Raw genomic sequence first — 141,975 nt, forward strand, 5'->3', positions numbered from 1 at the left:
CCTCAACAGCTATTTTAATCTCTGTATTTTTGTTCCTTGTCCAAGATAACAATGGTTGAGACAGAATTCAAACCCAGGTCTATCTGACTTCAAAGCCTGTACTGTGCTGCCTTACTAGCACAGTTAACACCCGCATAATAAAAAACACTGATATAAAATCTATTCTAGGTTTAATCTACATAGCCTTTCCCAGTCTAATTAATGCTATACACTCACATAATAACCCAATTATGTTTTATGAGGAAGAAAAACAGCTTGAGACCCAAAATTTTCTGAATTTTATCCTTCAGTTTCACTCCCAGTAGATTAAACATGCCACAGCTGACAGCATCAATGCACTTAAAGGAGTCCAAACATAATTCAGGCATTCTTGTCTGTACATTACCTTATGTCTACCCCAAAACTTTGTAATACATCTAAAAATATGATGAAACAAAGTATTCAAGACATTCTATCTTTTCAAATGATGCTTTATAAACATATCAGGCATAAGGGTACTTACTCTTCCGATCTCCCTGTGCAAACTGTATTTCAATCTGGCGACCACAAATCCATTTTCGGTCCAAATTATGTAAAGCATCTTCAGCATCACGAACATCTTCAAATGTGCTAAATGTTAAGGGGCTTGGGAAATTTTGGGAACTTTGATAATGAGTGAAAGTTCACTTGGTAAATCTTGAACAATTCACAATATTATTAATCTTTCATTATTACTCTAGAAAATCTATCAGACCCCTCACTAGCTGGCTGAATCAGCTATAAATACTTCACAATATTAAAGCACTTGTAAATTTCCAAGGCATATGTTTGAAAACACATGTGAATAGTCAAACTATTATTGAAATAAATTATAGCTGAAATAACCAAATAATCCTATCAAAAAACTTTCCTGTTTTAAGAATTAACTTTACAAAATAAGACAAAAAGAAAAACAAGTGTCAGTTCTGTTGTATGTTAAAACAAAAATCTCTTAAAAAAATAAATCCAAAACTTTTTTCCTATTTTTATTTCAAATGAAAAAAAAAGAAAATGCCAATAGTTCTTGTGTAAGCAAGCAGAATGAATATACCTCACCTACGAGAGGAAAGCATTAACCTTAAATTTTGCTGTTTTTCTCAGACATTTCTAACATTATTGTTTATACCAGACAGGGAAGAATGGTAACTAGCCACTTGCAATAATGTAAACAAAACAGAATCAAGCAATACTCAAGTTATCACTGTACCAAACGTGTATTACAGCCATGCACAGACAAGCATGCTCTCAAGAAATAACTAACAATTTCTATAAAGATTCCTGGACTGAAAAGCCCTAACATCAATGATACTAACACAGCATCCAACCAAGAAGTGAGTTTGGGACTACCTTTAAACTTGAGAATTTCGATATTATCTAGCAACATAAAGCAGGAACTCTTGGTCCCTGATTTGTTTTTTAATATATTTTTATTGATTTCAGAGAGGGAGAGAAACATCAGTGAGAATCTTTCATAGGCTGCCTCTTGCACAGCCCACACTGGGGATGGATCCGCAACACGGGCGTATGTCTGACCGGGAATCCAACCATGACCTCCTGGTTCATACGCAGATGCTCAACCACTGAGCCATGCCAACTGGGCTCTTGGTCCCTGGTTTTTATCTCAGAGGCTAAGTTGCCTTGTTCTCTCCTCAATGTCAGCAATAACAACACAAACTCTTGGCTTTTCACTTATTTCTGTCTAAATTTAGTGTCTTTCCTAAAACCACCATTCTAATGGAAGTCAAGCACATATTCAGAACAGTACTTGATGTAAAAGCTTTGGAAAGGGAGCTAGTTAAGTTTGAGTGTAGATTTTCATTCTATCCTAAGGCACAATTTGAACTTGCCTATTTTTCTATTTCTTAAATTTGAGAGATTTTGAGAGCAGAATGAAAATTACTCCAAGTGACATACTCCCTCCCTCTCCCCCTTCAAGACTGACACTGATCTTCTTTTTTCCCAGAGACTAAAAGGTTGGCCTCACTAGATTTCCTCTTTTTTGTGCTAAAGTAAATTAAGGACCATGGTGGGTTCCCAGCTCCCTTTTCCTGAGGGCGTTATTATATGTGAGTTAATGTAGAGGGAGAGGTTATCCCAAGTCCAAAATCATAGGACCTTCAATATGACAAGACAAAGACTGACTGGGAATTTAATACTATAACAGATCAGCCTTCAAGGTTAATGCAGTTGGGTTCTAAAATAATTAAAAGACATAAGTTCACTTAATGGGTATACTAATTTATTTGTTACTTCAAGAAACAGAATGTAATAACCTTTTAAGGGACTTAGATCAAGAGGTATAAAAATTATTAACGAGACCAAATCATCAGTTTTGGCTATCCTCAAAACCAGAATCCTGGGTTGGATGAACAATGGCAAGGTTCTACTTTACCTTTAAAAGAAGGCAAGTGGGCACAGAAGGGGCAGCCAAATGTCATTCTGATGCCACTTATGGAGAAATCTCTACTCAGTCTTCTTAAAAAGACTATTTTAAGACCATAGAAAAGACCATCCTACATAATAAAAGGCTAATATGCAAATCAACCGAATAGTGGAACAATCAGTCGCCATGACATGCACTGACCACCAGAGGGCGGATGCTCAACGTAGGAGCTTCCCCCTGGTGGTCAGTGCTGGGCTCACGGCTGGCAAGCGTAGTGGCAGTGGCAGGAGCTTCTCCTGCCTTCGTGGGGAGTGGGCCTAAGCTGGCAGTTGGACATCCCCCGAGGGCTCTGGGACTGCAAAAGGGTGCAGGCCAGGCTGAGGAACGCCCCCCCCCCAAGTGCACGAATTTTGTGCACCGGGCCTCTAGTATGTGTATAAAAAAAAGTAAATTTTCCTTTAGATGACAACTCTTTCTGTCTTAAGTATCACATACTCTTGAGTCAAACTACTGCTGATCCTGGGTCACAGGCCACTCTAAAACCCGGTCAACATTGTAAGCCAGAATGCATTGCTACTTTAAGAAAAAAAAAAAAAAAAAAATCAAGCCAGATATCTCTTACCCTCTTTGTAATACAGCTTTGCAACAAACTGCCACAACTGTCCTTGATCACTGGCCCTGTGGGAGTATCAACTTTCCACATTTGCTCATTAAGTCTCACTAGGACTCCAGTTTCTTCCTTTTTTAAAAAAAATTTTTCCTTTCATTTATTTTTTGATTTCAGAGAGAAAGGGAGAGATAGAAACATCAAGGAGGATCATTGATCAGCTGCCTCCTGCACGCCCTCCCATTGCAGATCAAACCTGCAACCCAGGCATGTGACCTTAACCAGAATCAAAACCAGGACCCTTCAGTCCGCAGGCCTATGCTCTATCCACTGAGCAAAACTAGCTAGGGCTCCGCTAAGTTTCAAGAGACATAGTGAACTTTAATAAGGAAGAAATTTCCCTAGCCTGAAGCACACAGCCCAAACCTTTGTTGTCTCTGAGAGATGATCTCAGTGAAGTAATGTCGCCGTGAAACTCTGGGCCAGGGAATGATTTCCAAAGGCCTTTTCCAATCTATTCGGAGCCAACCGATCATAAGTGCTAAAGTAGTGCATGGTCAGCAGGCATCACAGACCCAAGTTCCAGAAGTTAGGAAGATGTGTGTGCCCCGCAGCAGCCACTTTAAAATCTATCTATAAACAGGTAGTTTCTCTAGTAGATCTGACCCTGCAACACAACCAGAACTGTTTCTAAGTAGTTCCCAGTACATGCATCTCTCCTTTTAAGCATAAGCATGGCTCTGTGGAGTCAGATTGACCAGAGAACCTCATGCTACTACTCTAAAGGGCACTGCCTACTATCCTATGGCATCTGACCACCTGGTCCAAAACAGAAATATGCTAAATTGTAAGCTTAAAACATTATATCCTAGTACACTTTAACTTGCAAAGCTACGAAAGTGCATTATATAAGACCACAATCACAACATCCAAGGCCCACATAAATCAAGTTACAGGTTTTGTCCCTAAACCAAACCGGAATAATTTTGAAAATTAACTGCTTACAAAACATGAAGGGAAAAAAAAAAGGAAAAATAGTTATTCTGTAGGATACATCAGGTATGATTCCTTTAATCTTGGCCATCATTCAACTTCATCTTGACCTTTAACTCTTTAAGTGCTTGTCAGAAGGACTTGTCATGAGATGCTTGGCCAAATATGACAGATGGCTTTATCTTTAACTTTGAAAAACAACCTTTTCCCCCTTTTGTAGATAAAGCGAGGCTTTGTCTCCCATTAGGCTTGTCCTTCTTCCAGCTTTTCTTTACTTTTTCTTTTCCCAAACTCTCCCTTCTCTTCAAGCCTGATCCTTAAGAGGTCTTTGGCTTGTCTACTTGCCTTAAGTGTTGAACTCTACTCTAAAGGTTCTTTCATGCTTTCTCTTTGGGGTCGCCATAACTGTACAGCTTTACATTCTCTGAGGTAACAACAGAGGACAGCAAATTAGGGGACAATATTAAAGAGTTTACCTCATTGTTATACAATTTGTTTCGATCAAGTGATTCAAATTAACAAACAAGAATACCAAACTTTTCATTGCTAAGCACAAGAACATATTAACTTTTAATTTGACTTACATTAAAGGTGGTAGAAAGAGTGTATTCAAATTCAAATCACATGTTATAATCATTGATTTGAGTTTCAGCAGCATAAATGGGAATTTAAATGTCTTACTATTTTGTATTAACTTAAACAGAGCAATGTGAGTTAGAATTAATTTTTAAAAATGGGAAGACATAGACATTTAAAAGAGTAAACCACTTTTTAGATGTTACCTCTTACATAAACTTGAATTTCAAACTCCAACACCCCTCACTAATCAGCCATCTGAAGAAAGGATATTGAACATAAGCAAATCCTCTTGGACGGCGAGTGTAGAAATCAAGTGGAACATACACATCAACTATAGGACCATAACGACCAAATTCGCGTCGTAAATCTTCAGACCTAAAACATCATAAAAAAACCCCAAATTTTTATGTTCACTTCCTTAAAAAGGCTTTCTAAGAAATAGGTATCTCTCTTTATTTTATTTTTAAAATTTCTTTATTAAGGTATTACATATGTGTCCTTATTCCAGGTATCTCTTTTTTAATATCTCAGTTAATGAAAGGACTGTCTGTGTCCCTGGGTGACCTGAAACAGACAAGCTTTCTAAATCTCAATATTAAGAGCCAATTTTAAGAATACACAAAAAGCATACATAGAGGCAATGTATCTTTCTGATAAAGGAAGGCTAAAATCCAAGATTTCGGAAGATTAAAAAATGGAGTTTATGATAAAATCCATTACTGTTTTACATGACCAGGAAAACAGACATTTAAGGGTACTTGATCACAATTTATCTCTACTGTTTATCCACATCCTTCATTTTTCACAAAAGGTATAGAAGCATTAGGTTGTATGTAGTTATTGCTAATGTGTGGGTTTTTTTTAAGTTTCAAGTTAACTCTATACTCTGAATAATGCCAAACACATATATTCACCCTAAAATTTTAGCGACTTGTTAAATTGTTTGAAAGTAATGTCACAAATATATATAACTCCTTAAAAATGTCAAATGACAAAGGGGAAGTTTTTCCAGAACGCTAGAATAATCACTATTGTTTACTTCCCCTACTTAAAACCTGGACAGAAAAATGTAGATTATACAAGGATAGCAAAAATATTTGATTTCGGGGGTGGGGAGAGTAGCGTGATTATTTGTGAAATACAAACTCTCACTTTGTGATAAGATCTCTTTCAAAAAATTCTAACAGCAATTCCAAGCAATTAAGGGAATTGTGAGAACAAAGGCAGGTTCTGGATTAATCCAATTTAGTAATCAACGTCCTCCCGGTAGAGGCTTCTTAAACCCCCGTTCTCCAAGGGTGACCAGTATTTCCGGGAAATGGGGAGAACTAGTTCGTACCGTTTAACTGAAAAAAAAATGTGATGTTCCAAAACTTAACAATATTCCTTTTCTTTAAAGGTCTCCATTTTAAATATAACAAATATAAAAACAAAAAGGGGGTATCAAACGCTTTGCCGCACTCCCCTCCCCCGACCCGTTATTTCGCCGCAAATTTTTTTAATTAAAAAGAAAAAACGATCCCTGGCCGAGGGGGGCGTGCACCTCAAAGAATGTGAACTTCAATTCAATGGGGAGCGGATGTTGGCCGCGGCAGGGGGTGGAAGCCGGCGAGGAAGCCAGGAGAAAGGGGCCCCGAACTGCCGAGGGGGAGGGGGACTGAAACCACGCCACGCGGCCCGCGAGGACCAGGGGCGCCGCCCTCGCTCCCACGCGGCGGTAGAGTCGGCAGCGCGGCCTGGTTCCGGCCTGAAACCCGCCATCTTCGACCCTCCCCTCCCCCGGCCCCGCGCGCCGCCGCCGCCAGGGTCCTCTCCGAGCGCCTGCGGCCTCCTCGTGTAGACCTGGAGTACTTTCCCTGTACTTACCGGGTATCGTCGGCCACATTCCTTACGAACAGAGACGTGTTGGGGGGACGCAGGTAGCGGGACATGACTGCGTGAGTCTCGGCAGAAGCACTAACGGGCTCAACAAACCGTCCACAGCTCCAGCACTGAATCCTCACACACACTGCCAGAGGGCTCCGCTACGGCAACTGCCTCTTATCGCGAGACTTCACTCCCGCCTCCACTTCCCCACCCCCTACCTGGGCGCCGCGCCGGCACTGGCAACTGTTCTTTCCCGCGAGATCTCTCGGCGTGCGCCTGCGCATGCGGATGGCTGGGATACGTGCGGTAGCCAGGGTCTCATTCATTGGCCGTTCGCACTGCCTCCTCCCTTCCCCCCAGCGCGCGTTTTCTTTCTTTAATGCCTTATTTTCCCGCCCTTACATTCCTTTCTCCCCTGCCCCCTCCGCCAAGTCAGAAAGCAGATATATATATATTTTTTACTCCTATGCGAAACTTTACAGCTATTACTAACTGGACGGAGTTTTATACATTATAATTCCGAGAGGCCACCATATCATACGATTTCCTGTGTGGTCCAAGTTATGCCCTGGCTTTTATTAGATCACTGACCAGCAAGAGAAGAATTTACAGCTTCTCCTATTGAGTTGTAAAAGGGGAATATGTGTGTCCTTGGAAAGAGATGGGCCTGTCTCTCCCTTGCTTTCTGCACGTATTGGGCGCGTTCCCTGAGAGCCTTTGTCCAGGCTGCCCCTCGCCCAGACCCTGCACGGCCAGTTCCTCCATTATACACGCTGTTTCCTTCTGATTTTACGCATTCTCAACCTTTGGGTTGCAACTCAAACTTCACATCTTAGTCTCGGTTGTCAACTACAGTGTATTGTATTTCAGTGGTTCTCCAACTTTTTGGTTTCAGAATCCCTTTACAAAGGATTTACATACCTCTGACAAATTATGGAAGACTCCAAAGAGCTTTGTGTATGTGGGTTATAGTTATTAATATTTACTGAATTAGAATTTAACATTATGAACATTTTGACACAACACACAAGCAGACATTGCACTACCTTTCAACACATATCATATAGCCTCTGGAAAACTCCACTCTACATTTGTTAGAGAAAATGGCAAATAGTGTAGTATAGTTTTGACCTTGGAGACTACCTTGAAAGGGTCCTGGGGCCCCTCCCAGACCACAGTTAAGGAACCATTCTCTGCTCTGTCAGACTCCATTTTTGGAGCTGAAGGGATCATCTTTCAGAATGCCTCTGGCATGCAGTGCACTGCCAAGCAGCTAGCAGGGACACAAGTCCTCTTTAATTAAATGAGCTTTTATTTTATAAACGCAGTATTTTTGTAAACGCAATATTTAGGACTTCTAAAGCAGTCAAGTGGTTTGACATGGGTGATGATAGTCTACTGTATTCTAAGGAGCTATTGTTTTTCTACATTTATGTTTTCCAAGAAGGTTTGGACAAAATTTATTAAAACATTTACTGATTACCTACTATGTCTCAGACATTGTGCTAGATGCTGGAAGTTCAGTGATAAAAAACATAGAGCTTGTTTTCATAGAAAATAAGTATGTAAACAACTAAATTAATTGCAGATTTGTAATATGAGACAGTAATATGATAGGCTTGGGTTTTTTAAAGATTTTTTTCCTAAAAACAGATTTGCACAGCGCTAACTTCAAGAAGGAATATACCTGCCAAGGGCTCCTGATGGTTAACTGAGCTCAGATTTATGGAGTCTAGCAGCCTTGCTGACAGGGTCTCTCACAAAAACGCTGCATTTTAGGGAAAAGGCACAGATTATGCTGCCAAATCTTGTTTACTGCTTTCCTCCCTCTGAGCCGATCCTTATAAAGGAGTTCTTGGAATCTCTTTTGACCAATTGGGAGAGACCTGCCCCATACAACCAGAGCTATACAAATATATCCGCATTTGCATCTTTATTGATCAATCTATAACCACCAATCAGGGTGCTCAAAGATGACCAGTTATGACAGTGCTATTTGGATCAATAAAACTGCACATTTGGTTTTCTCATTTGCATAAAAATGAACCAGGGAGGGTACTTTGTAAAAGTTGGCCTCCCCTTTGTCTCAGGGGGGAGCGCACTTTCAGTTTCCAAACTGCCCATCTGATTAGAGTTTCTTGCTCTACACTGTCTCAGTTTCCGTGGGCAAACAATCAATTAGAAGCATGCTCTTTAAATTTGTTTACTAAGATATGCCTGGCATTCCCTATATTTTATAGATGAGGAAACAGGTTTACAGAGTGGTCTAAACAAATTAGGAGTTTCACTTGCTTATTTATTTTTTATATAATGATAAATCAGGAATAGGGAGTACAGGACTGCTATGGCAGCCTCAGGATATCCAGGCTTCCCTTCTTTCTTTCTTTTTTTTAAAATATATTTTATTGATTTTTTACAGAGAGGAAGAGAGAGAGAGGGATAGAGAGTTAGAAACATCGATGAGAGAGAAACATCCATCAGCTGCCTCCTGCACACCTCCTACTGGGGATGTGCCCGCAACCAAGGTACGTGCCCTTGACCGGAATCAAACCTGGGACCCTTCAGTCCGCAGGCCGACGCCCTATCCACTGAGCCAAACCAGTTTCGGCCCCTTCTTTCTTTCTTCCCCATTATTCCCAGCCCTGACATCTATACTCAAATTGCCTCATGGTCATAAAGTGGCTGCTGGAGCTGTGGGCGTTATGTCTACAGCTGAGGAAAAAAAGGGGTAGCACAAAGTTTGAAAAGCATGTGCTAGGACTTCTGGTCAAGATGGCAGCATTGGTCCATTGGCTCTCCTGGTCTCCAGCTTGCCAACTGCAGATTTTAGGACTTCTCACCTCCATAATCATGTAGTCAATTCCTTAAAGTAAATTCATTTATATAATTGATCAATCAATCACATACACACACATCCTATTGGTTCCGTTTCGCTGGAAAACCCTAACACATATGGCTGTACTACAATCTGTTTACCCATTCACCTCTTGCTGGATATTTGGATTGTTTCAGGTTTGGGGCCATTATAAATGAAATTTCCATGAACATCAGTGCACCAATCTTTTCGTGGATATATGTTTTCAGTTCTTATAAGTAAATAGAAGTGGAATTGCTAGGTCATATGGTAGGTCCTCCCGAAAACAGATGCCAGGAGGGAGTGAGAGATGCAAGATATTTCTTTGCGTTAATGCCCACAAAATATGAAAAGGAAAGGGAGCAGGAGAAGGGAGGGTCCTCAGGCTAGATCTGACCCTGTAAACATAGAGAAGGAAGCAAGGAAGATTGGTTAGGAAGAACCTTATATTTTAGTACAGCTCTGAGAAAGTTTCACTAGCTCAACGGGGAGCTCTGGCATAAAGATCACCCATTGAGGAGTCCTGTGTTGGGCAAGAATGGCCAGGCCCTAGCACAGTCTTTGGTTGGACCTGCCTGGGAAGAGCATGGCCTCAACTCAGATGCTGCAGTGGATCCTGAAGGCGCTGCAGCTGAGACTGTAAGCTAACTACACACCTAGTGGTAGCGTCACTCTTGAAGGGAGATCTAAGGGACACACTTCCATGGTGGCCAAAGTCCATACCTTGCTCTGTGTAGATCCCCTTATTCTTATACTATTGGGAGCAGCTCTGTTATGGGTCCTGTGGATCTCTCTAAGGGGAAAACTCAGAAGAGGGAGATTATTGGGATGAACTACAGCCCCTGTAGCTGCAGTTGGTCTCGGGCCACAACTGGTACTCATCCTCTCCCTCTTCTCCTATCTTCACTTTCTACAGTCACTTCTTAAATCTTTTTTTTTAAATATATTTTTTATTGATATTTTACAGAGAGGAAGGGAGAGGGATAGAGAGCCAGAAACATCAATGAGAGAGAAACATCGACCAGCTGCCTCCCGCACACCCCGCACTGGGGATGTGCCCGCAACCAAGGTACATGCCCCTGACTGGAATCAAACCCGGGACCCTCCAGTCCGCAGGCTGACGCTCTATCCACTGAGCCAAACCGGTTTCGGCCACTTCTTAAATCTTGATAGCTTACCAGTGGTGGTCTGAGCCCCTGGTCACCATGCCCTTCTCAGGCCAGGGTTGCCTGAGAAGGGCACTTGTCCATTCATGTACAATCATCAAAGAATATCAAGAGGAGCTTAACTAGGTCACCTGGGTTCCACATATATTCCTTCCTAACCCCATAGTATAACAATTACCCCACCTTTTCCTGTTGGTAGGGTCAACAGCGACCAGTTATGAGGAATCATATCAGGTGCTCAGCATTAACATTTGTACCGTGGCAGTAGCTAAATCAGCGTTGATAAGTGGGAATCTGTACCAGGAGTCAGAAAACTATAGCACCTTGGGCCAAACTGGGCTTACAGCCTGTTTTTATACAGTCCACATACTAAGAACAGGTTTTATATTATTAAATGGTTGAAAAAAATAAAAAAGATTAATATTTATTAACTTATTACCTAGCTCCCTTTGGTGAATGTCAGTTTCTTAAAAGTAGAGACTTTGTTTTATTCATGCCAGCAAAGTCTTGCCCCACCAAAGTGTGTACTTACAATTTGAATCTATGGAACCCTTGTGCATTGCATGGGAATATAAAATGGTGCACTTGCTGTGGAAAACAGCTTGGGGCTCCCTCAATGAATTAAGCATTGAATTACCATATGATCTAGCAATTCTACTCCTGGGTATAAACTCAAAAGAATTGGAATAGGCATTCAAACAAAACCTTGGACATGAATGTGTGCTGAACCAGCTCAGCCAGGTTCGGTGAGCCTGAAAGGGGGCGGTGAAGGATTGAGAAAAGACAGATAAGAGAAGAAACCTGGGTCTGGGTGGGACACTGTCCTCTCTGATGGAGAGCTAGCGACAGTGCCACAGCCTGTAAGCCGAGTCTTTATTTTATAGCCAGACTAGTGGCCCGGTGCATGAAATTCATGCACATTAAAAGGGGATTAATTAGAGGAAATAATTTAATATTGCTATTTGCCCTTTCTCTATAATAGAAGTGTCAGAGATGAAAGAAAAAAAGTAAAATGTATATGAAAATCTTCCTCCTGTCAGAGTCTGGGGCACACCAGGGGACCCAGAGTCAAGTCCCCGCCCACCCACATGCGCCTCAAAATCGTGTGAGACCCAGACCCGGCCACCACCCCCCCCCCCAATTGGGATAGATCCAGACCTGGCTAGTCCCACCCTTTTCAAGCCCCGCTGGGCAGGGAACATAGCTTCAGGTCCCCTGGCCCGGTGCCAGGATGGGGGGCGTGGCCTGAGGTCCCCCAACCCAGACCGGGGTGGGGGGGCGTGCCTTGAGGTCCCACATCAAGCCCCGCCAGGCGGGGGGTGGGGGAGCGCAGCCTCAGGTCCCCCAGCCTGGCACCAGGAGCGGGGAACAGCCTCAGGTCCCCTGTCAAGCCCCATCGGCAGGGGGCTGCAGCCTCAGGTCTCCCCTGGGCGGGGGGCATGACCTGAGTTCCCCCTACCCAGCACTGGGGGTGCACCTTGAGGTCCCCTGTCAAGCCCCGCCAGGCAGGGGGGTGCAGCCTCAGGTCCCCTGGCTCAGTGCTGGGGCGGGGGGTGCAGCCTGAGGTCCCTGGCCTGGTGCTGGGGTGGGGGGTGTGGCCTGAAGTCCCCTGTCAAGCCCCACCTGGTGGGGGGCGTGGCCTGAGGTCCCCCAGCCTGGCACTGGGGCCGGGGGAGCAGCCTGAGGTCCCCTAGCCTAGCACCAGGACGGGAAGCACACCTTGAGGTCCCCTGTCAAGCCCCACTGGGTGGGGGGCATGGCCTGAGGTCCCCTGTCAAGCCCTGCCAGGTGGGGGGTGCAGCCTGAGGTCCCCTAGCCCAGCACCAGTATGGGAAACGCACCTTGAGGTCCCCTGTCAAGCCCTGCCAGGTGTGGAAGGTGGCTGAGGTCCCCTGTCAAGCCCCACGGGGGCAGGGGAGGGCATAGCCTCAGGTCCCTGCTGATTGCTTGTTAAGGCTCCTTATGGGAACTTGGCCTCAGCTGTGGGTGCAGCCATCTTTGTGACAGAGTGATGGTTAATTAGCATATTCCCTCTTTATTAGATAGGATTCCACGAGGCAAAGTAAGGGCGTGGTCAAGATGTTAACAATGTTTGAATCTACTCAATTATATGCACCTGAACTCTATCAAACCCACACTCAGACACGTGGGGCCATGTGTTCTGACCATAGGTTCAAGCTTACAGCTATAGCCTCTGGCTATAATTGTGCTGGGAGGCCTTTGCCCTCCAAGCTGGGACTTGCACGTGGCAATGAGAGGACTGTGCCCTCTCATTAGTCCGAGGCTTGAACCTGTCCAAACACTGTAGCCACTCTCCACATGAATGTTCATAGTGACACTATTCACAATAGTCAAAGGTGGAAACAACCTGAATGTTCATCAGCTGAGGAATAGATAAATAAAATATGATATCGTCATACAATGAAATATTGTTCAGCCATAAAAAGGAACTAAGTACTGATACATCCTACAACATAGATGAACCTTGAAACCATTATGCTAAGTGAAACAAACCAGACACAAAAAACCACATGTTATATGATCCAATTTATATGAAACTAGAGGCCCAATGCACGAAGATTCGTGCAAGAATGGGCCTTCCTTCCCCTGTCTGCTTGCACCGCCTTTGCTCTGGCCTGGAGATGCCTTTCCACCTTCCCATGCTGCCCGGAGGCCTGGAGTGGCTGGGACGACGCGGAACGCCTGTGTCCCTCACCACCCCGGCAGCTAGGCGCCTGCGTATGCAAATTAACCTGCCATCTTTGTTGGGTTAATTTGCATACTCACTCCTGATTGACTCGTGGGCATCTCGAAGGTACAGTCAATTTGCATCTATCTCTTTTATTAGTATAGATTCCCAGAATAGGTAAATCTACAGAGACAGAAAGCAGTTAGTGGTTGCCAGGGTCTAGGGAGGGGAAAATGGGGCAAGACTGCTCCACAGGTGTGAGGTTTACTTGTGGAGTGATAAAAATGTGCTGGAACTAGATAGTGGTGATGGTTGCACAACATTGTGAATGCATTTAATGTCACTAATGGTAAATTGTATGCTATGTACATTTTACCACAATAAAAAAAATACATTAAATGATTCTATTACTGATCTTGGACATTTGCAGTATTTCCCAATTTTTGTTATTAAAACTAACCCTAAGATAAACATCATTGTACACCCAACGTTTTGTACATTTTGGTTAGGACAAATTCCTAAGTGTTGAATCACTGAGTCAAAGAATATGAAGAAATTTAAGGACTTGATATACATGAGCAAATGCCCTTTGGAAAGGTTGTACCAATTTCACTCTCCTTATTCACTCAATAAACATGCAATAAGTATGTGTGAAGTTTATATTCTGGCCCAGGTATTATGTTAGGACTGGGAATAAACTGAACAACAAGCCACAGTTCTTGAGGGGAGGAGGGGAGGTTTGAAATCTAACAGGGTGATACAGTCATGTAAATAGCCAGTAACAAGAAGCTATAAAAATAGATGGAAGTTTAGGGTGACACTGAAGCACAAAGAAGGAGGACTGAATTCCATCTCAGTGAGGAAGGCCATTGATAGCTAGAAGACCTAGGACTTTTCTCAGCCTGAGCCAGTCACCCTCACCAATTCTGGATATGATCTTAAAGAAAAAGTTGCAATTTTTATAGATTAAAACTTATACTTCTTAAAACTGTTTATTTTATTCTAGTGAAGATGAAGTTTTTCTCATGTTTATTGATCATGTCTATTTCTTCTTCTGGCCACTTTCCTATTGGGATGGAAATGTTTTTCTCAGGATTTTGAAGAGTTCTTTATATAGTAAGGATACTTCATTCCAGTTATTTTCATGGTAAATATATTCTGCTAGCTTGTAGTTTGCTTTCAAATCTTGTGTCGGATGGTTTTTATAGCTTTATTGAGGCATAATTTACATACCATAGAATATGCCCATTGTAAGTGTACAATTCAATGATTTTTAGTATATTTTAATAAAATTTAGTAAAAGTGTACAATTCAATAATATATACATACACCAGTTCTCTCTCTATATAAAGCATATAAATATATAGTAATGTTATAGAACTGGACAAGATGTTTTAAAATATAAATCTTTCATTGTATGTAACCATAGTTTTATTATTATTTTTAAACTCAAGCTATTGTAGAGATTAAAAATACCAGTAAACAAGTTTTTAAATATTCTTTTTAGAACCATATTCCATAATCAATTGCTGTTTATTTTCATATCTGGAACATGAGAGGAAGTACGCAGCTGTGGGGGAAATCACATTAGATTTTCCACGTGGAGAGAACTTGGGCATGAAACGCAAAGAGGTAGAGATTTAATTATTTCGTTTGGCTGCTGCTATATTTGCAACTATGTGACTTAACATACAACCTGCTGCCATGTGGAGGATCAGGTGACCTGGAGCCCTTGGTGAGAAGTTGAAGCTGTTACCCAATCCTGATTTAGTGCAAGATAACCTCTGCTTTAGGACTGCCCTATCTTTTAACTCTTCTTTCTCTCCTCGCTCTATATGTAGAGTGTCCTACTTTAGAGCATCTTTTTTTCTGTCTTTTACATTCTACTCCTTGTAGAATCCTCTTTGCTTAGCAATAACTGTTGGAAAGAAATGACTTCTGGATTACTTGTACTTTATTTATTTATTTAAAAGATTTTAAAATCCTCACCCGAGGATATTTTTTCCATTGGTTTTCATTTTTTTTTTAAAATATATTTTATTGATTTTTTTTTTATAGAGAGGAAGGGAGAGGGATAGAGAGTTAGAAACATCGATGAGAGAGAAACATCGATCAGCTGCCTCCTGCACACCTCCCACTGGGGATGTGCCCGCAACCAAGGTACATGCCCTTGACCGGAATCGAACCCGGGACCCTTCAGTCCGCAGGCCGACGCTCTATCCACTGAGCCAAACCGATCAGGGCGGTTTTCATTTTTTTTTAATCATTATTAATTTTTAAATATATTTTTATTTATTTCAGAGAGGAAGGGAGAGGGAGAGAGAGATAGAAACATCAATGATGAGAGATAATCATTGATTGGCTGCCTCCTGCATGCTCCACCCTGGGGATGGAGCCAGCAACCCGGGCATGTGCCCTTGACCGGAATCGAACCTGGGACCCTTCAGTCAGCAGGCAGATGCTCTATCCACTGAGCGAAACTGGCTAGGGCTCCATGGATTTTTAGAGAGAGTGAGAGAGAGAGGGAAAGACAGAGAGAAACATCAATGTGAAAGAAACATATCGATTGGTTACCTACTGCAGGAGGCCTGACAGGGCCCAGGCTGGGGAGGAGCCTGCAACCTAGGTATGTGCCCTTGACTGGAATCAAAGCCAGGACTCTTTGGTCCACAGGCCGACACTCTATCCACTGAGCCAAATGGTTAGGGCTGGATTACTTGTACTTTAAAAAAAAAATTATTATTTGGCAAGCCTAGAGGCCAGGCCAGGCACTCGCACACGAGGAGGCCCCATGTCCACCAAACTTCAGAGGACCCTTCAACAGAAGGTTCAGAGAGACGGACACCATCAGTCCTCCTGGGAACCAGGCACTCCAATCATGGAGGCCTGAAGGGACACAGGACTAACAGATGCCCTGGGGGTGGCCGCTCAACTAGACCAGCTCTGGTTTTCTCAAGGGGAGAGGCTGCTGGCTGTGCGCCCTGGAGCTCTTTCCAACCAGCACATGGTGGTGTGTCACACACAGCACACCCTTTGTGTTCATTATTGTTAATTACAATGGAGACCTCCTATAATTAACTGTGTGACAGTGTAACTCAATGGAGTGTACGGGGACCAGAGACCAGGCCTTCCCATGGAGGCTGGCACACGCACTGTATGTAATTCATCCCTGTCGTCACTTACAGAAAAAATAAAAAATTTATTTATCAGAGAGAGAGAGACATAAATTTTTTGTTCCACGTATTTAAGCATCCATTGGTTGACTCTTATATGTGCCCTGATTGGGGATCGAACCTGAAACCTTGGCATTTGGGGACCATGCTCTAACTAACTGAGCTACCCAGCTAGGGTTCATTTGCACTTGCAGTGGAACTTCAGTCTTGGTCCTTGCCTCAGTGATCACAACATAATCACCTTGGGTCATGCTCCTTACAGCCATTTCATTCCCCTCCTGGGCGTGTTTCCCCTGTCCCTGTGCTGTCACACCCCAAGGTGGAAAGGCTTTACCTTTGTCCTCCTGGGCTTTCACTCTGTGAAGTAGATGTTATTACCCTTATTTTCAGTTGGGGAAGCTGAGGCTAAGAAAGGATAGGGTTTTCCCCATGATCCACATATTAAAACTGCATAAACATTTGTTGCTCTTTTTTCCTTTACATGCTGTGAATTACCCACTTTATGCGTCTCAGTGAGAGGCAGAGCCTGCCTCATAGCATAGATTTTATAGAGCCCGACACTTGTTTTCACAGCTTCTCTTGCAGCTAAGGTGTGGCCTGTGTTGTAGGCTTTACTAATCACACACCTGGTTTCCAGACTTAGACATGGATGATACTTTAACCAAGTAAACTACCTGGCCAGGGCTCAACTGTCATCTTTTTTTTTTAAAAAAAAAAAAACATTTTATTGATTTTAGAGAGGAAGGGAGAGGGAGAGAGAGATAGAAACATCAATGATGAGAGAGAATCATTGATCGGCTGCCTCCTGCACGCCCCCCACTGGGGATCGAGCCCACAACCCAGGCATGTGCCCTTGGCCGGAATCAAACCTGGGACCCTTCAGTCCGCAGGCCGACGCTCTATCCACTGAGCCAAACCAACCAGGGCTCAACTGTCATCTTTTGATAGGCCATGTAGCTTTGAGTAATAACAATCTTAGTGAGAACCTTGGAAGTCTGAAATCAAAGAACCTTTCCCCAAATTTTGGGATGACCTAAGTGCCCTGATATCCAAGAACAATTCTGGGAAGGATGCAGGCCACTACACATAAGTAAGATTGTATTTTATCTCTCTAAATAGGTAAGAGCTCAGAGGCAGATATAATTTGGTGCAGGAAAACAAATAAAAGATTATATCTTGCATTCAAGTGTTATTGAACGGAAAATATTAACTATACTTAAAAAATAATCCACACATTTTAATTTTATTTAGATCTTCACTTCTCCCACTCTCATAATCATACTCATTATTCACGTTGAGAGGGAAGACCTGGTCTGGATCTGAAACTTTTGCTCATTATGTTGTCTTCTAGTTCTGTTGTGTGATGTTAAGACAGAGTCTTTAAAAGAAAAGACAGCCCTGGCCAATGTGCCAGTGTGGCTCAGTTGGTTGAGCACTGAAAGGTTGCTGGTTTGATTCCTGGACAGGGCACTGTGCAGGTGTGTGCAGGAGGCAACCGATCAATGTCTCTCTCTCTCTCTCTCTCTCTCTCTCTCTCTCTCTCTCGATCTCTTTCTCTCCCCTGTCTTTTTTTCTCTCTCGCTAAAAATCAATAAAAACATATTAAAAAAGCAAAACAAAATAGAAGAGTAGCCAGCATCATTCTTCCACTTCATCTGCTGCTTGACCACAACTCTGGTGTCAATCCTTTTTAGGAATGTAATGCATGATTCATTGAAAAAAAAAAAAAGTGTCTCATAGACCATATGGAATAAGCTCTCAGATCTGGGGTCTTGAGGGGGAGTACAGGAATGGCCTTTGGAAGGCACAAAGAAGCAGGGAACACAGGGAACTCTTCTTGGTGGCCATAAGAATCGTGCAAAAGTTTAGTTGAGGCCAAAAAGCCTAATAAACTCTTTGCTGGTTCTTAAATATCCTAAAAAGGCCCCAAGACATCACCCCTCTTTGACAGATGACAGCACTAAGGCCCATAGGGAGGTAGGCACATCTCTAGTGAGTGACAACATCAGGATGGAAATCTGTGAGTGTTGTCTTTCTTTCCAGCATGCTTATGCTACACTATGTCTGCTTCCAGTTACTTGAATGTTCTAACTATTTGCATTTGTTCAATGATGTCACAAGAGTGTCAAGCCAGAGAGAGATTACGGAACATATAGAAAGTGTTCTAATAGACAGTGGACTGGAAAGAGAATGAGCTTTGCAGTCAGAGGTACGTTTGAATCCTCATCTCAACCACTTTCTAGCTATGGCTATGAATCCTGTGTTCCTTAATTTCCCTGAGCCTCAACTTTCTCACCTAAAGATAAGGATAATGATTTATAACTCATGGAATTTCATAAGGATTCAATGTAGCAATGTATGTAAAGTGTCTTGCACATGGTAGGTGATCAATACATAGATTGTATTAATGTTATCAAACTCATTTCATGTCCACCAGAGTTAATCAATAAAAGAGTACTGTGCTCAGTATAAAATATTAATATAGTTTCATCTCTTTTGGTAGACACCCACGACTAGGAAACAATGGGTATTAAGAAAATAAAATGTAAAAAAACCCCACAAACCTTAAATATCTACAAAATTGAAGAGAATAATCAAGGATGCTATGTATGGGTGTCCAAGTTGTGCACCACCCAACATGAGGGTCTCGTTTACACAGACTACAATGTGAATGGAGCCCTCTGGGTTTGCTCTGTGTACAACCCAAACAGTCATATGTGGTGGCCCTGAAGATAACATATGATTAATAGCCTTCAATGCATAATCAGATGTTTTGTAATAAGGAGGACAGAAAACAGTTAAAGATGTCTTCAGATTTTAGGATTGGAAGGGCCCCTGGAGATTATGTAGTTTAAACCTTCTCATTTTTCAGATGAGGAACCTGAGATCCAAAGAGGGAAAGGGACATACTTTATCCAGCGCAGAACTGGGACAAGCACCATGTTGCTAGGTTCTTTGCTAATTGCCTTTGTGCTCATGAACAATTATCTTTGTTGGTAGGAGTTAGCATGCTGAACCATATCTTAACACCTCCATAGGAAGGAAGATTTATAGCTGCTTTGCTTCTTGGTCAGAAATAGACTCAGAATGGCTAAGCAAAATTTTGTTTAGTTCTGGGTCTTTGCGCTTCAGTATCCTGCAAGTTTTCTCAGGGCAAGCAATTCCTGTTGAGCAACATGCCTTTGAATGCATTTTGTTTGCTTCTGTCTTTGACTTGATATTAGCTGGCTAGCTGTGTGGTTTCCTAATACCATCAGACAGGTTGCTAAGCAGTAATCTGAGAACAGTGTCTCTGGAGGCCAACTGAACTCCTTTAAAGTTTGCTAGGGAGAATTGACAAACTTCAAATTGTAATTCAGAAGCAAATAGGCAGAGACATAGTGGGGCCTATGGGAGGCTACAGGAAGCTGATATTGGGCATTAAGTGCCTTGGGTTTCAAATTAATAGCCAGCTATGCATTGCCAATTCATTTTCCCTGTCTTCCATAGTCAGGTATCAGCCAGTAAGTGGATATGTGGGAGGCTATATGCCACTAGGTGCTGTGGGGGGAGCCAGGAAGGGTAGCTGGTCTCTGTCAGTGGCATAGACTAGAGGAGTTCAGATAGTGGAAGGAGTCCTGAGGTGTGGTGCCTTTGGGAGAGGGCTGTGTGGAGGAATTGAAACTGAGCCATGCCTTGAAAATTGGGTAGGCTTGGAGTAGAGGAGGCAGAAAAGAAAAAGAAATAGGGAATGCATTTTGGGTGGGGGAATGATAAGCTCAAAGGCTTAGAGGGAAAATGTACAAGTTATGTTTGGGAAATAAAATATGGAGCAATCTAAGGAGAGTAGTGAGAAGTTATGAAAGGAAGTTAGGTCTAGCTTGGAGGTGCTTATACTCCAAGCAATGGGGTTTTGACTTTACTCTGAAGATAATGAAGAACTATGAAATGTTTATAAATAAGAACAATATAAGATGAAGGCAGTATGGCTAACTAACTTCAATTTAGTCTCTGAAGTATAAAATATTTAGATGGACTTGTGATTGGGCTAAAAGAGGGTTTAACATCACCCAGAGATGAATATATAGATGGATTTTATATTTCACTTTTTTTGGGGGGAGGAGGGGGGGAGGGGAGTGAGTCCTAGTGGGAAGGATTACTGCATGTTCTTAGGGAGGAAAGCATGAAGTTGTTATAATGGTTGTATGAAAGTTAAACATAGTTAGAAGAATGAGAATGGATGCTGAGTAACCAAAGAGGTAGACTGTCCTAGTCATGTGCCTATTGATATCAGCCCTTATCTGCCCTTAAGTGCTAGGCTAAGGCTCAAATTATATTTTCCAGGCTCTCGTACTAGCTGGTTTCTGCGCAGGTTTTGTCAAGGAAAGACGGTAGAAGATGGAAAGAGTAAACTCCCTTCCTGCCTCTGGATTCTGAGGGCCTCTTCTGCAGCAGTGGCAGAAGCAAGCAGCGATGACAGCATTGGTGGTGGTGACAGCATTGGCTCTAGTGACAATGACAACAATGGATATGGATAGTGACTTCAGGGACAGAAGCAATGACAAGCAAATTGCAGGCTCCTGGGTTCCTGATCCAAGGGCCAACAAGAGCCTTAGGGACTCCGTGCCTCTGAGCTTTGGGTAACGTTTTTGCTCCTTTAGCCCAGGGTGGGATGGTTTCCTGAAGTTCATCATCTCTGGTAGTCTCCCTTCCCCTCCCCTCCCCTCCTTTGCTCCTCCTGTTGAGCAACATCCTGTGACAGGGAAAGGACTCAGGACCTGTGCCTCTAATACTCTGGTAGCCAGTTCCTTTATTAATTTGTTCTATTTGAAATAACTAGACTGGGGAGGGCCTGCTCCTTCAGGATTTCAGTCGCAACCTCTCGGCCAAGTCCTCCGCACCCTTCTGTGGGAACACCTTCATCGTGTTCGCCATCCCCATCTGGTTACACTGGCGAATACGGCATCTGGATCTTATCCAGTCTGCTGTTCTGTAGAGCGTGATGACCCTTGTAAGCACTTATTGGGTAGCCTTTGCCTACAAAAGTGTGAAATCTGTTCTCAAGCACAGAGTAGTACAGAAGAGGGAAGATGCCGTTTCCAAAGAAGTGACTCGAGAACTTTCTGAAGCTCATAATAGAAAGATGTCTCGGAAGGAAAAAGATGGAAGAATCTTGTGGAAGAAGAAGGAAGTTGCTGATTATGAAGCTACAACATTTTCCATCTTCTATAACAACACCCTGTTCCTGGTCTTGGTCATTGTTGCATCCTTCTTCATATTGAAGAACTACAACCCCACAGTGAACTATATTCTGTCCATAAGTGCTTCATCAGGTCTCATCGCTCTCCTGTCCACTGGCTCCAAACAGACCATGTCAGCTTCACCGTTGTATCTAGGGGTGGTCTGTGGTGTATGGAAAAGACGCCGGGTGGTCGGGATGGGAGACACATAAGATGTTTTTATAGTCTGGAGTTTGAGGGTTTGAAAGACCCAACAAAATGTAATTCAATATTTGTTTATTGGCTCTTTTTTGACAGACTGTTGAAATTACATGAATTGAAAGAGAAACTCAGAGTACCGGTGCATTTATTAAAAGGCAAATGTGTCTGGCAATGTGCTATAATCACAAGAGGAGAAAATAACTTGTTTCCTTGATCTGCCAGAGGTCACAGTAACCTGGACCGAACTGTTAGCATTTGTTATAGTAGCAAGAAGTAAATAGCTGGTTTGTGTGTCCCAAGCACAATATTACAGCTTTTTTTGGAATCATAAATATCAGAATTAATCCTCTTTCCTCCCCTTCCCCCTGTGGGGTGGGGGGTGGGATTGAACTGCATGTTTATAAGTCTCTGAATTTGTGATTTGAAAGAACTCAAATTTAAAAACATTGTTTCTCAAAAAAGAAAAGAAAGAAGAAGAAATACCTAGACTGGTTTTCTTTTCCTTGGTTAGATCCTGATTAATATAATACCTAAGCCTGACCATCTTGGCTCAGTGGTTGAGTATTGACCTATGAATCAGGAGGTCAGGGCACATGCCCTGGTTGTGGGCTGGATCCCCAGTGTGGGGTGTGCAGGAGGCAGCTAATCAATGGTTCTTTATCATCATTGATGTTTCTATCTCTCTCCCTCTCCCTTCCTCCCTGAAATCAATACAAAATATATTTTAAAAAACATAGTACCTAGTATACTTTCCTCACTTGGCTTCTAGAAACGACAACACTGAACATTCCTCCCACCCAACTGGACATTCCTTCTCAGTCTCCCTTGCTGGTGGGTTCCCCCTCTTCAACGTGACTCTTAAAATTGGGATGCCCCAGTGTAAGGGGCAGAAATAGAATATTGGGGACTAGCTATTAGTTATAAGAAATATTAATCAAGCTCTGTTAACAATGATTGTTTTGTTCTGATTAAAGAAAGCACACTCTAACTTGGCTGGGAATTGTATGTCCCTGCCCCCAGGACCTGGGAGTCAACCTTGGAATGTGGTCCATTCTCATCTGAGAACTGCCTATTATCATGGAAAGATTAACAACCTTGTTGCCCAAACAATGGAGTCCTGTCCTAGCTCACATTGCCTGTAATCTCTAACCATTAAACCCATTCTTATTCCTTTTGCCTACTTCCCCATGTAATCTTTGCCCTACCCCATATAAGCAGCTAGTTTATAGGGGGTTGCAGAGCAGGTTTTTGTGGGTGACCTGCTCCTCTCCCATACTGCTAGTATCTATCCTCCTATCTAATAAAAGAGTAATATGCAAATTGACCATCACTCCAACACAAGATGGCCACCACCATGTGGTCAAAGATGGCTGCCCCCATGTGGACACAAGATGGCCACCACAAGATGGCCGGCAGGGGAGGGAAGTTGTGAGGGACCCAGGCTTGCAGGAAAGGGCAGTTGGGGGGGACCAGGACTGCATGGGAGGACAGTTGGGGGGGGGGACCAAGCCTGCAGGGGAGAGAAGTTGGGGGGGACCAGGCTTGCAGGGGAGGGCAGTTGGGAGGATCAGGCCTGCAGGGGAGGGCAGTTGGGAGTGACCAGGCCTGCAGGGGAGGGCAGTTGGGGCGGACCAGGCCAGCAGGGGAGGGGAGTTGGGGGCATCCAGGCCGGCAGGGGAGGGCAGTTGGAGGAGACCAGGCCTGCAGGGGAGGCAGTTGGGGGAGACCAGGCCAGCAGGGGAGGGCAGTTGGAGGGGACCAGGCCTGTAAGGGAGGGCAGTTGGTGATGACCAGGCCAGTAGGGTAGGGCAGTTAGGGGCAACCAGGCTGGCAAGGGAGGGCAGTTATGGGTGACCGGGCCAGCAGGGGACGGCAGTTGGGGGCAACCAGGACTGCAGGGAAGGACAGTTAGGGGCAATCAGGCCGACAGGGGAGCAGTTAGGCGTCAATCAGGATGGCAGGGGAGTGATTAGGGGGTGATTAGGCAGGCAGGAAGAAGCGGTTAGGGGCAATCAGGCAGGCAGGCAGGCGAGCAGTTGGGAGCCAGCAGTCCTGGATTGTGAGAGGGATGTCTGACTGCTTGTTTAGGCCCGATCCCTCGAGGGGTCCCAGATTGGAGAGTGTGCAGGCTGGGCTGAGGGACACCCCCCCCCATGCATGAATTTTGTGCACCGGGCCTCTAGTATATATATAAAAGGCTAATATGCAAAGTGTCCCCTCGGGAGTTCGACCGGGAGTTTGAGTTCGCTCCCTCGCTATGATGTGCGCTACCACCAAGGGGTGGCACAGAACGAAGGAAGGCCCTGGCCAGCAGCCAGAAGGCCCTGATCAGCCCTGATCCCTGGCCAGGCCTAGGGACCCTACCCATGCATGAAATTCGTGCACCGGGCCCCTAGTTATTGGAATAAATGCTCATATAGGATTCAACCCTGTCTATGCCTAATTGGCTCCAGTTGTGTCAGGCAGCTGGGACCAATTGGTTGTCTGGTTTCACCAGGGCATGAGAACTGTTAATGACTTGCTTGCAAACAGTTAACTTTCCAGTAATGTAAAGATTGAATCTTATCTGTAATACAGCTCTATCATCCAGGAACACAGGAATTAATTTCACTTTACAGGAGGCAAATTTGAAGATTTCTTGCCCTAGGAACCATTCAATTGACAGCCTCTTGCTTTCACATGGTTCTACCTCTGAAGCTGAGACTTAATCTCAGATTGATATAGCTAAAGAGGAGTCCAAGAGATTTGTTCACTGCTGGAATATTTCCCCATAAAAACCCCACAATCCAGGTTCTCATCACCTTCTTTACAGGTTCAGAAATTACTTTTTTGTCAAGCCCACCCTGAAATTAAACAAATTCAACAACATAGTGTCCCAATAAAGTGCTTATATTTTTCAGATATGAATAATATAAAATGTAAACCACCATTTTAAACAATGAATTACTGATGATGGACATGTGTAGTTTTAAGATAACTAAAGTATTTCAACAATATTGAGGGTTCCAACCCATGAACATGGGATATCTCTTCATTTAATTAGGTGAGAGCATCCTGTTAGCTCTTTGACCTCAACTCCAGGGACATTCACCTCTGCTCCACCTAAGGTACCCACTGCCATGGCCACTCCCTGGACATTGCATCACCTAGGACTCCCTCATTTCTTAAATCTTGAATTCAGACATCCCACAGTGACCACACCTTCCCACCCTTCCACCTTTTCACCCAGTTTCTCCCACTACAACCGTTCTTTAAATTTATTAGAGCTGCCAGCCCCGTGGCCCCTCTGCGGTCCCCTTTTCTTTTCACTTTCTCTATTCCAATTCCTTTCCTACCCGGTAGAGACTGAATGTCTTCAACACCTTTTTGCCAAACACCTCTCTTTTGCTCTATTGTCCCTATGCAGTGGCATTTAGTCAAACCATTTCCTGTTCTACATTGGGACAGAGTCATGCCAATCAAAACTAGAGGAAATGGCCGAAACCGGTTTGGCTCAGTGGATAGAGCGTCGGCCTGCGGACTGAAGGGTCCCGGGTTCGATTCCGGTCAAGGGCATGTACCTTGGTTGCCGGCACTTCTCCAGTGGGAGGTGTGCAGGAGGCAGCTGATCGATGTTTCTCTCTCATCAATGTTTCTAGCTCTCTATCCCTCTCCTTTCCTCTCTGTAAAATATCAATAAAATATATTAAAAAAAAAAAAAAAAACTAGAGGAAATGGAAGAAAAAATTTAGAAGGTTGCTATGTACCTCGATTTCTTGCCCCTTTTAGCAAAGTCCTCCAAAAGAAGGTTAGGTCTTGTGAAAGGGTTTTCCATAAGAATTATCTAAGGCCCTGACCGGTTTGGCTCAGTGGATAGAGCGTCGGCCTGTGGACTGAAAGGTCCCAGGTTCGATTCCGGTCAAGGGCATGTGCCTTGGTTGAGGGCACATCCCCAGTGGGGGGTGTGCAGGAGGCAGCTGATCGATGTTTCTAACTCTCTCTAGGGTCTCTGATTGGGCCGGGGAACTAAATTGATAAGAGAGATTAACAGGAGAAAAGCATACAGATGTTTGCACGAACATGCGAGCCCCATACAAAAATGAAGACCTATACAGAAGATAGGCCAGAGTGTGTGTATACTGGATTGAACAATGACAGGCAATTGTGGAAAAGTAACTAAAATACATGGGAGACTAACAGAAGATGAGTTATTTTAACAAGATCTCTTTGTATAAGTTTCTCTTTGCCTTGACTCCCTGTCCCCCTCTGCCCCCACCATCTCTGGTGATAAGAAATGGGAGGGTGTCTTTCACATGGGAATTTTATCTCTTGCTTTCAGGAGGAAAAGGGGAGGAAGGTCAGAATGTCCTTTTTTTTTTTTTTTTTTTTTTTTTGTAAACCATATTTTTATTGATTTCAGAGAGGAAGGGATAGGGAGAGAGAGAGAAACATCAATAATGAGAGAGAATCATTGATTGGCTGCCTCCTGCACACACCCTATTGGGAATCAAGCCTGCAACCCAGGCATGTGCCCTTGACTGGAATTGAACCCGGGACCTTTCAGTCCACAGACTGACGTTCTATCCACTGAGCCAAATCGACAAGGGCCAGAATGTCCTTCTGTTAGAAATAAGGCGAGCCCCCCAAGTCAGGGGTTCTGGTAGAATACAAAACATACTTGGGAGCCAGGCAGCAAGGCAAACATCTTTACTTCTACGTAGAAGGGTGCACACACATGGTCTGGAAGCGCATGCACACCGACAGGTGGGCTGCTTGGCTTTATAATCCCTGACGCACGTGACCTGTCCCTTGCTCTTGATTGGAGCTCAGGCACACAGTCTTTCTCGATTGGCTAATTCAGTGGTCGGCAAACCGCGGCTCGCAAGCCACATGCGGCTCCTTGGCCCCTTGAGTGTGGCTCTTCCACAAAATACCACAGCCTGGGCGAGTCTATTTTGAAGAAGTGGCGTTAGAAGAAGTTTAAGTTTAAAAAATTTGGCTCTCAAAAGAAATTTCAGTCGTTGTACTGTTGATATTTGGCTCTGTTGACTAATGAGTTTGCCGACCACTGGGCTAATTGCAAGTGAGGGGTTGGCTTTTGCTGTTTCAAGATGGCAGCCCCCAGGGGAGCTGCAAGCCATGCGGCCAACATGGCGGCTGCCAAGTCACACAGTCCAAAATGGTGGCTATCTAACTGTTCTTTGACAGAAAAGATGATTTGTTTATTCTCACACTTCTTATACCTACTGTTCTTCAAGTGTCTTTAACTCAAAATAATCCTTATGCCTGTGGACGAAAGGGGCCACATGCTGACCTGACAAGCTCAGGGGAGGCCTGCATGGTAGTCTTGCAAACTCTACCTAAAGTCACCACAAAGGATGGTCTGAAATTAAACGTTAACTAAAAGCAGGGATGGTGGGTAGATAAGGCCGGTATCTTCCCAGACAAGGTCAACCTTTACCTTAACTGAGCCTATCTGTCTTTTTGCATATATAATAACATACCCTTGAAATGTCTGGGTAACCTGTAACTTGCCTTTTTCTGGACCCCTTGGGGCACAAGCTAATGTGCCTGGGCACCAGGACAGATACCACAAACTCCTTCATTGTGTTAATTGTTCCTGCACCCCCCTAAGTAACAGTATGTGTCTATCATTTTACATTTTATCCAATCCCAGGGGTTTCCCTGCTTTGCTTTCTCCAGCCTCTCTAGTCTATCACCAATGGATTTCATGTAACCCACCTACATCCCTTTCCTTTGATTGCAATGTATAAATACAGATCTAACCCACCATTCTCCAGAGCATTATCTCGATTCATTGAGGTTCTGCTTCCCAGCATATGTCAACAGTTTGGCTCAAACTCACAAAAATTCTTTACAGGTTTCAATGTTCTTTTATGTTAACATGCCAAAGTGGCATATTTTGGGGTGGCACATTGTCACTGTTCGGCTGTATCTGGACAAGGTCTTTAGGTGAGGGTTACTCATGGTACTAAAGGCAGCCAAGATCTTAAAGAACTGGGTTGTCAAAAAAATCCCCAGGGTTGTTCAGTGCAGTCCAAAGGCAGTTGATACACATCCAAAATAGAACTCATCACCTTTGTGGATGAAAAGGGGCAACATACTATTATCCCTAACAAGCTGAGAGACCTAAAGTAACCACATAGGCTGTTCTGAAATTAAAACTTTTTAACTAAAAGCAGTTTATGGCGGGTAGGCATGTCTAGGCTGGCTAGAATCTTCCCTGACAAAGGTCAGCTTTCACCTTCATTGAGCTTATTGTCTTTTTACATTTACGTAACATACCTTTGGAATTTCAGGGTAACTTCCTTTTTTCCAGACCCTTCAGGGCACAACCAATGCACCAGGGTGGAGACCAAATCCTCTCATTGTTATTATTATCACGTTAATTGTTGACTGCTAACTATGTACCCACCTCTGTAAAAGAAGCCTGTGTCTTTCATTTTCCTTTTTATCCAATCCCAGGGGTTTCCCTGCTTTGCTTTCTCCCACCTCCCTAATCTACCACCGGTGGATTTCATGTAACCCACTTACATCTTCTCTTTTGATTGTACTGTATAAAATAAGATGCCAAACTGCCATTCTCTGGAGCATTTTCTAAGTCCGTTGAAATGTTGCTTCCCTGCAATTGTCATCAGTTTGGCTCAAATAAACTCACAAAAATTCTCTACAGGTTTGAATGTTTCTTATGTTGACATGAGTTAAGATACAATCATGCCAGTGTAGGGTGGTGGTGAGGTGTCCTTAATCCACTATGTGAGAAGAAACAAGTCATCTTTTCCGTCAAAGAACAGTTTAGACAGCTGCCATTTTGGACTGCCTGACTTGGCAGCTGCCATGTTGGCCACATGGCTTGCAGCTCTCCTGGGGGCCGCCATCTTGGAACAACAAAGGCCAACCCCTCCCTTTGAATTAGCCAATCGCAAAAGACTGTGTGCCTGAGCTCCAATCAAGAGCAAGGGACAGGTCATGTACATGAGTGATTATAAAGCTGAGCAGACCGCCTACTCGGTGTGCACGTGCTTTCAGACCATGTGTGTGCACCCTTCTATGTCGAAGTAAAGATATTTGCCTTGCTAACTGGCTCCGCAATACGTTTTGTGTTCTACCAGGACCCCTGAATTTGGGGGATCACCTTATTTCTAACAACTACAACTGTGATGTGAAGAGAGACACACAGGGAGAACACCATGTGATGATAAGGCAGAAATTGGAATAACGGCAGCTGCAAGCCAAGGAACACCAAGCATTGGTGGGCACTACCAGAGAAGCTAGGGAGAAGGACGGAAGATTCTACCCGGAGTCTCAGAGGCAGCATGGCCCCACTTGAGTTTGGACTTCTAGCCTTCAGAACTGTGAGGGAATACACCTGTTATTTAAGCCACCAGGTGTGCAGGACTTTGTTATGGCAGCTCCAGGACTTTGTTAATACAGGTCCATGCCTTAATCCACTCATGCTCTACCCCAGGCCACCAGACTTGGTTTGCTGCAATAGCCTCTGAACTGCTTTCCCAACTTTCAGTGTTGCTTCTTTGATATTTGTTCTCCTTATAACGTCCTGAATGAGTGTTCTAAAGCTCAAATTACTCCCCTGTTTACAATCCCCAGTTCTCTAAAGATATATTCTGAGCTTCCTTACCTGACACACAATGACCTTCCTATGGGCCCATCCAGCATCAACTTGTGCCATGCTTTTCAGCTACTCTCCATGTCTGCAGTTCCTCAATGTTCCTAACATCTTTGAACGCTGGGCTTTAATCCCCATTAGATGTCTCTATTCCCAAGAAGCCATCCTCAGCTCTCCCAGCATTGATGGTGCTCTCTTAAGTTCACACAAATGGATCTTATCCCATCAGAACATAGATCCCATTTCTTTACGATGCATGCCAGCTTGTCTGTCTGCCTGCCTCGTCTGTAAGCTCCCCAGGCAGGGGCCATGTCTTCTTCAGCATGATAGCATCAGTGACCAGCAGTGACCGCTCCATTTCAGGTGCTCATTCCATTGGATCGAAGTGGACAGAGGACTGACTGCTTTTATTCTCATGCCCCTTGTGTTTCAGGTTTTTGATTTGCGAAGATTTTAACCGCCAAACACAATTTATGTAGGTTAATTTATTTGGGCTTATCATGGGGGTTATGCATGGTTTTCTTTTTATTTTATTACTAGAGGCCCAGTGCATGAAATTTATGCATGGGTGCAGTCCCTAGGCCTGGCCGGCAATCGAAGTGAGAGTGTCTGGTGTGGAAGGGCAGGTCCCAGCTGACCTCTGGGCCCTGGGCAGTACCTGGGCCCCTGCTCACACCCGCCTTGGCCTGGTGCCGCCTGCTCACCTGCTCCACCATCCCGCTGTGGTCCCACTCTCATCAGAGCCCATCGGGGCTGGCAGCGCCTCCACTGCTGCCCGCTGCCAGTGCCGCATCACCGACTCCTGCCATGTTCCGTGTCATCCCCTGGTGCTCAGTGCATGTCATAGCAAGGGGTCGAACTCCCAGTTGAGAGGACAATTTGCATATTAGGCTTTTATTACATTGGACTAGAGGCCGGGTGCACAAAATTTGTGCATTCAGGTAGGGGTCCCTCAGCCCGGCCTGCACCCTCTCGCAGTCCAGGAGCCCTTGGGGGATGTCGAATGGGGAGTGGGCCTAAGCCATCAGTCGGACATCCTTAGTGCTGCTGTGGAGGCAGAAGCAGCTCCCACCACCGCCGCTGTGCTCGCCAGCCATGAGCCCGGCTTCTGGCTGAGCAGAGCTGATCACCAGGAGGCAGCTCCTGTGCTGAGCATCTGCCCCCTGGTGGTCAGTGCATGTCATAGCAACCAGTTGTTCCACCATTTGGCCAATTTGCATATTAGCCTTTTATTATATAGGATTATTTTGGTTTTCTTTTTATTTTACTATTGAAAACTGCTTGAAGAATTTCTAAGCTGCTTTCTTTTTGGGAAATAACTCAGGATTTAGTGATCCTGGTTTTTGAAACTAATCAATCTCCCCACATTTAATTGCTAAGGAAATTGAGGCCCAGAGAAGTGAAATGACTTGTCTAAGGCTTACAGTGAATTAGTAATAACACCAGGCTGAAACTCCAGTTTTCTGACTTCTATCCAGGGTTCTTTCTGCTCTTTCGCTATGTACAGGTAAGCTAGTTGTATGTTGGGCAATGTTAACAACAGGCTCTCTGGAGGTGTCGGGGGTGGGTGTCTTGATTTGTAGCATTTATTAGTTTCTGTGGTATAAACACTTTTACCTTGGTGAATTTCAAGGTATCTATAGGAAGTCACTGAACCAAGTCATAAAGAGCTTGTTCAAGACTCCAAACTACTGTATTAAAGGTTCATAGTGCTGGAGAGTCCAGCCAGTCAGAAAGTGGTTGTTGTCAGAACATGCTAAATTCCGGCTATAAAATGATGCAAAAGGCTCTAAATAACAATAACATCCCAAAGGAATGACCTGTTGAAAATATGACCAGATGACCATGTGATTAGAAAGTGCTATTCATTGTCATGTGTTAGAAATAAAAGCCAGTGATAAATTCTGCAAAGGTGTTGATGAACCAGAAATACAAGTCCCGGAAGCAGGCCCACCTCCTCTCTGTTGCTTTTCTGATTTATCACAGGCAGGAATCATTTCTCCTTCCTTAGAAGTTCCCATATATTCATACCCAGCTGCTTTTTTTAATTTTTAGAATTGCCCACAGAATATATCCAAACTTCCTAGCTTGGCAGAGAGGTCTTCTACCAAGTGAGTTTCCAAAGAAGATGGGTCGAGACAGCAAGAACACAAGCTTTAGGGTTGGATCAGCTCAGGGTTCAACTCCTGCCCTGCTACTTAAGGCTGTGAGGTCTCAGGTTGGTGTCCTGACATCTTGGCCTCAATTTCTTTGTTCTTAGATTCCTGCCTTTAAAGATTAACACAAGGATGAAACAACATAAGACATGTCAGGTGCCTAACATGCCACCTGGCACACGTTAAATATACAAGAAATGCCCATTCTCCCCTTTTACAGGTTAAACATTTCCTGCCTCTTCAAATTGCCTTTTCATTTTTGAAGACCTTGTGTGCCAATGAATGAATGAGTTCATCTACTCAGTCTCCTAACAAATATTTAGACAGGAAAATGCCTCTGTGGACTGAATCTCTGATTCCATTGTCTGTAATATCCAGTGGTTTTGCAGAAGTAGGAAGTGGGTAAGTTCTTGGACGCAGGGGTCAGGGAGGTAGTGTAAGATCCCATGGAAGTTGTTCTTAATGGGGACCAAAGTGCTATAGGGAGGTAATGGGGGCCTGTTGATGATTAAGCCTCACCAAATGGAAGCTATAACAGTGAGTGATACCAGTGCCCCCACTAAGGGCTGGACACTTAATCTACAGCCTTAAACTCATTCCTTTAATCCTCACATTAACCTTATGGGAGTAACATCATCCCCCTTTTGCTGATGAGAAAACAGATGTTCAGAGGAGTCCATGCTCTATAATGTTCCCTGTACACATACTATGTGCTAGGCACTGTTCTAGGCATTGGAGATAGAGCATGGACAAAACAGATAAAAATCCTTGCCCTCAGGGGGTGGCAGAGAGGGGGGGGCAGGTAAGAGATCAACCAAAGGACTTGTATGCATGCATATAAGCATGACCAATGGATACAGAGACTGGGGCTGGTGGGGGCATGTGCTGGGGGGTGGGAGTGGCCAGGGAGGGGTTGATGGGGGAAAAAGGCGACTTATGTAATACTTTAAACAATAAAGAATTAAAAATAAATCCCTGCCCTCATGGAGCTGACATATGAGGAAAGAGTGCAGAAACACAATGGAGTCACTATGGGGAGACCGACAGAGAATCAGAGTAGACTAAAACATAAGGAAAATGATTTAATTTAATTTAACTAGCCTGGAAACCTAAACTTGTGAATATTCTAGTTGTGTGTCAATGCCTGGAGATATATAAATTCTGTAGGTAATCTTTTGAAAAAACGTGGGAAAGAATGTTCATGTATAGACCATTGGGCATCTGGAAGATTTTCACCTCAGACCAAATCAGAAGCTAAGATTGCAGGACTGATTCTTCTAAAAAAAGTGCTTTTTTACTATAAAAACTCTTTTCTTCAGAACACTCTGGGTATCACCTAATAGTGTTTCCTGAGTTGCAAGTCACTCACTTAAGACCCTTGAATAAAACGTTGTCATTTAATTCTAGCAAAGCCTCTGATTCGTTAACGTTTGGTTGACACATTAACAAGGCAATAAACAAGATAAATAAATAACATATATTGTATGTGAGGTGGTGCTAAGTGCTATGGAGAAACAAAGCAGAGCAAGAGTTTGAGGTGGGGGTAGGCTGCAATTTGATTTCGGGTAACCAGGGAAGGCCTCATGGAGAAGGTGACCTCTGTGCAAAGATGTGGAGATGGCGGGCGGGACGGGGGGGGGGGGGGGTGTGGGGGGGCAGTGGGCCACGTGGTTAAATAGTTCAGAAACTTGCCTGAGGCTACCAGGAAGTGTCCACTGTCTGTCCGGCGCTCTCATTTCATCAGGCCTCTTTTTCAAGAGGCAATGCTGTTGTCCTCTAAGCAGAGAGTGTGTGTGTGTGTGTGTGTGTGTGTGTGTGTGTGTGTGTGTGAGAGAGAGAGAGAGAGAGAGAGAGAGAGAGAGAGAGAGAGAGAGAGGTCTCCCTGGGCTAATCCTGCTAGGACCCGAGCTTCCTTACTGATACCTTCAGGGGCTGAGGCCTTCCATTGTTGATTTTCATGAAAACTTGGCAACCTCCTAGTTTCCCCTCCCTGAACTCTGCGCCACATTCCAATGGCTTTATTTGTGTGCTTTGGAGCCCGGCCAGGCCTGGGCCTGGGACAGATTGCCATGGTGATCTCCTACTCTTTCCAGATGGAAATCTCTCAAGGATGTTGCCCTTGAGCCTGAAATAGTTCAGGCCTGCTCTCAGCAGGCAGCAGGATAAACTCTGGCTTGGTGAACTGAGCTAGGAAACCTACTCCCCTTCTCTGCTTTTGAACTTGTGCAAAGCGAACCCTGGGGAGAGACTTCTGGGCAACGTCCTAGATTTGGGGTTGGAGTTGGCCCTTCCTGGGATACCTACGGGGACAGCCCTTCTTTTAGTTACAATCCGGTTGTTATCTTTAGGGCCTGTCTCTGAGAGACTAGCTGAAACAGAACAGTTTTAAAAAGCTCAACTTCACTGAGGTGTAATTTGCATACAAGGAAATGCACCCATTTAAAGTGTACAGTTTGAAAAACAAACAAAACAAAAATAGACTCATAGATACAGAGAACAAACTATAGTTGCCAGATGGAAGGGGGATGAGAGGCTGGGTGGAAAGGTGAAGAGCTTAATAAGTACAAATTGGTAGTGACAAAATAGTCATGGAGATGTAAAGTACAGCATAGGGAATAGTCTATCTTATATAATAAAGAGGTAATATGCAAATTAACCCTCATGCCCTCAGAAGATGGCTGCCTACAACCAGGCCAGCAGGGGGATTAGTGAGGGACGATAAAACAACTGAACAGCAGGCTGCGTGGGGCGACCAGGCCAGCTGGGGGGTTAGTGAGGAACAATTAAACAACTGAACAGCAGGCTGCGTGGGGCGACCAGGCTGGTGGGGGGGGGCAGTTGGGGGTGACCAGGCTGGCAGTGGGGGGCAGTTAGGGGCAACTAGGCCGGAGGGGTGGGGCAGTTGGGGGCAACCAGCCAGCAGGGATGGGGAAGTTGGGGGTGACCTGGCCAGCAGTGGGGGCAGTTAGGGGCAACCAGGCTGGCACACAGAGGCAGTGAGGGGCGATCAGGCTGGCAGGTGAGCGATTAGGAGCCAGCGGTCCAGGATTGTGAGAGGGATGTCCGACTGCCGGTTTAGGCCCGATCCCTGGGATTGGGCCTAAACCGGCAGTCGGACATCCCCCTAGGGGTCCCAGTTGGAGAGGGTGCAGGCTGGGCTGAGGGGGACCTCCCCTCCTCCCCCCGCACCCCCCCTCCCTGTGCAGGAATTTCATGCACCAGGCCTCTAGTAATATTATAACTATGTATGGTGCCAGGTAGGTACTAGACTTATTGGGCGATCACTTAGTAAATTATATAAACCTCTAAAAAAAAAAGAAAAAATCATATAAATCTCTAATCATTACTCTGTATACCTGAACTAATACAAAATAATAATGAATGTCAATTGTTACTGAAAAAAAATTAAAGTAAAAAAAAGAATCACTTCAGTTAGCACTAGATATTTATATATACACACACACACACAGTTAGTTCTCATTATTCACAGTGGTTATAAGAAAAAATAAAGCATACCGTTTGATGAGTTTTGACAATGTATACACTTGGGAAATGACCACTACAATCAAGGTATAAAACTTTTCCATCGATTCCCAACGTTTCTTCCTGCTGTTTAGCAGTTATCCCCTCCCCACCCCCGATCCGGTTTGCCTTTTCTGGAAGTCCATATAAATGGAATCCCCGGGCACGTGCACTTCTGTGGTGGGCTGCTTTTGCTCAGCCGGGGTTCAGCTGTGTGGTTGCTTGTATCAGTGGTTCATTCCTTTTCATAGCTGGCTCCACGGTATGCAGTGACCACAGTTTGTCCATTCTCTTGTTGACAGACATTGGGGTTGCTTTCAGTTTCCGATGATTACCAATCCACTTGCTAGGTGCATTTGTGTATACATCTTTGTGTGAACATATCCTTTCATTTCTCTTGGGTAATAGCAGCAGTGGAATGGCCTGGTCATATGGTAACTGCATGTTTAACTTTATAAGGAACTGCTGCGTAGTATGTTCTGACGCAATTGGTTTGGACTCACAGGGACTGGAACTGCCTCAGGAGTCGGGTACAGAGGGGATTTCTAGAAGGGAGAGCAGGGTCCTTGATCACTGAATAACTTGCCTGACTAGAACAGGGTGGGTAAGAGTCAGGTAGGAGTCATGTTTGAAGGCAATGGCGTGACTGCGTGAAGGAGGATTGTGGGGACTTTTGAAAGGTGTGTGTGTGTGTGGGGGGGCGGGGGGGTTGTGTGTGAAACAGGGCTCAGGGTCGCAGACTGAAAAATCTCAGCACAGTCTGGTTTTAATTGATCAACAGTTCCCTTTAGGGCAACTTGAATTTTGGTCTTTTTTTTTTTTTTTTTTAAACTTCTGTCTATCCATCCAGAAGAAAGGAAGGCAAAGAGAGGAACACATTTGCCTCTCTGTGCTGGGCACTTGCCATATTTATCTCATTTAATCCTCACAATGACATAGTGAGGTCTGCGTTCTTCCTCAGTTTTTAATTTAAGGATCAGTTATAAACTGCTGGAAGCCAATTCCAGCATGTCAGCAGGGCTGAATCATCTGGAAATGGCTGAGGGCCATTTCCCCAAACCTGAAAAGGATGCATAAATGATTGCTTGCTGCCAGACAGCTGAAGGCATTTTAATCTACATGTTATTGCCTCCTACTGGCCAAACACCTGAACAGCTGTAAGCAGTTTCCCAAATCTGACAATGGATTCTGTATACTAAACCCTGGCCTTTGCTTTAGGACAATTTGTGTTAATAAAAAGCAAGGGGTCCAGAGAGACAGGAGAACTTGGTTTCTTTAGCTAAGTTTTCTCTGGCTCCCCAAAATGTCTTCCAAAATTATGTTTCGTCTCTGGACTCTTGATTAATTTACACACAGCACCTTCTCCAGATTCCTGAAACCCTTCTAGATGCTAGATTAAGACCCCGGCATTAATAAACAATCACCTAAGGAGGGTGTGAGGTGCGTCACTGCTGTTCAGAAGAAAGGGATAGCTCCACCTGGGGGGTAAGGCTCCAAGGGGCATCAGCAACTGATTGAGAGAGAGAGAGAGAGAGAGGGGGAGAGAGAGAGAGAGGAACACTTGTGGCAGCTGGTAGAGATTTAAGGAAGGAGCTGAAGGGAGCAGAATATGCTTATGCTGCTTTGGTATACTGATTGATTGTGTTGAGCTATAGCAGTGGTCAGCAAACCGCGGCTCATGAGCCACATGCGGCTCTTTGGCCCCTTGAGTGTGGCTCTTCCACACAATACCACGTGCGGGCGCGCACGTACAGTGCGATTGAAACTTCGTGGCCCATGCGCAGAAGTCGGTTTTTGGCCTGGGTGAGTCTATTTTGAAGAAGTGGTGTTAGAACACTCAAGGGGCCAAAGAGCCGCATGTGGCTCGCGAGCCGCGGTTTGCCGACCACTGAGCTATAGGCATTTGGAAAACAGTAAACACACAGAGAGGCTTTCTCTAAACTCCCGTATCTGTCTAAAGATAAGTCCTCCAAAAGGAACTCTATTGGCCTAAATTCCTTCCCTGGGAGTTTCACCAACCAAGGAAGGTGATTCATCACCGGAGAGGAGACTAGGACAGTGGGGGACCCACACGTCCCACAATGACATGTTGATGACTGGATTAAGGTTACTTGTTACTTGACCAGCAGCCAGTGCCAGGCACCTTGACCCTCCCTGTCTCCTGCGATGCAGAAAAGAAATCTCCCAGGTGAACTAAACTCAGAGCTGAAAAGTCTGTATAATCAAATCTTACTATCTATTTTCTAATTTATTACTTTGTTTAAATTCCTCATTAATGAATACCCAAACCTTGTGTAGGTTCCTTTCTAATGGACACCAACTTTCTTTGTCTTGTCTATTTCTCACAAACTATTTTTTTTGGGGGTCTAAAAGTTATAAAAATATTTGGTTTGATCATTTCTTTGAGCCTCATTTTATGATCTAAGCATCATATGCATCATATTGTGATTCTCCTGTACACACATATTAAATTGTGTCAATTAATCTAGTCTTGAGTCAATTTTATTAATCTCCTATTAATCTAGTCTTGAGTCAATTTTATTATTTTACCACTAATCCAGCAATAAGAACTAAAGAAGGGTAGAGAGGGGGAGTTCTCCCCATCCCTGACAACAGCACACCCATACAAACTTTGTCACAAGCTATCATACCTCCCATGTATTCTTCTAAGAGCCCATTCGTCTTTCCTAAAAATCACGTACTTTCTCCTAAGAGACCGACTTCCCTTTTCCCTATTAAGATAGCATTTAATCCTGAATTCTAGAGCCACCTCTTTGGGGTATTAATTTTTCTTGGGTATCCTCCATGTATACCTGAGATATACACCTTAATAAACTTCTGTTTGGTTTTTGTTTTTAATCTCTTATTACAGGCATCTCAGCCATGAACTCAGAAGTGTGAAAAGGCATAATAATTATTTTTCCTGTCCTACAGAGCCAAGCTGTTTTGGAAGTTTTGCTATGTAATGCGCACTGTAATTCTCTCCTTAAAACTTTCAGGAAAAACACTCATTATATTCATCTTTGCTTTTGAAGTTGGATGTCTATGTGTGTGTACATGCGCTTGCCCGTGTTAATGTAATTATGTGTGAGATTGACTTAAGTCTTGGGTAGGTACAAGGAGATTCAGTTACATTTGAGTTACATGTAATGGAGAAACAGAGAATAATTGATTTGAGAAAGATATAATTTGCCCAAGATCACACAGTGTTCTGACTCCAGTGTTCTGTCCCATTTCACTACATGATCCTGCTGAGGCCTTGGGTGCCAATATCAGATACATTCCTCTGTTTTGTAATTCCAAATTTTTTCAGTGATTCCATCTGCAGAGGGATGTATGATCTAGTGGAGGAAACCAGAATATGTCACCCTAAAACATGCCTCTTCAACATAAGAATTATTAAGAAACTAGAGGCCCGGTGCACGAATTTGTGCATGTGTGGGGTCCAGCCGGCCTACCCTGATCGGGGCCGATTGGGCTGGGCAGCCTGTGGGGAGGGGCCTTGAGCAGTTGGCTGGCAGGCCCCAACCCCTGGTTGAACTCCTGGTGAGGGGGCAATTTGCATATTAGCCTTGTATTATATAGGAGGATAGAAAATGCAGGAAAAGCTCTCTATACCTTTTCCCTTCCTGCCTAAAGGCAGGATATAAATTTTCATTTATTGGAGATGACTTTAGACTCTTCTCAGCCCAGAGATTGCAACAGAGGAATCTGCAAACAACCTTACTCGATTAATTTTCCCCCATATATTTATCTTCACACAGTTTTCCATCCTTGGAAGCCAAAAGCCAGTGGTGGAATAATTTGAACTTTTATTTGTCCTGCTATTTCTCTACAAATGTGTTGTTCTTTGTTGAAGATGCTACATAAGCCTGAGTTCTAAGCCATCTCTTTGAGTTACTCATCCCTGAGCTTCTCCTATGCACACATGAGATATACACGTTAATAAAGTTCTATTCCTTTGTCTCTTGTTAATCTGTCTCATGTGCCAGAGCCCCAGCTGAGTACTTAAAATAGATATAGGAAAAATTTTTCTTTCCCTCTACCCGACATCTGAAATCCACAATTTGTTTTTTGTTTTGTTTTTTAAAAATATATTTTATTGATTTTTTACAGAGAGGAAGGGAAAGGGATAGAGAGTTAGAAAACATCAATGAGAGAGAAACATCGATCAGCTGCCTCCTGCACACCTCCCACTGGGGATGTGCCCGCAACCAAGGTACGTGCCCTTGACCGGAATCGAACCTGGGACCTTTCAGTCCGCAGGCTGACGCTCTATCCACTGAGCCAAACCAGTTTCAGCTGAAATCCACAATTTGGTATTTAAATCGCACAAGCACAAAATGATATTTGCCTGCTCTTGCTTTATTGCACATTCTTCTGAATTTATTGAGACATATATTTTATGCTCTAAATCTTTCATGACTTAGATTTTAAAATTCAACACCCTCCCCCTTCTCTCTCACTTTTCTTTTTTCAAATATGGTCTCATCATAAATTTCAAACTCAAAAGGACTCTTTGTTCTGCCGTATCTTCCGTGGCTTCCTGGGAGAGTGCACTTCACATGACATAGCTGCTTCTTGAGGGAGAGGATTCAGGAGCAAAATCCACATTGGTAACATTGTAAAATAATATTCTGCACATGGTTACAGCTGTTTGTTTATTTATTTTTGTTTTGTTTGTTTTTGTTCATCTTCACCCGAGGATACTTTTCCCATTGATTTTTTTTTTTTTAGAGAGAGTGGAAGGGAGAGGGAGCGACAAAGAGAGAAACATCGATATGTGAGAGACATATTGATTGTTGTCTCCTGCATGCACCCTGAAGGAACCCCCGGGATCAAGCCTGCAACCCAGGTATGTGACCTTGACCAGACACAAACCCGAGACCCTTCAGTCCTAGGGCCGATGCACTAACCACTGACCCAAACCAGCTCGGGCTTTAGCTGTTTATTTACATAGGCCTGGGAGCCCACGGTGGAATAATGTGAACTGTGCTCTCATTTGGGGATAGAATGTACCTGAGCATATTTGGTGAGGGGAGTAGGGTGGGATGGGTATGGGGAGGTTGGATCCTCGCAAGCTCAAATGTAGGTGGATTGTGTTCCAGGGAGGAGCAACAGTGGGGAAGAAGGAATCTGGCCACTGCAAGCTCAGATACAGGGACTTTGGTGGGATGTGAGGCTGTAACTGGAACACCATGATGGTGGCTCATGGTTACCCTGGGGAAGGAACATGCTCTGGGCACAAAAGCTGAGAGTTGTGGCATCCGGAGCCCAAGCAACAGAGAAAGTTGAGTCCTTCCCCTGTGTCAATGTAAGAAACATTCAGACAATGAGGGGATTTGTGGTCTCCACCCTGGTACACTGGTTGTGCCCTGAAGGGTCCGGAAAAAAGGGAAGTTACCCTGACTTTCCAAAGGTATGTTATTGTAGATGCAAAAAGACAATAGGCTCAATGAAGGTGAAAGTTGACCTTTGTCAGGGAAAATTCTAGCCTAGGACAGGACTGCCCACCATAAACTGCTTTTGGTTAAACAGTTTTAATCCTTTGTGGTTACTTTAGGTCTCTGAGTTTGTAAGGCCACTATGCAGGCCTCCCCTGAGTTTGTCAGGGTTACTATGTGGACTCTTTTCATCCAGACCTGCCAATAACAGACAGGGGAGCATCAGAGTCAGATATATAAGTGGCAAGTCATGGTGGTGCCATTGGCTGCTCGTGGGCAGGCATAGAGGTTGGTGGCAGGTAGGCAAGTAGTGGAGGGAAGCTCAGTAGCTCAAGGGTGGGGATCTGGGTGATGGGTAGTGAGAATTGCAAGAACTCGGGGCACATGAGGACTCCATGGAAACCCCTGCACTAAGAGACTTGACCCACCCTGCCATGGCTTCTAGCAGCCTAAGGCGGTGGCCCTGGGGACACCCAGCCCCCTTTTGAGTTCTAATCTTCTAAAGCTCTGGGTTGTCAAAACAATTTACTCTTTGTTTTAGCCAACACTTGACATAGGCTCTAACTTCCTTCCCTTAGAGCGTTTACTAGAAAAGGCTTACTGCCCCTTCCTCTGGCTCTGATATTTACATACATCTGCAACTCAGGATGGTCTTTCCCAAGGACCCGAGAGCCGTCCGGAAGGACAGGGCCAAGGTCTCCCAGTTTCTTCCTCCACCTGCTCTCTCATTCTCCCTTTAAAATTGCCCTTTGCAAATTGGAATGGAACTCAGCAATTTCCTAACCATCAGTAGTTACTGAGTAAAGTCTATTTTTGCTGTTTTAACTCATGTCCAGCTTTGTTTATCTTTGAGAGTTGCTAAGGAGTTGGCCGAGGGGAGCTACTCAAAGCCGCAGCCTGGACTTGGGGCAATCACAGGGAGCTGTGTGTCCAAATATGTGATGATGACTGCACTGGGGGAGGGGGAGGTTGCCAATGGGACCAGTGCCTCGGGCAAGAGTGGTTTGAGCAGCACTTGAAGGTACATAGTGTGGACGAAAGGGGTCACATGCTAACCAGACAAGCTCAGGGAAGGCCTGCAGGCGGTCTTGCACACTCTGAGACCTAAAGTAACCACAAAGGATGGTCTGAAATTAAACTTTAACTAAAAGTAGTTATGCTGGGTAGCCACCTCCGAGGCCGGTATCTTCCCTGACAAGGGCAATCTTTACCTTAACTGAGCCTATTGTCTTTTTGCATCTTCTAAGATAACATACCTATGAAATGTCAGAGTAACTTATAACTTCTCCCCCACCCCACCCTTGGGGTGCAAGCAAATGCACCTGGGCACCAGGACAGAGACCATAAATTCATTCATTGTTATTGTTATCATGTTAAGTGTTGACTGTTAACTATCCTGCACCCACCTAAGTAAAAGAAGTGTCTATCATTTTACTTTTTATCCAATCCCAGAGGTCCCCCTGCTTTGCTTTCTCCCGCCTCCCTAATTAATCACCAACGGATTTCATGTAACCCACTTATGTCTTCTTCTTTGATTGTAATGTATAAAAATAGGTAAAAACAGAAACAAAAACAAACAACAAAAAAACAAAACAAAAAGGCTATTCTCCGGAGCATTATCCCCATCCGTTGAGATTCTGCTTCCTGGTAATTGTCGACAGTTTGGAGCAAATAAACTCACAAATATTCTTTACAAAGTTTGAATGTTTTTTGTTTTTTTTTATGTTAACAATAGAGACCACTACAGGGTCACACAGGGGCTTTGGTCCAAAAGGGGCAACAAAAGGTATAGTCCGGGCAGAGAACAGGGGAGACTCCCCTATTGTTACTGTTGTCATTAGCTAGTTATCAATATTAACAATAGGAAGAAGGCAAGGGGAGGCCAGACATTATAAGCATGGTCATCTGGGCAGCTTCGCCAGGAAGCTGCAAGTTTCACACTCCCCAGGGATCCACCCGTCTACTCCCTGCAAATCACTGGGGAAAGGGATCAAGCAAAGGGGAAGGTGGGCGCATGTGCAGGGAAGCCCCGGTGATGCAGAGAAGGTGCTTTCCTGTCAGTCCAGCCTGGGGAACAAAGATCCTTGAAGAACAGCTGGACCTCAGATGACAGCATCCAGCTTTAATGTTGTATGTTCCTGCCACATCATAAGCTCAGTAGCGATTGTGTTGAATGGATGCAGAGCCGATGAATCATTTGGATGTGTAATAAAAACAACACAAAACACTGCAACCATTACTTAATAATGATTTCTCGTAGGGCATCTACTTTACTATTCATTTTAATTAGTGCCATTGAGAAATAACAGGCTGTGTAAACTGCCTGCAAGAGAGGAGCTTCGTGCTCACTTGTTTGTATCTAATGTCCTTGACGAATTGCTGGATATAGAGCTAAAATGACTCCAGGTGAAAAGTCAGCTGAGGGTTGGTTTCCCATGGAGGCTTTAAAATGTTCTATGATTTTAAAAATTTCAAACATATACAACAGTAGAGAGAAGGTAGTCTGAACCCCCATACACGCATCACTCAGCTTCAAGAATCATCAATATTTTGCTAACTTATTCGTTTCTCTCTTTCCTATTCCCGCCCCCCGGCCCCCCCCCCCCTCCCCGCTACCCACAAACAGGAGTGTTAAAGCAAATGCAAAGATGCAAAGACTCATTTCACCAGGAACACTTCTATAAACGGAATGAAAGGACTTCTGTGTGGCCCTGTGTTTCTCTTCCTTTAGATCTGCTAGCACAGGAAGCGATGATATGAAGCTCAGCCCAGGGGCGCAGGGACTTCTGGGAGGCCCAGAAGAGGAGAGGCGCATTCCTTGCAGGCTGCGCTATTTGTTTTGCTCTCAACCCAGGGCACTTCCTGGCTGCAACTCCTCTGGCCTCGGGTTTACACTTTTCTCAAATACTGGAAGTAAAAAACCTGGCTCCCTCTAGCTAGAGACATGTGGGGAATGCCGCTTCTGAAACTATTTTTGGCATGACCATGTCACCCAAGTTGTTTGAAATGATTTGGAAATTTTAAGGTATGGAAAGCATCTGACTAGAGCTCGGCTGAGGCTAAGTGGGTAGAGGTTATGACACAGGCCCGACATTTTCCATCAGGGTTCCTGCTTCTTATATTTCCCCCATTTACTGCTCTCAATGCCTTAGGCCAAGGATTGCAGGTATTTGAAAGGGGCTGGAATCTGAAAAGTGGCAGAAGGGTGTCAGGGAGGAGTGGCCAGTGGTGTGATAAAGGAGGAAGCCACTGGCCGTCAGTCCTTCCTTCAGCCTCCACACCCTACCTGGCTCCCTGGAGTACAGCATGCCCGGAGATCCATGGAGGGCTCCTGCAGAATGCTGGGCTGTGTGTTTGCTATGGGCTCCACCAGATAAGGGAGACAAAGTTCCTGACTTTCTGAGTCCCATGCAGGGTACTAGGGGTCAGGCTAGCCCAGTGGTCGGCAAACTCATCAGTCAACAGAGCCAAATATCAACAGTACAATGATTGAAATTTCTTTTGAGAGCCAAATTTTTTAAACTTAAATTTCTTCTAATGCCACTTCTTCAAAATAGACTCGCCCAGGCCATGGTATTTTGTGGAAGAGCCACACTCAAGGGGCCAAAGAGCCGCATGTGGCTCGCGAGCCGCAGTTTGCTGACCACGGGGCTAGCCCAACTGAGATGTTTCCCAGGATGAGCCAGTAAAAGAATGATGCAAGGAGCAATCGGGAGTTATAGCTAGGGAGGAAGCAGAGGGGTCCAGCAAGCCGGATTCTGGGAGTAGTGTAGGCCATGGGCAGGAGTGGAGGCCATTGGCAACAGGTTGGGAAGAGGAGAATAATGTGAAGAGTGGCAGTTCAAGCTGTAGAGTGTGAATGAGGAAAAGCTGAGTCTGGCTTCATTGGGTGATAATGGCGTGCCATCGCCACCTATCCTGGGCTCAGGAGATAGAGTAGATGAGATGGAAGAGACCCCATGGCGAGGTGGTTGATTGATAACTCTGAACCTGTGTTGGTTCACAGCACTTCTGACATCAAATGTGTGGGTTTTCCCACACCAACATCCAGTTCTCCAAATCCCCAAAGTTAGTTGGGTGCCCTACAATCTAATTTAATTCTGACACTAACCACCCAGAGTTAGTGTCCGATTCCCCAGGTTTAAGGGCTCAGCCTCCACAAGATTGCTCTCACTTCAGACACCAAGTCCCAGGTTGCCACCTGTACTTCTGACCAACCAACTAGAAATTGAGGGTCCCCATGACTTCCTCTTCAAACGCGATAATTTACCAAACAGCTCACAAAACTCAGGGAAACATTTTACTTCCATTGACTGGCTTATTATAAAGAATCCCGATGAACGGCCAAGTGAAGAGGTGCATAGGGCAAGAAGATGTGTGTCGTTGCCATACCCGCTCTGGGTGTACCACCTTCCCAGCACTTTGATGTGTCCACAAACCTGGAATCCCATCATTTAGGGGTTTTAAGAGGTTTCATTACTTTTTTTTTTTTTTAAATATATTTCTATTGATTTTTTACAGAGAGGAAGGAAGAGGGATAGAGAGTTAGAAACATCGATGAGAGAGAAACATCGATCAGCTGCCTCCTACACATACTGGGGATGTGCCTGCAACCAAGGTACATGCCCTTGGCCGGAATCGAACCTGAGACCCTTCAGTCTGTAGGCCAATGCTCTATCCACTGAGCCAAACCAGTCAGGGCCAGGTTTCATTACTTTGGCATGATAGTTCAAACCATTGACCATTGGTGATTAAGTCGATCTCCTGCCCTCCTCCCCTCCCTGGAAGTTAGAGGGTGGGACAGAAAGTTCCAACCATATAATCATGCCTTGGACTCTCTGGAGACCAGCACCCATCCTAAAGCTATCTAAGAGCTCCAGTAAGAAGTCATCTCATTAGCATGAAAAGGACACTCTTAGCATCCCGGAGACTCCAAAGGTTAGGAGCTGTGTGTCAGGAACCAAGGACAAAGACCAAAGACCAAATATTTATTTATTTTATTATATCACAATACCCTTTAGCAAGGTTCGTCCCCCTTTCTCCCATCTGAGTGGATTGAGGTTTCATTGGGATTAAGTGGGACCAACTGAGAGAGAACAATGAAAGTTCTCAGGGACTTCCCTCCCCATTACCCCACTCTTGGGATCCGCCCTGTCCACAGTCTTCCTGGGTGGGACGCTAATGGAGAAACCAGCTGAGCCTGGGCTCTGTGAGATGAAAGCAGGGAAAAAGATCAGAGCACACAAGGGTGAGGGGATCCCAGTCTTCAGGAAGGCTGCTCGAGGATGCTGCTCTGAGGACTCTATCCAGGGAGACTGGACAAAGACAAACTGTCCATATACAGCACAGCACGGATCAGCTCTAGTTCCCAAACTGGTTTGTTCACAGTTCACAGCCCCAGGACACACTGCTTCTGAGCTTCTTCTTAGCAAGCAATCCCGTTCCCCACCAACAGGGAGCGCTCACACCATGTTCCATCAGGGCCAACAGGAGGGATAAATGTTACTCAGAGAACTCATGAAATTGCTGTGGACCACGATCTCCACTCAGCCCCGCTCCTCCGATGGAGGAAATTTTATCCTTCTGGACAATGGAGACTTCCATTTACACATCTGCTCACTGATTTGCTCATTGATTACCTTGGCAATTCTCACGTGTTTATTAAGAACTATAATTGCTTCACCTCTGGGCTCCATATACCCTTCTGCTTGGCTCAGGGGCAGCGTGGCAGAGCAGAATGTCCTCTGAACCAGGTCCAGGGACCCTTGTTCTTGTCCTTGTCCTGACCCTGCCACTTACCATTTAGGTTCTCAACTGCCATATCTGTAAAAATGGGGCCCGTGCTGCTGTCCCATTGAACTGATGAACTCTGCGGTATGAAGCTTCTTAAGTGTTGTGCCTCTGTGATTTATTGCATCATCAAGATCTCTGCCTACCTCCCTGTGTTAGGCGAAGATCATGTGAAGGAGAAGGGAGGGTGCTTTGTGTGCAGATGAAATACATATGGACCCATATCCGGACTGCTGCTAGAGATAGGGTGCACGGATACTGTGCTCATTTCTTTGAAATTGGTGACATTTTTCATTGACATGTGTAAGAAGCAAAGTCTCTCCTCTGAGGTGCCAAGTATGAGAGTGGGAGGGAGGGTGAGGATGAGCCTTTTTCTTCATCAGATCATCATGAGATGAGAAAAGCAGAGAAGGATTGTGGTTTGGGAAGTATTATCAGTGTCAGCTGAAAGGGCCTTCAAAAACAATCTTTCAGTCTTCCTTTTTTTCCTTTTAAATTCTCATCTGAGGATATTTTTGCCATTGATTTGGGGAGAGAGAGCAAGAGAAACATTGATGTCATACACATGGATTGGTTGCCTCCTGCCCCCGCCCCCAATCAGGGTGGGGGATCGAATCTGTGACAGAGGTACATGCCCTTGACTGGGAATTGAACTTGAGTCTGCGGGCTGATGCTCTAACCACTTAGCAAAACTGGCCAGGGCAGCCTTCTTCTTCTTCTTCTTCTTCTTCTTTTTTTTTTTTTTATAGGTGGGAAATCAAGGCCCAGAGAAAGGAAAAGAATTGCCCAAAATGTGTTTGCCTCCAAGACCTGCACAATCCCCCGTACTCATTCCTGGCCAGGGCACATTCAGGTCCTCCTGCCATCCCCACCCCTGAACACTGGCCTGACTGAACCACAAGCCCAGAACTTGGGCTGGGGCATATGTTACCTACCATGCCCGATTCAGGTGCAGGTGGTGGATGTAGGAATGATTCACTTTATCCTTAAGTTCAGAAGTCATTTCAGAAAACAGAGGTGAGTTATCTTCTGGTGTTGGAGTTATAGGTGATTTTTATTTTCTTTATAATTTTCATGGTTTTCTAAATTTTTACAACAAACATCTATAACTTTATAAACCCCACCCAATCCAAATCTTATTTAAAAAAAAAAAAAAAAAAGAAGAAGCCTTAGCCAGATTGGCTCAGTGGATAGAGCGTCGGTCCATGGGCTGAAGAGTCAAGGGTTCGACTGCGGCCCAGAGTACGTACCTTGGTTGCAGGATTCATCCCCAGCCCTGGTCAGGATATGTGTGTAGGCAACCAATCGATGTGATGTGTCTCTCTCACATTGATGTTTCTCTCTGCCTCCCCTCCTCCCTTCACTCTCTCTAAAAATCAATGGAAAAAATAAGGAAATCGGAGAGTGGTGAAATGCCCAGCTCTGACTTGAGGTCCATCAAGCAAGGCCAACTGGGATCTGTCACAACAGGCAGAGGCCCGAGCTTGAAGACATCCTGAAGGTCATCCAGCTCACCAGCCTGGCATCCAATGGCATCCAGGCAGCGTCACCCACCTCCTCGCCTTTGCTCCCATTAGGCCCCACTCCTGAAATGTCCTCCTCCCATCACCACCACCAAATTTAACTAATTTTCCAGGGTCCAATACAATTCTGCTAGTTCCGTGAAGATGTTTGAAAGCCCCCCTTCTCCACTTGGGACGGGCGTCTGTCTCTCTCCTTTGACCATGAGTGGCATTTTATTTGCACTTGTTTTATAATCTTATCATCTGCCTTGTCCTGGAGTCCTACCCAGGTCTGACTCTCCCAATGGGCTGAAGCCTCCTGGGCAGCAGGGCCTGAATAGTATTTATCTCTGTGCTCCCGATGCCATCCTCAGCCTGGCACATGCTAGACTTCACATGAATGTTTGTTGAACTTACGTGAACGGAAAATATAGCATCCTAAAAGAGGGATATTGTGATATATCACTTTATGGCAGGGCTAGCCAACCTTGGCACCATTGACATGTGGGGTGGGATAATTCCATGTGGTGCGGAGCTATGGTGCTTAGCAGTGTCCCTGACCTTTACCAATAGACACTTCTGCCAATAGACACCTCTAGTTGTGACAATAAAATTTTGGACATTGTCTTTTGTCCCTCGGGTGGAGAACCAGTGGTATATGGTTTATAAATGATTTTTATAAATATTCCCTAGGAGTAGGAATTCCTGTTTGATTGATGAGAAAAGCAAGGCTGAGGGAGACTGTAGAGCTGAAATTGGGTCTTGCTCAGAGGTGTCTTATTCCAAGTCCAGGGCTGATCCTACTCTCCTGGAGGGGACCCCAGCCAGGTCTTTGTTGCTCCACTGTGGTGTATCCACCCCCCTCCCTTCCCCGGTCTCCTGGCTGTGTCTGATCACTTCTTCTCCAGCACCTTGAGCTCCTCCCCGTGCTTGAACACGCTGATGGTGACCTGGCCTGTCTCGGAGCCGTACTTGTTCTTGACAAAGACGCCGTAGCGCCCGCTGTCCTCACTGTTGACCCTCTCGATGGTGATGGTGACCTCTGAGCCCCTAACCTCCATGTGGTAGCGGTCAAGGAAGGTGACAGGCTGGTCATTCTTCAGCCAAGAAATTTCAGGGGCGGGGTCTCCTGAGATGACGCAGGTCAGGCACAGGGTCTGGAAAGACAGGAAGGGAACGCTTGAGCAGCTCCTGGTAGTAACCCCTGGCATTCGCCGTCACTCCCCCAGAGAGCGCCCAGCACCAGTTGCTCCTTGTGATAAATTCATTCTGTGCATTTTATTGTATCACATAAAGGGATAACATCAAAGGGAGAGACATTTTACTTTATCCCCCATCCTCCATTGTCAACTTTCCTCCATCCTCAACTTTTCTACAAGAATACTTACTAGTTAGGGTTTTAGATCATTATTATTCTGCCAATTATCTGCCCCAGAATGACCTGAACTTTGCTTTATTGCTTTTTGTGGTATATATGTCATTATGACATATGCAAATTAGGCTATATTGCTTTAATACAACAATTTATAAATTGCGTTTAAAAATTCTTGAATAAGCTCTAAAGCAGAGCCGTATAATGTAATGGTCAAACACTCAGAGTCTGGAGCTGGGCTGCCTCAGCTCTGCCCCTTCAAACTGTGTGACCTTAGGCGAGTCCTTTAACCTCAGTTTTCTCAGCTATAAAGTGTGACTAGTAATAATATCCCATTCCATGTGGTTGCCTTGATGGTTAAACAAGCTAACTTATGCAGCACATATGCAGTAGTGCCTGGCACAAAGTAAGCACCGTAACAACAGTAGCTGTCATTTTCTAGAATATTAGACTTGCATGATTTCAGCCCTGGAAGGGCTTTTAGCGATCATCTAATTGAACTCCTAAAGGAAAGTGAAGTCACAGAGGGAAGTTCAGGACACCCAGCGCCGGTGGAGAGAGCTGGCGGAGCTGGGGCGAGTATGCTCTTGGGTCTGACCCCAGGCTCAGGGCCTTCCTTTGTACTACACGTGACCAGGAGGTGTTGCCACTTGGCTAGGTGCTGGGATCCACAGTGCTACAGGGTGTCATGATTTTTGTTGTTGTTGTTAATCCTCACCCAAGGATATTTTTTCCATTGATTTTTAGAAGTGGAAAGAGGGAGGGAGGAAGAGAAGGAGGCAGAGAAACATTGATGTGAGAGAGACACATTGATTGGTGGCCTTGTGCACGCGCCCTGACCAGGGCCAGAGATTGAACCTGAAACCCAGGTATGTGCCCTTGACCGGGTATTGTACCTGTGATCCTTCGGTATGCGGGCCAACGCTCTAATCACTGAACCACACTAGCCAGGGCTGTGCCATGATTTCTGATGGACATGTGAGGGAACACAGCATGGGACTGCTGGCCCTGGGCTGGGGACAGTCTGTACCTTATCCTCCATGATCGTGGCCACATCTGGCAGGCCCCTCACCACTTTGGCACGATCTGCAAGGAAAAAGTGAGACCCCAGTGATGAATGTTTTCCTGCAGATTGCGTCCCAGAAGCAAGTTTCCATAGAGTTGAGCAATGCTCCTTCTTTCTATTTTCATCATTTTGGGGATGGAAATCTTTACATTTGTATCACATGTTTCCCTGCCTTCGTAAACAGAAAGGAGGGGACATAATGTGTTTCTGTTATTGACTTGAAGTCCTCGTCATGATTGGTGGTACCTGGAGGGGGCAATGGGATGCCCCTCCCCTCAAGAACTGGGTAAGAGGGTCCATAAGATGGCGCTAAGCCTTAAACTGGCAAAAAGCACACAATAGGTGTTGATGGACCAGAGACTCAAGGGGGGGCAGGGGGAAGGGCAATGAAAAATGGGACAGAAGCTTTTGGGACACTGACTCTGATCAAGGAAGGGACCTGGTGGCCATTGTGGGTGGGCAAGAGGAGTGGTTGTACATCACTCAGCAGGAAGTCCATATACACTGAGTGGCCAGATTATTATGATCTCTGGAGGCATAATAATCTGGCCACTCAGTGTATATCCTATATAATAAAAGGCTAATATGCAAATAGTCCCTTTGACCAAGAGTTCGACCAGGAGGCAGGCCGGCCAACCACCCATGTTCCCTCCCCCTGGCCAGGCTGGCCGGACCCCATCCATGCATGAATTCATGCACCGGGCCTCTAATGTGTGCGTGCGTGTGTGTGTGTGTGTGTGTGTGTGTGTGTGTGTGTGTGTATATATATATATATATATATATATATATATATATATATATTAGAGGCCCAGTGCATATATATATATATATATATATATATATACACACAGCCTCCTAGAACTGGGTGGTCCAGCCTTGGCTGGGGCAGACCTGATGAAGTTCATGTGCATGGACCTGGGGGTGGGCGCCCCAGCAGCACAGACACCGTGCCACCTCCCTCCGGGTTTGGGGCTGGGCCCTCGAAGAGATGAGGCTCCAGAACCAGCCAGAACCAGCTTCAGCTTTATAGTTGCCCCCTCCTTACACCTCACTTGGAGAGGTGAGCCCAGCCTGGTTCTTGTCTGTCCCCTGCCTGTCGGGTTCCACCTGACCTTGTACTTGACATTGCCCGTGGGCCTGCTGGGTACTTGGCCCACGCTGGGCGCCTCCACACCCACAGTCTCAGGGACCCTCAGAGTCCTTACCCATCTGTCTTCACGCTGTCACCGCCCAGGTGTCCCTGGCAGCTCCATGACAGCTCAGAGCCATGCAGACCCCACTGGGACCTGCACAGCCCTCCAGGGGCCATAAGCTCCCTGGCAGCCGCCCCAACCCCGGAAATGAAAACGAGGAAATGTGGGTGACTTACTCTTCTCAATGACGGCCAGGGCTCTGAAAAACAGAAATGGGAACAGCCTCAAGGTTCCATTTGCTAAAGGACAGTGGTGCGCGGGTGGGGACGAGGGGATGAGGAGGGACCCACGGGCCTGTGATTCACATTGAGAAACACAGAGGAACTCACTTCAGTCTCTGGTGCTCAGCCATGGCATCGTCAAAAGCTGTGAGAAGGAAACAGGGAAGGGAAAGGGGTGTCAGGGCGCCTGCCCCTGTGACCCTCAGGTGCAGGGCTCAGCGCCACGAGCCCTCCACTCTTCCCCCCCCCCAGCCCAGTTCTCGTGGGCAATGCCAGGTTGGGTGGGGATGGGCATGGGGTTGTCACTGGGGACAGACAGGCGGACAGCTCACCTTGCCCCGAGAGGTCTGTTGAGAGCTGCCGGACTTCCTTCCCGGCTGCTATCTCCAGGGTGTACCTGCCCTTGTCTGAGTCTTTGGGATCCAGGATGTGGAGCCAGATCTCATCCAGCGTGGTGCCAGCCCTCGCCCGGTCCCCACTCTCCAGGCGCTTCTCTCTGAATGTGGGGCAGAGGAATGGTTAACACGGCGCAGCCCACCCGTGCTGCTCAGGACAGCTGTCTGCAGGTCTACAGGCTCCCCCAGCCCTGAATGCCTCTCCTGGGGTTTTGTTTCCAGATTCCTGAGCTGAAGGTGGTGAGCATCCATGAGACATTCCATAACTATCCATCTACCCATCCATCCATCCATCCATCCATCCATCCATCCATCCATCATCCATCCATCATCCATCCATTAAACCCTGTGGCACATCAACTATGTGCCACTGCTGAGTCTGTGTTGTGCCATGTCCTGCAGACTGGGAATTGGAGGAAGTAGTGCTTCAGGTCAGTGACCACCAGTCACTTCCTCGCCTCTTCATTCTCCTCATCTTTAACCCTTCCAGGGTTTCTTCCACAATCACTCTCCCCTCGCCCTTAGAAATAAACCATTTAAACTTCTTTTTGTTGCTGTTTTTTTTTTGTTGTTGTTGTTAATCCTCACACGAGGATATTTTTTTCAATGATTTTTAGAGAGAGCAGAAGGGAATGGGGGAGAGAGAGAGAGAGAAACATCTATTGGTTGCCTCTCGAACACAACCTGACCTGGGCTGGGGGTTAGCCTGCAACCCAGGTACATGCCCTTGACTGGGAATTGAACCCACAACCCTCAGGTGTGTAGGCCAACAATGCAACCACTGAGATGCATTGGCCAGGGCTAAACTTTAAAAAAAAATATATATTTTTATTGCTTTCAAAGAGGAAGAGAGAGGGGGGAGAGAGAGATAAAAACATCAATGATGAGAGAGGATCATTGATGGGCTGCCTCCTGCATGCCCCCTACTGGGGATTGAGCCCGCAACCTGGGCACATGCCCTTGACTGGAATCGAACCTGGAACCATTCAGTCCACAGGCCGATGCTCTATGCACTGAGCCAAACTGGCTAGGGCTAACCTTTTTTGTTCTTGTTTTTACTTAAAGTTCATTCCTGAAAACTCCTGGCCCATGTCCCAGTGTTGTGTTGCAGAAGCGACACCTCTGGGCTCAGTCACAGGCCTTAGAAATGCTAGAGTGGCAGCTCCATTAACTTGGAATTCAACTTGGCCTCAGCTCTCACTCATTTGACAAACTTGACCCAGTCAGTATAGCCTTCTTCACAGAATGGGTGCAGCAATGTCTGCTCCACAAGGCTGAGGAGTGCAAATGACGAGAAGCGCCAGAAAAATTCTGCTCTCATACCATCTGGGGTTACTTAGTTTGCAGTCAGATCTTCGTGGATACCTTATCTACCCTACCTTCAAGTCCTGGCCCCCAGTTAGTTGTCAGCCCCATAGGCCCTTCTGCTTGAGCCTGAGTTTGTTAAGGCTGCAGAGACCCACAAGGGCACCATGACCCCCTCCTCCACCTGGCTGGCCGGTTCGCCCTGGTTCCTGCACCCCTCCCTCCCTCAGTCCCGGAGGCTGCCCTAAGCTGGTCCTATTACCAGGCTACCCAGCTTCCCTGGGGGATCTCCCTTCTGCTCCCAATTCCTGACTTCCTCTGTGGGCAACGGACCAGTGGGAGACCCCGTCTGCCAACCCCTTGGGACGGGGCTGGGCCAGGTGCTGGGCCCCTACAGCCGGGCTAGGGCTCCAGGGTGAAGCCGACCTACTTGTGGAACCAGGTGGTTTTCATGTATTCCACGTTGTAGTACTTGACCTTGCTGAAGATCCGGATCCCCTCCTCCGTGCCCTGGACTTCCAGTGGGGTGGCAGAGAGCACTGGGGAGGCAGAGGAGAGGCGTGAGTCTCCCCCGAGCTCCTTCGGGCAGCACGTTTTGGGGCCCACCAGCTTGTCCCTGCTCTCGGGGTGCGGTGGGAGGATGCAGTGTTGTGAGGAGGCAGGAGCTTCTCTCCCTCTGCCCCCGTCTTTGGGTTTGGAGACTAAGCCCACCCGCAGCAGCCAAGGCTGGTTGGAGGTCCCTGGAGATGATCTGGCATGAGGGAGGGTTGGGCAGAGAGAGGGGCTTACTTACCACCAATCCTGCCCAGCTCCGTGAAGACGGCGTCCAGGGCTGGGGGAGACAGAGAGAGCGGTCAGCTGACGTTGGACATCCCTCCCTGCCCCCCCGTGGACGCACCAGAAGGGGGACATCCTTAGAAAGGCTCTCGGGGCACAGGGAACTCTGCAGGACGCCTGCCACGGTCGGGGAGGGAGGGAGCCTGGGGCACTCAGTGACAGATCAGGCAGGGGCCCCACAGGTGGGGGACAAGTGGGCCGATCTGACAATGCTCTTGCCATCTGTGCCTACAGCTGGACGAGGAGCCAGGGGCCCCGGTGGGGCAGAGCAGTGAACTTGGGCTGGGAGCCTTGAAGCCTGGGCTCACTGTGGTATGTTTCAGTGAACGTGGGCCTCAGTGTCACACAGACCAGGCCCCTGTCACTGACCAGCTGTGCAGCCTTGGGCCCGTCGCTTAACCTCTCTGGGCCTCGGTTGCCCCAAGTGCTATGGGGCTCCTGTACCTCTCACCCCACAGGCCAGGTCACTGTGTCCTGGTTCAGTGTGAACTCCCCCTGGCCCTCCTGGCCCATCTCCAACATCGCCAGCTCCTACCTTCCCCTGTGAGGTCCAGTATGGTGTCATCCTGCCCTCGGTCATCAGAAACCGCCGCTCTATAAACTCCCATGTCCTCCTTGGACAGCTGGAAAGAAGTGAGTGAAGGCAGGTCAGCCTGGGCTCCAGGCCGGCCCTCGCTCTCTGTGTGATCTCAGGCAAGCCCCATCTCCTCCCCGGGCCTCAGTTTACCCATCTGGAATGGGTGTGCTCTCAGGCTCCTTCCAGCTCCAGAGCCCCCTGATTCCAACTCAGGGCTGGCCTGGGCCTGAGGGTGCGGTGGGTGGAGAGTCGAGAGCAGCTGCTCCAAGCAGAGTGAGTGACCCCTCTGCGTGGAGCCTGTCTGAGCACCACTCAGCCCCACCTGGGCTGCCCTGCTTCCTGGGGGCCCTGGAAGGAAGGACCCCCTGTAGTTCTGTAGAAGGAAGTGTGTTCTTTCCCTCAGGACAAGGGGGTCCTCTCTGGCACATGCTTGTTAACCCCAAAATGAAGCCTGAATCAACACATAAGTAAACCATTAAGTTAGGTGGTATTTAAAAATATATATATTTTATTGATTTCAGAGAGGAAGGGAGAGGGAGAGAGAGATAGAAACATCAATGATAAGAGAAAATCATTGATTGGCTGCCTCCTGCATGCCCCCTACTGGGGGGCGGATCTAGCCCGCAACCCAGGCCTGTGCCAGAATCAAACCTGACCCTTTAGTCCGCAGGCTGATGCTCAGGGCTGGGTGGTACTTTTAACACAAGGTCCACAGGTCAGATGTGACTTCTCATTACCCAGCATCTCCCTCAGGGCCTGGGAGTGATATTTGCCTCCCTGTTCCCTCACCCCCAGCATTTCTACATAGTGTGCTGTGAGGCAGCAGCCAAGGCAGAGGCAGCTCCTAACTTGGGGATCAAAGGGCCAAACCCCAAGAGTCCTCTCCTAGTCCTTTCCCGGCCCCCCCCCCCCCCACCGGGGGAAGGTGACTGCAGAGTTCTGACCCTCCTCTCTAGCCTTGGGCCTTTGTACTTAAACCCTCCGAGCCTCCGTTTACTCATCATCACCCTTGCCTGGCTGTGTGGCGGCCTTGCTGTGAGGATCAGGGAGGTACCTCTTTGGCAGCCAGGAAGTTTTGCACTAAGGGGGCCGGATGATTATAAGACTCAGTAGCTGTTAAGCATCTACTCGATGCCAAGCCCTGTGTGAGGAGCTTGTACCACGAGGACAAAGGCCAACTGGCACCATCATCCCAGCCGGGATCTGGGTGAAGACCCTGAAATCTTCATTTCCTCCCTCGCCAGCAAATCTGTGCTGCTCCAGTCCCCCTTGGCACCCAGTGAGGCCGCAGAAATCAGCAGCAGGGCAGAAACACACGAACGTTTGAGAACAAGACTCGAGTTTCTATCTTAACCAGGTCACGCTCCTCAGAGGCCACGGGGGATGTGCATGGGTGAACTGAGTCCCGGGCCTGGTGCCTGGCCTTCACGCCCTAAAATCCTAGCCTGTCAGGGCAGGAAGGAATCTGAGAGAGCACCCCTTCCCACCCTCTCATGTTGCCCTTGAAAACTGAGGTCAGAGAGCAACAGCGACTAGCCCAAGGCCACACAGGGCCAGGGCCAGGCCTGGAGTCCAAACAAAAGGGAAATCGGTATTACTGATCCTCTCTTTATTTAAAATCCTGGTATTGTTTCCCCATGCCTCCCGGGCCCCGTTATTTTGATTTTTAAAAATATTGTATGAAATATCATTTATCTTTTGTTGTCATTGTTGTTAATCCTCACTGGAGGATATTTTTTCCATGGATTTTTAGAGAGAATGGAAGGGAGGGGAAGAGAGAGAGAGAGAGAGAGAGAGAAACATTGATGTGAGAGAGACACATCAACTGGTTGCCTCCTGCGTGTGCCCGGAATAGGGCAGGGGATTGAGCCTGCAACCGAGGTATGTGCCCTTGACTGGAATCAAACCCGGGACCCTTCAGCCCATGGGCCGACACCCTATTTACTGAGTCAAACCAGCTAGGGCTGAAATATTATTTATCTTGATTACTGAGTTTTAGTGCCTCCTTACATTTTGTACCTGTGGTGACTGGCTCACCGGCCTCACCCTAGCCCTGGCCCTGCTCCTGACTCGGCATCCGGTGCTCCTGGCAGCGCCCGGAGGGTGTGAGCCCTGACGCCGAAGCTGCACTCACCTCCTCGATGCAGAGGAGCCCTGCTCCGGTCTGCGGGTCGTACTGACCGTCCGGCGTCTCTTTATTCTGGAAGAACCACTGGAAGCGGGTCTCATTCTTGGTGTTGGTCACCTGAGGAAAGTGGAGAATATGGCTCCATCAGGCTTCCTCTTTTTAAGTAAAAACTCAGCTCATCAGAACTTTTTTTTTTTTTTACAAATGTGACACTTTCCCCTGCACATACACACCCTCACCGTAAGTCCCAGCCACCTTCTTCCTCACACCCATGTCTCTGCTGGCTTCTGGACTCAGGACTTTGCTAATGCTGTTCCCTCTGCCTCTCGATCCCTTTGCTACTCCAGTTCCCTTGTAAACACCTCCGCATCTTAGACTTGTCAGTTGTCACCTCCCTCAGGAAGCCTTCCCTGAAGGTCCCAGAGTGCACACACGTCTCGGTCACAGCGGGAGGCACGCTGTTTTCCAAGGATCCTGATTCAGACCGTGGGCTCCTTAAGGAGGCCCCTTCTTCCTCCTTGTCTGCCCAGTGCCTTGCAGTGTCTGGTGCACAGTAGGTGCTTTGAGTTTGCTGAACGGATATGCTCTGGGAGAGTACTCTCCCCCACCTGCCCTCCCCCAGTCCCTAAAGAGGCCGCAGGGTGCTGAGAAGGAGCACCACTGGGAGTCAGACAGACTCTCGGCTCCACCTGTTGATTTTGAGCGAGTCCCCTGTTTGTTTTCCCATCTGTAAAGTGGGGGTAATAATGCCTAACTCACAGATGCTCGTGAGGCAGATGAAATAAAACAATGCTCTGAAGCACTGAGCAGAGTCTGGCAAGGCGGCCGATAGATACCAGGGAACCTGATCAACACATAGACCCCTCACTTGCTCTCAGACCCCAGGCCCCAAAGAACCCCTACCCTGTGCAGCTTAGAGACCTAGCTCGAGGCTGACCCAGCTCCCGCTGATTCCGCTCCCTGGGCTCTGCGAAGGGTGGCTTTGCTTTCTGGTTAAATGCAGTCTCCCTGGGCTACTTTGCAGGTGTGGGATCAACCAAGCACAGGGTATTGATTTTGTGGGAACAGAGCAAATACAGCCACCAAGCTTGGGGACAAGCTACAGATATAGCCCAGTGGGCCTCGGGGCAGGGACTTGCCTTGCATGTCAGCAGCACTTGGCAGTCCTCCGTGACCTTCCACTGCAAGAACTCCTCGAAATAGGGACCTGCAAGTGCAAAACAAACACTCCCACCACTCAGAGCTCCAGGCTCAGCCAGGACGCCACCTGGTGGCGAGACAAGGGAAGCGAGCTTGGATTGGGGCAGCTAGCGACCACTGGTCCCCTTAGATTCTGCCCCCACCAGAGTGGCAGAAGCTAGGGCGAGGCAAGGGAGATAGATATAGATGCCTAGGGTGTAAAATTTAGGGGGGCACTCACTCTCCTTGTGGGGCAAGCGCTGTTTCGTTCTGGCACAGGGGCAGAGCTGGACTGAATTGCAGTGGCCTCCCTTGGGGCCCAGCAGGGCTGAGGGATCTATTAACCTAATAGTCCAGAGTTCCCCAGCCCTGACCTCTGGCCTGGTGGCCAAGGCCTTTGAACTTCACCCCAGTAACTCTTACCCTGTTTTCTCTTCCAGTCTCTTCTCTTAGCATCTGCCTTCCTCAGAAGTTTGTCAAAATCTGTGAACACATAGGGAGGGGCTGGCATGAGCCAAGAGGAACACCGGTCCACAGAGCGGCATCAGGGTGGACAGAACCCCAGAGCCACGAGCTGAGGCCGGGTGCATGGGCGGGGTGGGCAGGGCGCAGCTGACCGTCATCCACCAGGGCCAGGGTGATCTGGTTTTTGGCTTTTCCGTCTTGGAGCTGAGCTGTGTACGACCCTTTGTCCTCCTCACACAAGTTCTGGATGATCACTTCTACCAGGCCCTTCTCTCGCTCAAAATTGATTTTGCGGTCCTGGGGAGAACAAACCCGAGAATCACCTTTGCCCTTTTCCAGTCTCAGGGCATTTGCATTATGGGCACAAATGTGCAGTTGGCCTGGAGAGTGGGGGATGTGCAGAGTTAGAAGCCTTCAGAGATGGGGAGGGAGCCCTGGGTAACCCTCTACTGCTTGTAGTGTGGGGTTCTTCCCCCAACTAGCCCCCGAGAACACCCCTGGGGTCTGGCAGGCACAGGGATGAGTCTTGAATTAATAGCAATTAATAATACGCCTCAACCCCTATTGTGCCATTTTTTTTCTTTTCTACTTCTTTTACAATTCTCCATAAAAGTATAAAAGATAATATTTAAAAAGCCTGTGCACTTGCTATCCAGAATTAACACTCATTTGTATTTTGTCATATTCTAACAGTTTTAAAAGTTTTCTTTTCCACATTTATTTATTTTATTTTTTAAAATGTATTTTTATTGATTTCAGAGAGGAAGAGAGAGAGAAACATCAATGATGAGAGAGGAACATTGATCGGCTGCCTCCTGCATGCCCCCCACTGGGGATTGAGCCCATAACCCAGACATGTGCCCTGACTGGGAATCGAACCATGACCTCCTGGTTCATAGGTCAACACTCAACCGCTGAGCCACGCGGGCTGGGCTCTCTTCCACATTTAGAATCTTATTCCCTCTGGTCTTATTTGTATGTGCGGTTTGAGGGAACCATCTAGTTTTATTTTATATTTCTACCAGGGCCAGCGATAGTCTAGACTTTGTGACACTTCCTCTGCCATGTGCCAAGTTCATACTTAATCGTTAAGCAGAACATTCAAATCTGTTTCCTCGTTTGCTCCTCCCGATTCTGGGACAACCAGGCCCATTGTACAGGTGCAGAAACAGAGGCCTACAGAGGGGAAGGGTCTTGTCCAAGGGCACACAACCGATGGGGGTGACGTATGAGTCCTGTGACATCTAACCCTGAGCTCGTTCCCATCTCTCTACAACACGTAGTTTCTGATGGTGGTAAAATTCACAAATAATATGATCTCATAATTAAATCTGTCATGAGATTGAAATTGTGTTTGTAAGTAAAAACAGTTGAATATGGGCAACTCGTGTGACAACTATAAAAAGCAATGGAATACTACAAGTGTAATAGGAAGAAGGAATAAAAGTAATATCAGCAAATAAAAGTAATTCAGGTACACTCTCCTGCTGCACTGATTTATAATGAATTCGTTTGAATAAAGAAAAGCAAAAAGATAAAAAATTATTCTGTCCAACAACAGGAAAATGGATGAAAGAGCATATGTGAAATGTCTACTTGAATAAAAACTCTATTCAGTGTATGTTAAAACTGCGAAAATTCTCTGTATATCTCAGAGTTAGGGTCTCGGCTTGGATAATTATCAGTATGAATGTGGGTTTTTCATCTGAAGAATGTCTGGTGGGACATTCAAATGTTGTAGGGGGTGTGGGAAGTTCTTTGTGGGATTCGCATTGGAGGGCATTTACCGTCCCTGCCATCTGCCCCCCAGGTACTGAAAACCAGGTGTCCGCATACCCACCCCATCACTGTGACCGTTTCTGATATGTCCACTAGGGGGCGCTGCCGACTTGTGGGGAACCACTGCGCGGGGGAAGCCAGGAGCTGGGCTGGGGACCTGCCTTAGGAAGGAATCTGAGTTCCAGTTACCGGTGAGCTGAAGATCTCCTTCTCATTGAAGATTAGATGCAGCTCAGCGGCCGGAGATAACTTTTCTACTTCCAGCCAAAGCCGCACCTCTCCTCGCTCGAGGATGTCAATGTTCCAGCCCGAGATCAGCTTGATCACTGCGAGGCAGGCAGGAGGCAGGAAGGAGAGCGGTGGGCCTGGGCCCCCTTCTCCCCTCCCTACTCCGCACGAGCCCCACCCTGAGCATGTCTGAAGGGGGTGTCTGAGGAGGGTTTTACGCATGCTCACTCTAGAGTGAACTCATTTTAAGGAAGTGTTTCTTCTTCCCACACCTTGGAGGCTGTGCCTCTCACCCTGGTGGACCCCAAGGACTTTCAAAAACACCAATGTCCAGGCTCTGATTTGTCTGGGGCGTGGCCTGGGCATTGGGATTTTAAAAAGCTCCTGGGGTGATTCCAATGTGCACCCAAGTTTATGACCCTGCCTGCTACTAGCCAGCGGAGGGAAGCAGAGGTTTCCAGGATCCAAAATCCACCTAAGAAGAAACATCCCCTCTGCCCTCCTTGCACTCCCTTTCTACCTGCCTTCCCTTTTCCATTTCACAGACTGCTGACACCCCAGGTCTCTGCCCTCCAGCCCCATGATGCCCCATCTTCTGCTTCCCCGCCAAGCCCTCCCCTGTCCCCCGCCCCCTCTCCGCAGCTAGTTTTTTGCTTTTGCTGATTCAGCTCTGCTCCTGATGGAGTTCGCAAAATCCCAGGAGGTGCCTGAGGATTGCTTACCTGGGTTTCTGATCTCATGGCTCAACTTCTTCAGCTTATCCAGCTCTGGGAAGGGAAGAGCAAGGAAGAAATTAAAGAGAATGAAATACTGGGACCAGTGGGTCCATGGCAGCCATCCTAGGGCCCATGCTGGGTGAAGGTCCCGAGAGACACCTCTCAACCTGGGGGTCACTTGCAACACAGGTGTTGAAGATGAGCCCTGTGGGCCTTAGCCCCGGGGCACTGAGGGGGATGCAGGGGGCTGCTGCAGGTCACCTTGAGATCAAGTGCCACCTCCCTTGAGAAGTGCCTACTATGTGCCGGGTGCTGCATTATCCCACTGGTCCTCACACACTGCTGTGGGGTCAGCATTATTGTCCACCTCTGACCACTCCAGGCCCACTGGGTTCTGAACCCTGTTCTTAACCCCCTGTGATATGCTGCCCTGGTCTCTGAGGTCTGTCTGGCCCCAATACAGCACTTCAGTCTAGAAGTCTCCAGGGCAGCTCTGCCGAGTGCTGTCTCATTTGCCAACTGCCTCTTTATGTTAGGTTCTCTCTCCTGCAAAGCTGAGTTCTGAGTCTGAGTGTCTGGCACACAGTAGGTACCTAATAAACATGTGTTGCATGATGACTTGGCAGGGGCAGAGCCCATTCTCCTTTCCCCTTGTAAGCCCCAGAGTCTTCAGCAAGATGGGTCTGGACTCACAGCAAGAATACAGTCAGAACAAAACATAAGGAAAAGCCCATCCCTTTTGTTAATGGCTTTAGTTTGCATAGAATCATCTAAATGTTTCTGCATAACATTGTTTCAGTTGAGGCCCAGAGAGGTGATGTGACTTGCTCAAGGTCAAACAGCCAGAAAACTGTGGGCTTGTAATTGGGTCTGTGTATCAACAGAGCTGTCCCGCAGTTGCTATGGAGACAGAAGAGAGTGAGTCTTATCTGTCATTAGCACTGATTTCAGTTCTGTTTTCATTCATTCATTCATTTATATCTTTATTGATTTCAGAGAGGAAGGAAGAGGTAGAGAGACAGAAACATCAATGATGAGAGAGAATCATTGATCCGCTGCCTCCTGCACACCCCCTACTGGGGATCGAGCCTGCAACTCGGGCATGTGCCCTTGACCGGAATTGAACTGGGGAACCTTCAGTCTGCAGGCCGACGCTCTCTCCACTGAGCCAAACCGGTGAGGGCTCAATTCTGTTTAAATCATCCAACATGGATGACCTTTCTGTTCTCTGGTTTGTCATAGTCCCCAGTGCTCCCTATTGCTATTCTCATTTCTCTGACGAAATGTTTTTGTGTGTTTTTTTTAGCCTATAGAAGGAAGGGAAATAATCCTGGTGCCTTTGCTTTTATCCAAATTAGAAAAAGGAGAGACAAGAAGAATGCAAACTCCATCAGGCAGGGATTTTTGCCCGTTGAGTTCACGGATGTAATCCTAGGACAGTACCTGGCATATGGGAGGTGCTCACTAGATGTTTATTAATTGACTGGCTGACTGACTGGGTGGGTGAGGACCCACTTCTCTGGAAATTGCTGCTTTATGAATTTTTGTTGCTTTTTGCCGGCCTCTGGGGGGCTCGATCTGGGCCTGTCTCTCTGGGCAGGTGGCAGGGGAGCAGGGCCTTACCTGCCTCAGTCAGCGTGTGGCTCGCTGAGATGTCTTCATCGGCATCGGTGACCACCACCGAGTAGGTGCCCAAGTCCTCGAGGCCGGGGTCTCTCAGGATGACCTTGGACCTGGCAGAGAGAGGAGAGCAGGTGCTCCGAGCGGGGCCTTGTGCACTAGAGGCCTGGGAGCTGGAGAGCCTCGGTCAGCATTGGAACCTTGCAGCCCAACTCCAGACCCCGGCCAGGCTGGGGAGCAAGGGTGGCTGCCTCCTCACACCTCCTCGGGGTCTTCTGCCCAGGGCAGCTCAGGCCTGGCACCTTCAGTGGCTCCCGTTAGCGGGCTGGCTGGCACAGGGTCTTACTGGTTGCATGGCCCAACTCCCCCTATAAGGCTCAAGTCATCAGCATGACCTCCTGCTGGGCAGGGCCGAGGCCACGAGCTGCTGGGGTGGAGGCATTTGACAGGGACCCTTTTGGTCATCTGTTCCCAATCCCTCTTTTTATTTATTTGTTTACTTATTTATTTTTTTAAAAATATTTATTTATTTATTTATTTATTTATTTATTTATTTATTTATATTTCAGAGAGGAAGGGAGAGGGAGAGAGAAATAGAAACATCAATGATGAGAGAGAGTCATTGATCGGCTGCTTCCTGCACGCCCCTTACTGGGGATTGAGCCCACAACTCGGGCATGTGCCCTTGACTGGAATTGAACCTAGGACCCTCCAGTCTGCAGGCTGATGCTCTATCCACTGAGCCAAATCGGCTAGGGCCCAACCCCTCTTTTTTGCAAATGAGATGAGACTGAGCCCAGAGATGCTCCAAGAACAAGTCACTGGCTGCCAGGCTAGAAAGGAAGGCCTGTGCAGTTGCTTACAGAAAAACACTCCAAATGAACGCTATCATTTCAGCCCCTTAAATGCCCTGTTCCTCCATTTCTCCCTAAGGTGGCAGTCAGCATCCTTAGTGAGAGACAAGCATCCCTTCTCAGGCCCATTCTTTCATTAGCTGTGGGTCCTGCTGGGTGGTCTCAGCCGCGAGCTCCTGCTGACTCATCTGACAACACGTGGGGCCCATGGCCTAGCTGTGCCGCCCCTCCCCTCACTCACTTATTAGCTTCCTCCTCGATCTTGACCTTCTGGGGCTCCGGCGGGCCCCTGTAGTCCTTGGACCACTGAAACTCTGAGGAGTCGGGGGCCCCGGGGGCTTCGAAAGCCAAGTAGATGAAGCCTTCTTCGTCCACACCAACCTTGATCTCCGGGGCATCTGAGGGCAGGGTCCAACAGAGGGTGCCAATGTTTACAAATAATAAACCAGGTCATGCCCCTCCCTTGCTAAACCCTCCAACGTCTGCCTATTGCACTTGAATAAAACAACCACCCCAGACTCCTTGCTGTGGCCTCCGAGGCCTTGCAAATGTCACCTCCCCAGAGAGGCCCTCTTGACCACCCTGTTAAAGTGACCCTCACCCCACCATATGAATGAATAATTAAAAGAATGGAAAGAGATATGCCTTATAGTTAGGAGAGTGGAGTGACTCGGTCATGTTCTAGCTGTGTGACCTGCTCATTTCACCTCTCGGAGCTACAATAGCTTCCGTTCTAAACTGGTTCCTTTGGTGGCTGGTTGGGAGGGCCAGGGCAGGAGAAGAACCCAGCACAGCATGGGAGGGGACCTCAGCAGCTGTGACTGCAGGACGGGCAAAGCCCCGTGTGGCATCTGAAATAATACTTGGGACTGGAGTTGGGCGTCATTTCAAATCTCCATGAAGCGTTGTGTGAGTTTATGAATGTGGCCTGTGAAAGAACAGGAGACCCCCTTCAAATAGAAGATGTGTTCCTAACTTGGGATTCCATAGAAATAAACGGAATGGGGAATGGAGGGAGAAACAGCAGGAAGGAAGGAACGCTGGAAGAAGTGTGGAGTGCGGGGGGGATGGGGTGGGGTGGGAGGGATGGACAGAGGTCCTGTCCTGCAATTCCACATGCTCCTCCTGACCCCCTCTGAGCCCCTCCTCGATGGCCCAGCCCAGCGTGATGCTGGCACCCTCCGCCTGCCCCCACCTGGCCTGTCCTCCAGGAGCACGGGGTCGGTGGGCATGGACGGCTGCCCTGGACCAGCTGAATTCACAGCCTGCACCTGGAACACGTACCTCTTCCCCGGCTGCAAGTCAGAAATCTGGGGGTGGGAGTGGGGGAGGGAGGCAAGAGTGAGCACCGAGGACAGCAAAGACCACCCTTCCCCAAACCCCGGCCACCAGGGTGCTGGGAACCATGCATCCGTGGAACCCCGGGAAGGCACAGGCTGCCCTGGGGGTGGGGACGGCTAGGAGCGCATCGCTCTCCTGACTTCCAGCTTTTAGTAGGTTCCCCACTGGGATGATCTCCATGCCTGTGGCACCCGAAACCCCATTGGCTTGCAGCTTAACTCACCATCCATCTCCCTACGAGAAACCCTCTCCCTTCCTGCACCCCGTCTCTCCTCCATTTATTGCCCCAGGGAGAAGCCTTCAACAACATCTTCTTAAGACCTAACATGCAATCACCAAGTCCCCATTTCATTTCCCCAACGTGTCTCCACTGCAGCTGCATTTCTCCTCACCTGGATCCGTCCAACAGCGTCCCCAATGGCATCTCGGCCCAGACCCACCTCCCTGGCCTATCTTTCCTCTGCCAGTCTCTCCAGGATGCCAGTCAGATTATGCTTAGATCTGTCAGTGGCCTTCAGGGTCAAGTTCAGATTTTGAGGTTTAGTACCTAGACTCCTCCTAATGTGACCTTGGCCCCTGTCCTCTTCCTCCTCTTTGTGCCCCCTTCATCCCATGACCCCTCAGGGTCCCCACGTTTGTCACATCCTTTCACGCCTCCCTGACTTTGCCTCTGCCGAGCCCTCTGCCTGGAGCTCCCCCCACCCCCTTTCCCAGCTCATCCTTGACCTCCCAGCTCGGGTAGCTCCCAGAATCCCCCCGACACCCCTCTGTTGTACAATATACAGTATTGTAATTGCCTGTCACCCAAGGATGGCTCCATGTAGGACCTGCTTCCAGATCTGGCATTAAGTAGGTGTCAAGAAGTATTTAGTGAATGACTGGGTGAGTGAATGCCACATGAAGAAATGGTGCCAAGTCACTGAGGCCGGCCCACCCTGTCCTGGGCCAACCTATGTGGGGGGTGGGGTGGGCGCAGAGAGACCATCCATTTCGAGTGGCTCTCTCGGGCCAGCTGTCCAGCACTGGCCAACTCTGCGCAGGGAGCTGGCCCCGTGGAGGCGGCGACTGCAGAGTCTCAGAGCCTTCCGCAGGCCGGGCTTGTCCCCCCTGATTCTGTCTGAGGTGGCCTTAATGTTATTTTTTCAAATGAAAGTGTTTTTGTTTGTTTGTTATAAAAGAAATGCACTTGTTAGGGAAACTATTAAAGCAATTGAGAATATAAAAGGAAGGATTAAAACTCTCCCAGTGGTCCCATCCCCAGAGACAACCAGAATTAACAGTTTTGTAATAATCCATTTAGACTTTAAATGCACATCATTCATGTAGAAACATGACATGCGCCGTATTGTTTTTTTTTAGTGTCTTATTCTTTCCACACTGTGTTGGCTCCTTCAGCCTGTCTTTTCTCCTGGTGCTAACGAACCGAATGCTTATGCGTGGACTTGAAATCCCCACCCTCCTGCCTGCTGGTGAAAGACACCTTCAGGAAAGTGAGTTGGAGAAAATGTCCCTCTTTCCCTAGACGGCAGAAGAAAAACTAATCCACATCCTGGAACTGTGCCTTAAACAGGGGAGGCCTGTGAGACCCCCTGCTTCAGAGCTGGAGGCTGTGACCCAGGTGGCGTGGAGTCTGGGGTTCTCATTGATTGTCTAAGACGGTCACTTGTGTCTGCGAAGCATGCTTCCATGGACGCCTGAGTTTCCGGCCTGTAATATAGCTGTGAGGTGTCTTTGTGATGCTGGCGATTGTGCTTTCCTTTCTCCTACAACCACCACAGGTGAATACAGCCAGTGATTCTGCCGGAGTCTTGTTTATCCAGAGTTTTTGTTCCTCATTCAAATTAAAAAACATATATCTGCATATATGTTTGTTTATATGTAATATTGTACTATGACATACATATGGTACTTAATGTATGTCCTACTCTGTATTCTGCTTTCTTTTCTTAGCCACATATGATGGCTATATTTTCATGTCAATATGTACATGTATGTCAACCTCATTCTTTATCCTATTGCCACTCCTTGAACCACCTAGTCTTCATGCTCCCTGCACAGGATCCTCTTAAAGATACACTCTGACTTATTTAAGCAAACCCCTTGATGGACAGTTAAGTTGTTTCCAACTTTTGCCTTTATAAACTATGCAACAATGAGCATCATCATCCTGAGATCTTTGCACACTTGCTTAATTATCTCTTGACACTTCGATCTTTGAAGCAGAATTCCTGGTTCCAGGGATGAGCATATCCAAATGCTGATACACCTCACCGATTATAAGTGCATTTTTGGGGAGGAATCTGCTCAGAGTGGAGCAGGTTAAGTCTGCCAGCCAGCCAACCAGTACCAATTCCTGTGTGACCCTGGGTAAGCCACTCCCCCTCTCTGGTCCTTTGCTGCCATTAAGTGAGGACAGTACTCCCTAAGGGTCCTTCCAGCTCTGATGCTTTTTGTCCTGCCTTGTCCAGTGGCAGGGAAGGCTCAGGTGGGCCAGAGGATGGAGGGGCAGGGACTCACCCTCAGGTGGGTGCCAGAGATGGGGTCTGGGGTGAGTGGCTTCCACTGCTCAGAGCCTTCCTCCTGGAAGCTGATGAGGTAGCCTGTGACCGGCCCGGCCCCCGTGTATAGCGGGGGCTCCCACTGCAGCATCAGGGAGGTGGCCCGCACCTCGAATGCTCGCACGTCATACGGGGGACCTGTGGGAGATGGGGGAGAGAAGGAGTTGGGCAGCCAGGCAACCAGCCAGACAGCCAGATGGCCAGCCAGATAGCCAGGTACTGAGCCAGCTTGTCAATCTGTCAGTCACAACCAAGCCTGGAAGCCCTGTTCTGGGCATAGCGGGGACCTGGCTGGCCGTGGCTTCATGACAAAGCTTGTTCTGGGCCTGAAGTAGGGCTAGAGCATCCCATCCCCATGCCAGACAGCATGAATCCTCCTAATGTCTTTGCGGTTTCAGTGTTTAATGGAGGGGCCACGGGTGTGACCTCCGGAGTCAGATCACCAGGGCTCACGGCCCAGCTCTACCCTTTCAGGCTGTGGAGACTCTAGGCAAGTTACTTAGCCTCGATGTTCCTGTTTTCTCATCTGTAAAATGGGGATAATAATAGTTCTTATAATATAGTGCTGTTGTGAGCATTAATGACATAATTGATGGAACGTGTAAGTACATAGTAAATACTCAGTAACTATTAGTTGTTTATCATTATTGTTGACTAAAGCATCACACATAGTAATTACCTGCCATTCAGGTAAAGGTTTTGTGTAGAAAACAGAACTGAGCTGCACAGAATGATGGAGGGCCGTGATCCTTCCTTCCTGGGGGGAGGTGAGGGGCTCATTTGTGAGGAAACTAACAGGGCTGGCGGAGTGGTGGGCAGGTGACCAGCCCTCCTGGTTTGTCCAGGACTTTCAGCGGTAAAACCAAACTGGGCAAACTGGGACGAGTCTGTCACCTTGGCAGAGTGCCTTTGAGACTGGTCTGTGGCGAGACTCAGAGGCCAGAGGATGTGCTGTGCTAGAGGATAGTCTGTGCTGGGGTACAGGGCCAGTTGACGGTCAAGGTCAGGGGCCCTGCAAGGCAGGGTTAAGACTGTCAGAGATCACAGGGTGCGTTGGTGGAAGGGCCAGGGGTCTGGTGTCTGGAACCCACAGAGCGAACTTGGATGCACAGAGAGCTTGGCCACGGGCATCGCATTGGTTAGCTTTGGGGAGGAGGGGTGCCCTCTCACCTGGCTGGGGCATCGTCCACTCTTTGCACTCAAACAAGCTGCTGGGCGCCGACAGCTCACCGACGCCTGCCAAGTTTGCGGCCCGGGCACGGAACTCATAGAAGTGGCCTTCCCGAAGGTTGCTGACCTTGAAGAGCGGAAACACAGACTGAAAGCCGAGGCTTGGGGGGAAGGAGCAGAGGAGCAGCGGGAGCGTGAGGAGAGGTTCAGAGCAGGAACCTTGGGGCTTTAACAAGATTGGCCATGTGGGTCTGCACGTGAAAGTTAGCTGCACCGTGGTGGCCAGGGAACCCGAGGCCCCGCTCAGCCTCAGGACCTCCGACAGTGACTCACCCGCACAAGCCGGGCACCAGGCAGGTGGCCACGGTCCAGCCTCACCTTGCAGACCTGGGTTGGGACAGGCTGCTGGTTGACCGGGTGCCAGTCCAGCTCCTCCGAGTCGTGCTGGTCCAGGAAGTAGCCCAGGATCTTGCAACCTCCACGACGCTTGGGGGGTTTCCACCCAATGACCATGTCATTTTTCCCACAGTTCAGGAGGATGAAATCATAGGGGGCAGACGGCGTAGCTACGGGGAGGCAGGCAGGTGAGGCCAGGGGCAGTCAGCAAGCCTCCCCAGGGGGCGCCCACCCTGCTCTAAGGGTACGAACTTAGCCAGAGGTGCCCGCTAGTGACCTTGACTTTGCCCCGGGAGGCACCTGGTCAGGCGTCACTGCATGGACTCAGGCCACGGGTACGTCCTTTCCAAAGGAAAGGGTGGTCCGGGAGGGGACGCTCCCGCTCCCCTGAGGGGGCTTGTCCCCACTGGCCTCTGGGATGGACCCTCCAAGATGTGGTATGGAAGGCCCTGCTCTCTGCCAGCCCAGAGCTGCCCGAGGACTTACCCAGAGCCTGCTTGACCCTGATGGGTTCGGTGGCCGCTGAACTCTCACCTACCCCGGCCTCGCTGACTGATCTGACGCAAAATTCATATTCTTGCCCTGTCTTTAGCCCGGGAACTGTGAACCTGGGAGAGAAATGTGCAGCACTCAGGATGGCCACCAGCTCGCAGACATCCCCAAACTTTGCAGGGATGAGTAGTAGCCAGCGTGGCAGGATGCCAGGGTCTTACCTAGAGCTACTGCCCTTGCCCCCAAAGTGATGCACACACCTGGAGGGTGAAGTCCTTAAGATTTTAAAGGTTGGAGGAAGGTGGTCAAAAGGTATGAACTTCCAGCTCAACCAGTGTGGCTCAGTGGTTGAGCATCAACTTATGAACCTGGAAGTCACGGTTTGATTCCCGGTCAGGGCACATGCCCGGTTGCAGGCTCGATCTTCAGTGTGGGGCAGGCAGGAGGCGGCCGACCAACGATTATCTCTCATCATTGATGTCTCTCTCTCTCTCTCTCTCTCTCTCTCTCTCTCTCTCTCTCTCTCTCTCTTCCTTCCTCTCTGAAATCAATAAAATTCTCTTTTTAAAAAAAGGTACAAATTCCCAGTTATAAGATCAATAAGTACTAGGGAAGTAATGTCCAACATGGTAACTATCGTTAACTCTGGTTGATACACGGGAAAGTTGTTATGAGAGCTCCCATCACAAGGAGAATTTTTGTTCTTTTCTTGTTATTGTATCTATTGAGATAACAGATGCTAACTAAACCTATCGTGGTAATCATTTCTCAGTGTCTGTAACTGAAACCATCATGTTGTACACATTCTACAGTGACGCATGTCAATTGTTTCTCAATAAAACTAGAAAAAAAATGTCGTGACGCTCCTCGAGCCCACCGCTAAAATGTGGCTGCGTGGGGAAGGTACTATTGGAGGCCCAGGTAGCTAACCGCTGAACTGCGCTCCCTGCTACATCTCCGGGACTTTGGACCTTGTCCTTGAAACACAGTGGCTTTTATTATCTGCACGGATGCTGCGATTCTAAAACACAGAGTCCCTTTAAAGTCCCCCAAAGTGCACTGTCATCCAGAAACATACAGGTTCACTCTGGGTTGGAGAAAAATGACCTTCGCATGCTGCCCCTGCTTGATAAAACCCAAACTGTGGACCTCCTTCTCTCTTTCCATTTATCAACATTTTCCTGTAGCAAATCTTGTTATAGAGCCTAGACCATCAGAAAATACAGATATTTACATTACGATTCATAACAGTAGCAAAATTACAGTTACGAAGTAGCAACGAAAATAATTTTATGGTTGGGGGTCACCACAACATGAGGAACTGTATTAAAGGGTCGCGGCATTAGGAAGGTTGAGAACCACTGCTCTACAGGGAGTTTGACCTCGAGGAGCCCCAAGGCTTTAAATCAAGGTTGATGGTCGATACAGCATCAAGCTCCCTGCTCAGGGACACCCACGTCTAATGGGCAATATGCCTTTAAGAGAGAATGAAACACTGCAGGGATGATGCACAGGCAGCCCCTGAGCAGGTAAGGCTGGGGGTGACCCTGCTGGGGGCTAACCCTGTTGACAATGAATGACGACAGTGACAATAATGCATGCTTGTCTAGCATCCAGTTTCTGTCGAGTCTGTGTAACTCAAGGCACTTGTCCTAATGCCCTGTTACTTACCCCTGTTTTGAAGATGAGGATGAAGTTGAAAGTCGGAGGGGACCTTATGGATCAAACTGTCCAGTTTCTTCATTTTACAGGTTGGAAACGTCCCCCCAGAAGGAAAGAGGTGTGCCAAGGGCCCACAGCCAATTGGGAACCCAGCTGAGTCCCAGCACAGCACCATTATGTCCACTCATTCATTCAGACATTTTTGAGTATCTCCTATGAGCCAGGTTCTGTGGGGCCCAGCAATATGGCACTGAACTGACCACCACAACCCCACTGAGCTTCCCTTACGCCGTCACCCAGGCAGCTCTCCTGGGCAGCAGGGTCCAGCCTCTTTCCAGCCATGAGACATGTAACCTATGACATGCTCATGTGTGATGAGCTCCTGGACATACCAGAGGAGCATGCCATCCTCCCATGTGTGACACATTCCCCAGGCATGTCACACCCTTTACATGACTCCCGTTCAGCCCCTGCCCCTCCTCAGGAAAGTATACTCAATGCAAGTGGGGGGAGAGGTGTTATTCTAGGAATAACTCGGACTCTGAGCTAATTTGTCAAACACCCAATTTTTCTCCAAGTTGGAAACTTCACAGTAACCAATTATGAGTGAGCCCCGCAGCGGACTGTGAGGTGCTGAAGACCAGAGGAACAAGCTCCTGTTGCTTTTTCTAGATAAGATAATCTTGGGGTTTGGGGCCCAGGTGAGAGGAGCACAGCCAGGGGTGCTCAGGGCCTGTCCAGTTCACCACCTGAGCCCCGTACCCCACAGAACCTCAAACTGAGAGAAGTCATGAGCCCAGAAGCCTCAAGGCTCACAGAGCCTGCAGGACCAGGGCCTCCGAGAGAGGAGGGGCCTCGGAGGGGAGTGGGAGCTGGAAAGGCAGGAGGACTGGAGTCTGAGCTGAGGCTCAGAGAGGACGAGTCCCTGACCAGGCAAGTGAGGGATGGGGTCTGAACCCAGGCCTCCCTGGTCCTGGAGCCACTGGCTGCCCTGCACCCTCTGCTCTCTGCATCTCTAAGCTCCTGGAAGGATGAGACCTAATGAGTCACCTCTATCGCAAACAGGAAGCCTTCCGCAAGTGTTTGCTGAAGAAGAGGCCAACCGGGTCAAGTCCTAGTTCCTCCATTTACTAGATGAGGGAATTCTGGTAAGTCACTTGACCACCCTGTGCCTCAGTTTCTTCACGTGTCCAGAGATAATAAAAATAACAGTCCTAAGATTATAGGATTGCAGTTAGGACTAAATGACCTAATATCTGAAAAGAGCTTAGAACAGTGCCCGGCATCCAGTGCCGTATTGAGAAATGGTGGGCTTCATCGTTCTTACGGCGCCTCCTGGGAGGATGCCCTGGTGCAGGAAGGGTTGTGGCAAACTCACTTGTCGCCCTGGATGGGTTTGTTGTTAACTGTTTGCCACGCGGATGATCCTGCCTCCCGGGAGTAGATGTAATAACCCAGGAGCTCTGGGCCTTCTTTCACGGGATCCCAGGTCAGGGAGACAGAGGTCTGCGTGTCTCGGAAAGCTTGAACTTGAGCTGGAGGAGGGAGGGTCGCTAAAGACAGAAACATGGACTGAGTAAGGATGCTGAGTTACATGGTACTAACAGGACGGGGCGTGGTGGGGTGTGGATTCCAATGTGCCCTGGGGCTTTGGGCAGCTCTTTCCTTGTCCCAGAGGCGTGCCCCAGACTCTTGTATTCCAAAAGTCCTCTCCCCTCTTACCTCCAAACATCTCCACTTCCTCACTAGAGTTCCAGTCATTAATCCTTACAATCTTCCTCACTTAGAAGTCACCAAATCTGCAGTTTTCCTCAGTGTTTATCTTCAATCGCTAGAAAACTTGATTTTCTTTCCTTGAAATTTCTCTATTGACTTTTCTGGCTTCCTGAGACTATGCTCCTTCAAGTGGGGACTGCCATGATTTGTTAAATGGACAGATGGATGGATGGATGAATAGATAGATGGATAGATGAACAGATGAACACATGGAAGGGTGGATGGATGGAAAGATGGATGGATGGATGGATGAATGAATGGACACATGGATGGATGGATGGATAGATGGATGGATGGATGAATAGATAGATGGATAGATGAACAGATGAACACATTGAAAGGTGGATGGATGAAAAGATGGATGGATGGATGGATGGATAGATGGATGGATAGGAGATGGATGGATAAATAGACAAATGGATGGATGAATGAATAGGTGAATGGATGAGTGAATATATGGCTGGTGCAGGAGCTTCCTTCTCTTTCTACTTCTCAAACTCATTATATATCTTTTGGGGCTCCCCATCTTTTTTGTCCCCAAATGTGGGATTCCTCCAACTTCTGTTCCTTGACTTGCTGTATTTTTCTTCTCTCCTCTCATCTTAGGGGCCATCTATTCCCATGCTTTCAACCCTCACCTCTCTGCAGGTGACTCCCCAGGCTTTAACTCCAGCCCTGCGCTCTCCCCTGAGTTCTAGAGCTCATCTGCCATTCTCCCCAGACACTTTCCCTTGTGTTCTGGTGGTGCCACAGAGTCAACAGGAAAAGGCTGAACTCAGCATCCATCCAACATAAGTCCAGTATCCACCAAGTGCCTACTTGGAGTCAGGCTCTTCACTTAGCACAGGGAATGTACTGAGAGATAGACTTGAGTTCCTGTCAACAACTCCAGCCTCTCAGGTTGAAGACCGTGTGGCAGCGGATGAAGGCTGGGTGGAGGGGAGAGGCTGGAAGGAGGCCACTCAGGGACCCCACGTGCACAGGAAACCTGATTCTACCCAAAAGCAAGAATGTGAGCTGAGGGTTCCATGGTATGGAGTAGTCCTCAGACTGAAATTAAAATCAGGACTTCAAGGAGGATTTCATGACCCCAGGAAATGTTTGCAACATAACGTTTACTTTTAAAAGTAGAATGCAAAGCTCTCCTATGGTCTGATCAGATGTTGAAACAGATGCATTGATATGTGTGTGGTCAGAAGGACAGAAACCCAGGCATCCAGATGCTCACAGTGGGTTCCCTGGGCAGTGGGATCATGGGGTGGGGAGAGGGACACTCTTTCCTTTCTGTTTATCAATTTCTCAATTTATTCCTCCTTCCCTTCCTTCCTTTCTTCCTTCCTCTCTCACTCTTTTTTGGGGTATTTTCCCATTTTAACATTTCACTTCTAGAATACAAGTCAATAGCTTTTCTTTTTCCTCCCCTCCTCTCCCATCTTTTCCTCTCCCTCCCTTTTTTGAACTGTGCTGGTACCTTGCTCTCCGGCTAGTGGTCCAGAGAGCCCACACCCAGTCACAAGCCACTCACCGGCCAGGCCCCAAATCAGGCCTAAACCTTCCGCTGGACCGGAATGAAAGAAAAACCCCACAGGCCCACCAACCATTCACACTTATTGTGAATATGCGCATTGATTTGGCAGTGAGGACACCGGGTCTGCAGCTCTGAGATGACGTGCCCAGGCCCATGCCGCGCTGAAGATGAGAGCTCTCCTAGCAGGTGAGCCAGGGCTCGGGTGGGACAGCTGAGCCCCCACCAGGGATGGGGCAGGAGGCCTGCTCAGGAGGCAGGAGTGGGTGCTGGTTGGAGACCCTTAGAACTAAGGGACCACTTGGTCACACTCAGCACCTATGCTGGACCCAGCCGGGTTCTGCAAACTGTGAATTGTGGTTTGGAAAGAAAAGCCTATACTTCCATGAAACCTCTGCCCAGAGAAATGTGATTTCTGATGTCCTGACACTTCACAGGCTGAGGGCATGCCAAGCAGTCAGGGACAGGGAAATGGGCATGGCCCTGTCCCTGTGGCTTAGGGTCTCACAGCCCTGAATGCTGACAGCCCCCTTCCCTGGGCCCTGCCTGCCCCACCCCCACCTATCCCCGGCACCACACAGGTACCTGGCTTTCCCCGCAAGGTGATGGGCTCGCTGGGCTCCGAGGGGTCACTCATGCCGTACTGGTTCATCGCTCGCACCCTGAAGACGTACGACTTCCCTTTCTCCAGATCCAAGAGTGCGAATCGCGGGGATTCCACAGGAGTTTCTGTGCGGATGGCCTCCCAGGTGCCACTACCTATGACCGACTGTGACAAAGGAGAGAAACTCCCGTTGGTTTAAGCAGTTGCCTGAGCTGGCTCGTTGCTGCCCACTTCCCACACGTGCTGTCATTAACCTTTATCCCGGCCAAGGCTGCCCCTGAACGCCTGAGCTCTGGATCCACATGCCTCCTTGCCATCTCCCTGGATGCCCTCTGCGCATCTCACCTTCAACATGTCCGGAACTCGACCCTGGAGTGTGCCCCAAACCAAAGCTGCCCACATTAGTTAGGTTTTGCTCAGGCCCAAACCTTTGGAGCGGTCCAGGACTCCTGCCCTCTTTCCCGTACACCCCAAATATGCTCCATCCCCCAATGCAGTTGGCTCCACCTTCAAAATGTATCCAGAATCCAACTGTGACTTACCACCCGCATGTCCCCTGCCTCGACCTTGATCCAAGCCACCACTGTCTCTCATCTGAGTTATTTTAATGGCCTCCTAACTGGCCTGCCTGTTTCTACCTTTAATTCCCTTCAGTCTTTTTCTCTCCAAGTGACGGTCTGAGGGCTTCTTTTACAACACGGGCCAGGTACAGTGCTGTGCTGCTCTGCTCAGAACCCTCCCAAGCCCCACATCTGCCTTAGAGCAAAGGCTTCTCTAGGGTCTGGCCCTTGCCACCTGTCTGGCCACATCTCATGCTCCCTTGGTCCACCCACCATGGCTCTGCGCCCCCTGCTGCTCCTTGACAGTGCCAGGCCCAACCCCTGCCTCTGGGCCTTTGCACTTGCTGGTCTCTCTCTCCCCTCCCCCCAATGTTCTTCCCTCGGAAATCTCTTGGCTGGCTCCTCATTTCCTTTAGGCCTTTATTCAGAACTCACTGTCTTGGGGAGGCCTCCCCAGCCCTTCCACCTATGTCAGCAGCTCTCCCCTCCCTGCTTTATGTCTTCCTCCTCAGGGCTACCACTAGCTAATGTGCTGAATATGTTACTCATTTATCTTGTTTATCATGGGTCTCCACTCCCTACTTGAATGTCAGTTCCGGAGGCAGGATTTTTGCCTGTACCTGGGGCCAGTAACAGTACCGGCACACGGGAGGTGCTCCATCTGTGTTGGTGGGATAAATGAATGAATAAATGGATGGTAGGTCTTAATTTCCCCACCGATGGGGAAACACAGGTTCAGGGAGTTTTGGTAACTGGGCAGAAAGTCATGCATCTAATAGGTTGTGTATTTGGTATTTAAGCTCAGGTGTGGGTGCCCCCAAACCTGCTCACTCTCCACAGCGTCAGGGGCCCCAAAGGCAGCCATAAATTCTGCGTCTCTGGGCAGATAGCGGGTGAAGAGCTGAGGGTGATGCAGGCTAGCGAGGCACCCAGAGGCCACTCCGCTGAGTCTGGGTATGAGACTTAAAACTGAGAAGCACCAGGGGACCCACTGACCCTGCCTTCCCTGGGCTTCCCCCACCCCCATCCCAAGGCCCACCCAGCTGCTGGTGGCCTAGAGCCCAGCTAGGCAAGAAATCGCCCCAAAACCAGTGAACATTTCTGAACACTGTGCGCTGGATTCTGTTCTAAGTCTTACAGCTTTAATTAATTTGATCCTCATATTGACCCTATAAAGTGTGTACAATTATTATCTCTATTATATAAGAGAAGAAACGGAGGCACAGAGAGACTACATAACCTGCCCAAGGTCACACAACTAGTAAGTAGTTGTTTGAACCCAGGCAGTCTGACTCCAGGGTCTAACCATTAGACTCCACAGCCTTGTAAAACAAACCCTCAGTTCTTGTAATGGCTTTCCTATGTCGGAGAAATAGGTCACCCATGAGTGTGTGAAGAGAGGCCCATTTGGGCAACCAGAGGGAGAGACCTGGAACCTTTTTACTCCTTGATCCACTAATCCTGTACTGTCCACCTACTATGTGCCAGGGTCAAGAGCATCTCCTTGGGAAGTGTTTACAGGCCCATGGCTGCTGGCCTTGGCTGAGTGCTGTGTCTTATTTCACCCCCAGGGGGAGGATGTCCAGTCTATGCTGGAGGAAGTTAGGAAACTGGCTCACACAGCACAAGTCAGATTGGAGCAGGCGTCCTCAAACTACGGCCCGCGGGCCACATGCGGCCTGCCGAGCACATTTATCCAGCCCGCCGGGTGCTGCTGCCTGTCCTGCTTAGCAGCCAACTCATCCCGGGCCCACAGTGCGCATAGGAATTTGTTCATAGTTTTTTTTTTTAAACTATAGTCCGGCCCTCCAACGGTCTGAGGGACAGTGAACTGGCCCCCTGTTTAAAAGGTTTGAGGACCCCTGGATTGGAGTGATCTATCGCCACACTGTCCTTCTCCACTATGACATCCACTCCGCATAGCTGCCCCCTCCCAGACACCTGCTCCCGCCCTGTCCCCGGTGAGAATGGCCTCCTTGCACACCCCCGCCCCATGCCCTGCGAGTGCCGCCGCCCTTGACCCTGGCTGGCGCGGACCCGCCTGGCTTCCCTCCCATCATGGCTCTGGCCAAGAGGAGTTGTGTGGCCCGATGCGCGGCCCGATGCCAGCCTTGGAGGCGGGGATCTTACTGTTGTATTGTTGTCTGTGTCTCTTAACTTTGTGAGTTCCTATGAATAGCCTCACGCACTGCCATCAGAACGGCCTTTCGGGGCTGGAGGAAACCTCAAAAGGCCATTTAACCCCCCTGCTTCTGTGAAGGGAACGCTCTTCCCTGCTCTGAAGCCTCCCCAGGGCACATGGCCTTGCCCGGGGCTCTCGGCACTTACCTGAATCCCCACAACCTGGTCCCACAGCAAGTCTATTTCTCAGGCCTTGGGGTCTCCTACCTTCTCCAGGGAGTATGTCAGCGGAGCTCTGCCCCGGGGTCTCGGCTCCTCCCAGCCCAGGACCGCGTAGGCCTCACGGATCTCGCTGGCATGGACATTGGTTGGAGGCGAGGGGATGGTCACGAAGTCTAGAATCAGAGTCATCCAGGCCAGAGATGAGTGGGCCCTTAGAGACCCCTAACCTCAGGCCCTCATTTCATAGAGGAGGAAACTGGGACCCAGAGAGGGGCAGGAACTTGCTCCAGGTCACCCAGCAAGGCCGGCAGAGCTGGGGCCAGAAAGCGGGCTTCCCCATGTCCTGCCTAGGACTTTCCACCCCAGTCACGAGGGGCCCAGCAAGACGGGCCACTCTCACCTGAGAACTCTGGCTCCTCCGACTAGAACCCTCCCTCACATCCCCACACTCCAGGGACAGCTTCCGTCTCTCTGCCGGTTTGTGGACCAGTTTCCAGAACCATAGAGGGGGCTGGAGTCTTGAGGCAAAGGGTCAGGAGGTTCCCACGTGCCCACGTACCTTCCAAATCATCTGTGCTGATCACGATCTTGTTCCCCAGATCAAAGGAGATCTCTAGGATGGAGAATGGAGCAAGTTGGGGGAGAAGTAGGGGCGCAGGGTAAGTGGGGGCTGGGCAGGACCTGCCCTGCTCAGGGGTGCTGATTCCTCCCCCTGTTCCTGGCCGTGGCCTTCCATTGTGTGACCTCAGGCAGGTCCTCTCTGGGCCCCAGATTGCCCGGGGTCCAAAGTGGAACACTGCTGCTCTAGAGCGTGAGGGATGCCATGTCCTCTTGGGACAAATGAGGACAGAGAGGAGTGATGTGCCTGGGGCCGGAGACCTGGGCACAGTGGAGCTGGGAGGCAGACCTAAGTCAGGTGGACTCCTCAGGGCTGGGGGCTGTGCCCCTGCCTTCCCCAGGGGCTCCGAGGCAGGGCTGTTTTCCTCCTTCAGAGCGAGAGCATCTGTAGAGGTGCTGTGGTCCTCCCTCAGCTTAGCATCTCCTGTGGACAGGTTTGTGCTTCTCCCATCAGACTACCTGTGCCCTCCCCTCAGGCCAGAGTTTCCTAAGGACGGCACTGTGCTTCTTCCAACAGACTAGAGGCTCCTGAGGCCGTGTCTCCTCCATCAGATTAGAGTTCCTGAGGGCTGGGCTGGGTCTCGCCCTTGGAATAGGGTTTGGAATGGGCTGTGCCACCTGTCTCCTGGGCGAGTCAGTCCCTCAGGGCCTTGCACCCACCTGTCTTCCTCTGGGCTTCATTGGGGTCACTCATGACAACCGGTTCTGAGGCCTTGGAGGGGAGGCTGCTGCCCGCCTTGTTGACGGCTCTCACCCGGAACCGATAGCTCTGGCCTTTGACGAGACCTTGGATTGGGCACCGACAGGTCTCGCCAGGGGCCTCATGGCAGGGCACCCATTGCCCAGACTCGCCCTGGCACCTGTGGGAGAGACACCAGCTGCAGTCCCTGCCTGTGACTCACACCTTCCCTGTTTGAGCCTCTACCAGGGCCATCTCCCTGTCCTGGGCTGCCTGCGAATTCAAGTCCTGTTCTCCATTCAAAAGCCTGGCTCCAACCTCGGGCCCGCAGGAGGTAGGGGTCATCCTCCTCCTCCCGTGATGGAACTTTCCTTGCCTTTCACGGAGCTGCCCCATGTGCCTGGAGCGGTGCTGTGCCCTCCACATCCATCAGCTCATTGAATCCCAACAGCCCCAGAGTCAGGTGTGCTGACTGTCACTCTGCAACCAGGGATGCACAGCTCAGAGAGGGCGGTGACTTGCCCAAGGTCCACAGCGCGTGAGTGGTGGACTAGGATTCCACCCGAGGGCTGTCCATGCCCTAAATCGGCTGGTGGACTAGGATTTCACCCGAGGGCTGTCCATGCCCTAAGTCGGCTGGTGGATTAGGATTCCACCCGAGGGCTGTCCATGCCCTAAATCGGCTGGTGGACTAGGATTTCACCCGAGGGCTGTCCATGCCCTAAATCGGCTGGTGGACTAGGATTTCACCCGAGGGCTGTCCATGCCCTAAGTCGGCTGGTGGATTAGGATTCCACCCGAGGGCTGTCCATGCCGGAAGTCGGCTGGTGGACTAGGATTTCACCCGAGGGCTGTCCATGCCCTAAATCGGCTGGTGGACTAGGATTTCACCCGAGGGCTGTCCATGCCGGAAGTCGGCTGGTGGATTAGGATTTCACCCGAGGGCTGTCCATGCCCTAAATCGGCTGGTGGACTAGGATTTCACCCGAGGGCTGTCCATGCCCTAAATTGGCTGGTGGACTAGGATTTCACCCGAGGGCTGTCCATGCCCTAAGTCGGCTGGTGGATTAGGATTCCACCCGAGGGCTGTCCATGCTGGAAGTCGGCTGGTGGATTAGGATTTCACCCGAGGGCTGTCCATGCCCTAAGTCGGCTGGTAGATTAGGATTCCACCCGAGGGCTGTCCATGCTGGAAGTCGGCTGGTGGATTAGGATTTCACCCAGGGCTGTCCATGCCCTAAGTCGGCTGGTGGACTAGGATTTCACCCGAGGGCTGTCCATGCCGGAAGTCGGCTGGTGGACTAGGATTCCACCCGAGGGCTGTCCATGCCCTAAGTCGGCTGGTGGATTAGGATTCCACCCGAGGGCTGTCCATGCCCTAAATCGGCTGGTGGACTAGGATTTCACCCGAGGGCTGTCCATGCCGGAAGTCGGCTGGTGGACTAGGATTTCACCCGAGGGCTGTCCATGCCGGAAGTCGGCATGCGTTCCAGATCTACTCTTAGAGATGGGTACCATTGCCCTCAGGTCGTTTCACAGCACCATTACGGGTGGGATGGGGCAGTGGTCACATGTGGGTCCAGATCCTGACTCCACGCTAATGAGCAATGTGACTTCGGGCAACGTCATCGCCCCATGTATCTGTTTCCTCATCTGTAGAACGGGGCACAAAGGAGCCCCCTGCCCCTCAGTGACAGGACTGCGTGTCGCATCAAGCTTGGGCCTCAGAACTGGCAGCGCTAAGGAGGTGGGTGCCCCTCCCTCTGGGGTCACAGCCACTCTGTCTCTGTCACTCAGGGAGGGAAGTAGTCAACAGGGCACATGTGTCGGGTTTCAGGCACTTAGTGTTCTTCCCCGCACCACCCCCCCGCCTCCAGCCTCCCCTTCCTCCCTCCCCCCAGCCCCTGATGTAAGCAGTCCAGAGGCCAGCGGCTGACTCCAGGGTGGAGTTTCACTGAACAGCCTTTTATTGCCCCTAAAGTGCGCAGCACAGTTGACCTTCTGCCCTGTTCGGAGACTAGGCATGGGGCTCCCTCTCCCGTGGCCCCATTCTTGTCCTCACAGCCAGGCAGAGGGCTCCCCGCCCCCCCAGGGACTCTGCCACTCAAGCGGCTGACTCACTGCTCAATGGAGTAGCCGGTGATGGGGCTGCCCCGAGTGTCACTGGGTGGGGCCCAGGTCAGGATGAGGCAGTCTCTGTTCACATCCAGGCATAGGACATTCAGTGGGGAGCCCGGGGCCCCCATGTTCTCTGCTGCAGCATCTGAAACCCAGGGGGGGTGAGAGGGGGGGTGGGGAGAGAGGGGATGGGGTGGTTCTTCCAGTCCATGTCCACTGGGCAGCGGCTCCCTCCCATGCCCGCCCAACATCCTCTTCCATTCCCCATGCAGGGGCTCAGTTTTGGTCTTGAAGACCAGGACCTGAATAATAGGGTCCTTCTCTCAAACCACAGCGTCTGGGTGGTGGGACTACTACTAGGGGCCACTCTACACCTCGAATGTGGAAATTGGTCTCTGGGCTTCAGCGGTCCCTCTGTCCCTCCCCCACCTCACCTCTCACAAACACATAGGTGCTCTGCTCCCGGGGGCCCAGGGGCGAAGGCACCTGGACCGTGTAGAGCCCCTCGTCCTCCTTGTAGGCGCAGGACACCTTCAGGGACGCCTGGCGGTCTGCATAGAGGGTCTGCCGGCGTCCTGAGGACCTCATTCGCTTCCCTGATGAGGAGAGGGGTCCCGTGTGAGCTCATGGGGGATCCCAGCCTCACCTGGGAACCTGTAGACACCCTGGGGGTCCAGGCAGAGGTGGGGCTGGTGTGGCTATAGCCTGAGGCTCAGCTGGGGAGTCAGGGAGGGGGAGGGGACCTCCAGGGCTTTGCCAAGGTGGCCACAGAGCTCTCCAGAAGGCTTGGGGGTGGGGCAGGGCCCAGGGAAGGGGTTTGGGACCTCAACCAGGGGAATGAGGATTTAGGGAAAGGGCTGGGTTGGTGGCTCAGTGAGCAGTTGGAGGTTCTGTAAGAAAGTAAACAGAAGAGATGGGCCTGTGTGAGGGTCAGGGGCTCTGTGAGGGGACCGGGGACTCATTGAAGGGGCTGGGGACTCTAGGAAGGTGTAGGAGTTCAGTGAGGGGGGATAACGAACTGAATGGAGGGCTTGTTGAGGGGGGTTCAGAAAAGGGGTGGGGCTCATTGAGAGAGCTGGGGTGTCAGTGAGGAGGGTAGAGGGCTCATTGTGGGGGGGGGTAGGGGTCATCAAGGAGAATGGGACCTTAGGGAGAGGAATGGGGACTGAGGAAGGGGCTCTGGGACTCTGGGACTCAGGGCGTGGGCCCTGCCCCAGGGCCACGCTGTTGGGCCGTCCTGCTCTTTGTCCCACAGAAAGGCCCCTCCCTCCTGTTGGCACCTCTATTCTGGAAGACCCCCAGGCTGGGAAAACATCTACACTTGTTATTGCCGCTGTTCCTTGGGGCTCCCCATGGCCTCTCCCCTCCTCCGCCCCTCCTGTGCCGGCAGGTGCAGCCTCCCCGGCTCAGGCTCAGAGCTGCGGTGCTGGGGGAGCAGCTGTACTACGTGTCCTTTGGCTGCGGGCCTGGTCACAGGTGGGGAGGAGGTCCAGCGTCCTCCTCCCTGGCTGGGCACCTCCCGGCCGTGTCTGACCAGCCTTCTGCAGCCTTGCCTGTGCCACCCGGGTCTCCCAGCTCACGGGTGGTGTTTATTCGCCAGCACCCACACCCTGACTCTGAAAAGCCCTGCACGCCTTCACAACCTGCCCTGAACCCCTCGTGCCCTCCTGCGCCCTGGCCTTGGCCTCTGTTCCCGCTTTGGATGCCATCGCTCACTCTTAGGGCTGAGCCAGGGCCTGACCACCGCGGGCTCTCAGCGGGCAGTGGCTTCCTCCCGCCGCCCAGGCCGAGAGCCCCTGAACGCCTGTGCCTCCCCCTGCCCTGCCACACTGATGCTCGGGACCCAGGGTTGGCCACGGAGCCAGGGCTCCAGTCCCTCTTTCCCGTCTGCCTCCGAAGGCCGGGGCCCGGGACTGGGGTCCTACCGTCTCGGAACCACTGAATGTTCTGCTCCGCGTCTAATACATCTTCTGAAAATGAGCAGGTCAGGGAGAAGGGTTCCTTCTCGCGGGCGAAGACCGGTGTCAGCACCGAAGTGAAGTCCACGTTGGGGCCGAACGTCAGTCCTGGGTGGGGCCAGACATTGAGGACAGAAGTCTCCTGAGGCCGCCGGCCTGGCCTGGAGCTTAGGTGGGAGCAAGGCCCCTTCTGGGGTGTCCCCACTCTCTAGTCACAGTTCTTGAGGTGCTTTTAACAAGGAGGGGGGCCTGGTCCTGGGGTGGGGAGAGATGATCTAGGTGGGACCAGATGAGCCGAAAGAGCAGTGACCCAAAGGTCACGTCCATTTGTCTTTCTGCCTTTGCCCTTTTCACTCAGTTTTGGCCACTGGGCAACTCAGCAGCTGCCTTGAGACCCCCACAAACCAGTCTGCAAATGTTAACCGCTCAGAGGCGAACCCATGGGGACATTCCTTAGTGGGCAATGGATGGCTGTATTCTAAAGGGGGGCTGTGGGCGGCCTGATGAGAAGCCCCAAACCCCCTCCCCCCGAAGGCTCGGCCCTCCCCCAGCCTCCTTACTTTTAAAGATCTCTGAGTCGAAGCTGGCATCCTTCCCCAGGTAAGCTGAAAACCAGAGCACACGAGTCTGAGGCGGTTCAGACCCACGTTCCTGCTAGATTGCGGCAGCCTGGCCCTTGGTGTGGGTTTGAGTCCTGCTCAATAAAGGTGGCTCCCCCTTGGGCTCTGGGGAAGGTCCTTCACCCCTTTGTGCCTCAGTTTCTACCTCGGTAAAATGGGGACTGCGATTCCTACCTGGTGGTGGTGGGGTTATGAACAAGTGAATTCACGTGAACAAAGCCCTCAGCCAGAGGGGCTCAATAGAGGGTTTTCTGCGCAGCTGGCGTGGCTCAGTGGTTGAGCGTCCACTTATGAACCAGGAGGTCATGTTTCAATTCCTGGTCAGGGCACATGCCCGGGTTGCAGGCTCCATCCCCAGTAGGGGGCGTGCAGGAGGCACCGTCAATGATTCTTTCTCATCATTGATGTTTCTATTTCTCTCTCCCTCTCCCTTCCTCTCTGAAATCAATAAAAATACTTAAATAAATAAATAATTGGCTTCCTTCCCTTGCCTGACTCAACGCCAGGATCACATAGTCTTCATAGAGGTAGAGCCTGGTCAGACCAGGGTTTCGGGGTGGGGGGGTTAGGTGAGGGGCAAGGCTAAGGGAGCCATCAGGGGGCTTAAGGGTGAAATCCAAAGAGATATTGGCACAGACCACCAGAGAACAGTAAGAACGCTTCTGTTCACATAGTAAGCACCACGTGCCGCATATTAAGTTGTTTAATTCCACAAGAGGCCTGCGGGTTGGTGCCCTCATAATCTTCTCATACAGATGAGCAAACTGAGGTATAATCGCCCAACCAGCCGGAAGCTGTCATGTGGCATTGGTCCCTGGAAAGAGGTCCAGGACCTGCTGCCCGAGGTCACACAGAGTCCGTGGAAGACTCAGGATCAGAACCCAGAGCTCCTGCCTCCCAGCCCAAGGCCTTCCGCAAGGACCCCCACAGATGCTACGGAGGTGAGGGCAGGGGCGGGGTGGGGGTGGCAGGCAGTGGGTGGTCTTAGTAAGAACCTGGCTGGAGTCTGGGGCCCAAGAAGAAGCCTGGTGGATCCAAAGTTGCTGGCCTTGTTGGAGAGGGGAGCGGGATCTGGAGGAAGTGAGGGGAAGGATGGGCGGGCAGAGGGGGCAGGGCCCTGAAGCCTGACCTTGGGCTTGCTTCTGGGCACAGCCAAATGGGGCAGTGGCAGTCAGGGGGGAGTTGGTAGGGTTTGGCCTTTGCCCCTGAGGACCCCTCCGCCGGGCAGGTGGGGCCAGGTCATCCTCAGAGGCCCTGAGCTGGACCTGGACCCAAGCCCAGCCTGACAGGACAAGCGCTCTTTGGAGACGGCTGTATAGGTTGTGCAGGCTGAGGGCAGGGACTCTCACTTGCTCCAAAGAACCCAGGGAAGCAAGCATCGCCATGGCTGCCCCGGTCACCTGATCCCAGGCCCAATACCACTGTGCCGGGGCCCTTCCTGGAGTCTGACCGCAGACTCAGGTCCTCGTCTGCTCATCCTGGGTTTGCTGCGGGCCTGCCTGGCCTGTGGGGGCGGGAGGACTTACTGCGGACCAGGACTTTGGCGAAGGAGGAGGCCTGGCCGTAGGTGTTCTTCACCTTCACCGTGTAGGTGCCTGTGTCCTCCACGGTGCACCTGAGGAGGAGAGAGGGAGAAGTGCCCCCAAGATTGCTGGGCTTCCTGGGAAACTCAAGTCCCTGGGTGCGGATGGGAAAGTGGGGCTTAACGGGGAGGCCTGGGGTTGGGGAGACTTCAGGCTCTGGCTCAGGCTCCACCTCTGAAAAGCCGTGTGCCTGTGGGCTGGCCCCTGCCCCTCTCCATGCGTGTCCACCTCTGGGAACTGGGGAGCTGACATGCCCTAACCCATCTCAGGTGGCAGTGCTCTGAAGATCTGACTGTTATTGCCGACTCTGCAGGAATAGAGAGGTTCCGTGCCGAGCCCAGAGTCACACAGCAGCTGGAATTCAACCAGCTTTAGGGCGGAAAGCCCTCTCCCAGGCATGGCCTCCCCCATCAACACCTGGCAGATCAGAGGCCTGGAGCAGGCTCAGGGCACAGGCTTGCCCAGACTCGCTGCCAGTCTGTGGCAGAACTGGGCCCAATGCCAGGTGTTCTCGATCTCAGGCCCAGGTCTCCCCACCATCCAGGCCAGCCCTGTCATGTTCGCAGTGGAGGCTTGGGCCAGCTCCATCCCAGAGGCACCTAGTGACAGAGTAGTTGGCAGGATGTGGCCCATCTGGCACCCATCAGCCAGCAGAGAGGCCCCTAGGTGTCCCCTCTCTCCCCCTGCCTGCTCAGGGCAGGGATCCCTCTTGTTTTCAGGGCCAGTCCCACCTGCCTCTACAAGCACCCCTCCTCCCCCCACCCAGGCCTGCAGCCCCCGGGACACCTCCCTCGGTAGCATTGTATGGCCAGGTGTTGATTCGTGTGTCCCTCCATTGCTTCTGAGGGCAGAATCAATTCCTGCTCACACCTGGGTCTCTGAAGCCCAAGCTGGTTGAAGTAGAGGGTTTGGTGTATCGGGAAGAACCCAGATGGAGGGAACTGGCTCGAACCCCGGCCCTGCCCTGTGAAGCTGTGCAGGACCCGACCGCTCGCAGCCTCTGTGTCCTCACCTGCAACAGGCTTCCCTGCAAGAACAGTGGTGGGCGCTGTCCCCTGACTCTACAGCCCCGAGCACAGGGCTTGGCACTGGGAGGAATTCAACACGTGGCAGCTCATGAGTAATGCATACTTGGGGACTGCTTTTGTGCCTCCCTCCACACACGTGGCCTCTTCCTGCAAAATCTTGCTTTAGACTCACCGTCTCCCGAAAGGCCTGTCTAACTCTCCCTTCCAACTGCTTCCCCTTGCACTTGTGTGTGTGAGTGCATGCACGTGTGTGTGAGTGCGTGCATGTGTGTGTGTGTGTGTGTGTAAGGATTTGTGGTTTCTCTCCCCCAGCAAGGAGCTCTCCCAACTTGCCTAGTTCAGCATTCAGTTCTTGCTACTAGCCTCTGGCCCACGTTTCTCGTTGTGTATTCCAAGGCATGTGAACCCCATGGGGGTGTGTCTTACATACTGAATCCTGGGCCCCACTCCAGACCTACTTCATCTGAATCTCTGGGGGTGAGAGGAGGGTCCTTCCGCGAATTGGTGTTTTAACAAGCACCCCAGACACGTCTGAAGATGCTACACGCTCAGGAAACGGCTCCGAGGAAGGGCTGGGAATCCTGCTTTGGGGGTATTGGGGCCTGAGGATCATGGTCCACAATCTCACCTCCTAATCTCCAGGGTCAGCAGCCCGTAGTTGTTGGTGATTCGGTACTTTCCGGGAGGGAAGAGGCGGGCATCGATTTGCATGTCATTTTTGTACCTGTGGAGACAGTACAGCAGTCTGTGGCAGGCAGTGTGGGTTCGAGCGGGAAGGATTTAGAGCCTCTCGGACCTGGGCTCCAACCTCAACATTGTGCTGCTTGTGTGATCCCGGGCAGCACTTGCACTGATCTGAACCTCCGTTGTTCTCATCTGTGAAATGGGTGTAAGCAAGGCAACCAACCTTGAAGGGTTGTTACACCAATTAAATGGGGTAAGATATGGAAAGCTTTTCTCCAGCGCCCTGAACATTACAGATGCTCACAAGTTCATTCCTCTACTGGGGGGGGGGGGCAGAGAAAAGGGGGCCTGTAACTAGGGATAGCTGCTCCTCCCCATATCGGGGTACCTCTAGGGAACAGGCCCTGGATTTTCTCTCCTCTGAGGCGGGTGGCCAAGGAAGGAAGGTCGCTACCTCCCTGTTGACCCCTCAGAACAGCAGTTCTTTATCTTGACTCTTGAAACACTAGAGGCAACTTTAAAAATCTCCATGCCCAGATTTGAAACATAAGACTTTGGGGAATTTGCATCCGAAACTACTAATTATTCTCCTATAGACATTCTCCTCTTATTCGAAAGGGACAGAAATGATCACTGAGCCTCTAACTATATAACATCTTTTCTAGCCTCTGTCTCTGCTAGGTGTAGCCAGGTGCCTCAGTATTGTCAACAGAAGGAAAACAAGTGTCATGTGGCTGCTCCCGCCCCTTTCTGTGTCATCACCACTTCCACCCCGAGGCAGACTGTGGCCGGGATGACTGCCATCTCGCCGAGGGAAGATCAGGCCTGATCCTTGAATAACCCGGGAGCTGAGTTGCCACAGCCGCCCCACCCTGTCTACATCAGATACTTCTATGAAAGAAAAATAAACTAGCTTATTTAAACCAAAAAAACTCTCCATGCCCAGGCTGCATCCCAGAATTAAAATCAGAATTTCTGGAGGTGGGGCCTGGGCATCGGTGTTTTTGAAACTCTCAGGTGATTCCCAAGGGTGGCCCAGCGGGTCCCCGCTGCTCCTGGAGGCTGCTGCTTGTTTCCTGTGCACACTGGGGTCCTGCTCTCCCTTCCGAGGCGATGGTCTTGCCTCTGTCCATAGGCCATTGTGGGAGGTCTGGAGCCTGAGTCAGGGCTGGCGGATGAAAGTCTGTGAAAGTTACGAGGCCTTGACACATATTGCTGTGTGACCTTGGGCAAGTCAGTGCCCCTCTCTGAGCCTCTCTGCGTCCATGAGGCTGTGGCATGGACAGTCTGCCCCAGTGGTGGTTGCAGTTGAGAGCAGGCCTCAGCCGAGAGAGGGCACCCTGGCCTCAGTGCGTTGCCTTCCTTGGACCTGGCGCTCCTTCGCCGTGCCCTGTTTGTCTCCATGGCAACCAAACAGTGCCACGCCCACGCTCTACCACATAAACCTCAGGCTACACCCTCTTCTGAAAGAAACCCAACTAGGTCTTCTGTGGGGAGGTGGTGCCTCATTTGCGTGCCCAGCCTCTCCACCTCTCCCAGGCTTGGGGGCCAAGGTCAGGCCTCCCCCGCATCAGGAACATTCCAGACACCTCAGCCTGGCCAGCTCTGGGAGTGACCTGGACCGCCAGGGACCTCGGTGCTTATCTTGCCCTCGCTCAGGGCTTCTCCTGCCTGTGTAGTGGACCCTTGTTGGCATGGGCTGTGCTGATGATCCCAAGTGGCAGCCAATCATAAGATAGCATCAAACGAGACAGTGAGGGCAGGCGCCCAGCCCAGAGCCTGGCTTAGAGATGGCCACATAAAAGAGTTATTGAAGTTTATTTTTTTCCGTACATATCTGGTGTTAGGTTTTAATTTTTAAAGCTGCTCGGCCTAGGAGATCGATTCTGACATCCGGTAGAATCATGTCCAGAGCCCGCTTCTGCAGCATTAACATGGCCAGATGGAGGCCTTGTCCTGTTATTGCCCATGCATTCAGGAAGTGCTCAATAATTGCTGAATGAAGGACTCGCCTGACAAGCCTGGTGGGCCAGGATCTTCCTCCCCACCTGGGGGCTGGGTCTCTACTGGGGCCCACACAGAGCTCTGGAGGCCAATCCCAGGATGACGTGTGGCCCTGTCGGAGGTGATTGATGATGGAAAACCAGCTCCCGGAGCCAGGAGCCACAGAGCCACCTGAGTCCCTGCAGCTGGAGGTGGGCCTGGCCTGGCTCCCACCCCTTACAAACAAGGAATGCTGTTGTGGCGACGTCGCCCTGCTGTGGCAACAGTGCTGGCAGGGATAGAAGCGAGCCCCTTATCGAGAGGCTCCCACAGAAGGTCTTAGAGGTGGGCCAGGGCGGGCAGGGCAGGGCTGGCTGCCGGGCCAGGACAGTTGAGGCGCTGACCCCCACTTGGCCCAGCCCAGCTGTCGGACGCAGTCCTCCTCGGGACCAGAAACTTGCAGGCAGGGACCGCTTTGGACCCCACAGCATTCCAGTGCCCTGCATGGTGCCTGGCACGCTTGTTTGAATGAATGCCACCTGGCAATGGCCAGCCCCAGTGTCAACACCCTCAAGATGCCTTTCTTGAGTGCCCCTGGCCTAAGTGCTCTCTATTTCTCCGACTTCTGAAGCATTATGTGTGCTTTAAGGGAAAAAATGAACTATAATTATGACTTCCCCACTCTCTCGGGCGGTGGAAAGAGCTATGGGTTGGGAGGCAAAAGACCTGAATTTGAATCCTAGGACACACAGCCTCTCGGAGCCTTGATATCTTCATCTGTGAAATGGGGACAATAGTCCCTCCCTCATGGGTGGCCTCGAGGCTCAAATGAGAGGAAAGTGCTGGGTCAATGTAAAGCGGGCTCAAGTATTAGATGTTGCTTTTTCTTTTGTGATCTCGTTTTTTGTGTGCTTATCTTCTCTCTCCTACTAGACCATGGTCTGTTCACCCTCTAGATCTGGCTTATATGTCACCTCCTCCGAGAAGCCTTCCTGGATCCTCCAGGTGGAGACAGTCACTTCCTCCTCTTCCCCTTCATGCTTTTAGCTCAAATGTGACTCATGAATTCATTTCTCCGTGTGCTGACGTTTCTCTTCTGGGCTGAGAGTTCCTCTAGGTGAGGCTGTGTCTGAGTCATTTCTATACCACGGTGCCCGAGTCAGGGCCTGGGACAGAGTATACTTCTTGCAAATATTGGCTGAAAACCCTTTCTCATCTTCCAACGTGAGTGATAATGGGCCTTAGACTCAGGGGAACTCAGGAAGCAGTGGGCTCAGCTGTGTGAAGGACACGCCTCCTTCGGTCATAGAACCGAGACCCCGAACATGGCCATGCCCACTCCCATCTCCACCAGCTTGTTCAGGAGACACCTGCCACCTCCCCAGGAATGACATCTCCTGCTTTTCGAGCCCCTTTCAAGTTCTGAGAGCTTCCACATTGTTGTGGCATTAGCTCCCCAACACATGCGAGCTGGACAGGAGGTCTTCAGCCCATTTTACAGAATAGGAAGCGAAGGCAGGACTGGAGAGATTACGAGATGTAGCTAAGATCGCACAGTGAGTTAGTACAGGGAGAGGGAGCTAAGCCTGGAGTGTAGGCTTCCCACTGCAGGCCTGAGCTCCTTCTCATTGTAGGGCCCCTGCCCTCCCACCTCCTCTCCTGCTCCCCTGCCCCCTGCCCTGCCTCCTGCCATCATCCTCTAACCCTGGAGATCCCCAACTGGGAGCAGCTGCCTTCTCATGCCACCAGGATCATATTTTTACAAGTGCTGGCTCCCTGGTGGCTCAGTCTTCTAGCCCCAGGCTGGCTGGGAGGCAGCTAAGAATAACCCCTTCTGAGCCTCCCCAGCAGCTGCTGCTCTGTTTGGGGGGTGGGCAGGGCTCAGGGTCTGTGGGGCTTCCGCTTTTCTAAGGCAGCAGAAACTGCTGGGGGAGGGACTGGGCTCCTGGAGGATGTTGGGAGTGAGGAACTCACACTCACGTAACCATAGAGATGAGGCGAGGACCCTTCTCTCTGGCCCCAGTGTCTTACCAGGTGACCTGGGGTGCCGGCGAGGCCTGGATGGTGCAGGTCAGCAGGACCGTGGTGTGCTCCCAGACAGCGTGGGAGCGAAGTGGGATCCAGAACCAGGGCCCCCGGCCGGAACACAGCTCCCTCAGCTCTTTGGCCTCCCGAACCTTCTCTTCTGTCTGGAGGCAGGAGAAGGTCTGTGACCCCTCTGAGTCTGGGCACCAACTCTCCCCCATCTTCACGGCCACCTCTCCTTGACACCCGGACTCTGGAGTCAGATCCACATGAGCTGGAGCCCTTCAGCAGCATCGGAGAGGCAGTGCGGCCCATGATCTGTGGAACCAGCGGGCCTGGGTCACGGCCAAACGCTGCCACTTCCTAGCTGTGAGACCATAGGCAAGTCCTCAGGTTCCTCTTCTGATAACAACATTCCCCCACCCTCCTGTGGGGCTGGAGTGAGGATTCAATGAGTTAATATGTGAAAACCATGGGTGTTGCTCTCCTGCCCAGGGAGGGCGGACGGAGCGTGACTTCAACCCCGGACATTTGTCAGGAATAGATTTCCTGAGGGCCTGCTGAGTTCTGGGCCCTGAAAAGTGACTTTAGAAGCTCAGGCTCATTTAATTTACATCTCAGCACGGGGCTGGTACAACCACGGGCATCTGTTTGGCAGATGAGAAAGCCTCAGGAGGAATCAGTTGCTTGTCTAAGGTCACACAGCGGGGGGGTGAGGGCACCGGGATTCAAACCCGGGTCCACGTCCAGGGCCGGGGTTCTTTGCTGATGTCCAGCTGCTTCTTGAGAAGGGAGTAGAGAGTCCAGCTGGTGTGGCTCAGTGGTTGAGCACCAACTTATGAACCAGGAGATCATGGTTTGATTCTTGGTCAGGGCACATGCCTGGGTTGTGGGCTTGACCCCCAGTAGGGGGCGTGCAGGAGGCAGCCGATCAATGATTCTCTTTCACCATTGATGTTTCTATCTCTCTCTCCCTCTCCCTTCCTTTCTGAAATCAATAAAATATATTTTAAAAAAGAGAGCGAGAAGGGGGTAGCGTGAGGTGGGTGGCATGTGATGGGTCCCAGGTCTCAGGCCCCTGGGGTCCCCAGCCCATCCCCTCACCCGCCGTCTCAGCGCCTTCCGGTCGCGGCTCTGGCGCAGCAGCCACTGGGTCCGGAGGAAGGCGATGTCTGTCCTCTCCAGGTCATTGCCGAAGCCCACGCGCTTCTGCCCTCGCTCCTCCAGCTCCACGGTGGAGGTTTGGCGCCTCAGCTGGGCCTCCCTGTGGCGACAGAGGACCTCAGTGGCTGAGAGCCCAGCGTTGGGGAAGGGCGATGCCACCCCCACGCCCAGCACTGTATTTTACGCTCCTTGAGGACAAGAGCAAATTTTAATCCTGTCTGGCCTCCAAAATACTGTGAATGGGTCCTGCTTACAGTAGGTGCATAATAGCTGCTCTCAGTATGGTTTGCAAGGCCCTTTCACAAGTCATCGTTCCTCCTGTTTTCACTGCAACTAAGTGGACAGGCATTCGTCTCGCCATTTTATTTTTATTTATTTATTTTTAATATATTTTATTGATGTCAGAGAGGAAGGGAGAGGGAGCGAGAGATAGAAACATCAATGATGAGAGAGAATTATTGATCGGCTGCCTCCTGCAGGTCCCCCACTGGGGATGGAGCCTCAACCCGGCAGCTGCTGCTCTGTTTGGGGTGGGCACGTGCCTGGACTGGGACTCAACCGCGACCTCCTGGCTCATAGGTCGACGCTCAACCACTGAGACACACCGGCCGGCTAGTCTTGCCATTCGACAGGACAGACACCTGCGGCTCAGTGACTTGCTTCAGGCCAGCCAGGGCCAGGCCCCAGGCCGCCCAGCCCAGGGCGCGGCCTGCTGATGTTCTCACACTCAGAGGCCTTTCCAGTCTTGGGACTCATGTCTGAAACTTGGGCCTCCTTTACATGCTCCTCCTCCCCAAAACCCCTCCCGCACCACGTGCAACCGGCTGGGGAAGGGTGGACCCCCACCCTCTCTCTTGGAGCGGGGCGGGGGGGGGGGTGGTCCCTCACTACTGCCTGTGGACTCAGGGCCGCGAGGTGAGCTTTGTGGCCAGACAGCCCTGGACTTTGACCTTGGTCTACCAGGGGTGGGCAAACTTTTTGACTCGAGGGCCACAATGGTTTCTTAAACTGGACGGGAGGGCCGGAACAAAAGCATGGATGGATTGTTTGTGGGAACTAATATAAATTCAAAGTAAAGGAGCGGAGGGGAGAGCAAGAGAACCCTCCGCTCTTTCGGCTCCACGGGTCGGATAGAACAGCCGAACGGCCCGCGGGCCGTAGTTTGCCCACGGCTCTAGCCCCTTTAGTCTAGATGTGTAATCTGGGCAGCTTGAAGCGCAGAGTGGGCGCCCAGGAGGGAGGCGGGGGCCTGGATGGGACGGCCCCTTTGAGCCGGGCTCTCTGGAAAGAAAGGTCGCTTGACTTACCAAGACATCTCGGAGGAGGCCGTGAGAGCCAAGGCGGCTGCCAGGGCGTGGTCTGCGGCGCTGAACTGGTACTCTTCCTCACTGCCGGAAAGGGAGGCAACGGCGGGGGTGTGGCTAGGGGTCTGGCTGGGGCTCCCTGAGTTTAGGGCAGCAGCTACCCACCTCCGCCCCAGAGGCCAGCAGGCGTGGCTGGGGCTCCCTCCTCAAATTGGGGTCTCAGGAAGCAGGGCCATGCCTCCCCCTTCAGACTGGAGTCTCCAGAGGACAAGGCTGTGCCTCCTCCTCAGACTAGGGACCCCAGGGGTAGGGCAGTGGCTGCGGGGGTGGGGGGGGGGGTGTCCCTGATGCTCCCACCTGCTGCGGAAGGTCCGCCTCTGCACCGAGGAGCCCATGTGCAGGCTGTGCTGCCGCTGCTCCTTCTGCTCCTCCTCCTGGCGGCGTTCCACCCTGTGGACCTCCACGGCCTGGGGGGGCTGGGGCTCCCCCACATTTCCAGGGCTATGGGGCAGAGTCATGGCTGCGAACACAACAACCTGCCAAGCCAAGGTTGCAGGGTCACTCCACCAGGCGTGGGCCCACCCCATCCCCACGCGGTCCCAGAATCCCGGGGAGGTCTGTGGGTGGTGGGGTGCGGGTTCTCTCTCCAGTGGGCAGACAGGGGAATGGAGGTTTGAGAGGGAGAGGGACTTGCCCAAGGTGACGGAGGCGGACTTTGCGCCCCGAGCCTGGCTTATCCACCACCCCACGCGTTCCCCAGCTGAGTGAGTAGAGCCCCGCTTTGGGGATCAGGCTTCCAGCCGCAACTCGGTCCTTGCCGCGCTGTGTGACCGGGGGCAAGGCCTTGCCTTCCCTGGGCCCAGCTTCCCAGATGATTGATGGCTGTAATGTCCAAGGAGTGTTCCAGGACTCAGGATGGGCAGCTGTCCTTGCTCTGCTCTCCCTGCATTTGCCACACGCAGTCCTACTCCCGAGCCTTCGCCTACACCGCTTTCCTCACCTGGAGCATCTTCTCCTCCTGCTGCTTTTCTATTCACACTTCAAAGCCCAACCTGAGCATGCGTAAGTGAGCACAAAGGCTGAGTGTGGAGACTCTGGGGCCACCCCCCTCCCCCACTGTGATCGCAGCTTCTCATTCCAGTTTACAAGTGTGTGACCTTGGGCATGACTGTATGACTGGGTTCCTCATCTATAAAATGGGTCTATCTTCCTCTCAGGTGGTTGTAACGGTTTGATGAGTGCCCAGCACATAGTAGGTACTATCTAAGTGACAGACATTAACATTATTTTTCTCAGCGCTGCCGAAAAACTGCAGGCCACTTGGACTTCCCCTCCTCTAATTCCTTTTGCACTTTTTATCTGGACTTCACAAGTTAGCTCTGACTCAAAAACGTCTCCTCTCACCATTCAGTTACTTCATCTCTGTATGAAGTAATTGGATGGTGAGAGGAGACAACCTTCAACAAGGTTGTAAATGAATTAAAAGTCGCCACAGCACGTGCTTGCTCACTGTGGGCCAGGCCACATGCTAGGAGTTTTCAGATGCATGGTTCCCAGTCCCTACAACAGCCCAAATCACACGGCGGCACTGTCATCAGCCACTTTACTTGTGAGGAGGGGAAGTGCTTGCCCAAGGCCACTCAGCAGGCGGTGGCGGGGCCACGATGGCACCCTGGTCTGCCCCACTCTGAGCTCTCTCGACCTCTACGCCACATATCTACTCAGGGCCAGGCCTGGGCCGAGGCTGGGGACACGGCGGGCCACATGGTCTTTCTTCTTGTAGGGGGGTCACAACCGAGTGGGGTCCCCTTTGTATTCCCGAGGCTCAGGTCTGGAAGCCTGATCAGGTGGTGCCCAGGGGGGTTGGATCCAATGGGTCTGAAAGAGGCTCAGGGATCAGGGAGCGAACCCCGGAGAGGAGGTGAGGCGAGGCGGCCCCGCGCTCGCTGCTGTGGGTTCTTGTGCTGAGTCCCCTCCCAGAGGTGGCTCCGTGTCCCCCCGAGGCCCCTCTGAGGCCGAGGCTCTGGGATGCTTGGAGAGTCCCCTGAACGGCTTTGATAAGCTCTCCAGGTGGGGGTTCTGGGGGGCAGGCCTCTGACCTGGGAGGGTCCTTGCCCGGCTTAGACCTGATGCAGACCCTGGACCGGAAGAAGCAGACGAGACTAACACTCCAGCCCGGTGCTGCCTGCTTCCATGAGGCCCAGCTCTGGGGGTCCTGGCCCCGCCTCCCCTGAGGGGCGCGCGCGCGCTGTGCGCGGCGCGCGCGCCGCGCGCGTGTGTGTGTGTGTGTGTGTGTGTGTGTGTGTGTGTGTGTGTTCTGACCTGGTGTGAACAGGGCACCTGAGGGACATGTCTCTAAGTTCATGGCATGGCAGGAGGGCCCACTGGCCTCCCCGGGACCCTGGGCCTGAGGCCTGTGTGGGGTGTCAGGGCTCAGGCCGCCAAATGCCACCCTGGTGGGCACTTACTGACGCCCCCCGGTTCCTGACGGTGTGTTCCTTTGTGTGTCCACAAAGAGCACCCAGGAGAGACTGGACCATGAGGGGTGTTGGCCGGGGCCAAGGCTGCCCCGAAGCTTCCTTGGCCTCGTGCCGTGACCTAGGCTGACATAACAGGGCAGCACCCGTGGGTTCCCCTCTGGTCGTCCCCGAGGAAGAGGGTCTGCCTCACCCCGAGAATGGCTATCTCCTGCTCCTTCTCCTCACAGCCGAGAGGAGAGCTGTGGGTGCCACCCTGGGGGCGGGGGGGGGGGGGGGGACGGCTCTCCCGGGACACCGTGGCCCTGGCTCCACCGCTGAGGTTTCACGTTCCCTGGCGTCAGTGGCTGGCTCCCTTCCCCATGTTCCAACCCAATTAGCACAGTGCGTGGGCCTGGCCCCCATCCCTGACCTCCTGGGCCTCCCCGAAACCAGACGCCCGCTTTAGCGGATGAGCCATCGGTTCTTTTTAAAGCGCTGACTGAGCTCAGGATTAAGCATCAGGAGCCCCGCCTCCTCTGCCCTCTTCCCAGATGCTGTGTGTGCCTGGTGGGGAGGGTCTGCGGGGTGAGGGCTGGTGAGAAAACCGCCCCCCTTGCCCTCTCCTGGGGGGTGGAGGGGAGGCAAAGCTGGGGCTAGAGGTCCTGCCACGTGGCCACTTGCCTCCCAAGCCTCAGCCTGCTTTTGCACGGCCCTCTGAGAGGCAAGGTGAGGGAAAGAGAGGTGCTGTGGGGGGTGGGGGGTGGGGGGTGGGGGGGAGGGTGTGCAGCTTTGTGCTGGGCCCTGAGGGCGGAGCAGAGACAGCCTGTCAGCCGTTCTGCCCTGGCTCTACCAGCTTCTAAGAGGCAGGAATTCTGACCTTGCTGCTGAGGAACTGAGACCGTTTCTGTCCCGTCTGGCCTCAGTTTCCTGCCAGGGAACCAGGCTGGGTGAGCGCCCTCGGACCCTGTGATTTGGGTCCAGCGGGCTGGCTCTCTTTCTGTCGCCGGGGCTGTCATAGGACCGGGCACGGCTTAGGTTTGCTGGGCCTGCAGCCCACCCTGCCCCTGCCATGCAGGCCCCCCCCAGGCCCCCCAGGGGGCTTTTGTTTCTCAGCTTTCACATCTCAGAGGGCTCCGCTCAGAAGACCCCCGACCACACAGCGGGGCGGGGGTGGGGGGTGGAGAGAGACCCCTCCCACTTTCACTGGGTGCTGCCTAAGCACATGTCTACCTTCTCTTTCCAGATCTCTCCAGCACACACACACACCCCACACCACCATCCCCATCCCCCCCCCACATCACACACACACACACACACACACACACACCCCACACCACCATCCCCATCCCCACACACACATAACACACATATACCCCACAACACCATCCCCACCCCCCACCCCCCCACACACATCACACACACACACACACCCCCCACACCACCATCCCCACCCCCACACACATCACACACACACACACACACACACCACCATCCCCACACCCCCCACACACATCACACACACCCCCCACATATATCCTTCACACCCCACACATCACACACATACACACCCACCACCACCATCCCCACACCACACACACACACACACACACACACACACACACACACACACATCCACATCCTTCACATCCCACACATCACACACACACACCCCCACACCACCATCCCCACCCCCCACACACATCACACACACACACACCTACCACCACCATCCCCACACCACACACACACACATACACACACACACACACCATCCCCCCCCACCACACACACATCCTTCACACTCCACACATCACACACACACACCCACCACCACCATCCCCACACCACACACACACACATCACACACATACACACCCACCACCACCATCCCCACACCACACACACACACACACATCACACACATACACACCCACCACCACCATCCCCCCACACACATCACACACACACACACCTACCACCACCATCCCCACACCACACACACACACATACACACACACACACCATCCCCCCCCACACACATCCTTCACACCCCACACATCACACACACACACACCCACCACCACCATCCCCACACCACACACACACACACACACACACACACACACACCACCACCATCCCCACACCACACACACACACACACACACACACACACACACACACACACCACTTCCCAGTGAGAAGTGAGGGTCTGGCTTCCTGGAGGGTCCCTCCCACCCTGTCCCAGGAGGTGCTCACAGCAGCAGCCTGTCCACTTGGGCGTCTCCGGGAGGAGATTCCAGAGGACGGAGGATGCCTGGTGTCTTCTTGCCCTGGGCTCAGCAGGACAGGAGGAGAGTGTGATCCCGGAGCCTGCACGGGCCTTAAATATAGCAGCTGAGACAGTGATGACAATGGATGGGGACTGTGAGGGGGGGCGAGGGACGGGCCGCTCCCTCTGGCCAGCATAGCTCAGGCAGCAGCAACAGGTGGAGCTGTCCCCGCCCCCCGTCCCCCACCCAACCTCCTCCGGCCCAACTCCAGCCCCCATGAGAGTGGAAGGAGGGAACAGCTCAGGCTGGTTGTATGGAAAGCTGACCGGGGAGTCTCTCAGCTGCCGGGAGTTCTGATCTGAATTCTCCCCCGACTGACGGGGCCTTGGGGAAGACACCAGCTCCTCTGATCTGATTCCCCGCCTGAAAAATGGGGACAGTGAGACTGGGCACCCAGACTTCACGAAGACAGTGGAAGGCATGTGCTGAGAAGTTATCACTGGCTAAAATGGAAGTATGTGGCTTTTATTTTTTAAAAAATATTGATTTCAGAGAGAAAGGGAGAGGGAAAGAGAGACAGAAACATCAATGATGAGAGAGAATCATTGATCTGTTTCCTCCTGCACGTCCCCCACTGGGGATCGAGCCCACAACCCAGGCATGTGCCCTGACTAGGAATTGAACCATGACCTCCTGGTTCATAGGTCGACGCTCAACCACTGAGCCACGCCAGCCAGGGTATGTGGCTTCTTGTCTCTCTACCACCCCCAGCGGCTACTTGCCTAGCGCCTGTGCAGTCACGGTCATGTGTGTATGGGGACGTGGCATAGGCAGAAGGGAGTGGGGAGGCCATCTCTTCTCACTGTCCAAATTCCTCAGGCTCCCCGAGTGGCCGCCGTGGGACCCTTCTTCCAGCCTCCCTACACCCGCTCCCTCAATCCTTTTCCCTCACAGTGGTCATACCTGCCCTTTGCCAGGCCTGGTGGGCATTGAGAAGGCAGACGTGAGTAAGATAAGACCATGATGTGGAGGCATCCAGACGGGGAGACAAGCAGCTACAACAGGGGAGATCGGGGAGGTACCCCTGAGCCAGGCCTCAGGGGATGACCAGGTCTGGGGAAGGCTGTCCCTGGCCCCGTCCTGGGGCCTCAGGGGCCCAGCAACACTGTGCCTGTCACTCTTCCTAGTGCCTTAGGGCCTCTCATGAGAGAGAGAGAGAGAGAGAGAGAGAGAGAGAGAGAGAGAGAAAACACAAGTGATTTCTCAGCCAAAATCCAAAATCTCAGTCTCCTGCTCCCCCCCCTTTTTTAACTTTTTCTACTAATATTTTATTTGTATGCTGCTGCCAGTGTATATAAAATAATCATTGTTGTGAAATAGAAATTCATGAAAATTTCTATTAGGTAGATGTCAAGGACCGACAAAAGCAGAAGTTTGTGTAGTATGGCACATGTTATAGGATAAGCTTTTTGTACAGGCTTCAGATTTAGGTCTCTTTGAATAGTCACTGATTCAAGAAGAGTGGTTTAGAACACCTTCAAATTCATTTCACTACAGAAAGGAACAAGCTTTCTGGGGTCTGAAGGGACTGGTACTTGAAGACACTCCCGTCAGCAGGGGGTCACGTTGAGCATTCTGCAGACAGAATTGTTTCAGACGTGCAGCTGGCTGGCAAACCTTCTCGCGGGTGAGCCTGGCTCCAGCCGGAGCTGTGGAACCACTTTCTTCATAGCGGTGACGCTGGAGGAACCAGACCTGGTGCCGGGCAGATTGGTCGGTAGCGGGTCACCAGTCGTGGGTCCGCGGGGCCAGACAGCGGGGCAGCGACCCAAGGCTGAAAGCCCCCTTCTAACATTCTCCCTTCCCCCTGACGCAGTGTTAGAGCATCTTTTGGGGGGACACTGGGCAGCTCTCTCCCATTGAGCCAACCTAAGGGCTTCCCAAGACCCACATGTAGACATTCGCTGTGAGGCTGGGTGTGAAGGTGTACACACTGCAAAGAGGAGCTCGGGCTTCCCATCCGGCAGGAGACAAGCATTTGGACTGGTCCTGCCACCCTTCCCCCCGAGGGAGCCTGGTGGGCGGGCCACCACTTGCTAGCTGTGTGGCCGTGGGAAGTCACTAGCCATATCTGTCCAGTGGGGTCAACAAATCCTGCCTTGCAATCGGATTGCAAAGATTCACCTAGGAAACCCGAAGCCTGCAGCACAGGGCCTGGCACCCAGTAGACAGGTGTCTGCTGAATGAGAGCCCCGCCGACAACTGCGTGACTCCAGGGCCACTGAGAGCCTTTTCCTACCCACCCGTCTGCTGACCAAACCCCAGGGATGGCCCCCTCCTCACAGGCAGGCCCTGATGTGCCTTATTGTGAACACAGCCAGCCCTTAGGTCAGGAGGCTGAGCGGAGGTTAGACGTGGAGTCGTGCAAATCTTGGTTTAAATCCTAGTTCTGGTACCTGTACTCACTCACAGACCTGGGCCTTATTTTTTGTTGTTGTTTTGTTTTTGTTTTTATTGACTTCCGAAAGGGAGAGGGAGAGAGAGATAGAAACATCAATGATGAGAGAGAATCCTTGATCAGCTGCCTCCTGCACGCCCCCTACTGGGGATCAAGCCTGAAACATGGGCATGTGCCCTGACTGGGAATCGAACTGTGACCTCCTGGTTCATAGGTAGACACTAAACCACAAGCCACACTGGCCGGGCAAGGGCTTTGTTTCTTTAATTGGTAAATTGGAGATAAGATCTAAGACAACAGGGAACTTGCCTACCTCTTATTCGCTTTATCCCTAACCCCAAGAGCAGTGCCTGGCATACAGCTGGGCCCTCGGTGTCTGCTTGTTTAAAGATGAATGGATGAATGAATGAACAAACACTTATCCTGCAGGATGAATGTGAGGTTACAATGTGTAAAATGTCTGCTATAGTACGTGACTCATGGCTAATACTTAGGTTAGCTCAAAGCATTTCCTTCTTTCCCCTCCTTCCTTCTTTTCCCTTATATTGCCTTCCCTGGGCTTATGCACATGTAGGATAGTTCTTTGACCCCACTTCACCTACCAGCCACCCTGAACCTCCTCACCATTTTTCCAGACAGCTGACGGCTCTCCTGTGGTCTTGTGGAGAGCTGTCTGGCCCAGTGCTTCTCCCCACGACCTCCCTTATCCTGCACTCCCTCTATGGCACCTGCACTTCAGGTTATTACCGGTCACTGTTCTCCTCACACTTACAGGTCAAAATGGCTCTTCCTCGTGCCCCTCCATCTGCAGAGTGGGAAGGGAACGTGGGCTCAAGCCGCTGGGGAGCTGAGCAGGGGGCTGGGTGTCAGAGCTGTGTCCCCTGTCCTGCCAGACGGGCGCCAGCAGGCGAGGCCGGGTTGTCTGTATCTCTCCGTCCGTTCCTGCCTCGGCTTGTTGTTTTGTCTATCCCGCTTTCTGGAAGGCAGGGCAGGGACAGCAACAGGGACAAGCCTTGGTGTTGACATCTGGCCACAGCTTCCTGGTCCAGGCTGACACTCAGACTGGGAGGGGCCAGAGGGACCTGGTCTCCGGGGACCTGGGAGGAGCTCCAGTCCCACCAGCCCCTCTTCTGTGGCTGAAAACTCAGGCAACCAACCCCTCTATGTCCCTGGGGTCCAGGGCTTGAGAGGCGGGGGGTCTGCAGGCAGCACAGACTGAAATACCACCCAAGTAGCCCTATCCCGTCCAGGGGGTACAATGGGGGTGACTCTAGGGAGGTGATTCGAGGCCATGGACAGGGAAACTGTTGGTATAAGGGCACTATTCCCTCAACATGTCTGAGGTGAATCGCTAAAAATGCTTGTTAAAAATCCGGATTCCCCAGGAGCCATGGATTTAGCAGGAAGGTGTGTGTGTGTGTGTGTGTGGGGGGGGGGGGGGGCGGGACTAGGGAAGTTGTATTTTTATTAAGCTCCCAGGGGATTTTCAGGATGAGGCAGGTTTAGGAAACAACCTGGGCAAGTCACCTCCCTGAGCAACATTTCCTCTTTTGCAAATATCAATAATACAAAATGAGTCATCACCCACTGAAACCAAGGGGCCACATGGTTGAGTTCCTCCTCATCTCCGACTGCTACTGTTCCTTTCCTCCTGGGCTGGGCTCTGCAAGGCCTGGAGGCAGGTGGCAGCTTGGAGATTCCTGCTAATGGGTTCAGGGCCTGGGTCACTCAGGAATGCCCAGGTCCCAGCCCCACTCCGGGGGCCTGGGACACTGCCCTCTAGTGGTTGTGGCTGTAACTGCAGGCCTGGGCTGCCTGCCTAGGAGACCAGAGACCTGCCGGTTGCAGCCTGCAGCCTGTTGGGGGAGGAGTCCAGCCTGAAGAGGGTCACAGTACTCCATCATTCACCTCCCTCTACAGGCACTCAGACTCCACCCTCAAGAGTCATGGAGTCCTTGGGGCATCTGTCACTCCGAGGAGCTTACAGAGCTTTGTGGCCCTGTGAAGTGGAAGAAGGTTTATGGTTTTTAATAAAAAGACACCTCTGTGTTGTCCCGTCCCACTTACCTGGTGAGAGCAGTCCAGCTGTGAAGCTGTTGTTCATTACTTAACAAGGTGAAGACAGACAACCTTTGGCCAAGTTCACCCCAAGTGACAGGAAGCAGACTTGTTTGCAGAGTGGGGAGAGGGGGAGCATTCATTAATGTCCACTTAGTGGCTGCTAAGAGGAGAATGGGCCTGGGGTGCTCGGGAGGGCGGCCCACCCCTCACTTATGGAGATATTGGGCCTAAACGGGCAACGCTGAAATGTTAAATATTAATTACAAACAGATAAGAACACCACCACCTGGTGCTTGTCGCAGGAGGGGAGGGGGCCGTCCCTGGGTTCAGGGGAAGGAGGACACTGTACACTCTCCAGAAGGTCACACCGAGGCAGCAGGACGTTGGTCCTGTTTCTCAGAAACTTTCAGATCCGGCTTTGTGACAGGGACCCCATTGGGCCCTCCCCTCCTTATGTCTCATCCTCCAAGAATCCAAACTGGTGTGCAAAGTCCTTTCTCTCGGTGAGAACAAAAAGCACTAGGTTTGAGCTCCGACCGCGTCACGGGCTCAGTGGGGCCCCTGGGTGAGTCCCTTCTCCGCTCGGGGCCTCAGTTTTCTCATCTGAGATGCAAATGGCACAAAGGGTGTACCGGCACCCCGAAAGCACAGAGCGGCCCTTTCCCTACGTGAGCAGATGTGGGGGCAGGAGGGCGAGGAGGCAGGCCTGGGGGCTCCAGGCAAAGGGGCCCCCTGAGCATGCCGACACCCCCAAAACAGCTCCCACTTACAACCTCGGGAAGAAGGTTCCACTTGTCCCTAGCCAGGGGTGGGCAAACTTTTTGACTCGAGGGCCACAATGGGTTCTTAAACTGGACCGGAGGGCCGGAACAATAGCATGGATGGAGTGTTTGTGTGAACTAATATAAATTCAAAGTAAAGGAGCGGAGGGGAGAGCAAGAGAACCGGACAGAACAGCCGGATCTGGCCCGCGGGCCGTAGTTTGCCCACGGCTGCCCTAGACCCTGCTTCTGGAAGGCCCTGTGATCCCTCCCATCCCTGGCTTCCTCCACCAGAGAGACCAGCTCCTCTGGCCTGGCCTGGAGCAATCCTGGAGGAAGCGGGATAAATTGAGAAAATGCCTTATCTGAAGCCAACGGAACTGGGGCAGTGGGTCCTGTGCTGTCTGATTAAAAAAAAAAAAAAAAAATCACAACAGGAAGTAGCTACCATTTATTGGGCACTGCCCCTGAGCCAGACACTATTACACACTTTACAGACGGTATTTAATTTCACCCTCACCACTACCCCGTGAGGTAGGAGTGCCCATACCCATTTACCAGTGAGGAAACGGAGGTTTTGAGCGCTGATTCATTTGCTTGAAGTCATCCAGGTGGTAAGTGGTGAGGCTGGAATTTGCACTCAGATGGGCTGAACCCGAGGCTGAGTTTCCAAAGTCGTGAAGTCAGTACTGCTGTTGGTGTGTCTCCTTCAGGGGCCACGTGGCCCATTTCCTTTCCAGCCCTGCTCTCAGGATGGGGTCTGAAACTCCCTCCACGGGAAGGCCCTCCCTCCCGGGTGGACCTGCATCTCCAGGCGCAGCCTCTAGCTGAGGAATGAAGTTGGAATGCTGCGACTTCAGGCAGCAGCCCTGGTTGGGAATGAGCCCCAGGCCGCACCCCTCCCTGGAGTCTTGCCATGGCGCTGCTTCTCACCTTGGCAGAAGCGCATGTTGTTCTGGTTCCTGCCCAGCCTGCTGCGAGGCATCCTTTCCCACTCCTTCTCTCATCTGGGGAGTCAGAGGAGGCAGACCCCCCGCTCTGTCGAACTAGATTATGAAGCTGTCCAGGAGACGTAGGCTCCTAGAGAGCCTTGTGCCCAGCGTATTAGGAGCTGGGCCCCAGCCTCGGGAGTCCCCCTGCGTTACCTCCCCGCACTGCCTGTCCCGCCTTCCCTGCAGAGCTCTGCGTACACACTCATTGGCACACACACACGGGCACGGGATGCGTGCCCGTCACTCCCCATCTGATGTCCTCATCGTGTCTTCCTGCTCCAGCCGTGGCAGGCCCAGCGCCCCCGCCCTTCCTCTGGTTCCCCAGGGCCCCCACCGAGGCGGGTGGGTTGGGAGTGACGGCAGCGGATGTGAGGTTGGGCTGGGGGTGAGGGGGAAGCCCCAGGCCGTCCTGCTGTCCACTCAGGGCTCCCACTGCACGGTCAGGGCCAGGCCTCTGAAGAGGGAGTCCAGCTCCGGGGCTGAGGCCCCAGGGGCCACGCTCGTGGCCTCAGGCTCGGACCCGGGACCATCGTCCTTGGGACACACGAGGGACTCCAGCAGCCCCCCGGGACGTGAACCCTGGTCCATGGGACAACATGGGAGGGAAGGAGTATGCAGAGGGAGGGACACCGGGTGGCCCTCAATCTGGACAGAGGAGAGGAGGGGCAGCTGGCCCTTCAGGTACCCCGGTATTCCTGGCTCCCCCTTGGGCAGCACAGTAGTGTCTGGTGCTCTGTCTATGTCAACGCACAGGCGCTGGGGGAAGGACTTGGCTTCTTGGGGCTCCTCCATGGCCCCGGAAGCGAACCCCTGCAGGGAGAGGTCAGCAGCTGGTGGCTCTTTCTGGAGCTGGCCCTTAGTCCTGAGGGGTTTGGGACTAGAGAGTGTCCCAGGAGGGGAGTCTTTGCCAGATCCTTCCATGCACACCCCATAGGACGGTGGCCAGCTGTCCGGAGCGGCCTGGGGGGTGTAGGAAGAGACGGCCTGCGGAGTGTAGGATGGGGCTTTAGCCTCGGGGGTGACCTGAGGTGTGTAGGCTGGGGGCCCGACCTCAGGGGCAGCCTGGGGGGCGTAGGATGGTGGGGAGCGTGTCTGCGGAGGCGGTGCCTGGGGAGGTGGCGCCTGGGAGGGCTGCAGGATGGAGAGGTCCTGCTGCCCGAGGTAGGTGATCTCAGACCGGCTGTGCAGCGGCGGGGCTCCCGGGGGCTCCCTGGGCGCGGAGACCATGACTTGGCAGTACTGGCTAGGCTGGGCCAGGCTGCCGGGGCCGCTGAGGTCCAGGACGGGGATCAGCACGTGCTCCTGGATGAACCGCAGAGGCTGGAAGGTCAGTACACGCTGGACGTCCTGCTCGGGGACAACAACAGCCCCCGTTAGGGCCCCTTCCCAGCTCCCCGAGGGTGCCTGGGGTGGCGGGAAGGTCCCCGTGGGGAGGCAGAGGCCACAGCAGGGGCCATCGGGGGCTTTTCAAGTGCATATCCCACAGGTCCCTTCGCTTCCCCCGAGGTTCCGCTAAACGTCGGGCCCGGGAAGGGCAGGGCTGCCGGCCTGGAGCTGAGGCCTCGCCCGGGACTGGGCTCTCTCAGAGGGAAGTTCCCGCTGCGGTTTCTCCGGGAGGTAGATAGTCCAGGAAGTAGATGACATAGATTTGGGGTGGCCTTGGGGGACGCTCTGGAGGTGGTGGCCCACACTGCTCCTTGCTCAGGGGTTTCTAAGGGCCAACGTAGGGGGCAAGGTAGGAACGGATCGGGGACAGGGGAGACCAGGGGAGTTTTGTAGGAAATGGCTCGTCTGGGCTGTGACAGTGGGAGCATTGCCCTCGAGCCCCTCAGATGGGCGAGGGCCCCCTGGAGCCCCAGACCTGGGCTGCGGCCTCTGGGAGGGCCTTCAGCGGACGCAGTGCTGGTGGCCAGGCGGGGGCTGCAATGGGACGTGTGTGGTTTACTTGAAAATTGAGAGATTTCCCATAATCATCTGAAATTCTGACTTCTCTTGAAGAAAATGCTAAGATCTGGCCTCACTGGGCCCGCATTCCCAGTGGGTGGAACTGGCTCCGTTTAGGCAGGGCTGAGCTCGGGGACCCCAGCGCCCACCGCTCTGCGGCCCTGCAGGGGCCTGCTTTCGGGTCCCACTCTACCTGCCTGGACGTGGGTGCTCCAGGCTGCATGGTTTTCCCTTCCAAGCCCGCTCTGCCCGACACCCACCCCTCTTCAGTCGGCCCTGCCAAGCTGGCCGCTCACAGTGCCAGGGGCCTGGCATGGATGAAACGCCCCGGCCCACCTGGCCGAGCTCTTTATGGCGGAGGGGCAGCCGAGGCCTCGTTTTCTGCTTTGTGTGCTGACCCTGCATTTCAGAGAGCTCTGCCCTGGGCCTACGCCCTGGGCGGCTGGGGGTCCTCCCCACACCTCCCCCTCCTGCCCCAGGTGGGGTGCTCACCAGGGAGTTGGGAGGCTGGGGCGGCTTGGTGACGTATCTGTAGCTCAGGTAACAGAGCCCTGCGGCCAGAAAGCCCATGGAGAACAGGAAGGCCCCGGAGAAGGAGTAGGTCCATGTCCGGTCTGCGTGAGTAAAGAGGCCAGAACAGGGGGGCTGAGGCCAGGGCGGGTGGGTCCATCCGAGCAGTGGATGCCAAGCTCCCAGGGCTTCCCCGCCCCCCTCAGGCCTGGCCTGGGAGCCTCTGCTACCGGAAGGGTTGCAAGAGCACAAAGTGAGAGTCTCCTCCCCCTTTCCCTCCCCCCCCGCCCCACCCCGTCTAAATATTCAGAATTTGTCAATCCTGTTTTCCCGCTGTTTGTAAATATGGTCTATGCTTCCACCTTGACAGACGTGCTTTTCGTAACAAGCTGGGAGGCCCGGTTTGAATTCTGTTCTCGGGCTCCTTGGGGAACTGTGCGGACAGGTGTGGGGGAGCCTGCCAAGGCCCCTGCCCACCGGCTGCAGCTCACAATGCCAGGGCCTCGCATGGGTGAGGACGCCCCAGCCCACGTGGCCAAGCTCATCCAGGCCCCCGACCAATAGCCAGCTGTGGGCACCCTCTGGGCCGAGGTCTGCACGCCAACGGAGTGTCTCCCCTTAGGGGGAAGGACGCAAGAGAGATCTGCCTGGAGTGGACACCGGCTCAGGGCATTTCCACAGGGAACTTCGGGGTCCAGGGTACTCGGTGTGTCCCAGAGGGGTGGTCACAGGCTCCAGGGGGACTTGTCCACTTGGACCTGAGGACCCCTCATCTTGTGGGGAGGGCCACGCCAGAGCCGGCTGGTGGGGGGGCTTCTGAAGCGCCCCCTCTCTCCCTGCTCTGAGGACAGCCTGCCTCCCTGGCGAGGGAGGGGAGGGGAGGGGAGGGAGTGACAAGCACAGGGCTGGGTATCAGGGACCACCTTGCTCAGGAGGCTGCGGGGAAGGAGACAGACACCTGAGGGCCCTCGTGTGCTCCCTCTCCCATGGTCCCGGCTCTGGGATGGGCACAGCCAGGCATGCCACACTTCCTGTCACCAACCCGGGGGGGGGGGGGTGGGGGCTGGCGAGGGGCTTGGGAGGAAGAAGTCATTGGAGCTTTTTGTTTAGAACGGGCGATTGGCATTATCCAGGGTCCTGACTCTCCAAAGCACACTCCTGTTCCCGCCCCGTGTGGCTTCAGCTGGAGTTGCTGCACACCAGCTGCCAATGACCTTGGCAGTCACCGTGAGCGCTGCGGACCGGAGCCTCGACGTCTAGCCCACCCCTCGCTCCTCCCCCGGCCCTGTGCTCCGGCCGTACCCTGCCCTGCCACATGACACTCCCAGCACGCTCCAGGGAGAAGATATGACCAGACCGTCTCTACGTGACATACCTCATGGAAAACCACTGTCCTTGTACCAGGACAGGACAGGGACATGGAACTTTCCATACGCCGTTTCACCCACGAGGACACAGGAAGAAAGAATAGAAACAACACTAGCGAGTCGGGGGTTAGACGTCTGGCTCGGCCCCTGAGATGCAGAGCATCCTCCTCTCTGCTCTACCACGTATGAGTGACAGCAGCCAGTGATTATTGAATTCTTAAACCATGCCATGCCCTGTGCGGGGCGCTCTACTTATGTCATCCCGTCAAACACAGAGAGCCAGGGATACGCCCTGCTTACGTACTAGTATAATGAAGCTGAGTCTCAGAGAGGTTAAGCGACTTGACCAAGGTCACACAGCAATTCAGTGGGAAAGTCAGAATGGACATGTGTAACTCCAAAGCTCATCCTCATAGACCCAACATCAGGATGCCTCAGTTTCCTCATCTGTAAAAGTTAGATACGGAGTGAGAGGACCCCAAGAGTCCTTTCCAGCAACAAGATACCAGGATGTTGCGCTGTGACCGTCCCAGATATTCTGAGAGGTAGATCCAGTGGAGATTCTAGGCTCTGGGGATAAGACAGGCCCCCGGAGACGGGGTCAAGGGCAGGACGTATCACTCTGAAACGGCAGGAAGGGGAATAAGTGGCAGTGGAAGCGATTAGCTGTAAACGGAAGGGCTAAGGGGTGTTGGAGCTCAGGCTGCAGGATCAGATGAACCTCACGAGGCTTGCTGACCAGCTGTGTGGCCACCTTCAGGTTGCGTAACCTCTCTGAGCCGGAGGCCCTCCTTTGTGAAATGGGGATGAGGCTACCCATCTTGCAGGATTGTTATACAAATCAAATGGGAGAATGTAGGTGAAGCAGTTAACACAGTGCTTGGCAATAGCGTAGGGATTTAATAAATGGTAGGAATTGTTATTAATATACCTTACTTTCGAGAATAAGGTGCCTTCTATATGCCAGCAGGCAATAGCCAACAAGAAGTGTGATTTATGTAAAAGCGGCATCACATCATGAGCTGGATTATGAAAGAACAAGCCAATGGAAGGATGAGGGAGGAGTGGTCCGCCTGTTGTCAAAAAACAGGGTGGGGCAGGGGCGGGCCAGGAATGGGTGAGATTTGTCTAGTTTGGGCCAGGGGAGAGGGTCAACGGCCATCTATACACTTCCAGCTTAGCGCCTGTACCACTGGTTTCCTTTCTCTACTTTTCCTCTTGCCAAATTCTATTCTGGTCTCCTGAGTGGCCCTGTCCCCAGGGAGGGCATGCCCCGGGCACGTGGCCAGTGCTGGCTGTCCCACCGGGCAGTCTTCCCCCAACACGAATGCCCTGCGGTGGAGAAATCAGTCTCTTGTGGGTTCTTGGGGCAACTGATGAGTTGAGTTTCGAACAAAACTGAGGACTAGCACCGACCTGCTGCCGAGTCTCCCAGCTGCAGTTAAACCCTAGGGCCCACGCGGGCAGCCGCCGCTCCTCTGTTCATCAGGACAGAAATCACCGGCTGACATCATTCATCTCCTAGTAAACCAGATGACTAAGGTGGAGTCTGGCTCTCCAAATCCAACCCACTGTTATCCCTCTCATCCTCCAAAATCGCTGCTCTGAGCATTACATTCCCATCTGTCTGTGAAAATAAACACCAAAAAAATGTCACCCCGCTCATGAAGAGAGTCGAGTTCCAAGGTGCCAGAGGAAGAGAGCGTGGGGCCATCTCACCCAGCCAGTGACTCAAAGCTATTTCTGTAGCAGCACAACGGGAGGAGCGTGGCCTCCAGAACGAGGCCCGGTTCTATCCCTCAGCACCTGTGTGATCTCGGGCAAGTGACTTAACCACTCTGAACCCGCCTCCCTCATCTGTCAAATGAGGGTGATGTCAGGGTTGCGCTTAGTCGGACCTGGTTAGCACGGCACAGATGCTAGCTCTCACGGCTCTTGTTATTATTTGACCCTGGGAGACATTGAGGGACCTTTTCATCTCCTCTGCGCTCCCCCTGCAGGTAATCCCCCAGTGTCTGTCACCTGTCACCCGGGTTAATATTAAGGTGCAGTTGCTTTGATCCGGACCCAGGCTGGAGGCTGGGGATTAAACATGAGCTATGATAACCCATCAGCTCCTGCGTTTGTGGACAAACAAAGACTGACTTTAATAATCACCCTTCAGCTTCTGAGAGCACTGCCCCGCCTCGCCTTGGTTATAGGGAGGAAAGCGCCCAGTCAAGACTTGAATTCAGGAGTCCCGCCTCCCTCCGGCTCCAGCCACACTTACCTGGCAGTGTCCTCACGCGGCACATGTAGGGGGCACTCTCTTTGGACCAGGTTGGAACAAAAATTGTGATGGTCCCAAGGAACTCGGTGTCAGGGGTCAGGCCAATGAACTCGTATTCTCTCTGCTTGCCTTCAAGGTGCTGAAATTGGCAGGGGACCCAGAGTGACTCCTCTTATACACCCACCTTCACGTGGAGCCCAGGTCGCCTACACGTCTCACACCTCCACCTGGGTTACTGCACTTAGAGCACGGGCACCACCAGCTCCCAAACCAGAAAGGGCAGTCAGTCTGCCGGGCTCCGTCCCCATTCCCCTGCCTCTTGCTTTATCCCCAAACCTAGTCAGTCACCAAGCCCCACGTACTCTCACTTAAAAGAGTGTCTGTTACATAGTAAGCACTCAGTAAATACTAGCTGTTATCACCACTACATGACCACCACCACCAGCAGCATCATCACCATCACTGCTACCACTACCACCATCACCACTACCATGACCACCACCATTACTACTACCACCACTACCATGACCACCATTACCACAACCACCATCATCGCTACCATGACCACCATTACCACAACCACCATCATCGCTACCATGACCAACACCACCAGCAGCAGCAGCAGCAGCAGCATCACCATCACTACTACTACTACCACCATCATCACTACTATAACAACCACCACCACCACCACCATCACCACTACCATGACCACCACCATCACTGCTACCACCACAACCATGACCACCATTACCACAACCACCATCATCACTACCATGACAACCACCACTACCACCACCACCATCACCACCACTACCTTGAGTGCAGAAATAGTCAATGGAATTATGAATTAGTGGCACATGCTGGGGGGAAATACCACATGTTTTCTGAATACAAAAGGAAATAACTTGTGTATTGTTTGGCAATTCATGCCCTTGCCTTGCATCTCTCATTATTACAGATCTTAAGACACTGCCTGTATCCAGTTCCCACAAATAGTGGAGAACCAGCCAAAAGAAATGCAGTGGTAGCAGCGGATTCCAGCATTTCCGGAAGTGGACACCTGAGGATGTTAATAGAGGTTGTTCCCCAGAATGTTAGAAGACATTAGGCAAAAAGTTAAGAAAACCAATATTGTGCAAAATAAAAGGCCAAATACATTTGGGAGAAGTTGTGTCAAACACAAATTGGAACTGGGGTCTTGGGTGCGCAGGACTTTGTCAGAGACTTTAGCGTGCTATTGTGTATGTGACTCCACTCGGGAGAGGCTGTGGACATGTGTTGGGAAATGCTAATTTATGTAACACATCTCCTTCCTACTTAAAGCAATGAAGATCTAACTGAGAGGGAAGTGGGTTTCCCAGGCAGGGAAGGACCAGGGTGGCACATGTAGTTGCCATTTATTTACCATTTGGTAGGTTTGGTTGATGTGGAGGTCTAAGCGGTAGAACAGGTCATGGAAGATGTCCTCCAGGGTCAGCCGGTGGCCATCCCTGGCCTGGAGGTGCGTGGAGGTAGGATGGATAATCATCTGAATGGATCTCACCGCAGGGATACAGGTCACATCAGGTGGCTTGATGGTAGCTGGAAAAAGGGAGAGAGAGAAAGGAAAAGAAAGAGATTGGAACCAGCCAGTAGTGCGTGAGGCTGCCCTGGACCACAGGAAAGATCTGCTTCCCTGCTCCTCCCATGCCAGCCCCAGCTATGCGTGACCTCCTGGCTCATAGGGTGACTCCCAAACAGGCGAGAAAAGAGAAGTTCTGCAAGCAGCTGGTGTTTGGGTTTAAGGATGGCAAAGGGGTGACCAAGAGTGAGTAGGAAGATCTCGGGGAGAGGGACACTGGCCCCTAGGTTGATCATGCCTTTGGCTCAGCACCCCTACATCCTGGGCCCTTCACCCCACCTTGAGTCTGCCTGAAGCACCCTTCCCCCTAGCCTCCTGGCAGACAGCTTTAGGGACTGATGATGGTTCAACGACATGTTTGGGGTGCCCAATATTATTGATTCAACTCAATGGCCAGGCCTAAGAGTTTAGTCTTTCTTCAGACAGACTTTCTAAATAGCCAAATGACCTTGACTGGTTTACAGACCCCTTTGGCAATTGAATGAATGCAATGGTTCTTCTCTCCTCTAAAATGGACATATGCAAAAAACTTGCCCTCAATTTCAGGGATTCATGAACCCCACTTCTCCTAAAGCTAATTTATGAAAGCCCTCAAAAAAGTCCATTGACCACCAAGATCAAAAACATCTGAGCCAAAAGAATGTTCGCGTCAGTGTTTATAAAACTGAAAAACTGAGTTAAATGTCTTCAAAAGTGAATTACGGAAGTAAGTTAAGGTACCTGTATAGAATGGATCCTTTTTAAAAATGTATTTTTTATTGATTTCAGAGAGGAAGGAAGAGAGAGAGAGATAGAGAGAGAGATAGAAGCATCAATGATGACAGAGAATCATTGATTGGCTGCCTCCTGCACGCTTCCCACTGGGGATCAAGCCCACAACCTAGGCATGTGTCCTAACTGGGAATCAAACCGTGACCTCCTGGTTCATAGGTTGACCCTCAACCACTGAGCAACACCAGGCCTAAAATAGATCATTTTTAGCAGTGAAATATCATGCTATGAAAAAATATTTAATGGGCATGAGCAAATAAATGCCCAGGATACCACTATATAAAAAACAAACAGCCAGATTACCAAGGAGTTAGCAACTGCAGTTACGTTTAAATGTTCAGATTATTTGGGGTTACTGTTATGTTTCTTTGTGTATTTCTATATTTTCAACAATTTCTATAATAAACATGTATTAATTGAACAAGACAAGAAAAGAATAAAATATATTGTTTAATTTTTTAAAAAAATATATCTTTATTGATTTCAGAGAGGAAGGGAGAGGGAGAGAGAGATAGAAACATCAATGATGAGAGAGAATCATTGATTGGCTGCCTCCTGCACGTCCCCTAATGGGGATCAAGCCTGCAACCCAGGCATGTGCCCTTGACCAGAATCAAACCTGGGACCCTTCAGTCCGCAGGCTGATGCTCTATCCACTGAGCCAAACCAGCTAGGGCTAATTTTTTATTTTCTTAAAAAAACCATGTGGTTGTTGAGTTAGTAAACATTATCACCTGCTTAACTAGCATGGGGAATTTGGCAATGCATATTCCTTCCTTCCTTCATTCCTTCCTTCCTTCTTTCATCCGTTACAAATGGAGCATCTCCTGTGTGCCAGGCACCATGCTAAAGTCTGGGAATACGGTGAATTCCACACCCACTCACGCCCTCACAGAGCTCACGTGTCAGCAGTGGAGGCCGGTGATATACAGGTAAGCAAAAAGGAATTGAAGATTGGGATATGAACTATGAAGACAACAAACAGCTAATTTTGATAAAGAATACCAGGTGGTGACCTTGTAAAATCAGGTTGGGGGCAGGGAGTGGGGATGCTCACATAGGAGGTGATGTAGAAGCTGAGATCAGACTTAGGATTGGAACAGAGTCAAAGGAGGAGTGTGTGGGCGAGGGTGGGGTGGGGGGGACCAAGTTCAGAGGCCTGGGGTGTCGTCGAGAGAAGATGAAGGTGGTCTGATCCAGAGGGTGTGGGATGGAGATGAGGATGAACAACCCCCCGGGGGATGTTCTCCATCAGGATGCCTTTCCTAAAAGCCATCTCCCTAGCAGCCCCGGTCCCCACCCATGAAGGCAGAGCCCTTCTGGGCCCCCCGGTAATAGAGGGGATCCTACTCACTGTGTTGCAGTGAGCTGAACCGGTCGGTCATCTTGGTGGCTGACCGGCCTCCCGCGCTGGTGGCGGTCACCCTGGCGTAGTAGAGCTCCGTGAGGCTGCCCGTCTCCATGGTCAGGTTGCAGAATTTCCGGGTGATCCGCTGGCAGCCCTTCTTTGCCAGCCACTCTACCTCTCCGTACCTGCAGGCCAGGGAGGGGCCGAGCACACCTTGCATGAATAAGCCTGGTGTCAAGCCTGTGGTTTATTAAGAATGATAACGATATCTAATATTTACTTAGCATGTTCTGTGTTCCAGGCCTTTTATGTGGATGATTTGTTAGTCCTCACATTGATCCCGTGAGATTCAGACATTATTCTCGCTCCTTTTCAAATAAGGAAGCTGAGGCTTAGGAGTAAATTATGCCCAGGTGTTGTGTGTGTGTGTGTGTGTGTGTGTGTGTGTGTGTGTGTGTTTTAAAATATATTTTATTGATTTTTTACAGAGAGGAAGCGAGAGGGATAGAGAGTTAGAAACATCGATGAGAAAGAAACATCGATCAGCTGCCTCCTGCACACCTCCTACTGGGGATGTGCCCACAACCAAAGTACATGCCCTTGACCGGAATCGAACCTGGGACCTTTCAGTCCACAGGCCGACGCTCTATCCACTGAGTCAAACCGGTTAGGGCGCCCAGGTGTTTGAAGCATGCTTTGGGGGACCAGGATTTGAACCCAGCTGGTCTGAATCCACATTCTGGGCTCATTGTCACCATTAACCCTTTGGGGCAGGCACTCTTACCCCACTTTACAGATGAGGGAACTGAGGCTCAGAGAGGGGGAGTGACTTGCCACAGGATGAAGTGGCAGGACTAGGAATGAAAGCTGGGTTTGCAGACCCCTGAGCCCATGCCAACCTGCCTTCCCTGTGGGGGACCGAGGGCATAGGTACAAAGGGGTGGGCACAATTTTGTGTTGGCTTAGTCTCACCAATAATAATAAAACAATTATTTGCGGGGCACCAGTGTCCATGACTATCCACCTAACAACCTTATGATGAAGGTACTATCGCTATTCTTACTTTATGAATGGGGAAACTGAGGCTTGGTGTGGTTACCCAATTGTCCAAGGTGATATAGGTAAGGGCTGGCATTCAAACCAGACCCATACTTTTAATCATTATTTCATCCTCCTTCTGCAAAAGAATCAAAGAGCAGAGCTACATTGGGGGGCACAGAACCAGTTAGGGTCGGGGGGGGGCACGTGGAAGGGGGTGTTTTCTTGGAGGGGCTGGTTTCAGAGCAGTCAGAAGAGGTCATGTTGGGAGGGAAGCCTACGTCTTATAGTCGACGCTGTAGACTGTGTCTGGGGCGCTCTCCAGCCCGCTGTCCCAAGTCAGGATGTTTTCGAAGTTGCTGGACTGGAATGTCACGCTCTGAAGAAGATCCGAGGTGTCCTCAGCAATGTGCGCTGCAGGAAAGGGGAGCAGGGTGAGGCCCGTGCACCCCGCCCCCAGCACAAAGTGTCCAAGGAGGGGGAGTGAGAAACAGCACCCGCCCCCTCACCAGAGACTGCGCTCACGGACCATTGCTGCTCTCTGTCACTTCTTAGTTTCCGGTTTTATTGAGCTATAATTCACATTCCGTAAAAGTCACCATTTGAAGCGCACAAGTCAGTGGTTTTTTAAAGTATATCACAAAACTGTGCAACCATTACCGCTATTAAATGCCAACCATTACCACTAGCACATCCCCCTGTGTCCATCAGCAGTCTACTCTCCATTCCTCCCCCTTCCCATGCTTGGGCCACCACTAACCCGCTTCCTGCCTCTATGGATTTGCTATTTGGACTTTTTATATAAAGTTATACAGCCTGGGGCTTTCGTGTCTGACTTCTTTCATTTAGCACAATGTCTTCAAGGTTCATCCATGCTGTAGCATGAATGAGTGCTGAGTAATACGCCATTGTATGGATATACCGTGTTTTGTTTATCCATTCATCAGTCGATGGACGTTGGAGTGGTTTCCACTTTTTGGTTTTTGTGACTAATGCCCCTGTGAACATTTGTATACACATTTTCAAGTGGATGTGTGTTTTCAGTTCTCTTGGGTTTTCAGCTAGAAGTGGAATAGCTGGGTCTTATAGTGACTCTATGTTTAAGTTTTTGAAGAACTGCCAACCTGTTTTCCGAAGTGGCTGCACCATCTTACATTCCCATCAGCAATGTCTGAGTGGCCCAATTATTACACATCCTTTCCAACACTTGTTGTTATCTCTCATTCACTTCCTTTTTAAAAACATATTTTTATTGACTTCAGAGAGGAAGGGAGAGGGAGAGGTAGAAACATAAATGAGGAGAATCATTGATTGGCTGCCTCCTGCACACCCCCTACTGGGATCAATTCCGTAAACCGGGCATGTGCCCTGACTGGGAATTGAACTCAGGACCCTTTGGTCCACAGGCCGATGCTCTGTCCACTGAGCCAAACTGGCTAGGGTGCTCTCATTTGCTTCATAACACCACCTGAAGTTGGTATCCTCACTCATATTTTAGAGATAGTCAACTAAGATGTCTAAGAAGTAACTTGCCCAAAATCAGTAATTTCAATCAAACATAAAGAAGATGTTTGTAAATTCCTGCCTCTCTGCTAGCCAAACCAATCCCTGTCCACCTACTATCTGCCTTCTTAGGAAGGCAAAGGCTCTATTGAGGTCAGAACAGAATGTGGCTTCCAGGGGGGTGGTAAGGTCAAGGGCAGGAGAGAGAGAGGTTAGGATTTGAGAGAAGGCCAAGGTCTGTCGGGGTGGGGGTGGGGGGCCTTAGCCTCCCGTAGTGAAGGGGCAGGGTTTGCAGTGGGAAGATGGCTCGTTGGGGTCAGTATCCTGTGGGCTGCATGGGTTGAGGGAAGGCAGGTGGCTGAGGCTGGGGCATGCTCAGGAGGCAATGGCCCGGGTTGGGTGGAGTTCCCACCGCTAAGGAGGGAACTGAAGTTGGCTCCCTGAAATGGGGTGGCTAGACCTTGGCCAGGCCCCCTCTTTTAGGAGATGTTAAGGGCTAACAAGTTCTCCCCTCTCCTCCACCCCACTCATTCCTTTTCCTCCTTAAATGCATCATCCGTTCCTCAGCCTGTGTCATGTCTACACTTCCCGGATGAAAGTCTACATTGTGAAATCCCAGGGAAACGTGTGTTGCAGAGACTAACAAACTGTAGATTTTATAAAAGAAAGTTTGCACATTTTTATGAATAAATAATTTTATGTCAACCAGATGGGAAGCTGAGGAAAAACAAACAAAGAAAGGCAATTCAACATGCTCTGGAATCAGCCCGAGAAAGCTGGGGTGAGCGAACCCGGGTCCCCGGAGTTACCTTACCAACCAACCTCCCAGGGACTGCTTCCGCTGGGTTCCCTGTCTTAAAGGGCCAGGAGCCTCCATGGCTCCCAACCAGAATGGGTGGGGGTCTAAAGGAACACATCTTGGTGTCTCTTGAGGATGCGTATCTTCCCAGCTTATCAAAGGCCCAGTGTGTTGGGCCTGGTGTGATGGCAGGGAGAGAAGAGATTGGAGGGGCCGGGGCAGCAGCTGGGAACACTGCAGGTCCAGTCAGCACTGGCCGGGAAGCTCTCGCCCTTCGTGGGCTCATCCTGCTCTTGAACGGCAAGGCCTTGCCCAGGCCATCTCCCCTTCTCCAGCAAGGACTACGCTTTTACTTCCTGAGAAAGTTCCCTGAATTTTATTAAGCTTCTTAGAGAGCAGACACACTCTAGGATCTCACGCATCTGCCAGGAAGTTCTCCTTGATGATGAATCAAAACATCCATTAGCCCCACCGGGCAGCTCAGTTGGCCCGAGAGTCATCCTGTGCGCCAAAAAGGGTTGCAGGTTCAATTCCCAGTCAGGGCACAGACTTAGGTTGTGGGTTCGATCCCCGGTTGAGGCACATATGGGAGACAACCAATCAATGCTTCTCTCTCACATTGATGCTTCTCTCTCTCTCCCTCTCCCTTCTTCTCTCTCTCACATCAATAAAAACATAGCCTTGGGTGAGGATTTTAAAAAAAATCCACCTAATTGTATTTGAAAACTCTGCCCTTTCATCCCCTTTGGAAAGGGCCAGGTAGTTTAGGACCTATTCACGCTGCACACCTGGCCACTGTGGGAGAAAATGCTCTTTCAGCTCTAGCAAGAAAGACTGGAAGAGGCCCCTTGGGGTGTGGAGGGAGGCAGGGGTTTGCCCACCCCGTCCCAGCGTGCAGCTCAGTCCCAGCAGAGAAGAAACTGAAACTGGCTGTCCTGGGCCAGGCAGGGTGCAGGCAGATGCCCCTGAGCACTGCCTCCCGGGGTAGGTGGGGGCCACAGGGCGATGGGCACTCACCGGCCAGGGATCCCACAGCCAGGATGGTCAGTAGCGTCCTCATCGGGCCGCTGGGCATAACCCTCTTGGCCTCCCCTCCAGGCCAAGCGCCGAGGGAGGCTGGGAAGCTTTGCCGCCTTGGCAGCTGGCTCCACCCGGCTCAGGGCTCAGGGCTCAGGGCGGGGCCAGCAGGGGAGGGTGGGACCTGAGCAGTGGGGCGCGGGTACAAAGGTACCTGGTGTGGGTGCTTCGGAATTCCAGGTCCTGGGTGGGAGTGAAGGGAGTTCCTTTCCTAGATGCAGAAAGTAGCAATAGTGACGGGCCATCCTGTTTATCTGGTCTGGTGGCTGATTCATCCCAGGACTCTTCAGTGGTTATCAGGGAGCTGAGAGGCAGGAAAGGCAAAGAGAATCCACGCCATACGCCTTATCAAAGAGCAATTTGGCACTGTGTAGTGAAGTCTGGAGCGTGTGCATGTTGCCCCAGTAGTTCCATTCCCAGGGGTTTTCCCTAAGGAAAAGAACTGGACCAGGGAGCAGAAAGCATATTCCAGAATGTTCCTGTGGCAAAGGAAAAGCTAAGACTCCTTGGCTTTGCTCTGGCAGGAGGTATAGGCCGTCTGCTGCCCCCTGTGCCCCATAGAAAGCAGGTCCCCATGCGGGAGGATGGAATTCGGATAGCCTTCCTACTAGGGAGGCTGCTGGCACTTGAGCCTTAAGGTCTGGGATCTGCTAAAGGTTAGGGAGGAAAGTACAAAGCTCAAACTCCAGGGACTGTCTATTGTGCTAAAGGTGGGGGCAAAATTCATGAGTGGGCCTTTAGTTTGGGACAGTGAAGATTCCAACTGCTCACCCAAACTATCATTCTCCCAGGAGCTGTATCCATAGGGATTAACGTGAAGTTCGTTGGGATGGGTGATCAGGAAAGAATTCTCTAAATAATTTAGGAAATATTTTCTTCTTCTCACTGGACCTCAGGGAACATTGAAGGGGCCTGGACTCTGGTTAGGGTGGACATGGCCCTGGGGAGAGTTTGGCTGACCCTAGGGACCTGGCGGGCTGAGGCCAGTAGCAGGAGAGCTGGCTCCTAAGGGCTTGCCTTTCGGAGTAGTAGGCTGTGATAGCCAGGGATCTGTCGTTAAGTTTTCCTTTGCTGTGCTGTCATTGCTTTCTATCAGCCCTCACTCTTCAGTAAAGTTTGTTTGACAAAACAGCCAAATTTGAGTTGTGCTTTGGGAGAATTGAGGGTTGACTTGTGCCAGTCATGTCCTGTCATTGTAGGAAACTACATTTCCCAGACTCCTTTGTCAACTGCTTCCTGATAGGTTTGACCAATGGGACACATGAAAGAGCTGGAGGAGAGAAGTCAGGGTCCCTCTTCCCCTCTTTCTTTGCTTTGAGTGGCATCCCCAGCAATGGCTGTGTGCCCTCTGGAGCTCCGGCTCCCTCCAGCCAGGCAGCCACCAACGTCTTTCTGTCAGGTGGCCAGCTCCTGGTAACAACATCTCTCTCCCCCCTCTCCCCCAATTTTGCCCTTTAGCTCAAGGGGTGGAGCAGTTTCCTCCTTGGTGCATCAGCTCTACCATCATCTGGGTAACCAACTCCCTGGTATGCAAGTCCCTGGGTTTGGAAGACTTGAGAGGTTTCTGTGCTCCTGAATTGACCATAATGGGTGCAGGGCCTTTGATGGCTTCAGAGACAAGGTGTGTGGGGAGATCATGGCCAGAGAAACAGGTTACAAAGGGAGAGGAGCAGTCGCCAGAGCCACCCTGGCTGCCTTGCAGAGAGGACGGATCTGTGGGACATGAAACCTTCCTCAGGGACTCTCAGAAGCATGTAGAGGGAGGAACTTGATAGTAGAACCAGACTTCCAGTCGTTCTGAGGGACTATGGTTATGTAGGAATGAATGGGAAGGGGGACACCTGAATTGTTAAAGAACTTGGGGATACATAGACTTCATTTAATTTTTTTAAAATATATTTTTATTGATTTCAGAGAGGAAGGGAGAGGGAGAGATAGAAACATCAGTGATGAGAGAGAATCATTGATCGGCTGCCTCCTGCACGCCACCCACTGGGGATCGAGCCCTAAACCTGGGCATGTGTTCTTGATCGCAACTGAACCTGGGACCCTTCAGTCCGCCAGCGGACGCTCTATCCACTGAGCCAAACCAGCTAGGGCCAGACCTCATTTCTAATAGTAAAAACACAAAACCAGTCTCCATGTCCAACAACAGGGGTTTGGCTAAATGAGTAATGGTCTGTCCACCCAATGTGAGATGAATGCAGTCTTCAAAGTACTGTGGGAGAAAAGTGTCCTGTGGCCTGGTAAACATTCACCATGTTTTGTCAAATGACAAGAAGTGCGGCATAGATTACATAAAGTACACGCCTGGTTAAAACACATACTTACACACGTAGAGAGAAAAGTCTTGAAAGATCTAATATGAACATATATCAATGGAGTTATCTCTGGGTGGTAGTAAAATTGCAGGTGATTTTTATTTCCTTTCCTTGGCTCATCTGCATTTTCTAAAGTTTTTCTAGGAAATATTTTGTATTAAAGAAAAGCAAGATTAATGAACAAAACAAACAGACATTAAAGAAGAGCCTTTGTGAAGTGTACAATTGTCTGGTCACTGAGCTGTTCACTGGAAACCAATACAAAATAACACTGAAGCCGTAGCTGGTTTGGCTCAGTGGATAGAGTGTCAGCCTGCAGACTGAAGGGTCCCGGGTTCGATTCTGGTCAAGGGCACATGCCTGGCTTACTGGCCTGATCCCCAGTAGGGGGCGTGGAGGAGGCAGCCAATCAATGATTCTCTTTCATCATTGATATTTCCATGTCTCTCTCCCTCTCCCTTCCTCTCTGAAATCTATGAAAATCTATAATAATAAAAGCATAAAATGCAAATCGACCGAATGGCCAAACAGCAGAATGACCGTCCGGATGACCACGCTATGACACCCACTGGCGCCAGGCCAGCCAAGGTGGGTGCGATGTGATTGGTCTGGGGCCCCGCCATCGCCCCATGATTGCCTCACAGAGGGAGACCCAGGCCACCGACCAGCGGGCTGCGGCGGGTGGGCAGGGCCTCCCTCTGCGAGGGTGACCCATCACGGAGCCCCGGCTGGGTGGGCAGGGCCTACCTCTTTGGGGCAATCAGTCACGGAGCCCTGCAATCCATTTCCCTGCAGAGGGAGGCCCAGGCTACCTGGCTGGCAGCGCTGTGGCGGGTGGGCAGGGCCTCCCTCTGCGGGGCCATCGATTGTGGGGCTCCCGGACTATGAGAGGGCGCAGGCCGGGCTGAGGGACCCCCCACCCAAGTGCACAAATTTCATGCACTGGGCCTCTGGTATATATATAAAAAAATAACATTGAATGTGAACTGTAATTAAAAAAAAGACGTGCCTTTGCATGGGCCGCATCCCACTCCTGGAATGCCATTTCCTCTCCCTTAGCCAAACTCCCTCTCCTTCGAAGTCCCCGGGGATGGGCTCTCTTGCTGCAAGTTGCTGTGACAACTCCAGCCCACCACACTGTCCCTTTAAAAATCCTTCTAGAACTCTAGTCCACCGCACCTTCGGCATTTTCCAATGTTATTCCTTAGTTGTGCTCCTGTTTAAGATTGGAAAGGAGAGACTGCGGTCAGGGCAAGGTGGGACAAGAGGACCATCATCAAATACCGGAGGGGCTGTGGCAGGGAGAAGGGTCTTGTCCCCCTTTGGGTAACCACCTCTAAACAGGAAAACCAGGGGGGCTGGGAGGGGACAGACGAAGAGGCACATTTCCTTGGATTTAAGGAAATAGCTCTTGTCATAAGGGTGTGGCTGACTTGAAGATGGGCTGCTCTTGGTTGCTGGAGGTATGCAGGGAGAGGCCGTGACCACTGGGGGATGGTCCCTAGACCACTTTATTCTCTGGTCTCCACAACCCCACGGTGCTTGTCTCCCCAGTGAGAGGGAAAAGGTTCTGCGTGCAAAGAGCACACCTTGTGTTTCTCTGTACACACCCCGTGGCTGAATGCAGAGAACTTACGGCATTGACATATGGAATTGGCCTTTATAGAGGCAGAGGCACCTGCTGACTCTCCCTGGCTGGACTGCCGGGGAAATGCGCCTGCTTTCTCTCTGATGAACTTCTCCAGCGCACACTGCACTGTCCTGCCTCCGAGCCTTTGTCCAAGCTGAACCTGCTGCACAGAATAGCCTCCCCGCCTCCTTTTTTGCCGCCTCGTTCTTGTTCCTTCTCAGATCTCTTCTCGGATTCTCTTCCTCCAGGAAGCCTGGCCTATGTGAGCCACTCACCTGGGTGGGTTAGGAGCCCCAGCTCTGTGCTCCCGTGGCCCCCATCCCTCCCTCATCCTAGTGTGTGTTGCACCATATTATCTCCCTCATCCCCCTTCTCCCCCCGACCCCCCGTCATTGGTTATGGGGACAAAGTATATGACTTGCTTTCCTTGACATCTCAGCACCCACCACGAGCTGGCCCAGAGCAGGGACCTGTAATGTTTGTTGACTGGATGAGTGAGCTGGCCAGCTTCCATCTTGGCTGTGGAACATCTCTAAGCTGTAGAAAAAGCACATCCTAAAATGACAGATGCTCAGGAATGTGACCTGCTCCCGTCCCTTCTTTCAACGCCCAGGGACTCCAGAACCTGTTCTGCAGAAGCAAGAACATCCCTAGACAGCGGGGTGTGCTTTGGGGGAGGGGCAGAGCTATGCTGTCTCTGTGTTGTGGCCCAGCAGTGAGAGAGCTGAAGGGGGTCCCTGGGCGTTCACGGATGGGAAGAGCAAGGAATGAAGCGTTTGGCAGCCCACCCCATAGCCTCTTTTGGGAGAAAAGCCTGAGAATCAGACTCACTTTGGAGTCTCCAAGCCTGGCCTGGGTCAGTCAGGGACACTGACTTGGTTGCTGCAGGTTGGGGTCCTAGGTCTTGTCCTTACCCTGCACCTGCCTCCAGGTGACCTTGAATAGGTCTTGCCCCCTCTCTGGGCCTTTGTTTCTCTGCCTGAAAAGGCGCCTTGGCCTAGAAGCCCGCTAAGGGCCCTTGGAACTTGAACGGCCTCTGCTTCTATGTCACTTGGGATTGAACACCTCCCCTGACATCACGGAGTTCCCTTCATGGCTGTTGTCGACGACACAAACACAAACTCACTCAACAGTTACTGCTTGTCATTTCAGCTCTCTCTCAGGGAAAGAATTCTTGAAGCTTATTATATGCTTATTACATGTTTCATAAAAATATTAAGAAGGTCCTCGTCTCATGCCAGGATTGGGGGAGCCTTTCATAGGGCCCCTGGGAGCCAGGAAGTGGGCAGACAGACCCAGCTTTGACTCCTAGCTCTGCCACTTGCCCACAGTGTGTCGGTCGCTTAACCTTTCCCTCTCAGCTTTCTCATCCACAAAAGGAAAGTAATCGTCCGGCCTCAGGGCTGCTGAGAGGGTTAAACCAGCTGATGTGTGGAGGACACTTCCTGCTGAGTCTCCTCTGTCACAACGCGAGGAGGAGGACGAGGACGAGGACGAGGACCCAAGGACCAAGCGAGGTCCCTGGAAAACTTTGCAAAACCCCAGGCTCCTGGGTGTGGGGGTGGGGACAGTGGGAGGGCAATGAGGACAGTGATAAATGTTCCCTGAGAAGTTCCAGTGTCTCAGGCCGAATTCCGGGACAGAGGAGTGCGGGCAGGGCACGCCGTAGGTTAGGCTGGAGGTTGAATAAGGGTTGTTCAGAGGAGGGCATTCCACGAAGCCTCAGAGATGGGCGTGGGGTGGGATTCGGAGCCCTGTTGGAATCTGGCTTCCAAGATGATCCATTTAGTGGCCTGAGGCTTGGGGAGGGGGGCATGCAGAGCAAAAAAACCCCGATGAGACTCACCCTGGAGGCGTTGATCTCCGGAGGGGGCCTCCCACCCCCAGCTGACGCTTTTTCCCACCACAAGAGTGTACCCTGAGACATTCCTACCTGGGATCACCACTTCCCCTCCAAATCCACTAGAGAGGCGGGAGGTGGGGGGCTTGACAATTAATAGGGAGCTGTCACCTCTGTATCCTGTGGCATCACGTGACAAGAGGTGGGGCTCCCTGGCCTGGAATGGGTCCCGGTGCCAACCAGTATCTCTTGAGTAACTGACTCATGGAACTGACTCACTCATTTAGACATAGATGTAACTTCTGGCCTGTTCCCCCACCCCCACCCCCCCCTTTTATCATATTGTGCACACAGCAATGAGCTCAAGGAAGAGGGTGGCAAGGAAAACAGTTACATCAGGGAATTGGGTGCTGCTGTGTGGCCCACTACTGCCCCCCCCCTCACCATTTTCCTCACTGAGTAGCACCGATCCCCTCACCTCGGACCAGAAGCCGGGTTGAGGAAGAGCAGTCATCCACATGCAACAGGAATTTGAGCTCTGGGATGGGATCATCTCATGCAAGATCTCTGGCCCTCTTATAATTCCAGTTAGTCATATAACAGTGTAAGTTAGCCATGGCCAGCTCCTTAGGGATTCCAATTCATAGTCCCTTCCTTCCTTCCTTCCTTCCTTCCTTCCTTCCTTCCTTCCTTCCTTCCTTCCTTTCCTTCCTTCCTCCCTCCCTCCCTCCCTCCCTCCCTCCCTCCCTCCTTTTCTTCTTTCCCAAGCTTCCACCGGGCCAGGTGCTGGTGCCAGGAGCAAAACAGTCCCTTCCTTAAAGGAGTTCTCAGGATGTGACATCCATTACCCAAACCTCCCCTCTCCCAGCTGCCCTGTGCAATCGGCAGCCCTTGCCGCCCTCTCTGCCCAGAAGCTGGCCACCAACAGGCCAAGAGAAGCTCAAAGGTGACCTGGCATCTGAGGGCAGGTGGGGAGGCAGGTGGGGATCACCTGAAGAGGAAGTTCTGCCCTGTTTTCTGGAAAGGACCTACTGCGTGCGCATCCATTCAAGGGGGCAGTGCCCCAACAAGACGGCAAGCTGTGATATGCACGTAATGTGAATTGGCAAGGGTGTTTGGTTGTAAGTAATAGAAGGTCCTGGGAGATGGCTTAAAACCAGGATGCAGGGAGGCCGATGAGGACGGGGCTGCCACGGGGCCTCAGGAATGGATCAGAACCAGGGCTTATCATCATCTCAGCAGCTGGTGTGGCGGCCTCATTCTTGTCTCTTCTGCACACTGGATTTTCCCGTTTCCCGGAATGGAAAGTGGGGCAGTAGGAGGCTGGAGCCTGTTCCAGGGCCAGCCCAGCTTGGGTCTAGTGCCTGCGCTGGCACCAGTAAAAGGTGACAACCTGTAAGACAGTGCCGTGAGTTACCAGGTGGCCTGACAGAATGGCTGAGGCCGGGAGAACCTCATTAGTGATCTGCTGGAATGAGTTTGGGTTTGCAAGGCCAGCCGCTGAGAATGCTCTGTATCCTTCCATGGGTCAGAGTTGCAACAAGGTGAGCTGCGAGGGTGTGGGCACAGCTCCGGCCTCACGGTAGCAGGTGATGTGGGTGTCCCACCCCTCCCCTATGGCATTCACCTTTCTCGTGCACTCACCTTGATGGATTCCAACTGCAAGTACCTGCAGCTCTTCGGGAGGGAGTCTGTAGATAAATTCCCCAGCTCCTGCCCCTGGCAGACAGACCTGCAGGGTGCGACACTGAACTCCCAACGCCCCTCAGGGGGACTGGGCCCCAGTGGCCCGGGGCAGTGACCTATTGGATTATGCACCAGGACTGGCTGCCCTTCCTCTGTCTGGCTTCCCACCACCCCTAATGATGCTTTCTGGAATGACAGCAGGGCTTTGTACCCCGAAATCCTGGTATCTGGGTCAGCGGTGGGGGACCCAACCCAAGACCCTTGTAGTCCAAACAGCTAGATGAGGAGCCTTTGAGAAATAAGAGCACATGTTTTTCCATTCAGTTCTGCCTTTTTTCTCCAAAAAATAGAGCTCTTTATTTAAAACAGGATACCAACAAGCATTAAGACATTATTTAAATATGATATAAACATAGAAAATTAGAAATAAATACAAAAATCTAAGAATAATACATAAGCTCAGTACAGGTGACCCTTGAACAACACGAGTTTGAACGGCACGGGTCCATTTACACAGGTGTTTTTTTTTTCCAATAAATACAATTGTTGAGTCCACAAAACACAGAATTTGTTCTTGTATTATTATTTATTGCATTGCCACAGTAAACCTACTTTTGCCCACCCCTGTATATAATTGGCCCTCCGTATCCCTGGGTTTTGCATCCACAGATTCAACCAAACGTGAATGGAAAACAGTATTTTTGATCCATGGTTGGGAATTCACGGATGCGGGGGGCCGACTATATGCACTGTTCTACACCACTTATTATAAGGGGTTAGAACATGTGTGGATTTTGGTATCTGTGTGGGGGGGTGGGTGTCCTGGAACCAATCCCCCATGGATTCTGAGGTCTGACTGAAGTTTTGGGGAGATTCAAAAGTTGCGTGTGAATTTTCAACTGTGCAGGATGGGTCAGCACCCCTCATTCCTTCCAGAGCCAAGGCCGGTGTGGCTCAGTGGTTGAATGTCAACCTATGAACCAGGAGGTCACAGTTGATTCCTGGTCAGGGCACATGCCAGGTTGCAAGCTCGATCCCCAGTAGGGGGCGTGCAGGAGGCAGCCAATCAATGATTCTCTCTCATCATTGATGTTACTCTCTCCCTCCCTCTTCCTTCCTCTCTGAAATCAATAAAAAAAATATATTTTTAAAAATGAATTACATGGTCAACACATAATTTTAAAAAAAGTCAACTGTGCTCTGAAGAATGATAATGCTGCTTGAACCCGAGGCATCAGGCGTTCTTTGCCTGCTGGCCCTTGAGTGTGCCCTGGACTGTGTATGTGAAAGGGCTTTGCAAACAGTGAAGTGCTGAGTACACCTGCCAGGTTACTACATTGTTTGTCATGCTCTTTCCTGATGTTTCCCACAGTTTTTAATGATTTGATGACTAAAAGGAGCTGAAATTTAGAATTAAGAAAAAGCTCAGCTTATCTCTGAAATTAAACTTCGGAAAAGAAATGCTTAAAAACCAAGGTTTAATAATAGAGAGAAAGTGATTCCTACACCAGAGTGATCATAGCTCTTTGTTTTTCAAAAAAACACAACACTTGATGAAGTTTGCCTTCATGAAGCGGCTCCGCTGGGTTGGAAGAACAACAGAATTGATCAGAGATTAATCATGGCGGTGGAGTAAGTGGAACAAACTGGAAATATAACTAAACTACAGAAAAACCACCCTGAAAAATCAACTGAAGACGAGCTGGAGAAAAACCCTGATAAGCAAGGACGGAAAGTGGATACCACCTAGAGACAGACAGGAGGGGCGGAGAAGCGAGAGAGCTGGCCGGGCGCCCACAGACAGCAGCTGAAGTTCCGGGGAGATGTCTCAGCTCTGGGGGTTCCCACTGAGAACTCTGGGGTCTAAACCCCGAGCTGGCTCCCCAGCCCAGAGTACCAGAACTGAGAAAGGTGCCCACATAACATCTGGCTGTGAAAAGCTGCAGGGTTGCTGTCTGCCAGCCAGAGAGGCTGGAAATGCAGGCACCCTCTTAAGACTCTGAGAATAACAATCAGACTGCAGACAGAGGTGGATGTCCAGAGGCTTTGAGTCTTTGCCTGATCTCCTTCGGGGCCGCGGCTAGGAAAAGCAGACCCTGGTGCACATCTCGGTCCTTTCCAAAGGCACCCAGCCCAGCAGAGGGAGCCACAGGCTGTGGATTGCTGATAGCGCCGAACAGGGGACTCAGGGCCAGTCACAAACAGCGTCTGACATTGTCCTGCACTAGAGGTTGGGAGTCATAGCAGATCTACCTAATACACAGACACAAACCCAAACAGGCAGCCAAAATGGGGAGACAAAAAATCAACCCGCAAATGAAAGAACAAGAGCATTCTCCAGAAGAGCTAAACGAAATGGAGATAAGAAATTTATCAGCTATAGAGCTTACAATAATGATGGCAAAGATGCTCAAAAGCATGAGAAAAGATATGGTAACTACGAAAAAAGACCAGTCGGAAGTAAAGAATGACAGAGCACTAATAAAGAACACACTGGAAGGAACACACAGCAGCTTAGGGGAAGCCTGGGATCGGATCAGTGAATCAGAAAGAACGTCAGCCTTAGTCTGGGCATTTGCCTGGGAACTGGCCCTGAGTCCAGCCTCGCCCAGCAACAAGGCTTCAGTTTATTCTCCCCCTCCCGCCCCCATGCTCAGCGAGGTGGACAACTTCCACCCCACAGAAATGCACACACATGTGCACGCGTGTGTGTATGTGTGTGAGTCCCAGCAGTGAAGGCCTCCTGCCAGCTTCATGCCCATTGGAAATTCTTGCTGTGACCTCAGCACTTTGCTGACATGGCCAAGATAACAGGGGTTGGACCAGCTGGCCACAGACCAAAGATCTCACCCTTAGGGACAAACACAGGAAGTCAACATTTCAGCTTCTTCTAACAAGATCTTGTTCCCTCTGGGTGAATACACTGCGATGCTCATCCATATACTGATGGGTGTAGGTGAACACCCACCACTACCAGTAACAACCTGTTTCCAGAAGGTTCTCCATAACGAGAAGGAAGATGGGACTTCTTATAACCACAACGGTCAACCAAAGTGCTGTCTGCAACAGGGATCACAGCCCCCAAGGCCAACTCCCTGCCAGGTTGCTATCCCACCCCAACAAATCAGACCTCCCTGGAAGATGGACCATTTGGTTTTTTACTGGGAAAAGGGAGGTCCCCCTTGGCTGGGTTCTGGCTTCTGAGAACTCCATTCCTTGACCAGGAGGTGGAGACAGCGAAGGTGGAAGACATGAGGTAGATGGGAGGTTAGACAAGCTAAGAGGTGAATGCTTCCAGGTGCTCCGAGTCCAAGGGTCACAGGTGGGAGATGCCCAGAGGTCTCCTCAGAGCCTGGGCCGATGGAGAATCCTACCAGCCACCGAGAAGGGAGAGCAGACCGTGTCGCACACCTCTCTCTCAGGACCCGCCCCATGCCCCAGGTGGGAGTTGTAGATGAGGAAATCCAGGAAAAAGAGAGTGGCTTACTCAAGGTCACGCAACCAGGAAGTGGAAGAACCGGGTTTTGGACCCTGGTCTACCTGAGAGTAAAACTGTGCAATTCCACGGCTGGAGACTGGGATTTGAATGACGGCCGCCCTTTCCCTTCCCCTCCAACACCCTCTGCCAACCAGATTTTTCCACGGATCCGCCCTAGGGGACTCATGCGTCAGGAGGCCACGCCTCGGGGAGGAGGCTGCCAGAGAAAGGCAGGAGGCTCTGATACAGCTGTGCCTCCGAATGTCCTCTCCCCACCCCGGTGGCCCTGGTGGTGTCAGCCCTAGATGCCCACTCTGACCTGGTCTCACCTGTTTCGTGTTGTCCAGGGACAGTGGGGTGACCTGACCTCAGCCCATCCTTTTCTCTAGTCCTCTTGTGGCTCAGCCCAGGGCTGCTGGGCCACAGGATGGGTGGCTTCTTGCTGCTCAACCCGACCAACAGGCAGCCTCTAGCTGCGGTTCTGGAAGCGCTGCAAGAACAATGGCTGCCCCAGGACAATGCTCCCAGGCTCTCAAGTCTCTGTGGTGTCTTGGGCCCTTGGGAAGCTCAGTAGCACCGGATTCGGCAGGAAGCTGGGGGACAGCTCACCGGGCCATGTAATGTCCCAGCATCCTACTCCTGGCTCCGGTCCTCTGGAGGCTGTTGGTCCCCCAGCTTCCAGCACCACTGTCCTCAATTTCTGATTCCCCTCCATCCTCTTCCTCCTCCTCCTCCTCGTCCCCCTCCTCCTCGGCATTGCTGTCCCAGAAGGTCAGTGTCCGAAGAGAAACTGGAGGCTCCCCGGGGACCAGATCCAGCCTCGACGTGGAGGAGCCCCAGTTGGCCCAGGAGATGCTGCTTCCCTGGAGCTCTTCCAGGGAACCCAAGTCCTTGGAGAATTCGGGGACTGGGAGAGGCTCCGGACACCTGTTCCTACCCAGCCCTCTGCCTGGCCCCTTCTTGGCCGAATAGCCAGAGGACCCAGCCTCCTCCAAGAGGGAGGAGCTGTCAGTGCTGGCCCAGCTTCTGTCTGAAGAATCGCAAGCAGGACAGCCTTCGACCTGGACCCCTGCCTCCGAGTGCCCCGGGGTCTGGTGCTCCTGCTCCCGGAAGCCAGGGGGCACAATGTAGGCCTGGACGATGACATTGTCGTCTGCGTCCTCCTCCTCGTCGTCCTCCTTGGCACTGTCCTTCTCTGATCCGGCCTGAATGGTGGCTGGGGCTCTGACTCTAGGGGTCAGTCTGACCCTTCTGGTCAGTTCCTTTTGGGGACAGAGGGTCAAGTCCTCCAGAGACTCTGGGCCACTGGGCTGAAAGGTTGCCACGGGGTATCTGTGTCCAGAAAAGTCCTGATTTGGGGGAGGGGAGACAAGAGCAGAAGGTCAGGCTTTCCCGAAGCATGACTGTTCTAATCGGGATTCCCCTGGAAACAGGCCCTGAGACAAGGTTGCACACGGACATCGTTTCTCCAGGAAGTGATCCCAGGAAAGGCCAACAGGGAGTGAGCAAATTAGACGGGGTGGGGGAGCTGCCACTAAGATGGTGTCATCAGGCAAGTGACAGCTAAGGCAGCTGGAGCTTAACCCTGCTGGGGACTCGGGCAGCCAGTGCAGTGCCATGAGGTGAGGGTGGGAGGGGTGGAGGCAGTGCCACCTCCCTGGCACTGGCAGCCTGCCACGTGCATGGGCAGAGTAGACACCAGAGGCTAGAGACAGCCCCCAGGATGCAGGTGCTAGCTGCTGGAAAGAACTTTAGAAATGCTTCCTCCCTGCTCTGGCCGGCATTGCTCAATGGTTAGACTAAGCATTGGCTTGCACACCGGAGAGTCTCAGGTTCGATTCCTGGTGAGGGCATGTACCTGGGTTGCAGGTTTGATCCTCACCCCTGGTCAGGGCACATGTGGGAGGCAACCAATTGATGTGTCTCTCTCACATCGATGTTTCTCTCTCTCTCTCTCTCTTTTCCTACTCCCTCTCTTCCACTCTCTCTAAAAATCAATGGGAAAATATCCTTACTCCTCAGGTGAGGATTAAAAAAATACTCTCTCCCACATGGCAAGGACACTCAGAATTCATCCTCAAAGCCCCCACCCAGCCCAGTGCCCACTGAGCCTCACCTATGGCCCAGCTTCCCGCATGAGTCCGACCCACCTGACCTCACCAGGCTTCCCCTGCCTCAGTGGGCCTCCACATGCTAAGGGAGTGAGCCAGGAGACAGTGAGGGAACTCCAGGGTCGGCCTGGACCAGCCTCACCTGGGGTAGATTGTGAATTGAGTGTTGGGACCCTTCTAAGTCTTCCCCTTTTGGCACCTTTTCCTCCCCTCCCTTTTTGGGCATCTATCCTGAGTCCCAAGGCTGGGGTTTCTGCTCTCGGCACCTGACAAATCCTGAGCAGAGATGAAATTATTTAGCTAACGAGGACTTAAGGCACTTCTCCCTCCCAGGTATGTGAATTTGGTGCCAAAGGAATGAATTACTAATAGCGAAAATTTAGATACAAGGAAAGGAGATGTTCTGCAGTCTGGGCCACCTTGCTAATCTGTCTGAACGACACTAAGTCTAGCCCCACTCCCTTGCTCTGGCGCACAGCCCCAGATTTGCCCTACCAGAGCCTGTGGCATCTTTGCCCGCTGAAACCAGGGGTTCCCTGTGAAGCTCCTCCAGATCACACAGCCCATGGCAATAACCAACAGCAGCAGCAGCAGAACTGGTAGTAGCACCAGGAATGCCCAGTGGACTCCTAGGAAAAATAATAAGGATGAAGCAGCAACAACAGCTCCGGTTTACCGACTGCATCCGTCCTGGGGGCTTCACATACACACACAATCCTATTTATTTATTTTTTCACACCTCATCCTAGTCTCAGTCCTCATAAGAATAAACCCATGCTCCAGATTGCAGAAACCAAGATTCAGAGAGGTTAGGGAAGCTGCCCGAAGACACACAGTGAGTGTGGTAGAGCTGGGGTTTTCATCGAGGTGAGCCTGTCTCTAGACACATGCTCCTAACCACCACATTATGAAGCTCCTGACGCTCAGGGAAAGTCCTCGATGCTGTACCACTGTGCACCCACCTGGGGTCCCCAGGGAGAAGCAGGTGGGCTTGGAGAACTCGCTGTATTTAGGGTCACCGAAGGTGTAGATGGTTCTGGCGCTGAGGCAGTGGTATCCACTGGCACCCGCCTGGAGGGAGATCTGGACTGGCTGGCCATGGGGAGTGACTGGAAATCGGGTCTGTTTGGAGAAAGAAGCAGAGGTGAGCAGACCTGTTGTGGGAACCGGCTCTGCACAGCCAGGATGGGGTGGGGTTGGCAGCTGTGATCCTGCAACTTATTTTCCTGCAATCAAGTTCAAGTGTTCCAGAAGCACTTCCCAGCACTATCTGGCTTCTTTTCTGCTGAGTTTTGAGGTAGAGATGGTCTGGGTTCAAAAGCATCCCTGTCATTCAGGGTCACTCCCTGCCCCCTGCCCCCTGCCATTCAGGGTCACTCCCTGCCCCCTGCCCCCTGCCATTCAGGGTCACTCCCTGCCCCCTGCCCCCTGCCATTCAGGGTCACTCCCTGCCCCCTACCCCCTGCCATTCAGGGTCACTCCTTGCCCCCTGCCCAGGGCCTGCTGGTCTTCACTTTGAGGGGCATATCCCTCAGACTTCCTGCCCCAAGGGCATCCCAACTTATTTGGGGGGCATCACGGACACAGAAAACTCTTGGGCACCCATCCAATGCAGTAGTCACTGGCCACATGTGGCTCCTGAGCACCTGAAGTGTGGCCAGTCCAAACTGGGATGGGCTCTGAGTATAAAATACACATTGGTTTTCCAAGACTAAGGGAAGAAGAATGTCAAATATCTCAATAACTTTTACATTAATTACATGTTGAAACAATAACATTCTATTGGATGAAATAAAGTCTATTATGAAAATTAAATTCACCTGTTTCGTTTTATTTAATTTAACAAGGAACATTTAAAATTACATATCAGGCTTGCATTACATTTCTTTTCTTTTAAAAAATATTTGTACTGATTTTTGAGATAGGGGAGAGGGAGAGGAAGAGAGAGAGAAAGGGGGTGGAGGGAACATCAATGCAAGAATGGAACATCTATGGGCTGCCTCCTACACCCCCTCTACCAGGGATAGAGCCCATAATCCAGACATGTGTCCCGACAGGAATTGAACCGGCAACCTTTTGGTGCACGAAATGATGCCCAACCAACTGAGCCACACCGGCCAGGGCTGCATTACATTTCTGTTGGAGAGTACTGGTCTAGAGTATTTGTAAGGTTCTTGAAGGCATGGACCACATCAGATGGTGTACATCCTGAGAACCAGAGGACGCAGGCGGTCAGGAGTGTGAGTGCTGGTTCAGTGAAAGAAAAAATGATGGGGTCCGTCAACTGTACAGCCTGTGGGCAGACCTGGCTGCCAGCTTTTTAAAAAGTTATACTGGAAAACACCTAAGCCTGTGCATTTACATGTTGTCTCTGGTTCCTTTTGTGTTACAGATGCAGAGCTAAATAGCTGTGACCGACTATAGCAGCGGTCGCCAACTGGTGGTCCGCGAGGCGCGAGAGGTTGGCGACTGCTGGACTACAGGGTCTGCAAAGCCACAAATATTTACATCTGGCCCTTTACAGAAAAAGTTTGCCAACCCTGCCATAAATAAATACAGACAGACAGACAGATACACATGCACCCACAGAAAACAAGTCTGAAACTGGATAGATACCAAAGACGTACTTGTGGTCATCTCTGATACTTTTGGTTTTCCCCGTAGAGCTCATGTGTATTTTTTGATTTTTCTATAATGAATCCAGTGGCTTGGCAAGCAGGCCTCCTGTAGCTCACCATGGTTCAATCAGATTTTATTGTAAAAAAACAAAACACAAAAAAAACCCCAACACGTTTCATAATTTAAACAATATATTAGTTAGAAAATGGCTGTGCTGTTACCACCTATAAGGCACAGGGACAGGATGCCCTATACTTGGCCTCTTAGGTGGAGAAGGGCAGGGATATGCCAACGTGAAGGGTATGCAGGAAGGCTTCCTGGAAGAGGCGTGCAGGTAGTAGGCTGGGAGGGTGAGGAGCACCGAGGTTTGGTAGGGCCGTGGAGGAAGGGGGCACAAGTAAGGGGGCAGGAAAGGGGCTTCCCACCTTGTTCCCAGTCCCCTCCTTCCAGAAATCCACCTCATACTTCAGATCCGATGGGGGCATGCAGGGGGGCAGCTGGTAGGTAGCATTGACCTTCAGGACCTCCTCTGTCTGAGTGACTACCAGGATGGGTGGGGCTGGCTCCACTGCAGAAACAGAACGGGACTTGTCAGTACGCTCTGGGGCCACGGTGCGCCCACTGCCCCGCCTCCAGGCGAGCCTGCTCCTCGCCCAGCCCGGAGAGCTGTCCTGGAAAGGGGAACCGGGCATTGGTGTTTGTCACACACCTTCTGTGCATCAGGAGCCTCCCAGCCATTTTATTTAAGCCCTGCAGTGTCCCTGGAGGGGATATCTCTAGTCCCATTTTAAAGAAGGGCAAACTGAGGCTTAGAGAGGTGAAATGACCAGGCCAAGCTCATAGTTAACCTGCCTTTATTCACGTTGTCCCTTGTACCTTCACATACCACTGGCCTGCCAGAATCCTGCCCTTATGTATCAGTTTTCTATGGCTGCTCTAACACATCACCACAAACTTAGTGGCTTAAAGCAACCCACATCTATTATCTCACAGTGCTGCAGGTCAGAGTCCAGGGCACAGTGACTAAGTATTACACTCTGGGCAAGGAGCTGAGGCATCCATGGATCCTGACCTGCAGGAACGGAAAGAAATTAGGGGGAGCCCTAGCCGGTTTGGCTCAGTGGATAGAGCGTCGGCCTGCGAACTGAAAGGTCCCGGGTTTGATTCCAGTCAAGGGCACATGCCTGGGTTGTGGGCTCGATCCCCAGTGGGGGACTTGCAGGAGGCAGCCGATCCATGATTCTCTCTCATCATGGATGTTTCTATCTCTCTCTCCCTCTTCCTTCCTCTCTGAAACCAATAAAAATATATTTAAAAAAAGAAAAGAAATTAGGGGGAAATGAAATATGAAAACTACCAAAACTTAAGAGAGAAAGTGACCAGGGCCACAGTAGAGGGCAGAAAAAGGCAGGAAGGGTCATTCAGGCTTAGGGTGTGCTGCAGGAAAATCAGGGGGGCTTCAGGGAGGAGGCGGCAAAAAAAGTAACTAAAAAAAAAAAAGGCAATCTCCTCTCTGAATCGCTCCCTCCATTTCTATCTATCCAACCATTCAGTGGTTCATCCATCGTTCTTCTAGCAGGACAGCCCCTGTTCCTGCCTCCCATCTTTCCTTCCCAGACAACATTCCTTCCTTCCTTTCCATCCTTTCTAGCCAGTCAGCCTACTTTTCTACTCACCCATCCACCCTTCTTTCCATATATCTTTCCTTCTTTATTTTCCTTCATTTGTTTGTTCATTTCTCTTCTCCCTCCCCTTCCTTCCAGCCCTCCCTACCCAGCCAGCCTTGCTTCTGTAACCACTGATCCACCCATCCGCCCCTCTCTAACCACTGATCCACCCATCCGCCTTTCCTTCTTGTCCTCCCTCTCCCCATCCACACTTGCTTCCTTCTGGTATAATAAATGCCTGTACGGTTCATAATCAAGGCTGTGCTCGATAGAAGATCATAAATATCATAGTAGGAGGTACTAGCTGAACTGTGGTGGTGTGGCACTCCCCTAACTCCCTGCCACGAAATCAGGCTGCTTGGACCCGGGCCGTGGCCAGGGCGCTGCCCGACAGGGCATGCTCTTTGCTTCGGGGAAGTGGGAGACAGACGGTTGCATAACCGTGCCACTGAGGCAAGTTCTTGGACAGAGAACCTCCCACTCAGTCCCTTACCCACAGACCTACCTTCAAAAAGGTACTCCAGGTACTTGGACTCCACCCAGAGGGACCTGGTGCTGGGAGAAACCACCTGCACGCGGCCCTTGAACTTGTTGAACAGGTCCTGCTTCTCCAGGCACATCAGAGAACATGTCAGCTCTTTGGTTCTTGCACACTTCCTCACTTTTCGCCACTGTTTGGGGGTTGCTGGAAAGCTGAGAGAGAAACAGAGGAGCATTGGGCCATGGACTTGGCTTCCTGGGACATGGGGACTTACAGAACAAGGGATCACTCATCTTTCACCGGTGCATCCACCCATCTGTCCTCCGTCCGTCCATCTCTCCAGCTCAGACTCTGGAGAGACACACGTGGGTGGGAACTGTGGCTCCGGCCCTCACCAGCTCTGGGACCCTATGCAGGTAACAGCCCTGAGCCCCAGGCTCCTCCCCTGTCCTGTGTCATGGTGGCTGCTATTGCTAGTACTAGCAACAATTTTCCACATGTTTATTCGTTCGGGCACTTATGGACCGACCACCTGCTGTGTGCCAGGCACCCGGCTGGGGGCTGTGTGGATGTCAGAGGGGGACACGCAGGCCCACGACTCCGACCTCCTGAGAACGCTGAGGTCCACAGAAGAGACTTGAGCTCTGGGCATTCTTCCTGGGGAACGAGCAAATGCACAACAGACAAGGCCCTCAGGAACTCACACACTACGGGAGGAGATGAGAGATCCCCAGCACATTAACCAGATAAATCCTGGTAAAGGCAGTGACAACAGGGTCATGTGGGAGTGGCTGCTCTCTACAGGTGGCTCAGGACAGTGGAGGCCACAGCAACAGGAAGCGTCAGGTGAAGGCCTGGGGGAAGGATCAGCAAAAGCAAAAGCCCTGCGATGGGCAGGATCCAGACGAGAGCCAGGAGGCCAGTGTGGCCGAAGCCCAGGGGACCAGGGAGGAGGAAGTTGTGCACAGACTGGGGATGAGGGTGGAGACGGGCCTGGGCAGAGCAGGTGGCCTCACCGTCTTGGTAAGGAGTCTGGATTTTATTCCAAGTGTGATCGAAAGCCACGGGAAGGTTCTGAATAGGGGACTGATCTAATTTATGTTTTCAGAAGATTACTGGGAAACCAGCGAGGAGAATGCAGCCATGATCCGAGAGATCACTGAATGGTGGTACACTTGGTGAGAAGGGGTTGAATTCAGGATATATTTTGGAGCAAAAATAGACAAACTACAGGAAGAAACAGAAAACCCATAATTATAGTGAGAAAATTTTTTTAATACAAATGACTAAGTAATTAACAATTAAACAAAGATAAATAATGAAAAAATATAAAAAATAAACAATTATCGAAGTTGGTCTAATGAACATATATAGAACAAACTGGTTAAGCCAGACCGTTGAAGCCCTAACCCCCAACGTGCCTGTATAGTAGTCCTCCCTTATCTGAGGGGGATATGTTCCAAGACACCCAGTAGATGCCTGAAACTGCTGATAGTATCAAACCCTATATTTATATGTCTCTTTTCCTACACATACATATCTTTGATAAAGTTTAATTTACAAATTAGGAACAGTAAGAGAGGAACAATAACTAATAATAAAGTAAGACAACTATAACACTACATGATAATAAAAGTTATGTGAATGTGGTCTCTCTAGCTCTGATAACCAAACTGATCATCGTGACGGCCACTAAGTGATTAACAGGTGGGTAGCGTATACAGCATGGATATGCTGGATCAGGGGGTGATGCATATCCCGGAATGAAGCGTGATGGTGCCAGATTTCATCAAGCTACTCAGAGTGGTGTGCCATGTAACACTTAGGAATTGTTTATTTTTGGAATTTTCCATTTAATATTTTTGAACCATGGTTGACTTTGGGTAACTGAAACCACCAGAAAGCCAAACCACGAATAAGTTGAGACTACTGTATTTGGAGACAGGCCCTTTAAAGATGTTATTCGTGTTAAATATGGTCATAAGGCTGGGCTCCTAAACCAGTAAGACTGGTATTCTTAAAAGAAGAGGAAGGGACATCAGGGATGCTTACACACAGAGAAAAGGCCAGGTGAGGAGGTGGCCATCTGCAAGCCAAGGAGAGAGGCCTCAGGAGAAAGCAAACACACCAACATCTGGATCTTGGACTGCCAGCCTCCAGAACGGTGAGACACGAATTTCCGTTGTTTAAGCCTCGCCCCCACCCCAGTTTATGATATTTTGTTATGGCAGCCCTAGCAAGCTAAGTTAAACACACTCAGATTTCGGTACCATGGTGGGGTGCTAATGTAACAAATATTGAAAAATGTGGAAGTGGTTTTGCAACTGGGTCACGGGTAGAGGCTGGAAGAGTTTTGAGGTGCATGTTGGAAAAAGTCAAGACTGCCTGGAAAAGACTGTTGGTAGGAATATGGATGTTCCAGGTGATTCCGGGGAGATCTCAGGTGGGAAGGAGGGATGTCTTATTGGAAACTGAAGGAAAGGTGATCCTTGGTATAAAGAGGCAAAGAGTTGCAGAACCACAGGACTATCATCCACCTATGAAAGTTACGAAAAATTCCATAATGTCAGTATTCAGCCTGGGTTTAGATTTCACCACTGTCCCTTCCATGTCTTTTTATAAATAACTAGTTTGGATCAAAATCCCGTAGAAATCCCCATGTAGAAAAAAAAAAAAAAAGAAGAAGAAGAAGCAAAGAGCATGGTTGAATCTCGTTCTAGTGCTTTTCGGAAAGTAGAAGCTAGAAGTGATGAACTTGGGTGTTTAGCTGAGGAGATTTCAATGGAAAGTGTTAAAGATGTAACCTGGTTTCTCCTTTCTGCTTGTAGTAAAATGAGGAGGGAGAAGAGCAATAAATGGAAGGAACTGTTAAAAATGGAAGATTTGAAAAATTCTCAGCTTATGCATATTGCAGGAAGCGAGAAAGCACATTCTGGAGAGAATACCAAGGGTGTGGCTAAAAATCTTTTGATAAAGAAAGCTTGGTTGTGACTGATTTCAGGTTTTAGGTTAGGAATTGTGCAAATGAGCCTGGAACATCTTGTCATAACAATTAAAGGTATCAAAGGCGACTGGAGTCAAGTTCAAAGAACTCGGGAGCCAACTTGAAGAGCCTTTTGCTGGCCAAGCTTCACTGAGTAGAATAAGTTGAAACCATCGGGCATGTTCAAATACTTGAGTTCATAACAATAATAAAAAGGAAAATGAGTCAATCACTATTTGGGAGGTGACAGAGAACCAAATCATTATCTTGAAAACTGGTAAATAAAAGGGAAAAAAAAATCAAGCATGGATCCTGTCTTGCCTATTTGAAAAGTACCTCTGAAGATCAAATACTATAAAGAAAGCATAAAATAATTCCCACTACAAAATAAAAAATGATACAATTAGAATAGTACCATTGTGCAATTCTCACAGGTATTTAAACAGTGCAAATGAGAAGGCAAATATTGCAAAGGTCCAGAGGGTGGCCTCGGAGCTCTTTAATCCATTTATCCCAGCCCCACTCTTTTTTTTTTTTTAAGATTATTTTTTAAATATATTTTATTGATTTTTTTACAGAGAGGAAGGGAGAGGAATAGAGAGTTAGAAACATCGATGAAAGAGAAACATCAATCAGCTGCCTCCTGCACACCCTCTACTTGGGATGTGCCCGCAACCAAGGTACATGCCCTTGACCAGAATCGAACCTGGGACCCTTCAGTCCGCAGGCTGACGCTCTATCCACTGAGCCAAACTGGTTAGGGCCCAGCCCCACTCTTTCCAGCCGTGTGACCCTGAGCAAAAGGCACTGGCGGTGCCTCAGTTTCCTCAACTGCAGAGTGGAGCCCCTGCCTCCTTCCTCAAAGGACCGTGGGAGATTGAATACGTTTAATGCATTGTCTCAGTGCTGACCTAACAGCACACACACAGCACGTGTTAGGTGCTCTCTGCCTCCTGACACAGCTCTACACAGGTCCTTCTTTTGAAAGCTCTCTTGCAGCCTGTCCTCCGAGCCAGGCCCCCGTCACTCACATCTGGGTACTATGATGGGTAGAGGGATGGTGATGGAATAGGAAGAGCACCAACTCTGGGGTCAGACAGACTGGGGATCTGCTTCTGGCTCCATCGCCAGCTTCCTCGGGCAAATCCTGGCAGCTCTCCGAGCTGTTTCCTCACCTCTACAATGGGGAAGCGCAGCGCCTGCCTGGTGATACTGGGAGGAGAGTGAAACACTCATGCGAGGCTCAGCCCGGGCGGACGGGGTCCTGAGTCCAGGGCAGCTTGCTCCCCTTCCTGCGTCCTCCTCCTCACCAATTCTAGATCAAGCCTCCTGAGCGTGTGCTTTTATCCGCTTACTCTCCCACTAGAGACCCTCCCATGATTCCCGTCTGTGTGCAAAGACGGTGAAGCCGTTGGCATTTTCAGTTACCTCTGGGTGGGTAGAGGCTGCCTGGCCTGCCAAGTTGGGAAGGACGCTGGCGAGGAGGCTCTGTGCAGGTTCCCTGGGGAAAAGGGTCATCACCTAGTGATGCCCAGCACAGGCTCCGCAGGAGACCCCCTTGCCCTCCCTCATCTGCTCGAACAACTCGAAGCCCTGAATCCAGGCCCCCAGGAATTCAGTCGCTGGCCCTCACCGCTCCACCCAAGCCCTGCTCTTTTCTCAAAGATCTACCCTCACCCCTGGCAGGCCTATCACCTGTGCACTGTTCTCCACTCAGCACCATTCCCACCTCCAGACCTTTATCCAGCGCCCTCTCCAAGTACCTGCCACATGCCATCTCCCCAGGGACCCAGAGAGCCGGCAAATGCTGCCCCCACGGAAAGCAGCTTCCCCAAGAAGCCCCTCCCACCCCTGCCACCCCCTCAGCCTCCCACCCACCAGCCTGGAGGCTCCCCTTTACCTCTGATAGGCCACACGGTAGGTCACGTTCTGGGGGTTGCCAGGCCCTGGCAGCCAAGTCAAGTACACACTGAAGTTCCGGGAGAGCAGCGT

At 50.6% G+C, this 141,975-nt stretch overlaps 4 protein-coding genes and 2 pseudogenes across 11 annotated transcripts in view; 1 reads left to right on the forward strand and 5 right to left on the reverse strand.

The window, feature by feature from the left end:
- The window catches only part of SRSF10 (serine and arginine rich splicing factor 10), a 12,550-nt gene extending 5,950 nt beyond the window's left edge, over positions 1-6,600 (reverse strand). For all 6 annotated transcript variants that reach the window (XM_080656896.1, XM_080656895.1, XM_080656897.1 and 3 more), the window contains exons 1-3: positions 6,447-6,600; positions 4,849-4,955; positions 503-604 (exon numbers count right to left, since the gene is read on the reverse strand). In XM_080656896.1, the coding sequence (XP_080513022.1) occupies positions 503-604; positions 4,849-4,955; positions 6,447-6,511 (274 nt within the window). In that variant the 5' untranslated portion in view covers positions 6,512-6,600. The remainder of the gene's footprint in view (positions 1-502; positions 605-4,848; positions 4,956-6,446) is intronic.
- A 14,180-nt stretch (positions 6,601-20,780) lies between these two features.
- Positions 20,781-21,759, forward strand: LOC308242683 (translocon-associated protein subunit gamma-like; annotated as a pseudogene). The gene is made up of 2 exons: positions 20,781-20,816; positions 21,148-21,759. The product of its transcript is annotated as a translocon-associated protein subunit gamma-like (transcript).
- Positions 21,760-47,031: 25,272 nt separating this feature from the next.
- On the reverse strand, positions 47,032-94,433 carry MYOM3 (myomesin 3; the record flags this gene model as incomplete). The annotated part of the gene is made up of 36 exons (XM_080656211.1): positions 47,032-48,946; positions 50,192-50,247; positions 51,597-51,619; positions 51,750-51,786; positions 51,974-52,137; positions 53,772-53,880; positions 54,135-54,173; positions 54,714-54,801; positions 56,890-57,000; positions 58,023-58,090; positions 58,486-58,545; positions 58,680-58,824; positions 60,496-60,632; positions 61,257-61,301; positions 62,874-62,983; positions 63,966-64,122; positions 64,920-65,034; positions 67,583-67,761; positions 68,794-68,920; positions 69,172-69,359; positions 69,676-69,797; positions 72,722-72,896; positions 75,230-75,413; positions 78,197-78,324; positions 78,711-78,764; positions 79,430-79,629; positions 81,570-81,711; positions 82,001-82,162; positions 83,492-83,632; positions 84,085-84,129; positions 85,671-85,759; positions 87,384-87,479; positions 91,454-91,611; positions 92,552-92,711; positions 93,919-93,999; positions 94,273-94,433. The coding sequence occupies 36 exons, from the start codon at positions 94,431-94,433 to the stop codon at positions 48,683-48,685; spliced, it is 4,320 nt and encodes a 1,439-aa protein (XP_080512337.1). The 3' UTR covers positions 47,032-48,682.
- A 5,763-nt stretch (positions 94,434-100,196) lies between these two features.
- On the reverse strand, positions 100,197-100,500 carry LOC308242684 (guanine nucleotide-binding protein G(I)/G(S)/G(O) subunit gamma-5-like; annotated as a pseudogene). The gene has a single exon. The product of its transcript is annotated as a guanine nucleotide-binding protein G(I)/G(S)/G(O) subunit gamma-5-like (transcript).
- A 4,837-nt stretch (positions 100,501-105,337) lies between these two features.
- On the reverse strand, positions 105,338-119,150 carry IL22RA1 (interleukin 22 receptor subunit alpha 1; the record flags this gene model as incomplete). Its single annotated transcript, XM_080655228.1, has 7 exons — positions 105,338-106,264; positions 107,354-107,475; positions 111,008-111,146; positions 112,416-112,591; positions 114,757-114,935; positions 116,070-116,202; positions 119,108-119,150. 7 exons carry the CDS (start codon positions 119,148-119,150, stop codon positions 105,338-105,340), a joined length of 1,719 nt encoding a protein of 572 aa, XP_080511354.1.
- An 11,577-nt stretch (positions 119,151-130,727) lies between these two features.
- The window catches only part of IFNLR1 (interferon lambda receptor 1), a gene marked incomplete at its 3' end in the record, with an annotated part of 15,205 nt that continues 3,957 nt past the window's right edge, over positions 130,728-141,975 (reverse strand). Inside the window, exons 2-7 of the mRNA XM_080654287.1 lie at positions 141,884-141,975; positions 137,025-137,212; positions 135,278-135,420; positions 133,196-133,355; positions 132,729-132,862; positions 130,728-131,471 (exon numbers count right to left, since the gene is read on the reverse strand). The exon at positions 141,884-141,975 is cut by the window's right edge and continues 32 nt beyond it. Of these exons, the coding sequence (XP_080510413.1) occupies positions 130,728-131,471; positions 132,729-132,862; positions 133,196-133,355; positions 135,278-135,420; positions 137,025-137,212; positions 141,884-141,975 (1,461 nt within the window). The remainder of the gene's footprint in view (positions 131,472-132,728; positions 132,863-133,195; positions 133,356-135,277; positions 135,421-137,024; positions 137,213-141,883) is intronic.

The sequence above is a fragment of the Plecotus auritus genome (genome assembly GCF_963455305.1).
Source record: "Plecotus auritus genome assembly, chromosome: 2".
Classification (NCBI taxonomy): Eukaryota; Metazoa; Chordata; class Mammalia; order Chiroptera; family Vespertilionidae; genus Plecotus; species Plecotus auritus.